Source organism: Nycticebus coucang, chromosome 15 (genome assembly GCF_027406575.1).
Source record: "Nycticebus coucang isolate mNycCou1 chromosome 15, mNycCou1.pri, whole genome shotgun sequence".
NCBI classification, from domain to species: Eukaryota; Metazoa; Chordata; class Mammalia; order Primates; family Lorisidae; genus Nycticebus; species Nycticebus coucang.
This window is the reverse complement of record NC_069794.1, coordinates 95,638,441-95,782,619: the sequence shown is the minus strand read 5'-3', so window position 1 is coordinate 95,782,619 and position 144,179 is coordinate 95,638,441. Positions and strand designations below refer to the sequence as shown.

General features: G+C 42.6%; 2 protein-coding genes and 1 pseudogene across 4 annotated transcripts; 1 reads left to right on the top strand and 2 right to left on the bottom strand.

Annotated features, from left to right (window-relative positions):
- Positions 1 to 12,855: 12,855 nt before the first annotated feature.
- LOC128567126 (uncharacterized) lies at positions 12,856 to 12,967 on the bottom strand (annotated as a pseudogene).
- A 39,492-nt stretch (positions 12,968 to 52,459) lies between these two features.
- LOC128566629 (U4/U6 small nuclear ribonucleoprotein Prp3-like) lies at positions 52,460 to 56,007 on the bottom strand. The gene is given in 2 exon segments (XM_053563540.1): positions 52,460 to 52,982; positions 52,984 to 56,007. Coding segments are annotated over 2 exon segments (2,034 nt in total). The 5' UTR covers positions 54,702 to 56,007; the 3' UTR covers positions 52,460 to 52,666.
- Positions 56,008 to 56,218: 211 nt separating this feature from the next.
- On the top strand, positions 56,219 to 137,036 carry RNASEH2B (ribonuclease H2 subunit B). Of its 3 annotated transcripts, none has more exons than XM_053563715.1 (11): positions 56,219 to 56,677; positions 82,888 to 82,959; positions 84,993 to 85,100; positions 86,580 to 86,656; positions 89,225 to 89,339; positions 97,586 to 97,650; positions 99,314 to 99,419; positions 102,322 to 102,403; positions 103,987 to 104,029; positions 108,697 to 108,777; positions 111,125 to 111,523. In XM_053563715.1, the coding sequence occupies exons 1-11, from the start codon at positions 56,614 to 56,616 to the stop codon at positions 111,239 to 111,241; spliced, it is 930 nt and encodes a 309-aa protein (XP_053419690.1). In that variant the 5' UTR covers positions 56,219 to 56,613; the 3' UTR covers positions 111,242 to 111,523. The 3 variants fall into 3 exon arrangements, with proteins under 3 accessions (XP_053419690.1, XP_053419688.1, XP_053419687.1); XM_053563712.1 differs by lacking the exon at positions 56,219 to 56,677 and adding an exon at positions 56,821 to 57,027; XM_053563713.1 differs by lacking the exons at positions 108,697 to 108,777; positions 111,125 to 111,523 and adding an exon at positions 136,376 to 137,036 and having other exon boundaries at positions 56,352 to 56,677.
- Positions 137,037 to 144,179: the final 7,143 nt, after the last annotated feature.

Genomic DNA, 144,179 nt, shown 5'->3' with positions numbered 1-144,179 from the left:
CGGCAGCTGCTGCAGCTTACTCAGGTAGGTCTCGTTCAATTCTCAGGCGCTGAAGCACCTTAGATGCCAAGTTAATATTAGTAGGAGCAAGCATCTCAGCAGCAGTCTTAGTAAGGGAGCGTCATCAGGCGACCTCTGAGCAAGAAGCAGAGCCAGAGGGGGAGCCCCTCTCCCTGCGCAATCCCTTGGCCACGTAGGCCACAGGTGTGGAGGCTGCTGACCAAGGCTGTACATCGTTTCCTGCTCTCGAGCATCTCACTAACCAGAGCCAATGATGTTCAATCCCTTCCCCAATCCCTTATTGCCAAAGTATTTCTCACAGGTGCCTCCTACAGAAGTTGGAAAGAGGATTAGTGATAAAAATGCCAGAAGGGAGAATTGGGGGAAGTGTTTTAATGATTTTACAAACTGATGCCTTAGTCTTCATGGATGGAAATGGAAAACAGTGTGACACCCTTTATCATGTTCTATGATCACTCTGTAATTTCAAGTTCCCGTAAGTACCCTTTTAAAGTGATAAAAAGAAAAGAAATGCTTGACTTAGGTTGATATACTGAAGTTTAAAAAAAATCTTCCCCACCACTTTCCCTATATTCATCCGCATTCCCTTACTTTCTTTCCTCTAAGAAATTTTCTACTCTCATTCCCCAGTTTCTTTTCTGTCAGGCTTTATGGCTGAGCCGAAGCAGGGGCTGTATTCACCTTTTCATTTATTCCTCTTTGTCCCTTCTATTTTTCCAGAGCTCCTTTTCTTATGGTAATTGTATTGAAAAATGGAATGAGGAGTGAGTTTGGGCCCCAGGTGATTTTTTTGTTTAGCTTTTGCTACAAAATCACTATGGTTATGTCCATGAAGTCAAAATACTGGGTGGCACCCACTGGCTCCACTGGCTCCATATACCGAGTGTGGCAGGTTTAAACCCGGCCCCGGCCAAACTGAACCAAAAATAGCTGGGCGTTGTGGCAGATGCCTGTAGTCCCAGCTACTCAGGAGGCTGAGGCAAGAGAATCACCTAAGCCCAGGAGTTGGAGGTTGCTGTGAGCTGGGATGCCACAGCACTCTACGGAGGGCAATAAAGTAAGACCCTGTCTCTAAAAAAAAAGACTTCATACTGGGAGATTAAATAGAATCCCCACTGTTAAGCCCTGAGTGCAGCAAGGGAGAACTAAACCAGTTTTTTGTTTTGGGTTTTTTTTTTTGCAGTTTTTGGCCAGGGCTGGGTTTGAACCTGCCACCTCCAACATGTGGGGCCAGCGCCCTACTCCTCTGAGCCACAGGCGCTGACCAGAACTAAGCCAGTTTTGAGCACTGGACTAATGTCCTCTATACTGGCTCTCTGCTCTAGGAAAACAAAAGAAGCCAACAGATCTTCTTATTTTATTTGATCATTTTAATCACTTTTGTTTCAGAATATTGAGAATGGTCAGGAGAGTTGAAATAAGGTAAAAAATGTTTTAAAAATAAAGATTGGTGGAACATGATGAAAGTAGTTCACTGTTTTCCTTAGAGAAAAAAATACAAAATATTTTAAAACATGTTTACATAAAAATATGATAGTGCATGTTTTAGCATAAAGGCTCTCTTTTTAAATTTTCATCATCTGTTTCTCAACTGTTTGCTGTTAATTAGCAAGTGGAGTCTTAGAGATGCTGATCTGACTATAAAACACAAACTGTCCATAGATGTACTCAAATTTCAAGCTTTTGTTTAAAAAATCGTATGTACATTTTATTTGGTCTGTACTTTCCACTGGAAAATTGAAACCACATTCAAAAGATCTTTAATGCCTCTGTTCAAATATGTAAGCCTTCTCAAAAACTTAAATCATAGCTATTGATGGATTATTACTAGATAATGGTAGATAATTTGTTGAAGAAGTGTTGAAAAAAATTCTCAACGTTCTACTGATTTTAGCTAAAAACAAAATCTAATACTTTCTACGTGGAATGTTAATTTTAAGGCATAGTTCTATTTCATGGTGGCTTATTTTTTAAAGAATTTTGAGTGACGATTATTCCAATGCCTGGATAAAATATATATATGATATAAATTTTATACGATGGATTAAAAGTCGACTTTGAAATCTCCTGTTCACTTAATACAGTTTATATTATCCTTAAAACTAAAACTTTTTATAGCTCCCATAAATTTCCATGCTAACGTTCTGAATTCTCAAACTTAATGCTCACAGGGAAGCAACGTACCATAGATGCTAATAGATGAGGCTTTCGTGGATGATAAAAACATCTACCTGGAAATACAAGAGAATCAACTGAAAAACAGTAAGAAAAAATGAGCATTTACTTCAGATATATGCAGTCAACATACAAAAATTACTAGTTTTCCTTTATATGTACCATGAAAACCAACTAGAAATGTCAGAGGAAAATGGTTCAATCGACTCACATAATAACTTACAAAAACTTATAAACTTGCAAAATAATTAGAAATAAACTAGCAAGACATTTTCAAGACTTAGGATGAGAAACGATATGTTTAAAAAAAATCACTATATAAGTTATGAAAGAAGACCTAAACATGTGGTGAAAAATATTCCCTCTTTCATTGGACAGTCTGAATATTAGAAAGCTGTCAGTTTTCTCTAAATTTACCTAGAAACTCAATACAATTCCAAACAAAACTCCAATGGGATTTTTATAAAGCTAGACAACTCATTCTCAAGCCCATCAAGAGAGAAAGCATCAAAATAGCTAACAAAACTTTGAGATAAGACCCAGCAGAAGAGACTTCAATATCTCAAAGGGACTACAAACTATAGCAATTATTAAAGTATAGTAATGGTACAAAAATAGACAAGTCAATAGAATATATACACACATATCAGTAGAATCAAAAAATTATATATATACGTAAGAGTTTATTTGTGTCAAATCAAGGAAGAAATAATAAACATTACTGTGACAATTGGCTACCTATTTGGATAAAAATAAAATTAAATCTGTTCTGCACTCCATGTTCATGCATAAATAACAAATGAAGTAAAGAGCTAAGTGTCTAATATCAAAACTATAAAAGTACTAGAAGAAAATACTGTTGGAACCCAAATAGCCAAAGCCATACTCAGCAAAAAGAGTAAAGCTAGAGGTACCACAGTACCTGATTTCCAATTCTACTCTAAAGCTATAGTAACCAAACTGCATGATACTGAGATAAAATCAGACTTGTAGACCAATGGATCAGTCTAAAGAGCCCTGACATAAACTCATCCATTTATGATCAACTCATTTTCAATGATGGTGCCAAGAACATCCACCAGGGAAAGGAAGTTTCTTCAATAAATTGCTCTGAAAAAATTGGATATACATCTTGTCTAAGAATGAAACCAGACCCCTATTTCTCACTATACACAAAAATCAAATCAAAATGGCTAAAAGACTTAAACGTAAGACCTGTAACTATGAAACTACTGGAAGAAAACCTTGGGAAAATGCCTTTGGACAGTGGTCTGAGCAAAGATACCTTAAGTGAGTCCTCAAACGAACAGACAGCCAAAGCAGAAATAGACAAATAGGGTCCCCTCGTGCTAAAAATTCCACAGGGAAAAAAAAAAGTGAACAGACAATGCATGGAATAGGAGAAAATATTTGCAAATGATTAGACTGGCAGGGGATTAATAACCAGAATATACAGGGAACTCAAACAACTCAATAACAAAACAAAAAAAATTAAAAAATGGGCAAAAGATTTGAATTGAATTTATCAAAAGAAGAGATAAAAAAAAAATTTACACATCACCAAGTATATAAAAAAATTCTTAACATCCCTGATCATCAGAGAAATGCAAATCAAAACAACAATTATATAACATCTGGCTGCAGTTAAAATGTCACATAAACGCTATGTCCTCCATGCATGCCGTCAGGAAGCTCCCTGTGTCTGTCTCAGTGGTGGTGATGCAAACTTTAGATCACTCATTAAAATGGTTTCCCCTACATAGGGAGAAATTTTGAGATCCTATAAATAACCGATTTTCCCAATAAACTTTGGTCCAATGGGTCCAAGGACTTTGGATCTCAAATGACTGGAAGACACTACAAGGTAATAGTGTGAGCCCAATATTTTTAAAAATGACACATGTAGGCTAGGTGCAGTGCTCACACTTGTAATCCCAGCACTTTGGGGGGCCCAGGCAGGAGGATCACTTGTGTACAGGAGTTTGAGACCAGCCTTGGCAAGAGCAAGACCCTGTCTCTACAAAACATAAAAAACAGCCAGGCATGGTGTTGGGCACTCCAGCCCCAGGTAGCCCAGCTACTAGGGAGTCTGAGGCAAGAGGATCAGTTGAGCCCAGGGTGAGGCTGCAGTAAGCTATGATGACGCTATTGCACTCCAAACCTGGGCAACAGAGCAAGATCCTGCCTCAAAAATAACCAAAAACAAAAACACAGTTAAGTCCTCCCTCAAAAATAACCAAAAACAAAAACAGTTACGTCTACATCTGAGAGCATCTAAGCCAGTGACTAATAGTGGGCTCTACATCCGTCAGGATTTTATTTTATTTTATTTTTATTAAATGATAGCTGTGTACATTAATGCAATCATGGGGCACAATGTGCTGGTTTTATACACAATTTGAAATATTTTCATCTAACTGGTTAACATAGCCTTCACGGTATTTTCTTAGTTATTGTGTTAAGACCGTCAGACATTTTACAAGAAAGCACATCCTTGAATTTCCTGTGTAATTTTTCAAGATCATTTTTAGAAAACACAAAGTCTGGAGTCAGACAGGCACGGATTCAGCTGCACAACATCTATTCTCTGGTATTCAAGTTCTTTCTCTATAAACTGGGGATAATATTAATATTGTATGAATTAAATAAAAATATATAAAGCACTTAGTGTACAAAACCATCACTGAATTCCTTTTTAAGTTTTTTCTCCTCACAAGTTCCAACTGGACTCTTTATACTGGCTTCTTTTCATCAAATATGCTTGTTATTTTTCCCAGCTTAAAAAATCCATTCTTCCCTCAATCCTGCTTCCTTCCTCCCACTCTCCCCTGAGAATCATTCTTCTGGAAAGACCTGCCTGTTCTCTCCTGTGCACTTCCTCTCGCCCTGCAGCTAAACCCCTACTGCAGCTCAGGTCCAGTCTCCTTGTGAACGCAATGGCCACTGGTCAGTCTCCAGAGCCTCCTCTCGTGGCCTCTGCTTCCTGTGCCTGCTGTTTCTCTCCCAGCTCTCTGGCTGCTCCTTCCTTGGGGGGTGGGGGGTTCTTTTCCTTTTGTCCCCTGAATGTCAGTCTTCTCGACTTCTGGTGTAACATGAAGCACCCTCTCTTTAGAACATTTTCGCAATGTTTTGCAAAAATTGCTATTAAGAACATCATCCACTATACGCCTCAACATCCATTACGTAGAGTTCACCCACTGCTGGTTTCTGTCACCACTCACAATGTTGAAACCTTTGCCTGTGGTGACACCCTGCCCTAAAGTTAGGTCGCCCGTCACACTCCTTCTTTGCTTGAGCCAATGCCTTCTGCTTAAATCAGAGGATTTTCTCATGCTAGGATTTCTACAATAATCATTTTCCCAATCTCTCCATCCCTTTACATTCTTACATTTTTAATATATATTTTCCTTTTTTTAATCTTATTTTAATATCTGTCTGAGTTAAATTTAGGTCTGCAGAGTCTATTATTAGCATCCTTGAAAAACATTTAGGAAGTAGAGGGGGTAAATATGCACCATGTTAAGACTTCAGTGGTGGGGGATTTCCCCTGTACAATAAACACACTTGCAAAGAGGTTTTGATAAATACGCAAAAACCTATTGAAGAGATTTAAAAGATTTTATGTGTAGCATTTCTCTGGTTCCTTATTCTAAAAAACCCACCTATTAAAAAAAGCAATGTTTAGATGACCTTGGAAAGCTAAGAATGAACTGGATATTAGATGATACTTGACTAAGTGTGATAATGATGTTGTGGTTACAGAAGAAAATGTTCCTTGTGTCAGAGGTGCACAGTGAATTCTGTGCGAGTAAAATTACTTGTTACCTGCGATTTGTTTTTGAAATCTTTAGCAGAAAGAGAGAGAGAGAAGTAAAGAAGAGGAAGGAAAAAAAGAGGGAGGAGTAGAAAGAGGAGGAGAGGAAAAAAGGAGAGGAAGAGGGGCGACGATCACATTCCGTGACTCTGCCTTGTCCTGGTGCATTTGAAAATAGGAGAACATTTTCAAATTAAGAATGAAGTGTTAAACTTTAAAACATGGCATTACCACACACACACAAAAAAAATACAAAGTATTTTCTCTAGACTCAATGCTTAAAGTTTATGTTCAAGCTTGGTCCAACTGACAATAAATCTCAGGTTGATTATATGTAGACTCTGGTGTCTGTGCCTTGACTGGGTCCTATTCTCATGAAGGAGCCAAGTGAAAGAGGGACTATTGGAGGTTCGCAATAATCAGAAGCCAGTTCACTCAGTCATGACCGATATGTAGGAAACTGAGAACAGTGCCTGCTAGATAGCAGTTTTTGTAAGTGTCGGCCGTTATTCTGTCTGCTAAAATATCATTGGACCCACCAGTTCTGTTTTCGGTCTGTCATATTTACATTAAATCCAAGATCAGTTCCTCTAGCCCAAATATCTACATATCTGGCTTCTAATGCTCCTCGTATACTATCTCTATAAACATATATTCCCATGAGTGTTATATAAGATGGCGGGGATAGACAAAGTACTTGGTTAATAGGCTGCTATGCTCAGTGCCTGTTCTTTTAGAAGTTAGGCTGTTGACTTTGTGTTTATGTTTCATGCACATCTTTAATTTAATACTATTAAGAAAAAGTAGTTTCTGTATACTAACAATGAACAATCTGAAAAGGAAATTAAGAAAACAATTTTACTTATAATCAAAAAGGAGAACATACTTAGGAATAGTCCCAGACAAAAAGGTAAAAGACTTGTACACTATAAGTTATAAGATATTACTGAAAGAAATAAATAAGGCATAAGTAAATGATATTCCATGTCTGTGAACTTAATGTTGTTAAGATGGCCATATTACTCAAAGTGATTACAGATTTGGTGCAATTTCTATCAAAATACCAATGACATTTTTTGCAGAAATAGAAAAATTAATTCTAAAAATCATAGGAATCTTAAAGGATCATGAACAGTCAGAACAATTTTGAAAAAGAGCAAAGTGAGAGGATTTATACTTCCTGGTTTAAATATATTCCAAAGCTATAGTAATCAAAACAGTCTGGTACTGGCATAAAGGTAGATATATAGACCAATGGAACAGAGAAAAGAATGCAAAAAATAAACCTTCATATATGTGGTCAAATGATCTTGACAAGGGTACCAACACCACTCTATGAAGAAAGGACAATTCTCTTCAACAAATGGTATCAGAAAAATTAAATATCCACATGCAAAAGAAGGAAGTCAGGCCTTTATCTTACACCATACACAAAGGTTAACTTAAAATGGATCAAAGGCCAAAATATAAACCCCCTAGGAGAAAGTACAGGGGAACAATTTCTTAATATTGGTCTTGGTGATGATTTGAATACAACAACAAAACCACAGGCAACAAAAGATAAAATATACAAATGGCAAAATAGCAAACTTAAAAATTCTGTGCATCAAAGGAAGCAATCAATAGGGTGAAAAGGCAACCTTTGCAAAATGTTTGCAAATCATATAGTTATTAAAGAAATAATATACAGAATATACTAAAAAATAAAATCCTACAACTCAACCATGCACATGCCCAAAAATCAAATGAACTAGTTAGAAAGTTGGCCAAAACTTCAGCACTCGCTCTAAAGATGATATAAAAGTGTCAACAAGCATCAGAAAAGATGCTCAATATCGCTGATTAGAAAAATGCAAATCAAGACTACAACGAGCTATCACCTCACACACACATTTGGGTGGTTATTATCAAAAGAATAATAAACAGAAAGTATTAAATGTTAGTGAGGAGTTGGAGAAATTTGAACTCTTGTGCACTTTGATGGGACTGCAAAATGGTGCAGCTGCTGTGGAAGACAACGTGGAAGTTCCTTGAAAAATTAAAAATAGAATTACCACATACAATTCAGCAATCCCGCTTCTGGGAATACATACCAAGGATTAGAAATCAGTATGGTGAAGAGATATTTGCAGACCCATATTCATAACAGCCGGATTCTCTATGGTTGAGAGGTGGAAACAGCACAGTGCACATGGAGGGCTGAATGGATAGACAAAACGTGGTCTGTCCATATAGCAGATGATAATTCAACCCTAAAAAGGAAAGAAATCCTGTTACATACTACAACAGGTATGGACCTTAAGGACATCATGCTAACTTAATAAGCCAGTAACAAAAAGATAAATACTCTGTGAGTCTGCTCACGTGAGGTTTCTAAAGTAGTCCAATTCATAGAGACAGAAAGTAGAGTGGCAGTGACCAGGGGCTGGAGGCAGCGGAGAGGGTGCATTGTTCAACGGGCAAAGAATCTCAGTTTTGCAAGTTGAAAAACTTCTGGAAATCTATTTCCCAACAATGTGAATTACTTAATATCACTGAACTGTACACTTCCAAATGATTAGAATGCTTTGATATAGCAATTGTCTGGTTCCTTTTCTGGATGTATTTATGTTCATTCATTCTTTACAAGGCTTTTGTTTCTAGTCCTTATCTTAAACATGGTTATTATTATTAAATTTTAAGCCTTTTTAATTTTCTGAAGGCAAAAAAATGGAAACCTAATAAACACATGCATACGTAAAAACAAACAAAAAAATGATTAGGATGGTAAATTTTATGTGACATGTTTTTTCACAGTAAAAAAAGAATAAGAAGTAATTTTTTGAATCTAGTTACATATCATGGATGACACTCAAAAGAAGGTAATTTGAATACAAATAAACTTTTTGGGTGTACTAAAAGCTCTGATTGAATAATTAACTTTGACCCAAGGTTCTTTGTGAGAAAGTTTGTAATTGGAATCATTTTGAAGCAGTTGATGACAATTTACAAATATTGTGAGAGTGGCTACTGTGTACTTCAGGGGCCAATGAAAACAATAGCTTCAAGACTGTTTATTTAGGCCCTTGAGCATAGATGGGTGGAGCAAGATGGCGGCGAGTAACAGCTTCCCTACAACGGTGAGTCTGGGGAGATAAGATTCCAGGCATCTCTGGCTGGTGGGATCTGCCTATAATCATCCCTTTGAGGATACAGGGAGTCAGCAAGGGACTTCTGGACCCCAAGAGGAGGACAAAAACCGTAGAAAACTGGCAAGTGGTTGCGTGTGTTAGATTGACCTAATCCCACCGGCAGCCGTAAGTACAAGCAGCAGTGAGACTGGCACAAAAATAGAGACATAGACACTCGGAATTGAATAGAAAACCAGGAAATGAAACTAACATCTTTTAAACACCTAATCTTTGACAAAGCAAACAAGAACATACCTTGGGGGAAAGACTCCCTATTCAATAAATGGTGCTGGGAGAACTGGATATCCACATGTAAAAGACTGAAACTGGACCCACACCTTTCCCCATTCATAAAAATTGATTCAAGATGGATAAAGGACTTAAATTTAAGGCATGAAACAATAAAAATCCTCAAAGAAAGGATAGGAAAAACACCGGAAGATATTGGCCTGGGGAAAGACTTCATGAAGAAGACTGCCATGGCAATTGCAACAACAACAAAAATAAACAAATGGGACTTCATTAAACTGAAAAGCTTCTGTACAGCTAAGGAGACAACAACCAAAGCAAAGACAACCTACACAATGGGAAAGGATATTTGCATATTTTCAATCAAACAAAAGCTTGATAACTAGGATCTATAGAGAACTCAAATTAATCCACATTAAAAAGGCCAACAATCCCATATATCAATGAGCAAGAGACATGAATAGAACTTTCTCTAAAGAAGAAAGACGAATGGGTAACAAACCTATGAAAAAATGTTCATCATCCCTATCTATTAGAGAAATGCAAATCAAAACTACCCTGAGATACCATCTAACCCCAGTGAGAATGGCCCACATCACAAAATCTCAAAACTGCAGATGCTGGCGTGGATGTGGAGAGAAGGGAACATTTCTACACTGCTGGTGGGACTGCAAACTAGTACAACCTTTCTGGAAGGAAGTATGAAGAAACCTCAAAGCACTCAGGCTAGACCTCCCATTTGATCCTGCAATCCCATTACTGGGCATCTACCCAGAAGGAAAAAAATCCTTTTATCCTAAGGACACTTGTACTAGATTGTTTATTGCAGCTCAATTTACAATCGCCAAAATGTGGAAAGAGCCTAAATGCCCACCAACCCAGGAATGGATTAACAAGCTGTGGTATATGTATACCATGGAATACTATTCAGCCATTAAAAAAAATGGAGACTTTACATCCTTCGTATTAACCTGGATGGACGTGGAAGACATTATTCTTAGTAAAGCATCACAAGAATGGAGAAGCATGAATCCTATGTACTCAATTTTGATATGAGGTCAATTAATGACAATTATGGTTATGGGGGGGAAACAGAAAGAGGGAAGGAGGGAGGTGGGTGGGGCCTTGGTGTGTGTCACACTTTATGGGGGCAAGACATGATTGCAAGAGGGACTTTACCTAACAATTGCAATCAGTGTAACCTGGCTTATTGTACCCTCAATGAATCCCCAACAATAAAAAAAAAAAAAAAAAAGAATGGAGAAGCATGAATCCTATGTACTCAATTTTGTTATAAGGACAATTAATGACAATTAAGGTCATGGTGGGGCTGGGGGAAGGGGAGAGAAGAGAGAGAAAGAAGGAGGGAGGTGGGTGGGGCCTTGATGTGTCCCACAACTTTTGGGGGCAAGACACGATTGCAAGAGGGACTTTACCTAACAAATGCAATCAGTGTAACCTGGTTTATTGTACCCTCAATGAATCCCCAACAATAATAAAAATAAATAAATAAATAAATAAAAATTGAAAAAGATATTTCAATTTCTTTAAAAGACATAAAGTTGTTTGGAGCAAAAGTAGCAATGTGTAAATGAGGTAAAACATAAAAATGTCATCTATATGACTCAATGAGCCCAAAGGCTGGAGGAATGACGGCAAGTGGAGACGTACTGTTGTAAGATTCCTATCTTCTCTGTGAAGTAAGTTAGATTAACTCTAAGTAGATAAGACACTGATAGATACAGTAATACATGGAGAAGTAATAAAAATCAAGCAAAGGGTTCTGGCTATAAAGCCAAGAAAAAAATGATGGAATACTCCAAAATATCTAATTTAAAAATAAAAAGAAGGGCAGCGCCTACGGCTCAGTGAGTAGGGGGCCGGCCCCATATACTAAGGGTGGTGGGTTCAAACGCAGCCCCAGCCAAATTGCAATAAATAATAGCCGGGCGTTGTGGCGGGCGCCTGTAGTCCCAGCTACTGGGAGGCTGAGGCAAGAGAATCGCGTAAGCCCAGGAGATGAAGGTCGCTGTGAGCTCTGACAGCACTTTACCAAGGGTGACAAAGTGAGACTCTGTCTCTAAAAACAATAAATAGATAAAAAAGAAGAAATTAGAAATAGGGAAATAAAAGCATAGATGAGACAAAAAACAAACAGCGAAATGGCAGCCCTGACATGACTACCACTGCAGATTCCACGAGTACTTGATGACTAATTATTAGAAGGAATTTCATGTCAATAATTTCAACAATTTTGATAAAAACGACTAAATCTCTTAAAAGATACAAACTGCCAAAGTTCACTGAAGAAGAAATAATCTATTTAGAGAAAATTATTAGAGGAATTGATCTATATCCCTTAGAGAAAATCTATAGTTAATAATTTATCATTTTAACCTGGATGGAGTTGAATTACATTCTTAGTAAAGTATCACAGGAATGGAAAAGCAGGAATCCAATGTACTGAATACAGATCTGAAGCCAGTAGACGACTAATACACACCCACATAAGAGGAAAAACTCCATCAATTCAATTTGGGGGAGTGGAGGGGGGAGAGAGGGTTCATGTGCTCCCACCTAATGGGCACAGTGTAAAGGTCCATGGAACATCTCCTGGATACAGGACACAACTGCTGGAGGGATGCTACCTAACAAGTGCAAATATTAAACCCAGTTGTTTGTACCCTCACATTAACCTGAAATAAAAAAAAATTATAATTATGTATACAGAAGAACCACTGTAAGTTGGTCACCCAAGAGACTTTAACATACTGGTCAACATACAGAGATGGTCAGCATGAGAAACTTTGCCTATGGTACATGTGATCCAATCTATGGAAAAGAGGTCAACTTAAGTAGGTGGTCAATGTGGAGAGGTGGTCAACTATTAAGGCTCTACTCTCTGTATAATATTATTATAATATGATCTACAGTTAGAAACTTTCTTATAAAGAAAATGCCAAGATGAATACACTGGTATATTCTACCAGACAGTTAAAAAAGATATAATAGGGCGGCGCCTGTGGCTCAGTGAGTAGGGCGCCGGCCCCATATGCCGAGGGTGGTGGGTTCAAACCCAGCCCCGGCCAAACTGCAACAACAAAAAAAAATAGCCGGGCGTTGTGGCGGGTGCCTGTAGTCCCAGCTACTCAGGAGGCTGAGGCAAGAGAATCACGTAAGCCCAAGAGCTGGAGGTTGCTGTGAGCCATGTGATGCCACGGCACTCTACTGAGGGCAGTAAAGTGAGACTCTGTAAAAAAAGATATAATACCACTTCCATGAAAATTCCTCCAGAAAATCAAACAGGACAGTACCCTTTCCAATACATTCTGTGAGACAAGCATTATCCAGCTACCAAAACCTGCCAAAGACACTATAAGAAAACTATAAACCCATGTCCGTATAAACATAGGCCCCCAAATTATAATAAAACTTTAGCAAACGGAGGCGGGTGTCAATGCCTGAACCGGATGCCTGTTGTCAGGCCTCTCTGTCATTGTCCAGGAGATTGCTAACCTCCTCTCCGTTCAGACAACCAAGCTTTAGCAAACTGAATCCAACAACTTAGTATAAAAAGTATACACATCATGACCAACCGAGGTTTACTCGGGAATGCAAAGTTAATTTAATATTCAAAAACCATTCGATGAAACATACCATACAGTGTAAAGAAGAAAAACGGTATCATCATATCAACAGATGCAGAAGCAGCATTTGACAAACTTCACCATGTATTTCTGAGAAAATACATGCAGAAAACTAGGAATAGAAAGGAATTCCCTCAGTCTGAAAAAAGCCTGTATAAAAACTGACACCCATGCTGGAGTCAGAGTAAAGATTAAGTGCTTTCCCTTAAGACAGAGGACGACAAGAAAGTCTACTACCGTCATTTCTATTCAGCGTTGTTCTAGGTGCAGATTTTAGCAGTGTGATGCGTCAAGAAAAACAAACTAAAGGCATCAGATTGGAAAGGAAGAAGTAAAACTATCTTATTGTTTCTGCTTTTTTGAAAGAGGATCTCGCTCTGCCACTTAGGCTTGATCATCAACACAGAAAATCCGTGAGAATCTACCAAAAAAAATCACTAGGACTAATAAATAAGTCTAGGATATTTGCAGGATAGAGGTTAATACACAAAGTCAATTGTGTTTCTATATACCAGCAACAAACAGTTAGAAATCCAAATTATAAAACAAGTGTCGTTTATAATATACCAAAAAGTAAGAAATAATTAAGGGTAGATTTGACAAAAGGTGTACAACACCTATACACTAAAAATGGCAAAATATTGCTGAAAGAAAACCAAGACGGCCTAAATACATGGAGAGACAAACTGCGTTCATTGACCAAAGCATCGCATGTTGCTGGGGATGTCGATTTTTTCTAAATGAATATATGAATTCAACACAATCTCATTCTAAATGTTTTTGTATAAATTGACACGTTGATAATAACATTCATGTGGAAATGCAAAGGATCTATACTACCCACAAGTTGTGGTAATCAAGACAGTGTCGGGGGCGGCACCTGTGGCTCAAAGGAATAGGGCCCTGACCCTATATACCGGAGGTGGCGGGTTCAAAGCTGGCCCCCGCCAAAAACTGCAAAAAAAAGAAGAAGAAGAAGAAAAAGACAGTGTCAAGGTAAGCCAGGAAAACACATCAGGGAAGCAGAACAGAGCCCAGAAACAGTCCCACATATACATGGTCACTTGATTTTTGACAAAGTTACTAAATGGGAAAAGAAAATCTTTTCAACAAATGGTGCCGGAGCAATCACAAGAGACTTAGAATGGCAAGAACAATTCTGGAAAAGAAGACTAAAGCTGGGAAACCCGCACTGCACACACTCATGCTGATGATTTTTGACAGCCAATTAAAAGGGGAAAGGAGTCTTTTTAATAACTGGTGCTAGAAACATTTCAGCCCTTTTGCAATCATTCTAGTCAAATATCAGAAATACTGGAAACTCCCTCTTGCAAAAATAATAATAATAAATGGTGCTAAAAGGCTGGGATATCTATATTTAAAAATAAACTTCAACCCTTATATGATTCTGTAGAAAAAAATTAAGTTGAGATGTATTATAGCCTTAAATGTAAACAGTTTATAACATACAGATAGGTAAATTATCTTTAGAGAAAACTCTAAAAACACCATATACACAAACATGTTAATAAATTGGACATTGCCTGGGGGTGGTTCCTGTGGCTCAAGGAGTAGGGCGCTGGCCTCATATACTGGAGGCGGCAGGCTCAAACCTGACCCCGTCCAAAAACTGCAAAAAATGAAAATAAATAAATTGGACATTGCCAAAATTAAATTTTTCTTCCATTTAAGAGCTACTATTTATTTATATTTATTTATTTTATTGAGACAGAGTCTTACTACATGGCACTCCACCGAGGGCCCTCACAGTTCCCAGCAACCTCAAACTCTTGGACTTAAGTGATTCTCTTGCCTCAGCCTCCCAAGCAGCTGGGACTACAGGCGCCCACCACAATGCCCGGCTATTTTTTTATTACAGTTGTTGTTGTTGTTTAGCTGGCCCACGGCTGGGTTCGAACCTGTGAGCCCTGGTGTATGTGGCTGGCACCATAACCACTGTACTATGGATGCTGAGCCAAGAGCTACTATTGAGAAAATGAATAAGCAAGTAACAGACCGGAGAAAATATTCACAGTACATACCTGACTAAAGACATATCTTTTGTAATTTGATATATACAACCTAATAATGTCAAGATTCTGGCTAGCACCTATAATCCTAATGCTCAGAGAGGTCAGGGTGGGAGGATAGCTTGAGTTCAGGAGTTGGAGACCAGCCTGAGCAAGAGTGAGACCCCATCTCTACTAAAAATAGAAAAATTAGCTGTGCTTGCTGGTTCACACCTGTAATCCCAGCTACTTGGGAGGCTGGAGCAGTAGGATCAATTAAGTCCAGAAGTTTGAGGTTGCAGTGAGCTATGGTCACACTACTGCACTCTAGCCTGGGCAACAGTGTAAGACCCTGTCAAAAAAGGGAAAAAAGGGAAGGAAGGAACGGTAAAATTACAATTTTTTTAAAGGAGCAAAAAAAACCTCTGACAGTTCACAAAAGAAGGCATATGAACATCCAACAACTGCAAAAAAAGTAACTGAACTTCTTAGTCATCTGCAAAATGCAAATAAGAACTACAAGGTGATATAATTCCACACCCACTAGAATGATTAAAAAAAGACTGACAGTAACAAAGTAGGGAGAATATGAAGCAGTCAAAACTCTAGATGTTGCTGGTGAGAGTGTGAAAAATGTTGCAAGCAATTTGGAGAAATGTTTGGCAGTTTCTATAAAATTAAACCTACATGTCCCCAGTGACTCAGCAAATACATTTCAAGGGACTTAGCAGGAGAAATGCAAGCACATGTTAACAAAGACTTGCAACAGAATATTCGTAACATTCTTACTCACAAAAGTCCCAAACTGGGAAAACATACATGCCAGGCCCCTGGGGGAGTGGATAAACAAACGGTGATATACTCCCAGAATGAAATACTTCTCAAAACAATGTTTGACTGGCGATAAATGCAAAAATATGTTTGAATCCTACAGTTATTGATCTGATTGCAACAAATGAAACAAAAAAAGATTTGTAGATTTCAAAATTGTGGTTTCTATGACCTTTGTCCTGTTATGCTCACAAATTCGCATATGGTGCATCACATGGCAAAGGGACTTTTCAGGTGTAATTAAGGTCACCTTAACATAGGGATGTTAGTCAGGGTTGTCCTTGTAGACTGGATGAATCACAGGAAACCCTTAAAAGCAGAGGCCTCAGGAAATTGGAGGGATGCAAAGCTTTAGAAGACTGGAGGAGTCTGAGTGGAAGGAATGAGATGATAGGGGAGTCTGCCTACAACCAGAGTTTGGAAGAGCACCTGACCCCAGATAGGAGCCCAGCTCAGTGCCTTGACCCCAGCCTGGAAAGAGGCTGAGCAGAGAATTCAGCCGTGCCCTGCCGGACGTCTGTCTTGCAGAAATGGTAAGATAAGCACTGGCTATTGTTTCAGGCCACTAAGTTGGGGGCAATTGATTCTGTAGAAATAAATGAGTAACACTATAGTTCCATGCATTTGAATTACTAGAACTGACAAAACTCTTATGATGGTAGAAGTCAAGTAGTTGCCTCTTAAAGGATAGAACGAACTAAAAGAAGCACAGGGTGATCTCCGAGGTCACAGAAAGGCTCTGTGTGTTGTTTACACGATGATTAACTGATTATAGAATTGTGAGAACTCACTAAGTGGCATGTCTCCATGAAAGAAACCCCGTCACAGAGGGAGACATCTCTGCATGCCCGCTAGAAGGGCTAAATAGAAAGACTGGCAGGAAGTGGTGGCGTGGATGAGCGTAAGATAGTGCAAACGGTTTGGAAAAATGTTTGGAAATTTCTTACAAAGCTCAATATACGTTCCCCTCATAACTCACCAATTCCACTTCTAGGAATTTATCTAAAGAAAAGTGAAAAGTTAGGTGCACAAAGAGATTTGTACAATAATCTTCACAGCAACCTTGTTCATAATGGCCTCAAAACATAAATAACCTGGTATCTGTCAATAGAAGAAGGGAAAATCAAATTGTAGAAAGTCCACACGACTCATGAAATACAACTCAGAGTGGAAAAAGATACCCTCAAGGCAACAGGGATGAATCTTAAAAATATTATTTTGAGCAAAATAATTGCTGCACAAAGATGCATTAATTTAATTTATATGAAATGAATGAAAGGTAAAAAATTTACTACATGGTAATAGGAATCAAAAAACGATTGCTTCTGGATTTGGGGAGTGTGTAATTAGTTGGAAAGGAGCAAGATGGAACTTTCTGGAGTGATGGGATTATTTTATATTTTGATTCTGGTGGTTAAAAGAAGTTAATTCAGTGGTACTTGTTAAATCATAGAAAGAAAAAAATTATACAGAACCATTGAGGTAGGTATTTATTTGAGGAAATAATTGTCAAAACTCATTAGACTGAATACTGAAGTCCTGTGCATTACAGTGCCCATAAACCATCTCATTAAAAGAAAAAAGGAGCAGCCTGTCTTTGCACTGGCTGTTGAGTGCCCGCCCTGGGCCAACCATTGCTAAGCCCTTAGACTGCAAGACCGTTGAGGTTTGATATTCTCTGCCTTCTTATCTGAACAGCTGTGCGTGAAAACAGTCGTATCCCTTTCCTAATGATGAAAGGTGTCATTTCATACAGGTCCCTGCTACATTGAGAGTGAAAAGCTGTGTGTTATAAACACGCTGTGAACCTGAAATGTTTGCATTTCCACCAGCTGTACAGTGAAACAAACTGTCGCTTATTTTCAGAGGAAATGGAAAACTGTGTGTATAAGGGAAGGTTTTATTTGAAATTCTGAATCCACCCAAACTTTATGGGTCTGAACACTTTGAGTTAAAAGGTGGGGAGATGATGAGACTTGTTTTGCTTTGTCACTTACTTCTCTTCGAGCAGCACTTATTACTCAGGGCTTCTACCCTCCCCAGTATTATCCAAGATTTGTTTTAAATAGAATATTGCAGTGATTCTAAAGATGTGCGAGTTTTACAGAAAGCAAAGAGATTGTTATAAAAACACAAAGCTGGCTAGGCACCTGTGGCTCAAGCGGCTAACGTGCCAGCCCCATACACCTGAGCTGGCAGGTTCGAGTCCAGCCCCAGCCTGCCAAACAACAATGACGGCTGCAACCAAAAAATAGCCGGGCGTTGTGGCGAGCGCCTGTAATCCCAGCTACTGGGGAGGCGGAGACAGGAGAATCCCTTGAGCCTGGGAGTTGGAGGTTGCTGTGAGCTGTGATGCCACAGCACTCTAACCAGGGTGACAGCTTGAGGCTCTGTCTCAAAAAAAAAAAAACATAAAGCTTATTTAAAATTTCATTTTGCCTTTGCAGAGCATTTTGCTTCAAAGCTTACAGCAGTGTATAGTTCACAATGGGAGAAATACAAATGACGAATAAACATATGATGGAAGTAAGCTATTTTATAATAAAAGAAAAGTAAATTAAGAATTAAATACAGTAGATCTTCCATGGCTGACCACCTCCTTAATTTGACCTAATTTTCTTTTTTTTCTTTCTTTTTTTGCAGTTTTTGGCTGGGTCTGGGTTTGAACCCGCAACCTCTGGCATATGGGGCTGGCGCCCTACTCCTTTGAGCCACAGGTGCTTTCACAGACTGGACAGGCACCACATGCACATATCAGTACAGGAGGCCTCGTTCCTCGTGGTGACCCCTTCCATATGTTGGACACTTCGTTACAGTCCCTTGGGTGATCAACATACAGAGATTCTACTGTACTGTTTTTGCCTTTCAAATTGTCAGAGATTTTTAAAAGTGACATCGTCCAGGCTTGGCTGGGGTGTAGCTTAGGTTGGTAGTGGGAACGCAAACTGGCAAGGTTTTGGGAAAGCAGTGCAGCCACACACTTCAGCAGCCTTTAACTGGATTATTTTCAATTTGTATTTTAATTTTTATAAAAAATCTATTAAATGCTTTATAGTACATTGTAAAAATCTGAACTACACACAGTAAAATAGTAAAGTTCTCCATCTGCTTCCTTGTACAGAGGTGACCATCCAAACCATTTTCTTTCTTTTTTTTTAGAGACAGAATCTCACTTTATCGCTCTCAGTAGAGTGCTGTAACATCATAGCTCACAGCAATCTCCAACTCCTGGGCTCAAGCAATTCTCTTGCTTCAGCCTCCCAAGTAGCTGGGACTACAGGCTCCCGCCACAACGCCCAGCTATTTTTTGTTGCAGTTTGGCCAGGGCCGGGTTCAAACCCGCCACCCTCGGTATATGGGACTGGCACCCTACCCATTGAGCCACAGGCGCCGCCCCAAATCATTTTCTATATATTTGCACATGTATAAAGATACAGCTCCATTTTTTTTTAGAAATGACGTCATTAAAGTGTAACCTACATACAGTTATCTACATCTGTTTAATGTGTACCTTGGAGGGAGTTTGACAAATGTACGTCCTCATTAAACCTCCGTAATCCACACAAACATTCTCATCTCCCCCAAAAGTTTATTTATACCCTTCAGAATTCAAACACTATTCAGTATTTTGTTGCTACAAATTATTTTTTTCCTAGGACTTTACCTAAGTGCAATTATATAGTAATTATACAGAATTATACAGCAGTCTTTTGCATAGATTCTTTTAGTTGTCATTATGGTTCCGCGACTCATCCATGTGGATAGATAGCTCCTCCCTTTTAGTTACTGGACAGTATTACTTGTATTGATTTACCACATTCTGTTTATCTATTTGGGTTGTTTCTAGATTTTTACTATTATGAATAAATCTGCTATGGCTGTTTGCATGTAGGTGTTTATGCAGACACAGTTTTCATTTTTCTTGGGTAAACTCCTAGGATTGTATAAAAGTAGGTTCTCCAGAGGAACAGAAGCAATGGGAGATTTATACACACACAGACTGAGCATCCCTAGTCTGAAAACCCAAAATACCTCAACTTCTAAAACATTCAGGGCACTGACTGGACGCTTAAAAGAAATGCTCACTGGGGCAGCATCTGTGGCTCAAAGGGGTAGAGTGCCAGCCCCATATGCCAGAGGTGGCGGGTTCAAACCCAGCCCCTGCCAAACAACTGCAAAAAAAAAAATAATAAATAAATAAAAGAAATGCTCACTGGAACATTTGGATTTCATATTTTTGGTGCAGAGGTGTTCAGCCTGCACGTACACACACACTCTCTCAGTCCTTAACACGGCTGAGTGACGCTTCAAAGCCTCCAAGTTCAGCATCCACACTAGACATGAAGGAGTTTGAATTTTTGCTGATCTTCCCCTTAAGATCCTCCATATTTGTGGTGGAATTCTCATGGTATGTTTATTGAACAAATATTTATTCCATACCCAGTATGCACTAAGGACTGTAGCAAGTCGTGGAAACACAGGATGGGAGTCCACAAGTCTCCCATACAGTCGCCTTACACAGGAAAAATGGAAAATTGCAGCTAAATGGACCTCTACTTACAAAGTATTCATAACAAAAATTTACAAAATTAATTACAAAATTTTGTAATGCATGCTTTGTAAATAGAGGTCCATTTAACCACAACGTAAACCATTTTCCCCCGTGGATAGTGACTTAGGTGGCAACTTTGGAGACATCCTGTGTATTCTAGTGGCCTTCTGGAAAACTGAAGGATCATGATTTAGTGGTGAGTGTTAAAACAATGTGCAAGTTCACCACGATCTAACATGTGAAATAGTCACTTGAGGAGCCAAATTACTAAGGAAAATTTACTTTGTATATCTACGGAAATAATCAATGTTTCTGAGTTCTAGACAGATGTGCAGCCAGCAGGGAGCTGCCCGACCACATCAGTTTCCAGACTTCTTTCAGCAAAACGAGAGATCCAGGTGGAAAACTAGGTGTTCAGGGGCCTCAATGCAGATTCACACGTGTCCTGGGGCCTCACGCTGATGAAATTTCATCTGGGAAAAATGTAACGCATATAATAATGCTCACTTAACAAGCAATCCAGTATAATTTAACAGAAGTTACTAATTTAAGTTCCAGTTAAGAACACCAAAGTGTCTGACAGAAGAAACCAGTGGGTGAAGAGCCAACCGAAGAACAGTGATGTTACAGCATTTTTTTTTTTTTTTTGAGACTGAGCCTCAAGCTGTCACCCTGGGTAGAGTGCCATGGCATCACACCTCACAGCAACCTCAAACTCCTGAGCTCAAGTGATTCTCTTGCCTCCGCCTCCCAAATGGCTGGGACTACAGGCACCCGCCACAATGCCCAGCTATTTTTTGGTTGCAGCCGTCATTGTTGTTTGTCGGGCCCAGGCTGGATTCGAACCGGCCAGCTCAGGTGTATGTGGCTGGCGCCTTAGCGGCTTGAGTCACAGGTGCCGAGCCACAGCACTCTTTTTTTTTTTTTTTTAATTTAACCAACTAAGACTAGGAAAAGAGGAACAAGGGGCCAGGCATGGTGGCTCATGGCTCTAAACCCAGCACTCTGGGACACCAAGGCAGGTAGATCACCTGAGCTCACAGTTTCGAGACCAGCCTCAGCAAGAACAAGACCCCATCTCAGAAAATAGCCAGGTGGTGTGGCAGGCACCTGCAGTCCCAGCTACTGGGGAGGCTGAGGTAAGGGAATTGCTTGAGCCCAGAGTTTGAGGTTGCTGTGAGCTGAGACACCACACTACTCTACCCAAGGGAACAGAGTGAGACTGTCTCAAAAAAAGAAAAAAAAGTGGAACTAACGTATTTCATGGTAGATATAATTTGGATTTCATACTAACAGTTTACTTTTATTTTTTTATTGTTAGGGATTCGTTGAGGGTACAAGATACCAGGTTACACTGATAGTATTTGTTAGATAAAGTCCCTCTTATGATCGTGTCTTGCCCCCCAAAGGTGTGTCACACACTGAGACCCCACCCCACTCCCTCCTTCCCTCTCACTACTCTTCCTTTCCGCAACCCCTTCCCTCCTCTCTCTCTCTGCTCTCCCCTTCCCTCAGCCCCCACCATGTACTAGGTCATTTATTGTCCTCATAGCAAAATTGAGTACATAGGATTCATGCCTCTGTGTTCTTGTGATGTTTTACTAAGAATAATGTGTTCCACTTCCATCCAAATTAAGACAAAGGATGTAAAGTCTCCATATTTTTTAATGGAAATAATATTCCACGGTGTACATATACCACAGCTTGTTAATCCATTCCTGGGTTGGTGGGCATTTAGGCTGTTTCCACATTTTGACAATTGTAAATTGAGCTGTGATAAACAGTCTAGTGCAAGTGTCCTTATGATAAAAGGATTTTTTTCCTTCTGGGTAGATGCCCAGTAATGGGATTGCAGGATCAAATGGGAGGTCTAGCTTGAGTGCTTTGAGGTTTCTCCAAACTTCCTTCCAGAAAGGCTGTACTAGTTTGCAGTCCCACCAGCAGTGTAAAAGTGTTCCCTTCTCTCCACATCCACGCCAGCATCTGCAGTTTTGAGATTTTGTGATGTGGACCATTCTCCCTGGGGTTAGATGGTATCTCGCAGTGGTTTTGATTTGCATTTCTCTATTAATTAGGGATGATGAACATTTTTTCATGTTTGATAGCCATTCATCTGTCTTCTTTGGAGAAGGTTCCATTCATCTCTCTTGCCTAATGATGATATATGGGATTGTTGGCTTTTTTCCTGTGGATTAATTTGAGTTCTCTATAGATCCTAGTTATCAAGCTTTGGTCTGATTCACTGTACCCCTTGATTGCACTAATGTACACAGCCATGACTTAACAATAAAAAGAAGAAGAAGACGAAGAAGATAGCATGATGTAGAGCTGGGTTGAACCCAACACTCCATCACATATTAAGTGATCTTGAGGGCGATGTTGAGCCTCTTCTAGGCTGAAGTACACAGAACTTTAATAAAAAAAAGAAAAATGCAAATATCCTTTCCCATTGTGTAGGTTATCTATTTGCTTTGGTTGTTGTCTCCTGAGCTGTACAGAAGCTTTTCAGTTTTTTAAGTCCCATTTGGGTTTTTTGTTGTTGTTGTTGCAGTTGCCATGGCAGTCTTCTTCATAAAGTCTTTCCCCAGACTGATATCTTCCAGTGTTTTTCCTATACTTTCTTTGAGGATTTTTATTGTTTCGTGCCTTAAATTTAAGTCTTTTATCCATCTTGAATCAATTTTTGTGAATGGAGAAAGGTGTGGGTCCAGTTTCAGTCTTTTACATGTGGATATCCAGTTCTCCCAGCACCATTTATTGAATAGGGAGTCTTTCCCCCAAGGTATGTTTTTGTTGGGTTTATCAAAGATTAGGTGGCTGTATGATGTTAGTTTCATTTTCTGGTTTTCTATTTGATTCCAAGGGTCTATGTCTCCATTTTTGTGCCAGTACCATGCAGTCTTGACCACTATGGCCTTACAGTACAGCCTAAAGTCTGTAGGCTGATGCCCCTGACTTTGTTATTATTACTAAGAACTGCCTTAGCTATATAGGGTTTTTTTTGGTTCCATAAAAAATGAAGAATCATTTTGCCAAGTCTTGAAAGTATGATGTTGGTATTTTAATACGGATGGTATTGAATCATTAGATTGCTTTGGGAAATATAACATTTTAACAATGTTGATTCTTCCCAGCCATGAGCACGGTATGTTCTTCCATTTGTTAATAACCTCTGCTATTTCTCTTCTTAGGGTTTCATGATTTTCTTTATAGAGGTCCTTCACCTCTTGTGTTAGGTATATTCCTAGGTATTGCATTTTCTTTGAAGCTATGGTGAAGGGAGTTGTGTCCTTAATTAGCATCTCATCTTGGCTGTTATTGGTGTATACAAAGGCTACTGACTTGTGGACATTGATTTTATATCCTTACATTACTGTAAGGATACATTACATTACTTTATTTTTTGATGACTTCCAGGAGTCTTGTGGTTGAGTCTTTGGGGTTCTCTAGGTATAAGAACATATTGTCAGTAAAGACGGAGAGTTTGACCCCCTCTGCTCCAATTTGGATTCCCTTTATTTCCTTCTCTTGCCTGATTGTATTGGCTAGAACTTCCAGCACTATGTTAAATAGTAGTGGCGATAGAGGACAACCTTGTCTGGCTCCAGTTCTAAGTGGAAAGCTTTCAGTTTTACTCCATTCAGTGGGTTTCTCATAGATAGCTTTGATCAGTTTAAGAAATGTGCCACCTATGCCTATACTCTTTAGTGTTCTAATTAGAAAAGGATGCTAGTGGGTAGCACCTGTGGCTCAGTGGGTAGGACTCTGGCCCCATATACTGAGGGTGGTGGGTTCAAAGCTGGCCCTGGCCAAATTGCAACCAAAAAACAGCCAAGCGTTGTGGCAGGCACCTGTAATCCCTGCTATTCTGGAGGCTGAGGCAAGAGAACCAACTAAGCCCAGGAGTTGGAGGTTGCTGTGAGCTGTGTAATGCCATGGCACTCTACCGAGGGTGATAAAGTGAGATTCTGTCTCTACAAAAAAAAAAAAAAAAAAAAGAAAGAAAGAAAAAGAAAAAAGGAAAGGATGCTGGAATTCATTGAATGCTTTTTCGGCATCCATTGAGAAGATCATATGGTCTTTGTTTTTGAGTTGGAGGTTGCTGTGAGCTGTGATGTCATAGCACTCTACCAGGGTAACAGCTTGAGGCTCTGTCTCAAAAATAAATAAATTAATTAAATTAAATTATTTTTTTAAGTTAAAATACACACAACATAAAACCTAACCTTTTTTTTTTTTTTTTTTTTTGTGAAGGTTTTGCTCTGTTGCCCAGGCTGGAATACAGTGGCATCCTCACAGCTCAGAGCAACCTCAAACTACTGAGCTCAAGCTGTCCTCCTGCCCCAGCATCCCAGGTAGCTGGAACTACAGGTGCCAACACAGGTGGCTAATTTTTTTTTAGAGACAGAGTCTCACTGTGTGACTCAGACTAATCTCAAACTCCTGGCCTAAGGTGATGCTCAGGCCTCCCAAAGTACTAGGATTATAGGTATGAGTCAACGGCACTTGGCCCACCTTAACTGTTTGTTTGTTTGTTTTATTATTATTGCACCTTAACTGTTTTTAATTACACAGTTTAGAGGCATTAAGTTCTTTCACATTGTTGTGCGACAATCACCACCACCCATTTCCAGAACATTTTTATCTTTTGCAACTGAAACTCTGCACTCATTAAATAACAATTTCCCTCCCCCTCGGCCCCCAGCCCCTGGCAACCACCTTTCTACTTTCTGTGTCCATGAATTTGGCTACTCAAGTTACTTTGCATAATGTTGGCAAAGTTCTTCCCTGTCACAGTATGTGCCATAATTTCTTTTGTAAGGCGGAGTAATATTCCATTGTTGGATACGCCAGTATCTATCATTTATCTGTTGGTGGACACTTGGGTTACTTCCATCTTGAGCTATTAATTGTATTCATTTTCCAAAGCTTAAAGGAACATTTGTAAAAGACTTAACATTATTCCAAACTGAAAATATCTGCAACTTCTTAACAGCACACATTTGCTAATTCTTTAATTAATTAGCATACTGGAAAAAGATAAAAATACCAAAACTGTATATCATATCAATCAGCACAATTTTTTTTCAAAATTCTCTATTCTCTATTTCTTTACCTTCTACTTTTTCTTTAAGTTAATTTCTCCTTCCCCTTTCTTGTCTATCATGATGTTAAGAGATTGGCTGTTAATAAACCTTAAAATGACAATATATATTATAGATATATTATGATTATTGATTTATATTGTCAATGCTTCTTTTCTTTTACTTGAATATTTGCCAAATTTATTACTCATTGTTTCTTGTATACCAATTCTTTCATCTGGTTTCAATTCTCTTCTTCCTTAAGTACGAATATATCCTTCAGTAATTCAGTGAAGTCTAGTTGATTTCTCAGGCTTCAATTTCCTGAAAGTCTATTTCGTCTTAACTCTTTTTTTTTTTTTTAATTAAACCATAGCTGTGTACATTAGTATGATCATCGGGCACCATACACTTGGTTCATAGACCGTTTGACACATTTTCATCACACTGGTTAACATAGCTTTCGTGGCATTTTCTTAGTTATTTTGCTAAGACCTTTACATTCCACATTTACTTAAATGAAAACAGTAATAGCATCACTAGACATAAAGTGAGACTTGAGGACACCAGCGAGGAAGAAGTCTGGAAACCCAACGACATACACAGAGACACTGGGCATGTGATAGCAGCTGCGTTACAGATTAATGGCCTTGGAACATTGCCTACTACAACAGATAAAAGTCTTCAATGTGAAAAAGCAACTTGAGGGAAGTTTGGAAGAAGATAGAGCATAATATCTTCATGACCTTGGAGTATGAAAATGATTAAATAATATTGAAACATACAAACCACAAAAAGGTAATACATTTTGAAATCTCAAAATTAAAATAAATATGTCTGCACAATAAGTAAAATAATTAAGTGAAAAAAACAAGGTACAAACTGGAATACTTGCATAGCGTTCAGCAGATGATCATTAACATAGAAAGAATTCCAACAAAGCAATGCCCAATTTTTAAAAAATGGGCAAAGAATGTGAATAGGCAATTTATAGAAGTGGCTTGAATAACCAAAAACAAGTAAAAAGTGGCTAATCTGTCTCAAACTCCATTGATATGCCACTCATGGCCCTGGCAAAGAACACATTTTAATCTGAGTCCCGAGAATGCTGTCAAGGCTGTAGAAGCTCTTAAAAATCATTGGTCAAAGAGTGAATGAGTGAATTGTAGTCATTTTGGAAAACAATTTAGCACTGCTTAATCAAGTTGATGGCACATCTAACTGCAGCCTAGCCTGTCCTACTTCTAGCTCCTTGGGAATCTCGCCAGGATGTGTGAAACACACACACTCAGGACTTCTTTGTACCATTTCTTTAACTGCATAAAAGAACTAACATCTTAACTCCATGTGTGACTAGATAAAGTGTAGTTTACCATAGAATAGAAGACCATGTATCAGTTAGAATAAGTGTTCTGGATATACACCAGTATGGTTAAACCTTTAGAATATGATCTATATCAAAAGCAAGTTGAAGAAGCCCCTGCTCAGGTTCCCTGGGAAGCAGACGCTCCCAGCATGAGATGCACATGGAGGATTTACTGAGGAGCACCCTCAGGACCACTGCATGTAAGAAGTGAGGGGAGCAAGGCTGGCAGAGGGAGACGTGAACCCCAGTGCAGTTGCCGCAGAGCCTTCACTTAATTCCCTGTGCGGCTCTGAAGCAGGGCTCTCCCTTTAGAATCACCTTGAGATGAGGCAAGAATTCCAGGTCTTTCTACTGGCCCCCTCCTCTAGCCAATAGTCAGCTGATGCTTGCAGGGAGGGGGTAAGACTTTGGGCAAGGCCTTTGGCCAAAGGGAATTCTCAGTGAAGACTTCGACTCTAAGCTACTGTAAGCAAGCACTTCCCACGGGGGGAGCAAGTGCCTTGTTCTGAAGATCTGGTGGTGACACCACAGTGTCTGTCATCACCGAATAATCTGATTAGTGTGTGGTATAACATTTGCATTGTTTATTAACACACAAAACGCTGCACATTGTTTACGTATACACAATACACACGAAAATTACAAGCAAATGTGTAAGAAGGATACACCAATTTCACCAACGTGGGTGCTACTAAGCAGAGAGAGGGAGGTCAGCACAGGGTCTCTGAGGCTGTAGTCATTTCTCTACTACTTACCCTGAGAGAAAGAGGGGAAAGTTAAAACAAACATGGGAAAATGTTAAAATTGGTTCATTATGGTAAGTGAAGATACAGATGTCTGAGTTTTTGTACTTTTCTACATTTGAATATTTCATCATTTAATATTAAAAGAAAATGTTGAAGACTATGTCTCAGGGACATGATTATTTACAACATTCCTTAGGGCCCCAAGAGGTGGTTGGGACACCAGTGACTGGGGTCCTGTGAGGAGGACTGAAGGTCACTAGCTGTAAAATAATTAGATTATTTTAAGTCTGCCTGTGGTTTGAAAGAAGTTCCTCAGTCTTACGAGCGTTTTAAGATAATCAGAAGTTCAGGCTTGGCACCTGTAGCTCAAGTGGCCAAGGCGCCAGCCACATACACCTGAGCTGGCCGGTTCGAATCCAGCCAGGGCCTGCCAAACATCAATGACAACTACAACCAAAAAATAGCAGGCTGTTGTGGCGGGAGCCTGTAGTCCCAGCTACTTGGGAGTCTGAGGCAAGAGAATCGCTTGAGCCCAGGAGTTAGAGGTTGCTGTGAGCTATGATGCCACAGCCTTCTACCCAGGGTGACAGCTTGAGGCTCTATCACACACACACACACAAAAAAGATAATCAGAACTTCTGGTTAAGGACAGCGTTAATTCTGTGTAAAGATGAAATAGTCCTCCAACTGGGGCAGCTCTTCAGTTTTTATTATACAATCAAGTATCAACTTTGCTCTTAGGTATACGTAAGGCATTTATACCATTTTTAATAGGCACTCAGTAAATATTTAATAAATATTTCTTGATCACTTATTATGGACAAGGCACTGTTCTAGACACTGAGGATATGGAAAGAAACAATACAAATAAAAATCTCTACATTTTCCATTAAAAGAATGAAAGGACAAGTCACAGACTGGGAGAAAAACATTTTCAAAACACATCTGATAGAGAATGTATATCAAAAATATACAGAGAACTCTTAAAACACAACATTAAGAAAGCAAACAACCCAACTTAAAAATGGGCAAAATATCTAGAGACTGCACTAAAGAAGATACACATGTGGAAAAAAAAAGAATGTGAAAAAATGTCCCACATAATGTCCTCAGGGAACTGCAAATTAGAATAACGATGAGATATTACTTAGTATCTATTAGAATGGCCAAAATCTATATCACTGACAAGACTGAATGCTGATGAGGGTGTGGAGTAATAGAAACTCTTATTCATTGATGGTAGGGCTACAAAATGGTACAGCCACTTTGGAAAACATTCTGGTAGATTTTTACTAACTGCCAGAAATGTACTAACTAAACTATTTAGTTAGTAATAGTTTCACATATAATGCAATTACACTCCTTGGTGTTTGTGCAAATGCCTTAAAAACATATGTCCACACAAAAGTCTGCACACAAATGTTTATAGCAGCTTTATTCAGCATCTGCCAAGACTTGGAAGCAACCAAGAGGTCCTTCAGAAGGTGAATAGACACCCTGTGGTATGTCCATACAACAGAATATCACATAGCAGTAAAAATAAATGAGCCATAAACCCACAAAAAGATGTGGAAGAACCTTAAACACACGTTGCTAAGTGAAAGAAGCCAGTATGAAAAGGCAACATACTGTGTGATTTCAACAATATGGTATTCTTAAAAAGGCAAAACTATACAGACAGTGAAAAGATCAGTGGTTTCCAGTGGTCCAGGGAAGGGGAGACGGAGGGACGAACAGTCGAAGCACAGGGGATTTTTAGTACAGTGAGACGATTCTTCTTGGTACTGCAATTGAGATGTAAAACATGACGTGTGTTTGTCAAAACCCACAGAACCACACAAAGAGTGGACTTCAGTTAATAATGCACCGATATTGATTCATATTGATCTTGCTAATGCAAGATATTAATAACAGGGGAAGCGTGGGGCATAGGATGAGGTGGGAGACTGGGTATGTGGAAACTGTATGTGGTTTCTATTCAATTTTTCTCTAAACCTAAAACTCCTCTAAAAAATAAAATCTATTTGGATGAGCCGTGCCTGTGGCTCAAAGGAGTAGGGTGTCAGCCCCATATACCGGAGGTGGTGGGTTCAAACCCAGTCCTGGCCGAAAATAAATAAATAAATAAAATCTATTTGGAATGTGTACATCAAACTAGTTACTGTATCATTCAGCTCATTTATTTAATTGATCAGCACATTGTACCCCATAAATACAGTAATGTACACAGTTCTGATCTAATTTTAAAAAATAAATAAAATCTGCTTATTTAAAAAAAGAAAAAGAATCCACATGGAGCTTATGCAATGGTTGGGGGGAAAAAATACATGGAATACTGATATTTTCTGTGGAGAAACAAAGAAAGCAGAGAAGGCTGATGGGGGGGGGAGCTGCCATTTTAATTGAATGACGTGGAAGGTCCATGAGAATGGATGTTTAAGAATCAATAAAAAACTCACCTAACTTCTGCTGGACAGACTCAGCAGACCTCATTTTCAATGAGGCTCAGGAAAACACTAGTAAAAAGGTAGATTAGATGACAGCACCTGAGCCCTGATCAGTGCTAACATCACTAGAAGTGACAGCACCAGACGCATGTCCCTCTGACAGAATGTGGGGCTACCTGGGAAGCTTTGTGCCAAAATAAATAAACCGGAATCTAAGCAAGCCTCACACTCAAGGTGCATGAGAAATTCAGTGCAAAGAGGAACAAGTTATTAGATTAATGAGTTGAATGAGGCTGCATTCAGAAAAATCTATTAATTTTAAGTTATAAGTTCTACAGGGCAAATGAACCAATGTCTTCAACAAGCAAATGGCTAAAAGAGGGGTGAGGGGCACTGTCATAGATAGAAGATGTAAGAGAGCTGTCAGTCAAATGAAGCATGTAGACTTCATTCTGTGATTTCCACAGAACTGTAACATATCTATGTTTGAGAAAATCAGGGACTTTTGAACATAGCCTGGATAATAGGTGAAACCAGGGGCTGTCTGAGAAAATCAGGGACTTTTGAACATTGCCTGTGGCTCAGTCGGTAGGGCACCGGCCCCATATACCGAGGATGGCGGGTTCAAACCCGGCCCCAGCCAAACTGCAACCAAAAAATAGCCAGGCGTTGTGGTGGGCGCCTGTAGTCCCAGCTGCTTGGGAGGCCGAGGCAAGAGAATCGCTTAAGCCCAGGAGTTGGAGGTTGCTGTGAGCTATGTGAGGCCACGGCACTCTACCGAGGGCCATAAAGTGAGACTCTGTCTCTACAAAATAAATAAATAAATAAATAAATAAAACGTAAAAAAAAAAAGAAAGAAAGAAATCATACATTCTCAGTCTTCAGGGATTTTCTGGACACTTTCAAATACACGTACTAGAACTTGGAGCAGCATAATTTAAATAAATTAAGAGCACACCAACCAAACCAACAATAATTGCACCACAACAGGGGAACAGTCTCTCCTGTTCTGCGTGGAAAGCATTGACAGCTGACATGCTACTCAACTGGCTTCCGTAGCAGGGTCACAGTGTTCCATAGTTTGTGCTTAAACAATTTGAGTATGATTGTTTACTGCTGTGACTATGTCCTTTATATTTATGCAACGCCAGTGTGTCCCACTAAACACTTCTGTCTTGCCCTCTGGCTTGACGTAACCCCTTCTCTTTCCTAGTGACTTCTTTCTACATAGTGTCACATGATAAGAGCAGCTCATCCTGAACTAAAAATTCAATGTTGGAGCAAAAATAACCTTCCAACATTGATAAAAACTGGTGGCATCAATGTGCAGTATTAAGAGTCTATTACTTTGATTCGATCCCCCAAAAGCTACATCTCTGTACTAATTATCTCACACATACATTAAGACCTAAAGAAAGTATAAGCTAGTATCGTGCTGTTACATAATTTTTTGATATAAGAAATGGCAGAGTAAAAACCACGTCTTAAATCACCATGGAAGATGTTGTCTACTCAATGACTCCTATAAAATGAAGTATCATAGTATAGTTTACAGTCAAGAAAATGTCTGATTCCTTTCCTTTATAAATGATCATTTTTCTCTGTTACCTTGATTTTCACACACCAGAGCTCAGTTGAAGCCCTCATAATTAATGTATACCCCTTCTGCAGCATCAGATAAATACCCCTCTTCCCACCTGTCCAAGTCCAACCGTGTCATCTTAGCCAGGTGGCCTAACTCTTGCTAGGTGTCTGCCCAACGGCAGAATCCTCGCCCAACATTGTTTCAAATTGGAATCCAGAACTAGGGAAGGATTCATCTTTTTGACCAGTGATGAAGCAGAAAGCCACAACCTCCAACGTGTGGAGGATGGTGCCCCAGATGCAGAGGAGCAGAATCTGAAAGAGCTGCTTTCCAGCAGCCGGTCCCATTTCCCCACTCCAGGAACACTCCTGCCTGCCTGGCACTCAGGGCATGGGACCAGGGAGTGTCCTCCTGGCTTTGTCTGGTGTCTGAGGGGGTCGCTGTCATTTGCTACCTAAAGGACCTGGCCTGTTACAAGTAGTGGTGGTCTCAAATCCTTTGCAGAAGTAGAGGGAGGAGGAATGATGACTTGAAGCCCAAGCCAGGGAAGGCGTGACAGTCACATCTCAGAGACTGCCCGGCGACCTGAGTGGAAGCTGTTTTGTGCTGCGATAGAATATTTGTTTCCTTCTTACCAGGCACTTTTACATGCAGGGCCCCTTTGATCCTTCCCATGACCTTGGAAGGCAGGGAGAACAGAACAGGTTTTTTTTATTATTATTCATATTGGTATTATCAATGTCTTTCTATAAATAAGGAAACATAGAGGCAGGGGAGTCTGGAGCCTGCACAGACTCCTGTAAGCCATGCCCAATGCTCTCAGTCCCACACCACACTGCCTGCCAGCCTGGGTGCCCCACCCAAGGTCTCCCACTGGTCAGTGTGCCCCTACAGTGGCCTCTCAAGCTGCAGGGCCCTCATGGCATAAGCAACGGAAGGACTGCCTCAGCGTCTATACAAAAAACAACAAAGTCTGCTTCTCCCGTAACATCTGTCCTGAAAAAGGTGCGGTATGGTGGGAAAGTCCCTGAACTGGGTATCCACAGAGCTGATTCAGGTTTGGGATATGACACTTAGCTGTGATACTGTGATACTGGGGAGATAGACAGCTTCACATCTCTGGGTCTCTCCAAGTCACCCGGGAACCGATGAGTTTATCCACATAGCCTCAGAAGTTCCTTTTCCCTCTATAAGTCTTGCTTTTTCTAAGAATATGTCATGCCTATTATAACTCTCAAGCCTTCCCTCCATGCTGTGAAACCCTCGGCATCCTCTAGCACATTCCTCTGCCAGTATGCCCTTCTGGAGGGCTTTTCTCTGAGACCCTTCAGTGGAGATCGTGAGTCCCCACTGCACTTGGCTCTCTCTGCTCATTGCTTTGAATCTCTTTCTCCCTTGCTAGACTGTAAACTCTTTAAGCCAGAACACTATTTTATATCCCCGCTCCTCCTCCCACAGTACATATCAAAGAGCTCACAGTAAGTGTTTGGTGAGCAGTTAAATAACCCTGAGCTGGCTGCATCTGCACCCAAGAGCCAATTGTGCACATTACTTTCTAACTTTGGGTTCAGTGATGTCAAGTTGGCAGCTTGAAATTGGCAGTTCTGGGAGTATTTACACCTCAGAAATTGGCAGATGCCACAAATGTTTTTTCCCCTCCTGAGATTCAGCTGTTGACATTTATTTATCAGCACCCCATGAACTAAGGCAGACGTAATGTCAGTCTGCAGTAGAGAAGTGGACATAGCTCTTAAAACAAGGGGCACAGCTGGGAAGGCCCCTGCAGGAGGGTGGATCTGGCTTTATAAAGGGCGCCAACAACCAAATAAGGTCTCCACAATCTAAGTCAATAGGAAAAAATCTGCCAGGTCTTGCTACCTTAATCTCAGTGACCTCACATTTTATAAAGAATATTAAAAAGTAATAGATGTGGAGGTGAGAAAGGTAAGGGCATTTTTATCATTATTGTTGGGGTATAGAAACAAAATCTTGGTTTAAAAATTATTTGTTTGAGGCTTAAATACCAAAGGCGTAATGAAACTTTGAAGTGGTATAATCAGTACTGGGGGACGTGACAGAGGCCTTTGTATGTATGTGTCACTCAGAAGTCATGACACTGAACATTTTCTCAGCAAAAAAAATAACAAAGAGGATGTGGGAGCTGATATAATCTCATGCATGATGTCCATGGCAATGTAAAGAAGCAAGAGATTGTGGTGACCAGCTGGGGTGACCAGAAAGAGAGTGGGTCGGGGTCAATGATCCACAACCTTTGGCATTAGTGTTTTTAAAACATTTCTAATGTCAAATACTCATTACATAAAATTAGAGATCTTTTTTCTAATTTAAGGAATAGGATGAATCTTCAAAATAGTTGCCTCTAATCTCTTAGCATCTTGGCTGCATGCACAGTCCCCACCCCCAGCCACAGAAGAAGCAGGTGGTTCTCCTGGGCGTGTGACATGAAGCTGGGGAGGTGGTGCCCACTGAGTTCCTTGATCTTACCTCTGGGATTAGATCCTTAGCTGAAGCCCATGGGCCACCTACATGCTTTCTGAGAAATTGCTCACTCTCTACAAGAAACAAGAGTAAAGGGGCTCGGCGCCTGTGGCTCAAGTGGCCACATACATCTGAGCCGACAGGTTCGAATCCAGCCTGGGCCTGCCAAACAATGACGGCTGCAACCAAAAAATAGCTGGGCGTTGTGGCGGGCACCTGTAGTCTCAGCTACTTGGGAGGTTGAGACAAGAGAATTGCTTGAGCCCAGGAGTTGGAGATTGCTGTGAGCTATGATGCCACGGCACTCTACCCAGGGTGACAGCTTGAGACTCTGTCTCAAAAAAAAAAAAAGAGTAAAGGAGGGGAAAGGAAACCAAGGCAGGCAGAAGTCAACTGGAAGAGAAAAGCAAGAAGAGAAAAGAGGATGTAGAAGGGCTGAGGTTTGGAACACAGGGCCTGGGAAACTGAAAATGGAAGCAGAATAAAGGAATAAAATGTTTAAAGCGATGAAACAAAGTACTGAGAGAAATAAAATCTGAAATCGGAAAAAAAATATGTGTGATTTATAACAAATAACAAGAGAGTGATTCCAGAGCATCCTGGCCTTGCTCTGATTATATCGAAGAGAGACCTGGTGCCCATGGGGCTCCAGGTGGCCTTGATGTCTGTAAAACAAGGATGGCAGCTGTAAATTCTGAAATGCTGGAAAATAACATAGACGTAGGAGGAATCCAAGAGTGAGTTTGATCTACTATTGGCCAGTAGAGTTAAATGTATTCCCTCCATTAAAGTGCTCTGCACCATCAGCTGGCTTTCAGATTCCATGAGACCGTTAGGGTTCCAGCTCTGCTTGGGATTCTCAGACTTTCTCATGTCGGGACCACAGCCTTACAAGTGTGGTTAGTGTAGAGAAATCAGTGATGTTGAAACTCAGTCATTCGTAGGAAAAATTCCCAAGGGAGCAGTAACATAAAATGATGAAAATGCCAAAAATATGAAAAATAAAGATGATTGTTACAAGACGCAATGGCTCTGAATGTTTGGTTTTATGTGACAGATGTTTTTTAACCAAAGCTCAACCCTGGCACTTTGAGTACACTTCTGATTTTAATTTGTGTGCTATCCCCTTTTCATACTGATGTCTGCTCACAACATCTGTGAAGGCTCTGTAACCGGAATTTGACAGGGGAAAGTGAACAGACTGCTTTTGGAGGCTTTCCATTAGATCCACGTAACAGACTGTTAACAAAAATCTTAAATAGCTATTCTAATCATCAACAGCAATCTTACACAAATTAAATTAGACCCAAAGGGCCCGATTAACTTTAAAATGTCTTACAGGCATGTAACATAAATTTAAGTCTCCTCCTTTGGAATAGAAATAGGGTTGTTCAATCTGAGTCAAAGGCACAGTTTAAAAAAACAACAACAAAAGAAAAAACAGCATGCATGTTAGACCCATAAGGACATGGAGACAAGGTTGCATTTTCTTTTTCAGGAAACCACACTTATGGGCCCAGAAATTCAGTTAAGCCACAGCCAAGCCCCCTGTCCATGTGCAAAGCAGACGCACAGAGAGGCAAGGTCCTCCCAGATGGCACAGTGATCCAGTTAGCTCTGAGAGGTCTCATAGCTAAATAGACACACATATTGACTGTATTCACATTAAAACAATGCCATCCACTGAGGCAAAAGTCGAACTGGAATTTCTGTGTTTGAACTCATGTGTCAAAAAATAGGTTACATTCATGATTTAAAACGTAATTATACTACATATCAAGGGGGAAAAAAATCCTTTAAAATATGTTGCTGTTCTTAGCCAAATCTCTAGAGATCTGTCCAAATATATTTCTTGAATTTTCTCTCACCCTAAATTCCAGCCAGCAGGTTCATCAACTGTCCATTTGCTATAATCTCCAATCCTCACATGTGGTGGACAGATCATCTTAGACAACTCCCTTCCAGCTGCATGGAGCATGTGATTACAGCCCAAATCAATAGCAGCAAATGAAAAACCCAGTTCACACGAAAGAATAGAAGCCATTGGGATTATCAGCCTTCACTTTGGAGGGCATTTAGTTTGAGGAATACACATCCTTTTAACTCTTATAAGACTATAATAGACCCTGTGCTTGTCAACAAACCCAGTGGTCTGGTGCCCACAAGGTAAGTTATTTTTATTAACTAAAAGATCCTCTCTTTGCCCACAAGCCCAAACACTTTTCAAGTCGTGGAAGGTGTTCACTACCCGAAAAATATTCATTAGCACCTTACAGAACCAAAGGCGTTTTCAGAAAACTATCTTTTTTTCATATGTGTCCAAGGAAACTGACTCCATCTGGATCACCCGGGAGAGAACCTGACTGGGTCAAGCTCATGGCAGTACTCCCACGGATATTAGACCAGTGACGGGCACAGTGTCCGAGATGGCACAGGCAGAATGGAAAGACAGATGCACACATGTTGTGAAGTGAGCCAGGAAGCGTGCGTCCTCACTGCTACCAGCAGCCTGATGACTGCACTGGGACCCCAGACTGAGGGGAGACTGGCGTCACTCTGCCTTTGGAGTCTAGTCCTGTAGACACATGCTCTTATTGCTACTCAACTAATTGAGGTGGCTTTACAAATTATTTGTACTCCAAGAATTCAGCTAGCAGTCCACAGGGGCTGAGCCACCAGAAGCTCTAAGTAGTGGACAGCAGACTCCACAACATGCCCTCCCCCAGTTCTGGAGAACTGTGACTGCCCAGTGGTGAGCTTAACTCTCTCAGTGGGTTGCTGTCCCCAGAGAACCCCCCATGGTGCACCCAGACTCTCGTCCTTGCCACCAGGTAGGCCCACCGTGCAGCATCAGGCCAGGCCAGGCCAGGCCAAAGCTAGACCACTGGAACATAAAGAAATGGAGTTTTATATAAAATTTGAGCTGGAATTTTTATTTAGTTTATCCAGCTTGATCCTCCTCTCTTTAGAGGAAACCTAAGGTGGGGAAGTGACCTGGCTGAGGGAGTAGACCAGGGCAACAGACAGGACAGCCCAGGTTTCTGCTCTGGCTTCTGTGCATGGCCCTGAGAGCAGCTCGGACGCCCTTCCCTAATGTCACGTGAGCGTGTAAGCTCTACCTTGGAACGTGAGATAAAACTGTGTTGATTTTGTGCTTACGAAGTCAGCATTTTCTTATATTTGCCACATTAGCTATTGCTGCTGTGTGTGAGCCTTTCTGAGAAACAGCACGTGGTGCTCAGAAGCAATGAAAACCCAAAGAATACCTCAGTGGGAAAGGCTGTGAAGGTCTAAGCCAGGGTTCAGCCTGAGCGGTCTGGTGGAGAATGAGGTTGTCCACATATACTTAGGCTGCTTTCCTCAAGTTGTTCTAAGATAATCAAGTGATCAATTAACTGAAAGATCCCAGCACCTTGATATTAAGAAGCAGCAGGAAAAGCATGCTGACCTGTCATTTCATTTTGAATCTGTACGGACACCCAATCATGAAAGGCACTGCCAAGGGCATTTCTGAAACACGGTTGTCAATAGGCCCCTGACCTGCTCAAGAGCACACACTCGCTTCTTTCCCACCATCCTCACGCCTAGAACCCTCTGTCTAATTTTCAAAGCGTTCCATGACCACACACCACTGTTTATTCAACTATTTCACTCCATCACCTCTTGTGTCCTTTAAAACATCTGCACTACAGCCAGAAGCCTCATATGCTCTGATAGTCATGAGGATTCCTCCCTCAGGCCACATCTGAAATGCCCTCTCCACCTTTCTGTGGCTCTCCAGTTCAGCCTGCCTGCAGTGCAGGCCCAGTGCCTCCAATCCACACAGGCCCGGCCTGGCCTCTGCTGCTGCTCCTAATTTTGAGCAGTGCTACTGCAGACTGTGCTACCAAGTGTTGTGTTATGTTTTTCTAATTATTTCATATGCACAGATCGCTTCAAATTTGATTGTAAACTTTTAAAGAGTAAGCGACGATGTTTTTCTTTCTTATATAGATTCTACAGAGCACCCTGCACAGTGAGGTATTCAGATGTTCCTCTGCAGATACTCCTGATTGACAGATAGAAATAACTGGAGTCTACTGTAGCAGCACCCTTCCCTAACTGGCTCCCCTCCCCAGGTCTGTATCACCTGAGCCTGCTGAGGCACCCCAACTTCTCACAGGAGAACAGCCTGAAAGGCTGAGGACTAGACTTTCTTGTTCTCTCCCAAGGCACTCCTTCTGCCTTGCTGTGCTTTCTGAGTAGCTCAGTTACGACCTTCATACTTGGCTCGGCGCCTGTAGATCAGTGGGTAGGGCACCGGCCACATACAAAGGGGCTGAGGGGTTTGAACCCAGCCCAAGTCTGCTAAACAACAATGACAACTGCAACAAAAAAGGCGGGCATTGTGGCAGTTGCTTGTGGTCCCAGCTACTTGGGAGATTAAGGCAAGAGAATCGCTTAAGCTCAAGAGATGGAGGTTGCTGTGAGCTGTGATGCCACAGCACTCTACAAAGTGAGACTCTGTCTCTAAAAAAAAAAAAGAAGAAGAAGACCTTTATATGTATCTTAACCTTTATTTATTTTTTTAGCTATTCAAAACTTTATTTATAAAAAGCATCTTCACTAGAAATTTAAAAGAAGTCTGAGGAAGCTTCTTGTTCTTCTTTTTCATCCACCCAAAGAGTTTATAAGCCCATACAGCAGTGCAAACTCATTTTAAAAAGAACACCGTTTGGGCAGCACCTGTGGCTCAGTGAGTAAGGTGCCAGCACCATATACTGAGGGTGGCGGGTTCAAACCCAGCCCAGGCCAAACTGCAACAAAAATAGCTGGGGGTTGTGGCAGGTGCCTGTAGTCCCAGCTACTCGGGAGGCTGAGGCAAGAGAATCACCTAAGCCCAGGAACTGTGAGCTGTGACACCACAGGACTCTATTATCAAGGGTGACAAAGTGAGACTCTGTCTCTAAAAAAAATAAATAAATAAAAAGAACACTGTTAAAAAGGCAAAAGATAGAAATTGAACTAATGCCTCTGGATACAGAAACGTAGTGTAGTCCTCACGTAATCAGAGTGCCAAGATGAGGAAGGTTGTTTGAACCACCAGAATGTACAGGTGAGTTCCTGACTTAGACTAAGCTACAAAACGTACGCAGTCCAACAAGGGACAAACGGTTTCCACATGGCGCTTCTCCTGAATCGGGTCCCACATTTTCTTGTTGAGATGATGTTGAGTTTATCCCTTCCACTGGCCCTTGGTGTATTCCCCCAGATGGACCACTATTATTCTCTCCTGGCTTTCTCCTGAAGATGGATAAGTGCACTCTGAGAATAGAGCATGTTACTGAGTGGTTATCAATAGTATGTAAACACAATGGCTTACATATGACTGAACTTTCAATGAAAATGCCCCAAACATGCTCACATTTCCTGAGGCCACAGTCAGTATGAGGATAAAGGAACTCACAAAAATGATCTGCCACTCCGTTGACAGCCAGTTCCTAGATACAGATCGTGAGCGTGGAGTATCAAGCCAGCCAAAGTAGCCATCCATCTTACTCTGACACAGAGCCAAAATTCAGGACAGCACAGACACCTGATTCTGAGCATGAGTGAACCCGAAAAGCCAGAGAAGCCCTCCTGATAGCCAAAGATCTTCATCGCTTCGGATGTGCAAGATATCATAGGAAACAGGAAGTCCTTTGATCAAACTTTAAAAGGACATTGTGACACTGATAATCCCTACTATTTCGATGTAGGATTGGACCCAGGCTGTTTAAGCAAAACTCTTGTTCTCAAAATCCTCGGGCAAGCTTGAGAGTCTTGCAGAGAGACTAAGTTATTCTGATATCTAATCTAAATCTCTGACTGCAGCTCAAGGCTGCTCCCTTTATCACAACCTAAGAGAAAGCAGGGACTAGGGCTTTCTTGGCTAAGAACCTTGTCTACAGCATGTAACTGTTTTGAACAGCAGTATCTACCAGCTTCTCTCCTTTACAAGCTGAGGATAGAGTGTTAGGTTTTAGATCTGGTCTTAGTTTTAGAATAAATGGCCATCTACAGGACCAAAAGAGGCAAGCCTTCTAAACCTTCAAACACATAAAAGTAGAGAGAAATGTTCTCACATTTGCTTTAAGTATTTTATTTAAAATTTAAAAGCTTATGCTGTTCTCCCTTAAGAAGGATTACAGTTATTCAGAAGCTAAGTACATTTCCTTCCTGGCAAGTTTTAAAATTACAAATACATAGCATATACATGTATATGTTATAATGTCCGTATTGATATCATGTATACAATATGCATCGTTTTAAGTGCTCATATGCATTATGTAAATAATAACACAGTAGTAAGTACCAGCCCCATATACCGAGGGTGACGGGTTCAAGCCCGGCCCCGGCCAAACTGCAACCAAAAAATAGCTGGGCATTGTGGCGGGCGCCTGTAGTCCCAGCTACTTGGGAGGCTGAGGCAAGAGAATCGCTTAAGCCCAGGAGTTGCAGGTTGCTGTGAGCTGTGTGAGGCCATGGCACTCTACCGAGGGCCATAAAGTGAGACTCTGTCTCTACAAAAAAAAAAAAAAAGTACCACTCTGAAATTTACTTACGTGTAAGAGTATGTGTATACAATTTCTCTGAGTTGACAGTCATGTGGCATTTAATGACAGGGATACATTCTGAGAAATGCATCATTAGGAGATTTTGTCCCCTGTGAACAAGTGCAGATGGCACAGCCTGCGACACGCCTGGGCTATGTGGTGGGATAGCCTGTTGCTCTGGGGCTGGCACACCTGTGCAGGCAAAAGCAGTGCAGTGGTGAGGATTTACATATCTGACGTATCTAAACGTGGAAAGATATAGTAAAAATACTGCATTATAATCTTACAGGGCCACTATCATATAGGCGGTCCGTTGTTGGCTAAAATGTCATTGTTTGGTGCATGATTGCATTATAAAACTTGAACCCATCCAAATGTAAATCTAAGAACTTTTTGCAGCAGAAAAAAAAGGTATCTAAAATTGTAATCTGGTTGAAAATGAATTGTGAGTTTTGAAAGGAAAATTCAACAGTTAGGAAAAGTACCAGTGCTACATATACACATACCATTATGCTGCTCTCAAGCAACAATGACAACTGCAACAACAACAAAAAAAATAGCCAGGGCTTGTGGTGTGTGCCTGTAGTCCCAGCTACTGGGAGGCTGAGGCAAGAGAATCACTGAAGCCCAAGAGTTGGAGTTTGCTGTGAGCTGTGACACCACAGCATTCTACCGAGGGCAACATAGTGAGACCCTGTCTCAAAAAAAAAAAAAAGAGAAAAGAAAAACGAAAAAAAAAAAAAGCAGCTTTCAGAACATTTTGAGACACAATTCTAAAATTTCCACTGTTTCCTAAAAACAAATATATCTAAAGATTTGTCTGGAAATCAACAACAAAATCTATTAGCAAATTTACTAATTAAGGTCATGTCTATTTATTACAGAAACATTAAAGATTTGTTCATTTGGAGTAATATCTCTTTAGCCAACTTCCATAAATATTGGCTGCCTGTCAAGGATGGTGTACCCAAAGTTCACATGTTTTACATTTCCTAGTGGTGACCCAGCCCACACAATATTTTTATGTAACGGCAGCTGTTGTGAAAGCAGAATGTCTTATATATACATTGGATTTTGATTAACAAGCTAATGGTGGTTCCCTGCTTAAAGTCATTAGCCCTGATGTGGTTTTTAGCTAATGCTGCTCAGAGTTGACAATGATGTGATTATGTTATCCATGTGTTAGGGTGTGGCCAACGTGATCGCATTGCCCAGGGCAAGGCTTTTCAACTGCAAATCATATCTCTTACTAGGTCCTAAATCAATCGAATTAATCTCATTAGTGTTGAATAAAGAAAAGAAACCTACTAGAATTGAACACAATGTGTGTAGGTATTAGTTTGTGAAACCTTTGTTTTAATCACATGTGTGTCTTTGTGTGGCTGCAAAGTCATGCTGCGAATCATATTCCTGACTGTGGATTACAGGGAAAGTACTTTGAGAACACTGGGCTTCTCGTTTTATTTATTTATTTATTTATTTATTTTTTTTGGTAGAGACAGAGTTTCACTTTATTGCCCTCAGGTAGAGTGCCGTGGCGTCACACAGCTCACAGCAACCTCCAACTCCTGGGCTTAGGCGATTCTCCTGCCTCAGCCTCCCGAGTAGCTGGGACTACAGGCGCCCGCCACAACACCCGGCTATTTTTTTGTTGCAGTTTGGCCGGGGTTAGGTTTGAACCTGCCACCCTCGGTATATGGGGCCAGCGCCCTGCTCACTGAGCCACAGGCGCCGCCCCTTCTTGGTTTTTTTTTTGTACCCTTCATTGAGGGTACAATAAGCCAGGTTACGCTGATTACATTTGTTAGGCAAAGTCCCTCTTGCAATCACGTCTTCCCCCAAAAGGTGTGGCACACACCAAGGCCCCACACCACTCCCTCCTTCTCTCTCTCTGCATTTCCTTCCCCCTCCCATGACCTTAATTGTCGTTAATTTACCTCATATGAAAATTGAGTACATAGAATTCATGCTTCTCCATTCTTGGGATGCTTTACTAAGAATAATGTCTTCCACTTCCATACAGGTTAAGACAAAGGATGTAAAGTCTCCATTTTTTTTAATGGCTGAATAGTATTCCATATACCACAGCTTGTTAATCCATTCCTGGGTTGGTGAGCATTTAGGCTGTTTCCACATTTTGGCGATTGTAAATTGACTGCAATAAACAATCTAGTACAAGTGTCCTTATGATAAAAGGATTTTTTTCCTTCTGGATAGATGCCCAGTAATGAGATTGCAGGATCAAATGGGAGGTCTAGCTTGAGTGCTTTGAGGTTTCTCCATACTTCCTTCCAGAAAGGTTGTACTAGTTTGCAGTCCCACCAGCAGTGTAAAAGTGTTCCTTTCTCTCCACATCCACGCCAGCATCTGCAGTTTTGAGATTTTGTGATGTGGGCCATTCTCGCTGGGGTTAGATGGTATCTCGCAGTGGTTTTGATTTGCATTTCTCTTATATATAGAGATGATGAACATTTTTTCATGTTTGTTAGCCATTCGTCTGTCTTCGTTAGAGAAGGTTCTATTCATGTCTCTTGCCCATTGATATAAGGGATTGTTGGCTTTCTTTGTATGGATTAATTTGGGTTCTCTATAGATCCTAGTTATCAAGCTTTTGTCTGATTGAAAATATGCAAATATCCTTTCCCATTGTGTAGGTTGTCTCTTTGCTTTGGTTGTTGTCTACTCAGCTTTAAGAAGCTTTTCAGTTTAATGAAGTCTCATTTGTTTATTTTTGTTGTTGCAATTGCCAGGGCAGTCTTCTTCATGAAGTCTTTTCCCAGGCCAATATCTTTCACTGTTTTTCCTATGCTTTATTGAGGATTTTTATTGTTTCATGCCTTAAATTTAAGTCCTTTATCCATCTTGAATCAATTTTTGTGAGTGGGGAAAGGTGTGGGTCCACTTTCAGTCTTTTACATGTGGATATCCAGTTCTCCCAACACCATTTATTGAATAGGGAGTCTTTCCTCCAAGGTATGTTCTTGTTTGGTTTATCGAAGATTAGGTGGTTGTAAGATGTTAGTTTCATTTCCTGGTTATCTATTCGATTCCAAGTGTCTATGTCTCTATTTTTGTGCGAGTACCATGCTGTCTTGACCACTATGACTTTGTAGTATAGCCTGAAATCTGGTATGGTGATACCACCAGCTTTATTTTTATTACTAAGAACTGCCTTAGCTACATGGGGTTTTTTCTGGTTCTGTACAAAATGCAGAATCATTTTTTCCAAATCTTGAAAGTACGATGTTGGTATTTTATTAGGAACAGCACTGAATAGGTAGATTGCTTTGGGAAGTATAGACATTTTAACAATGTTGATTCTGCCCATCCATGAGCATGGTGTGTTCTTCCATTTGTTAAAATCCTCTGCTATTTCCTTTCTAAGGATTTCATAATTTTCTTTATAGAGGTCCTTCACCTCCTTTGTTAGGTATATTCCTAGGTATTTCATTTTCTTTGAAATTATGGTGAAGGGAGTTGTGTCCTTAATTAGCTTCTCATCTTGACTGTTATTGGCATATACAAAGGCTACTGACTTGTGGACATTGATTTTATATTCTGAAACATTACTGTATTTTTTAATGACTTCCAGGAGTCTTGTGGTTGAGTCCTTGGGATTCTCTAAGTAGAAGATCATGTCATCAGCAAAGAGGGAGAGTTTGACCTCCTCTGCTCCCATTTGGATTCCCTTTATTTCCTTGTCTTGCCTAATTGTATTGGCTAGAACTTCCAGCACTATGTTGAATACTAAAGGTGACAGAGGACAACCTTGTCTGGTTCCAGTTCTAAGAGGAAAAGCTTTCAGTTTTACTCCATTCAGTAAAATATTGGCTGTGGGTTTGTCATAGATAGCTTCAATCAGTTTTAGAAATGTGCCACCTATGCCTATACTCTTCAGTGTTCTAATTAGAAAAGGATGCTGGATTTTATCAAATGCTTTTTCTGCATCTATTGAGAGGATCATATGCTCTTTATTTTTGCCTCTGTTAATATGGTGGATAATGAGTATGGACTTGTGTATGTTAAACCAGCCTTGCATCCCTGTGATGAAACCTACTTGATCATGATGTATGACTTTTTTGATGGTAAACTGTAATCTATTGGCTAGGATTTTGTTGAGAATTTTTGCATCTATATTCATGAGTGAGATTGGTCTGAAATTCTCCTTTTTGGTTGGGTCTTTTCCTGGTTTTGGTATCAGGGTGATGTTTGCTTCATAGAACGTGTTGGGGAAGATTTCTTCTTCCTCAATTTTTTGGAATAATTTCTGCAGTACAGGAATAAGCTCTTCCTTGAAAGTTTGATAGAATTAGGGTGTGAAACCATCTGCACCAGAGCATTTTTTGGTTGGAAGCTTTTTTATTATTTCTTTAATCTCAGTGCTTGAAATTGGTCTGTTCAGGAGCTCTATTTCTTCCTGGCTGAGTCTAGGGAGAGGGTGCGATTCCAAATATTGATCCATTTCCTTCACATTGTCAAATTTCTGGGCATAGAGTTTCTGGTAGTATTCAGAGATGATCTCTTGTATCTCTGTGGGATCAGTTGTTATTTCCCCTTTATCATTTCTGATTGAGGTTACTAGAGATTTTACTTTTCTATTCCTCATTAGTCTGGCCAATGGTTTATCTATTTTATTTATTTTTTCAAAAAACCAACTCCTTGTTTCATTAATTTTCTGAATGATTCTTTTGTTTTCAATTTCATTGATCTCTGATTTGATTTTGGATATTTCTTTTCTTCTACTGAGTTTAGGCTTAGATTGTTCTTCTTTTTCCAATTCCATAAGATGGCTTGTGAGTTTGTTGATGTGCTCTTTCTGTTTTTCAAATGTAGGCATCTAAAGCGATAAATTTTCCTCTCAAAATTGCTTTTGCAGTATCCCACAGGTTTTGGTAGCTTGTGTCTTCATTGTTGTTATGCTCAAGGAAGTTAATAATTTCCTGTTTTATTTCTTCCTGCAGCCATCGGTTATTCAACAGAAGGTTGTTTAATTTCCATGCGTTTGTGTGGGGTCAAACGTTTTTGTTAGAGTTGAGTTCTACCTTTCATGCTTTATGGTCTGAGAAGATATAAGGTAAAATTTCAATCCTTTTTATTCTATTGATATTTGTTTTGTGTCCCAGGATATGATCAATTTTGGAGAATGTTCCACAGGGTGATGAGAAGAATGTGTATTCTTTATCTTTGGAATGGAGTGTTGTATATGCGTCTATCAAGCACAGTTGTTCTAGGGTATCATTTAAATCTTTTATATCCTTGTTTAATTTCTGTTTAGAGGATCTGTCCAGCTCTGTAAGAGGAGTGTTAAAGTCCCCTGTAATTATGGTATTATTGGATATCATATTGCTCAGACTGAGAAAGGTCTATTTCAAGAATCTGGGAGCATTTAAATTGGGTGCATAAATATTTAGAATTGAAACATCTTCTTGTCGTATTTTTCCATTGCCCAATATAAAGTGACCATCTTTGTCTTTTTTGACTTTAGTTGTTTAAACCTACGTGTATCTGAAAATAAGATTGCAACACCTCTTTTCTTCTGCATTCCATTTCCCTGAAAAATTGTCTTCCAACCCTTGACTCGGAGCTTTAATTTGTCTATTGAAGCCAGGTGTGTTTCTTGCAGACAGAAAATGGATGGCTTGTGTTTTTTAATCCAGTCAGCCAACCTATGTCTCTTCAGTGGGGAATTCAAGCCATTAACATTTATTGAGATAATTGATAAGTGTGGTAGTATTCTATTCATCTTATTTTATGAGAGTCCATTGCTTAGTTTTATCTTTTGCATCAGTGTGGAGGTTAGGTTCTGTCCTTTAATTTCTGAGTTCTTACTTTGCTGCTGATCCATTGTGATGGTCAGTGTGTAGAACAGGTTGAAGTATTTCCTGTAGAGCTGATCTTGTTGTGGTGAATTTCCTCAATGTTTGTATATCCATAAATGATTTGATTTGTCTGTCAATTTTAAAGCTTAGCTTAGCAGGGTACAGAATTCTGGGCTGGAAATTGTTCTGTTTAAGTCGATAAAAGGTAGATGACCATTGTCTTCTTGCGTGGTAAGTTTCATTAGAGAAGTCTGCAGTCACTCTGATGGATTTGCCCCTGTAGGTCAACTGGCGCTTACTCCTGGCAGCTTGCAGAATCTTTTCTTTTGTCTTGACTTTGGACAGGTTCATCACAATGTGTCTTGGAGAAGCTCGGTTAGAGTTGAGGTGACCTGGGGTTCTATATCCCTCTAAAGCAGTGTGTCAGAATCTTTGGTGGTATTTGGGAAATTTTCATTTATAATATTCTCTAGTATGGCTTCCATTCCTCTGGGGCATCCTTCTTCCCCTTCTGGGATTCCTATAACTCATATTTTGGAACGCTTCATAAAGTCCCATAATTCTGACAGTGAACATTTTGCTTTCTCTCTCTTCTTTTCTGCCTCTTTTACTATCTGAGTTATCTCAAGAACTTTGTCCTCTACCTCTGAAATTCTTTCTTCTGCATGGTCTAACCTGTTGCTGATACTTTCCATTGCATCTTTAAGTTCCCTAATTGACTGGTTCAGTTCCTTCAGCTCCACTATATCCTTTCTATATTCTTCATATCGTTCATCTCTTATTTGATTCTGTTTTTGGATTTCCTTTTGGTTATTTTCCACTTTATTAGCAGTTTCCTTCATTGTTTCCATCATTTCCTTCATTGTTTTCATCATGTGTATTCTAAATTCCCTTTCTGTCATTCCTAACATTTCTTTATAGGTGGAATCCTCTGCAGTAGCTACCTCATGGTCCCTTGGAGGGGTTGCTCTGGACTGGTTCTTCATGTTGCCTAGAGTTTTCTGCTGATTCTTCCTCATGAGTGATTTCTTTTATCTGTTTCCTTGCTCTAATTTTCCTTTCACTTCCTCTTGCTCTTTAAGTTCCCGTGCCTGTGGACTAAAGTTTCAATGAGTCCTTTTGGTACAGGACCAGAAGGATTAGACGATTTAAGACCAAGAAGGGATAAAAGAAAGAACAAAAAGAAAATAGAGAAAGGAGAGGGGGTGGGTAAAAGGGAATATTGACAAAAATAAGATAGGGACAGAAAGAGGGAGACTGAGCAATATAGGTGTACAGTAGGGTACTTTGACACAACCTTTAAAAAACCCCAACCTCTGGGGCTGCCCCTGAGGGTTAAGGCTGTAAGGTGGCTCAGTCCCCGCCTTTAAGCTGCTCAGTCATTAGGTTACTAGCTCCCGCCTGATCCTTGCTCTGCAACCCTGAGGGCAGAGCTTGCCAGGGCAGTTTTCTCATAATGGCTCCCTGCAGCCCACAGCCAAACACTATTAGCTCTGTCTGGCTCAGTGGCTCAGTCTGGGGCCCTAGACAACACCCAAAATTCTCCACACTCCTGCTCAAGCTCTCCCCAAGGCAGTTCAACAGAGTGACAAGTCCAAAAACACCAAAACAGTTCACAGGTAAGGCCTTTCCAGTTTGCAATCTCACTGCTAATGTACTTACAGCTGCCAGCAGGATTAGACTTATCAAACACACAGGACCACTTGCCAGTTTCCACTGTTTTTGTCCTCCTCTTGGGGTCCAGAAGTCTCTCGCTGACTCCCTGTATCCTCAAAGGGATGATTATAGGTAGATACCACCGGCCAGAGATGCCTGGAGTCTTATCTCCCCAGACTCATGGTGCCCAGATGCCGGGAAGCTGTTACTTGGCTGCCATCTTGCTCTCTATCAACACTGGGCTTCTTTTAGGGTTTTTTTTTTTTGTTTGTTTTGAGACAGAGCCTTAAGCTATCTCCCTGGGTAGAGTACTGTGGCATCACAGGTCACCTCAAATTCCTGGGCTTAAGCGATTCTCTTGCCTCAGCCTCCCAAGTACCTGGGACCATAGGCACCTGCCACAAGGCCTGACTATTTTTTGGTTGCAAAAAATAGTCATTGTTGTTTGGCAGGTCCAGGCTGGATTCAAACCTGCCAGCTCTGGTGTATGTGGCTGGCGCCTTAGCTGCTTGAGCCCAGGTGCCGAGCCTTCTTTCATTTTTTTTAATTGTACCTGAAGTTGTTCTAACTTTTCCTCGTGCCACTTACTTTGTTCTCTTGTAAACATCAGCCTTCTTACTTCTTTTTGGCCGGCCCTTTGGGGGATCTCATAAACCCCCACCAATGGTATGCAAGGAAGGTCCTCACTTCTCCAACCTTACCTCCTACTGCCCTTTCCCTCCTGCTCATCCCACAGCCTCCTTCATGTCCTTGAACATACCTGGTAAACTGCAGCACAGAGCCTTTGCAATGGCTGTTCCCTCTGCCTGGAACATCTGCCCCCTGGGTATTCATAACCCTAACTCCCTTTCTTCCTTCAAGTCTTTGCACAAATGGTACCTTCTTCCCAAGGCCCATCCTAACCACTTTATTTAAAATCACAGCCATCCTACCTGTGAACCCCCTTGTTCTGTTCTATTTCTTTCCTCTGTAGCACTAGGCACCTTCTATCATACTCTCACAGGGGTCCTCAAACTGCGGCCTGTGGGCCGCATGAGGCTGTGTGATTGTATTTGTTCTCGTTTTGTGTTTTTACTTCAAAATAAGATATGTGCAGTGTGCATACAAATTTGCTCATGGTTTTTTTTTTTTAAACTATAGTCCAACCCTCCAATGGTCTGAGGGACAGTGAACTGTCCCCCTGTTTAAAAAGTTTGAGGACCCCTGCTAGGATCTATTATGTGTGTGGCTGGTCTGTCTCCCTCTACTCTATGTAAACTCCAGGAAGGCAGGGATTTCTGTATGTTTTGTTCACTGATACAACTCCAGCAATCAGAACAGTGTCTCATGCAGAATAGGTGTCAATAAATACTGTTGAATAATTCAGATTAACCCAAGTCTTGAGAGAGAGGGGAGAGAGCAAGTGAAAGAGAGAATGAGTGTACACAAGACAGAGAGAGTGACAGAGTCAGAGAGAGAGAGAGACCAAACATAAAATACAAATTTGCAGGAGGTTCATTAGCATTCTTGGGTTATTTCCTGTCTTTCATCAAAAACTGCTCACTCTTCCTTGAAGCAACTATTCTATTTTGCATTTTCTCCTTAGAGAGCCCATGCTCATCTAGCTTCATAAGACATTAGAGCCAGAGCTTCTACTAACTTCAGGAATCCTTCCCAGAGGAATGAATTGGAGGTTTACAAAATGAGCCTCTGATTACAATTTATAGTCTCAATAGAGCTAATCTAGGCAAAATCCTTAAAACACATGCTTCCACTGAACTTATTTATCCAACATGGAAAATGAAATGGTAAAAAGGTCAGAAAATAAATCTTGGGGTTGGTTGGTTTATAATATAAAAGTAAAGAAGAAAAGTGACAGGATCAATGTAATGAAGTATGATTTTTTTTTTCCCTGAAGTCTCCCAGGTTAGCAAATAAACTAAACTGTGGAATTGGCTGTGCTGCTGAGGCAGGAGGATTATGTGCCTGAATTTTTTGTTGCCTAAAAAATTCCAACATACTTAGAAAGACAGGCTGATGCTTGAACATAATACTCCAAAAAATGCAACTTGATCTCGACATTGTTATAGAGTATATATGAAGTAGTTTCTGTTTCTGAAGAGTTAGATTATTATTAAATAGTTTCTGGAAAAAAACGATTGAAAAATCCCTTTTGAGTGGGGCATGGTTACCATAGCAACGTCATTTGTATGTTGGTTTACAGAAGATACATGTGATATTAGAAAGGAAAGGAGATAACTTTAAATAAATTAGCATATAAACAGCAAGCAAGCAAACAGACAACTCGCAAAAGCTGCGCCAGTGGTGTCTAAAGATTTATTATCTTTTTTTTTTTTTTTTTTTTGAGACAGAGCCTCAAGCTGTCATCCTGGGTAGAGTGCCATGGTGTCACAGCTCACAGCAACCTCCAACTCCTGGGCTCAAGTGAGTCTCCTGCCTCCACCTCCCAAGTAGCTGGGACCACATTCACCTACCTATTTTTTGGTTGCAGTAGTCGTTGTTTGGTGGGCCCCAGGCTGGATTTGAACCCGCCAGCTCAGGTGTATGTGGCTGGCGCCTTAGCCACAGGCTCCGAGCCTATTATCATCATTTTTTTTAACAACTTAAGGAGGATTATTCTGAGCTGACTAATGTGTATTTGCAGTCTAGGGGCCGACAAGTCCTTAAGAGGTTTGAGAATCTGAGCTGAAATGGCCAATTGCAGATTGGTTTTGCACATTCGCGGGGACAGGAATTACAGGTAAAATCATAAATCAATACATAGAAGGTACACATTTGGTTGGGCCAGAAAAGGCAGCGCATCTCAAGGCAGGAGCTGGACAGTAACAGCTGAGACCTAGAGATTCTTCAGTCAGCAGCCAGTCCAGGCTCTGTCTGCAGCCCTGGAGTACTGGGAGGGAATGCTAGAACTAAGGAGGTCTTCAATCTGTCATTTGACAAAACGTTGGATATTTTGCATTTAGATATCTCCTTTCAGAAGTAGTATATAGACTTGTATAAAGAATATGATCTCAGCTAAAAAGAATAATAAAAATAAAAATGGATAATTAAGCTCTAGCCATAATTGCCCTGGGATCATTTCTTTCTACTTCACTTTCTAAAATTGTTCAGTTTGTATTTTTAATTTGATAATGAAAATACTATCAACTTCCAGTTTCATTTTACTCTCTGGACTTCCTTCTATGTGCCTGAACAATAACACTCAGATTCTTTTTTGGTAAATCCTGATTACATTTACCCAAGAGGCTTAGGGATAGTTGTACATTTACAGCATCAAAGTAGTTCATGTCTGCAGCTTTCTCCATGTAAGTAAAACATTCTTCAACTGGTAATAAGATATGAACTCATTCTAAGAAACCACCTGAAAAACGGGAACTGTGATTGGTAAATACTGTTTATGGACCACCAAAGATTAACACCTTTTTCTGGTGATGGGAGTTTCAGCAAATGTTTTGCTCAATAGCAAAAATAAATAGTATTGATAATTTAAAGAGAAAGTGTTGCAACTTCTACAGAATAATAGCTAACTTCATGTTGACTTTGGCAATTGTATTGAGCTTGCAAGTGTAACTAACATTCTTGAAAACACAGTCTTCATTAGTTCACTAAGTAGTTCTAATTGTTTGGGAATGTTTTTCAATTAATAAAAGGGATTATTCTATAAAAGTGTGTAATAATATAATTTCTCTATTTTTAGCATAAACATGAAGCACACATTTTGTGTCTTTATCAAAACATCTAGGGAGAGTAAATGAGTCTCCTGTGTTTCTGTTTGTTTGTTTGTAGACAGGGTCTTGCTCTGTTGCCCAGGCGTGAGTGCAGTGGCATGATCAGAGCTCACTACAACCTTAGACACTTGGGCTCAAGTGATCCTCCCATCATATGCAGTGGTCTAAGTAGCACAATGCTTGGCTGCTTGGCTAATAATTTATATATATATCTTAAGTTGGATTCTCGTTATGTTGCCTAAGCTGATCTCATAGTCCTGGGTTCAAACAATCCTCTGTCTTTGACTTTCCAAAGGATTGGGATTATAGGCGTGAGCTACCACACCCACTCTGGTATTTCTTTTTAAGATCACAAGAACTTGTATTTGCATGGAAAAATTCGTTAAAATAGAAAAGAAATGTTAACAATACATGCCCTGAGTAAGCATATTTGGTACCTGGAATGGGAGAGACAAATACTTTTCTTTCTTTCTTCCTTTTTTTTAATAACTCTTTAATCATATGTACGTAAGGGGGATAAAAGGAAACACCAGGGTCACTGGGGAAGGGAGTAGGATATTCTCCCTTTGTCCCAGTGTCTGCTTGGCACAGTGCTGAGATTACACACACAACTGGGGTGGGCTTGGAAGTAGAATAAGGGAGAGGACTAAAGAGACAAACCACAAGGAGGAAGAGGAAGGGGTCGCAGTAGTCTCAGGCAGTGGACTCTGACACAGATTCACTCAGTGCAATGTCCCAGTAGTGTTCAGCCCCATGCTTTTTGAAATGCTCACGAGCCATGTTCTCTGTAGGGCACTGTTTGAACTTGATCTCTCCAAAGCTCCGGTCTTTGGCTGTACCCTCCCAGACCAGTACACATTTGTTGGTTTTCGTCACAGCTTCCTCATCATCATCTCCCTTCGTGTTAGATGTCTGTTCATTCCACTTTATCCGATGCAGCATAAGACGCTTAAATTTCTTCTGGGCTTTGGGGCCCCCTTCCACTACTACCACATTGACATCCTTGTGCCACCACCCCGGCCAGGTACAGTTGTCCAGCATTGGCCTCAATCTTGAACTTCTTGGCTGGGTTGCTCAAATTTTGAACTCTATATACAGATATGTGTACCCCCTGTGAAATGTCTTCTTTAAGCTTTTTAATTTTCTTGACCTTTCTCTGTTCTGCTGTAAGTTTTGGGGCAGCATTGGCCTCTTCGTGTGCTTTCTGTCTTTTTGCCATTTGAGCTTTGACATGGGCTTCTATCTTCATGGGGTCTTGAACAGCTTCTGTGACTAATACTCGCATCAGATTAGAAATTCTCACTTTGGGTTCTGGAGGAGGCATCAGGCCCAGCCTGACTTTCTCTTGTAGTTCTTTCTGTGCTTCTCTCCTTGTCTGCCTCCGAAGTTTCTTCTGTTCCTTTTTGGTAAGATACACCCCCAGAGTAACTGGTGTGTCATTGTCAACTGGAGGATTAAGCTGAGCTGGATGTTCAACAAGATTTGTGATTCCAAAATAATCTTCTCTCTTGGGATTTTCCTCTGTAAGGTCAAAGCCATTGGGGATGATGTAAGAGTCCCACCACTCAACTTCAGGGATATCTCCTTCCTTTAATTCCTTTTTAGGAGCAATGAGGGCAAGCCTAATGGAAGTATGTATGCCTGTTTTTTGAGCTGCCTGTGAGATCTCTGCCTGCAGCTTCTCTAGTTGAGCCTTGGTCCGTAATCGCTGAGCAATTTTCTCAAATGTGCCTTTGTCATGGAATTTAAAAGTTCGTCTCTGGCGTTGGGAAGGGGCAATTGAAACTCAGGGGTCAAAAAACGTATTGGACTCCGTATCTTCTGATGGCGTTTCTTTTAGCTGTTGCTTGAATTGCTCCCTTTTCACAGCATGAATATTAGCCTTAAGAGTAGGCATGCGATGTGTCAGCTCAATCTCCTTCCCTGTTGCATCTACAGTGCGACCCTGTTCATCTAGCATCAGTGGTGTAGGTTTAGTTTGATCTTTTAATTCCACCTTTGGGGGAGCAATGCCCATAGCATGGAGATTAGGCAGGCCCACCATGTTGGTATTGCCAATGAGTCCTGGCTTTAGTGCCAGCTGGGCTTGGATTCCAGCTTGTAGTTCAGCTGCCTTCCTTGCTTTGTCAATGGCATCATTCATCAAAGTGGCAGCCTGGGAAGGCTGAATAGTGTTGCCAATTGGAAGTTGCTCTGGTTGGGAGGAAGGAGTTGTCTTCGGCTGAGGTGTAGGGGGGCTAATGAAGTTCAGTTGTTTTTTTCTCTCCTCAATTTGTCGTGTTGCTGCTTCCATGATCTGTTTGATCTGGAGCTTAGTCGGCATGCCCAGGCTCTCTGATGAAGGACCAGGGATCACCTCTGGTTCCTCTTCCACCTCCTCAAGATGGGGTATTCGTCGCTTCTTTACTCCCAAAGATTCTTTGGAAATCTCAGAGTCACCACCAAACACCTCCTTTAGCTCTCGTTTTTTGCTCCTATCACTGCTAGACTTGGAATGCCTAGAGCTTCGGCCCCTCTCCACAGCCTCAAATAGCTTGTCCACAAATCGGAGAGTAGAATCATCAAGAAAAGGTTTCAGAGGGTCAGCTGCCTTCTTCTTGTCCATGCCCTTCCCCACACAGTTCAGTGCTGCTGTTACCACTATGGGCTCTGAGAAACCCAATACTCTCATCACTGTCTTCTCTATCCATGGTTTCAGCTCATCCAGCTCCCTCTTAGACAGTGCCATTGTTCAGGAGAAGTAAAATAGCTCAAGTGGGATTCAATACTCAGAAACTTCAGCCCCTGAGATGGCTATGTTATGGCTTTTTTTTTGTGGAATGTCTAATGATAGTCGTCTTGAGTTGGAGATTTCCAGTGGACGTCTTGGAGATCCCAAGGCTGCAGCTCTTTGGCTCCTGGCCTGGTTGCCTCTGAATTTGTGCTGGAATACAGTGCCCTTTTATGGTGCCTGAGACACAGTCCCCGCCCATTCACCAGCAAAGGTCCCACCCTAGGACTGTGTCATTCAAACCTAATCGAGCAAACGGAATCACCACCACCCTTCCGTGAATGATGATGTCATTAAAATTTTGTAGTACAAAATTCAAAATACCATGGTAACTCTTTGAATTCAATAAGAAAATCTACTACTATCTGAACAAGATTCTCCAATTCCAGAATTCAACTTGAAAAAGCAAAGTGTGTTAGAGATCAAATACAGAAGCATACTGGTGGAAACCTATTCACATCTCCACTAACATAATCAGTGGTGTTCATACCTCTCATACAGCCATGGACTGCGTCGGGATCTACAGTGGTGTCCATATCCTTTGACTCAGCAGTTCTACTACTCTTGGGGGTCTTTCCTTGACTTGGAAATCCCAAGACTGCAGCTCTTTGGCTCCTGGCCTGGTTGTCTCTAAGACAAATACTTTTCTTTGAAGGACAAGAGAAGTATTTATTTTCTTCTTCGTTTTAAAAAGCATACACCAAGCATGGCTTTTTCAATTAAAATATTTGTTAAAGTTTAAATTCCAAAATTTCATGATCCAAACTTTTTTTTTGGCAGTTTTTGGCTGGGGCTGGGTTTGAACCTGCCAACTCCGGCATATGGGGCTGGGGCCCTACTCCTTTGAGCCACAGGCCCCAACCTGATCCTAACTTTTTAAACATCACTTTCCAAACGTCTTAATTTTGAACTCACTTACAAATAGTTCTCCAAAATAACTATTCGCACTGTGAACCCCACAGAGTGCACACCTCCTTTTGGTGGTGAGCACTAAATCCAACGTGAGGACCGCTGGCAGCCGTTACGACTGACAACATACACAAATTCGGATATTAAATCCAACACAGGTCCAGGCAGCAGCTCACGCCTGTAATCCCAGCACTTAGGAGGCCAAGGTGGGTCGCCTAACGCACAGATTCGAAACCAGCCTGAGTAAGAGCGAGACCCGGTCTCTAAAACTAGCTAGGAGTTGTGGCGGGCGTCTGTAGCCCCAGCTACTCAGGCTGAGACAAGAGAATCGCTTGAGCCCAGAGTCTGAGGTCGCTGTGAGTTGTGACACCACAGCACTCTACTGAGGGTAAAAGTGAGGCTGTCTCAAAGAAAAAAAAAATCCAAAGCCTAAAGCAACTGAGGACCGAAGCGTTCATCAGGTATCGGGCACCACGCCTCAGAGTTACATTAGGGTTCGGCTGTGACTTGATCCAGGAGCGTCCCCAGTCCTCGGGGTGTGGCGGGCATCGTCCGTCCTCCGGACCCGGCCAGCAGCCGTCGCTCGCTTTCCGGCGGGGAACCCCACGGGCCCGCCACCGCCTCGAGGCAGCGCAGCCGGGCGCTGCGACGCTGCGACGCTGCTCCGGGGCCGCAGAGACCCCGCCCCCGCGCGCCACGTCACTCTGCGCCTGCTGCGCGCGTCGAGCGCCGCCACCGCCGGGCCGTGGAGGGAGTGAGGGAGGGCAGCCCTGCCCGGGCGCTGGTCGTGCCCCGCGCTAAATTTAAAAACGTAACATCCGCCCAGGCTGGTCCCGGAAGCGAAAGGAACCCGCCCCGCGGGCCGAGCTGCCGCGCCGCCCGGTCAGGCCCTGCTCCCGCCATTTTCGGCGCGGAGGGGGCTGCGGTGGCGGCGCCGCTTGGGCCCGAGAAGGCGGGCGGCATGGCCGCCGACCTCGACTGCGGGGACGGGGCTCGCGCCCGGCAGCTCGTGGTCCTGCTTCCAGGTAAACACGCCCGCACCCCACCGGCTCCCGGTCCCCTCCCCAGCCAGAGACGGGATTCGCTGGGACGCTGTGCCCCGCGTCGTGGTCAGAGGTCGTGGCCAGCGCAGCTTGCAAACCCGGAAGCGCATAATGGAGCCGGACGTGTTTTCCCCGCCCTGGTCCCCCGTGGGTCGGGTGAGCCGCAGGAAGACAGCCCTGGAGAGCCTCGCGGGCTCGGGGTCTTGTTTGGGGAGTAACTTAGTGTCCCCCATTCGGCGACTTGCTCTGCTTACTGTCCTCTGTTCGGCGACTTGCTGTGCTTCCTCTGGTCTGAGCCTGGGATCCAGTAGGCCCAGAGTGCCTCAGGGAAGGTGCGCTGGCTTCCTAGGGCCCCTGCCTGCGTCGGCCCGGGCTGGCGAGGCAGGACTGGCGGGTAGGCCAGTGGCCATTCAGAGAGTTTAGGTAGAGGGCGGCGCCTATGGCTTAAAGGAGCAGGGCGCCGGCCCCATATACCCGAGATGGCGTGTTTAAACTCGGCCCTAGCCAAAAAAAAAAAAAAAAACCTGCCAAGGAGTTTGGGGAGATTGATAACCGCAGAAGGGAGCCCGCCCTTTCAGCCTCCCTGGGGACATGACTGGCCATCTAGGGCATGTGGGATCTTGGGACAATGGACCACCAGTGCCACACAAGGAGGGACTCACTGAAAGAATAAAAGGAATTGGGCTAGAGCATCGGTTCTCAACCTGTGGGTTGCGGCATTAGGAAGGTTGAGAATCACTGGGCTAGGGAGCGCAAGCCAGAATCGTTAGGCCATTTTATAGATGTTAACATTTGACAGTGCACACTGTAAAGAAGGAAAGTCCCTAGTCACTATTTAATTTTGAGATATAGCTGAGTATTTTTGCGGTAAATATACTGTGCTACTGATAATAGTTTCCCATGAACCTAGATACTTAGGGTGGATGTAAAAAATTGTTTTGTGACAGTCTGTCAAAACTTTTTTTGCCTGTATGTTTAACTCTCCCCTTTAGAAACAGGTAATTCACTGAACTTTTCATAAGTATACACCCCAGTAACCATTCCCCGGGTCAAGTAGCATGTCCTCAGTCACCTTTGTGCTGACTGTCACCAGAGGTTAGCTGTCCTGTTTAGTGAGAGTGTACTATTTTGTGTCTGGCTTGTTTCATTGCATGAGAAATTTATCCCTGACTGTGAGATTCACCCACATTGTGTGTACTAGTGGTGTGTCTTATTGATTGGTTGATTTTTCTGTTATCGTTTCTATTTTACTGTGTGAATATCCATAAGATTTAACTCTTCTACTGTGGATGGACATTTGGATTCCAGTTGGCAAATATTATGAGTTTTACTTACAAGAACAATCTTTTATGAGGCTTTTTGCATATATCCAAGAGTGGAGCTCCTGGTCGTAGGGACTCACTTGTATGTGTAGCTTTAGTAGACACTGCTGAATGGTTTCGCAGAGTAGTTGTATGGCAGGCAGTGCCACATATCCTCCTACAGATGTTTGGATGGTCAAACAGAGCTAATGCAAAATTCAGAGTGTGGGTAGACTCTAGCAAAGGGCTACCTGTGTGCATGCTTTGCTTTTGTTTTGTTTTGTTTTATTTTGAGACAGGAGTCTCAAGCTGTTGCCCTGGGTAGAGTGCCATGGCATCACAGCTCACAGCAGACTCAAACTCTTGGGCTCAAGCGATTCTCTTGCCCCAGCCTCCCAAGTAGCTGGGACTACAGGTGCCTGCCACAGCACCCGACTATTTTTTTTGTTGCAGCTGTCTTTGTTTTAGCTGGCCTGGGCCAGGTTCTAACCTGCCAGTTTGGTGTATGTGGCCAGCGCCCTCCCCACTGAGCTGCAGGCACCACACAATATATGCAGGCTTTTCATTAGAAAAATCTTCCTTCTCACTTTGTCATTTGAATCAATTATATTTTCAGGGTGGGCACTCTAAATCATGCTTTCAGAATCAAGTGCATTATTGTTACTCAAAGATACACAATAGCTGATATAATTTGAGTTTGTCTTGTCCTGTTTAATCAGTATTGGCATCTTCATTTTTAAAGTGTGTTTGTATCCTCATTGGATGAAACACAAAACCTTCAAAGGAGTTTAGTATTGATTTCATACCTGAAAATTGTAGGCTTAATGTATCTACTACTCAGTTGTGAAAAGAAATTTCAGTCCAATTCTTGTTTAACACATTAGCTGAGGCAGAGCAGCTGTTACAGAACGGGCGGCAGCACGTGTGGTCAGATGAATAGGCTCTGTAAGGGTTGCAATCTGAGCGCCCTCCTTTCTGGCTGGTTTTTAGTGCCACCTACAGGCTCTTAGGGTACGCACAGTGTCACAGCTGCTGCAGTCCAGTCTTGGTTTTCAAACCTGAGGGCTTCAGTCACCTGGGGAGCTCGCCAACCAGGTTCTGATTCTAAAGGTCCCAGGCTGGGGTCAAGAATGTGTGTTCTCGTAAGTTCCCAGGTGCTGCTGATGCTGCTGGTCTAGAGACACACCCCACCTCACCCATGAACCACTGCAGTGAGGACCTGCCCTTGAGAACTAGACTGGCCGTCAGCCCCGGGGTTCTGCACTCTGCCTGGGACAGAATTTATAAGGTCAAGGGAGTGCTCATGAGTCAGAGTATGGGGTCATCGTCACGGATGTATTTGTTGGTTTTTCCAGCAGATGGGAAATGAGGCCACCTAGTTGTGCACTCAAGAGTAGGAGAGCCCATGCCCTCGGCTGAGCAAGCACAATAGCACCATATTAAGGGTACAGCAGTGAAGTCCGGCCCTAAATTAATGAAACAAAGATTATCAAACTTTGTAAAAAATATTCGGTGGAGGCAGTTTTTACTTAGTTTTAGAAAACTTGTGGAATATGAAGAAATACTCCCAAACCAAAAAAGGAGCATATTAACCAACAGGCCAACAAAACCTTATTTATTAATAAATAAGAGGAAGGGCTTTATTCACAGACTGGGAGCTTACAGCATAGAATTCCAAATGGCCATGCTCCCGACTGGTTTGGTCTTTCCCTTTTTATCGACAGTCAAAAAGTTCCAACCCACAGGTACCCTTCTCACTGGCCAGTTTGAATCAAGGAGAGATGCTATTCCAGCCCCCACAGGATTACAGGATTTCACAGAAGTAGAAATTTCCAAGTTCCAGGAAGTTAAGTTTACAGATTCCCAAGAGCTGAGTCACCATGGAGAGGACCCTGCAGGTGTATCCTTGGGGTCTCCTTGAGAAGACCTGTTCTCCTGGACCTTACCCTTCTCAGGTATCCTCTCTCATTCCCCCCTTTTGAGACTCCAATATATTTTAATTTGGGGTCCAATATTACCCTGTTTCCTCGAAAATAAGACATCCTCTGAAAACAAGACCTACTTACAGGAAAGATAAGACGTCCCCTGAAAATAAGACCTAGCGCATCTTTGGGAGCACACCTTAAAATAAGACACTGTCTTATTCTTGGGGAAACGGGGTAGCTTGCTTCTGTAAGTGCCTATATTAATCACTTTTCAACGCTTAGATTTTAGGGACTGTGTTTACTTTTCTTGGGTTCTCTACCCAGGCCTTAATAGTACCATGGTGGTGGGTTAATATATATATGAGTTTTTACTCTTCCCTGTGTGACATTCTCCCCTCACCCCCCCTTTTCCCAAAGTCCAAATTAAGACAAGTCCCTCGAGGAATTTCCTCAGGCTTCAGCTGTGCATTGACCAGCCAGCTCCAAGAATGTGGCTGGAGCAGGGCATGTTGATCGTCTGAAAAGTTATCTTTACTGGATGGCGCCTGTGGGTCAGAGGGTAGGGCACTGGCCCCATATACCGAGGGTGGTGGGTTCTAATCCAGCCCTGGCCAAACTACAACAAAAAATAGCCGGGCGTTGTGGCAGGTGCCTGTAGTGCCAGCTTCTCTGGAGGCTGAGGCAAGAGAATTGCCTAAGCCCAGGAGTTGGAGGTTGCTGTGAGCTGTGACGCTATGGCACTCTACTGAGGGCAATAGAGTGAGACTTTGCCTCTAAAAAAAAAAAAAAAAGTTATCTTTACTTTCCAAAGATTCAACCAGCTGTGATGACTCCAGGTGAGGATTCCTTTCACCTTTGCTGCCGTGCATGTGGTCAGAATGATGGTGTAAAGTTCTTTCTACCTTGGTTTCAGGGGGACCAGGTTCTGATTCTGGATCTAGACTTGGTCCCCTTGATCCTTCAGAGAGAAAGGATGTACATAACACGAAAAACTAAACAGAACACAGTTAATTACCCAAGTGGAGATTTTTCCTTGCTACTCTTTCTAGGGTTTTTGTCTATTCAGTCCTTCCCAGTTCTTTTAGGAGTCTCTGCTAAATTGCAGAGGATTGACAGAGGCCTCTTTGAACAATACCAGTGGCAAGGCCCGTATCCAATTAAGCTTTGCTTCCTGGCAGAGTTTACTGATTCCTGTTCATGCACTTTACCGTGTTCAAGCTTTGAAGCCTATAAGTTACATATAGTTTCCAGGTGATACTAAAAGCTATTATTTGCACTATTTCTGTTATGAAGACAAGCTCATTGTCCAGTGTAAACCAGAGTGGCAACCTAAACCTGGGATGATTTCTCTGGGCAACACTTTCACTACTTTAGGAGTTCTTTTTATCCTGATGGGGAAAGGCCAATGGAACTTCAAAGGATTTACCCACGGGATACACGTGAAACAACCTAACCCTGTGATGATATACTTTCTTTTGACATTTAATTCACATTATTTATCGAGTTGCCTACCACAGCACTGTGTTATATCTTGAAGGAAATATTTAAAAGTTCAATTTAGGTCTCTTTGCTTCTGATTTTCATTGTTTGGAGAAACCAAATATCCCAGATAAACAGAGCTGGAACTTAAAGTGGTACTTGTTGCAAATTCAGAACCAGGACTTTGATGTTCATAGGCAAGCAGAGACAGAATTGCTTCTCATTTCAGCAAGGTAAGCATTTCCTTTTGTTTGGGACAGTCTGTTTCTCTAAAACGTCCTGGAAACTACCTGTTTGCTGTGTTAGTTATTATAGGAGGCCATTAACATCTCTACTTTTTGGAAAATGGTAAAAGCTTCCATCCCTTTTCGTTGCCCTAAAAGTAAACGTTCGAGTCGTATTTTTAGTAATTTTCTCTAGTCCAAGTTTTGTGCATTTGTCAATTCTGCTCAGTTGGGAGGGACACAGATGTGCACCGAGTGTGGGATAGAGGACTACGTTTATTGCTGTTGGGGCTGAACCGTTAACAGGGCTCATCTCCAAGGAAATGTTAAAACATTGGGAAGTACCCCGGAGTGACGAAAAAAATCAGAAATCATTTCAGGAACCTTAATAAGAAAGAAAGAAAGAAAGAAAAAGACAAGAAAGCTCATTTAGGTCCACTTAGATTAAAATGTTCCTTAAATACACCCACCCCCCATTAAGAGCAAACTGCACTGCAGATCCCATGTTCAGTTATAGTAAGCTTTATAATAAAATGATTCCCCTTGAGAGTCCAGCCGCTGCAGCCACTCGGAACACTGTGGGGAACGCACAAGGAGGAACAAGGAGGGCAGGGGGTAGGCAAGAGACCTGGGAGCCGGAGCGGACAAGGAGGGCAGTGGGTAGGCAAACGGGCCTGGGAGCCAGAGCGGAGGAAGAGGAGGGCAGGGGGGAGGCAAGAGAGCTGGGAGCCGGAGCGGAGGAAGAGGAGGGCAGCGGGGAGGCAAGAGAGCTGGGAGCCGGAGCGGAGGAAGAGGAGGGCAGCGGGGAGGCAAGAGAGCTGGGAGCCGGAGCAGAGGAAGAGGAGGGCAGGGGGGAGGCAAGAGAGCTGGGAGCTGGAGTGGATGAGGAGGGCAGGGGGGAGGCAAGAGAGCTGGGAGCCGGAGCAGAGGAAGAGGAGGGCAGGGGGGAGGCGAGCGGGCATGGGAACTGGAGTGGAGGAGGAGGGCAGGGGGGAGGCTAGGGGGCCCGGGAGCTGGAGCGGAGGAGGAGGGGGAGGTGAGCAGCCTGGGAGCCTGAGGGGATGAGGAGGAAAGGGAGAGGTGAGGGCCAGGCCAGGAGCCCCAGTGTACCAGGAGGTGGCAGCAGTAGTGGCAGGCTCCACCGAGAAGCTCCTGGAAACTTAGGCACCTGCAGCTGGAGCGATAAGGGGGGTCGCGCCCTGGGCGAGGTTCTCCAGCACCTGGTGCCTGTGCTGCAGTGTCAGCCCTGGCACCGTCCCGCCTGGCGTCTGGTACTGCTGATACAGCATTACTTCTCACGTTCTGAACTGGGAGGTGACTTTGGGCTCATGGTTGATAATAGCATGCCCATTGCTGTTGCAATTTCTTTCTTTTTTTTTCCATTTACAAAAGGTAGGCTATGTTTATTAGAGTCACAAGCACTTGACTGAGTCAGTGTGACTCAAGACCACAAAGAAACCATTTCTCCTTTACTTCATTCTGAGTCCTAGGGAGAGACCCAGACTGGCAGGAGTGCTGCTCGGGGCCCATTCACAGGTTTACAAGTTTCTTACTGAGGGCCATCTGTGACTGTGTGAGATTGGCCACTTAGATCACCATCAGCAGGTCACTGATGTTGCTGTTGAGCACCGTCTGGAAGTCGTCAGGAGCAATTTTGGGTACTTGGTTAACCGGGCTCATCAAGAAGCCACCCACACTGTTGTCAGGGGACACCTTCCCAGGCAGTACATTGTCTGCGTACTATAGTACCGTGCTTGAGGCCTCCTGGACACCAGCTGATGCACCTCCTACTTGCTTCAAGTCACTTGAGAGTCCAGTCACTCCACTGCAGCTAAAACAGGTCCTCATGATCAGGTTGGCTTCAAAGCGTTCAGTGTCAGAGGTGTGGCCATCACTCCCACGGTCCTCCCAGGGACACCCATTAAAGTGCTGACATGGGCTTTGATGCTCACGCACGATCTGGAGACTGTGTCCACAGCGAGGTAAATGGATTCCTCCAGTCGGCGTGTAGGATTCCTCCAGTCGGGGTGAGAGTGTGGCCGGCTGCACAGGCTCCTCCAGGCAGTGGAGCCTCCTGGTCGAGGGGACCTAGAGTAGGAGAGCTCTGCTTTTATACCTGCTCGGCCCCAAGTTGGGCAACGAGTCCTACTTTTTCCTCCCCGTTTCTCCGTCTCTTTTGAAAGTGGAAAATAAAATTAGACAATACTTTTCTTAAACCATTCCCATTTAAGAACAAGCCCTTATGAAAAAAGATAATAAAATTATTCCCCTTTACTTCATTAAAATATGTGTTAAAACACAGGGAAGATTGTTATGTATTGTTTATTTCCTCACAGAAAACTTAAGTAATGACCAGTCACTTGGAGGTAGCAGATGGGTTGGTTTGGGGCAGTGAGAATCCCAAGCCTGCCTACCTTAGACATTTCAAATGAGATAAAAATACAAGGCTTCATGATGACCACAGATAATTACATCAGAACTGTCTCTTCAAATGGGAAGCAAAATAGATGTATAAGGATTGTGTGAATTCACACTTTAGAACTATGTTCTAACTAAAGGATTAAAACAAGAAATGAGATGTAAAAGGAAAAACTAATTTTCTTATTTCATGATGGGGAAAATTTATATTAATGTTGTAGTTTCTGACTATAGTCTCATGGCTTTTTATAAGCTCAAAAAGAATGCTCCTTGTTCAGGGACCGGTGAGGGGAGGGAATAAATTTTAAACCATATGGCAAAGGAAGAATTGCTATAGGCAACCCTTATAAAACAAAACAGAACTCTTTTATCCTTCTTACCTAAGAGTGCACGGTTGATCTCAGGTGAAAAATCTAAGTAGGTTTTTGTTCTTTGTCATAACCATGTGTGTGTGTGTCTAGAAATATACCGGTAGGCTGGCATCTTCCTTACCCTTGGAAGAGCTTATTCAGATGGGAGGAAGCCGCATTCCACTTAGCAAATGATAGAGAACCTGGCTGATTCAAGTGCTGATTACAGACAACCCCTGAATAATTAAGCTCAGCTTTTTGGAAGATGTGTCATTTGCTAAAGCCTCCTGCAGTCAGCAATCTAGGAGTTTTCCAGCATGGAGCCTAACATTTTCCACATAAATCCTCAGTCTAGTTTTCCCTGTAGGAAATGTTTTTTGGTGGGACCCGACTGACCTTTCTCCGAGGGCTGCTGGATCTGCTCTCCTTGCTATCTGAGCGTGTTCTGGAGTGGATGGGCTAAATCACTTGCCAGTTGGTGTAATCAGGCAGTTTCTGGAGGCTGATCTTGTCCTAGTAATTGTCCCAAAAGACCTGGGATGTTTATAAGTAAGAACTCATGACTCCCACGTATTTGTCCTCCAAGGCAGGAAAAAAAATCACAAAAAGAAAGTAAGCAGTATTCATGATTTTTTATTTGAATAGCAGAATGAGGATTGCCTGAGTCTCCCACATCCTCTGAGCCTTAATGATGGTGGTGAAGAACAGACAGCTGGGCCGGTGCTCCCTAAAGCCTTGCCATCACAGCACACCCTGAAAAGCCGGAGTTATGCTGCTTACTGTTCTGTGTCCTTGGGCAAATTGCTTCCTCGGTGTAAAGCCTCCATTCTATCATCTCCATAGTGGGAGAAAGTGCCAGTCCTGTGGGGTTGTTCTCTGGGGTTTGAGTTCCTTGTACACTCTTATAATACTTCAGCCTTTTGGCCCTGGGCCTGGGGCAGAGCAGGTTGTCAAATACAGAGGGTGCCAACGAAATGTATACACATTTTAAGAAAGGAAAAAACTGTATTAAAATTGTAATACTCGTCACTCTCCTGAGGTGCTCAAATGTGACCTGTATTCGTGTATTTATCTTTTGTTATGGGCATACATCGCCTACTGTGTATTTGCTAAAAGGACAAAAGTCTCATGTGCCCTTTCCTCTTACAGTGCCCTGCTTAATCTGTCCTTTCTCCCTTGCTTCCACTTCTGTCCTCAGGCTTCATTCAACTGTGTTTCCCACAGAGTCAAGCCATTTGTCACAGCCCACCTTCTCTGTCTTTGAAGGCTCCATGACTTTGTGTCTTCCTGGAGCCCTGCTGGCAGATTCCTGCTTGTTGTTTACCACAGCTCAGGTGTCACCTCCACCAGGATGCCTTCCCTCAGGCCCTCCCACCTTGGTGCCCAGGTCAGGGTGCCTCTTCATCACAGGTGCTGTCTTCATCATCAGTTCTCTGTGAACATGGGTTGAGCGCTGGTGCCTGCCAGTGGCCAGGGGGAATGGAGGCGTGTCGTAGTGGTTAGCTCCTCCGTGTGGGCACTTCAGCTGCAGAGCACACTCTGGCACAGGGAGGTGCTGCTTTGTGACTTGCTTTTAAGGAGAGTGTGAGGGGTTCAGACCTGCATGTTCTGATGCTTGTTTGGTTATCTGTCCCTGGAGGATAGAGGCTGGAGGCTGGCAGAGGGCTGTGCTGTCAGCACCTCTAGGGCCTGAATCTCAGCAGCGTCTGGTAAGGTTCTCAGCGTCTGGTAAGGCAACATCCACCACCTACCTGTACCTCATCATTTGTATTATTTTCTTATTATTTATTATTATGTTTTTATAATAGTTATATGTCAACCTCATTGTTTTAAACTTTTTTGTTGTCCCTTTTTAACTCTTTATTTACATATTTTTCTCCCAGTGTTTTTTTTTTTATTGTTGGGGATTCCTTGAGGGTACAATAAGCCAGGTTACACTGATTGCAATTGTTAGGTAAAGTCCCTCTTGCAATCATGTCTTGCCCCCAGAAAGTGTGACACACACCAAGGCCCCACCCCCCTCCCTCCGTCCCTCTTTCTGCTTTTCCTCCCCCCCCATAACCTTAATTGTCATTAATTGTTCTCATATCAAAATTGAGTACATAGGATTCATGCTTCTCCATTCTTGTGATGCTTTACTAAGAATGTCTTCCACTTCCATCCAGGTTAATACGAAGGATGTAAAGTCTCCATTTTTTTTAATGTCTGAATAGTATTCCATGGTGTACATATACCACAGCTTGTTAATCCATTCCTGGGTTGGTGGGCATTTAGGCTGTTTCCACATTTTGGCGATTGTAAATTGAGCTGCAATAAACAGTCTAGTACAAGTGTCCTTATGGTAAAAGGATTTTTTTCCTTCTGGGTAGATGCCCAGTAATGGGATTGCAGGATGAAATGGGAGGTCTAGCTTGAGTGCTTTGAGGTTTCTCCATACTTCCTTCCAGAAAGGTTGTACTAGTTTGCAGTCCCACCAGCAGTGTAAAAGTGTTCCCTTCTCTCCACATCTACGCCAGCATCTGCAGTTTTGAGATTTTGTCATGTGGGCCATTCTCACTGGGGTTAGATGATATCTCAGGGGTGTTTTGATTTGCATGTCTCTAATATATAGAGATGAAGAACATTTTTTCATGTGTTTGTTAGCCATTCGTCTGTCATCTTTAGAGAAGGTTCTATTCATGTCTCTTGCCCATTGATATATGGGATTGTTGGCTTTTTTCATGTGGATTAATATGAGTTCTCTATAGATCCTAGTTATCAAGCTTTTGTCTGATTGAAAATATGCAAATATCTGGAAGGAGGGAGGTGGGTGGGGCCTTGGTGTGTATCACACTTTATGGGGGCAAGACATGATTGCAAGAGGGACTTTACCTAACAATTGCAATCAGTGTAACCTGGCTTATTGTACCCTCAATGAATCCCCAACAATAAAAAAAAAAAAAAAAAAGAAAGAAAAAGAATACAAAAAAAAAAAAAAGAAAATATGCAAATATCCTTTCCCATTGTGTAGGTTGTCTCTTTGCTTTGGTTATTGTCTCCTTAGCTGTACAGAAGCTTTTCAGTTTAATGAAGTCCCATTTGTTTATTTTTGTTGTTGTTGCAATTGCCATGACAGTCTTCTTCATGAACTCTTTCCCCAGGCCAATATCTTCCAGTGTTTTTCCTATGCCTTCTTTGAGGATTTTTATTGTTTCATGCCTTAAATTTAAGTCCTTTATCCATTTTGAATCAATTTTTGTGAGTGGGGAAAGGTGTGGGTCCAGTTTCAGTCTTTTACATGTAGACATCCAGTTCTCCCAACACCACTTATTAAATAGGGAGTCTTTCCCCCAAGGTATGTTCTTGTTTGGTTTATCGAAGATTAGGTGGTTGTAAGATGTTAGTTTCATTTCTTGGTTTTCAATTCGATTCCAAGTGGCTATGTCTCTATTTTTGTGCCAGTACCATGCTGTCTTGACCACTATGGCTTTGTAGTACAGACTAAAATCTGGTATGCTGATGCCCCCAGCTTTGTTTTTATTATGAAGAACTGCTTTAGCTTTACGGGGTTTTTTCCGGTTCCATTGAAAACGCAGAATCATTTTCTCCAAATCTTGAAAGTACAATGTTGGTATTTTGATAGGAATGGCATTGAATAGGTAGATTGCTTTGGGAAGTATAGATAATTTTTTTTTTTTTTTTGTAGAGACAGAGTTTCACTTTATTGCCCTTGGTGGAGTGCCGTGGCGTCACACAGCTCACAGCAACCTGCAACTCCTGGGCTTAGGCGATTCTCCTGCCTCAGCCTCCCGAGTAGCTGGGACTACAGGCACCCGCCACAGTGCCCGGCTATTTTTTTGTTGCAGTTTGGCCGGGGCTGGGTTTGAACCCGCCACCCTCGGTATATGGGGCCGGCGCCATGCTCACTGAGCCATAGGCGCCGCCCCGGGAAGAATAGATAATTTTAACAATGTTGATTCTTCCCATCCATGAGCATGGTATGTTCTTCCATTTGTTAATGTCCTCTGCTATTTCCTTTCTGAGGATTTTATAATTTTCTTTATACAGGTCCTTCATCTCCTTCGTTAGGTATATTCCTAGGTACTGCATTTTCTGTGAAACTATGGTGAAGGGAGTTGTGTCCTTAATTAGCTTCTCATCTTGATTGTTATTGGCGTATACAAAGGCTATTGACTTGTGGACATTGATTTTATATCCTGAAACATTACTGTATTTTCTGATGACTTCTAGGAGTTTGTGGTTGAGTCTTTGGGGTTCTCTTAAGTATAAGATCATGTCGTCAGCAAAGAGGGAGAATTTGACCTCCTCTGCTCCCATTTGGATTCCCTTTATTTCCTTGTCTTGCCTAATTGTATTGGCTAGAACTTCCAGCACTATGTTGAATGTAAAGGTGACAGAGGACAACCTTGTCTGGTTCCAGTTCTAAAAGGAAAAGCTTTCAGTTTTACTTCATTCAGTAAAATATTAGCTGTGGGATTGTCATAGATAGCTTCAATCAGTTTTAGAAATGTGCCACCTATGCCTATACTCTTCAGTGTTCTAATTAGAAAAGGATGCTGGATTTTATCAAATGCTTTTTTCTGCATCTATTGAGAGGATCATGTGATCTTTATTTTTGCCTCTGTTAATATGGTGGATAACGTTTATGGACTTGCGTATGTTAAACCAGCCTTGCATCCCTGGGATGAAACCTACTTGATCATGAAGAATGACTTTTTTGATGATAAGCTGTAATCTATTGGCTAGGATTTTGTTGGGAATTTTTGCATCTATATTCATGAGTGAGATTGGTCTGAAATTCTTCTTTTTGGTTGGGTCTTTTCCTGGTTTTGGTATCAGTGTGATATTTGCTTCATAGAATGTGTTGGGAAGGATTCCTTCTTCCTCAATTTTTTGGAATAATTTCTGCAGTACAGGAATAAGCTCTTCCTTAAAGATTTGATAGAATTCTGGTGTGAAGCCATCTGGACCAGGGCATTTTTTGGTTGGAAGATTTTTTATTGTTTCTTTGATCTCAGTGCTTGAAATTGGTCTGTTCAGGAGCTCTATTTCTTCCTGGCTGAGCCTAGGGAGAGGGTGTGATTCCAAATATTGATCCATTTCCTTCACATTGTCAAATTTCTGGGCATAGAGTTTCTGGTAGTATTCAGAGATGATCTCTTATATCTCTGTGGGATCAGTTGTTATTTCCCCTTTATCGTTTCTGATTGAGGTTACTAGAGATTTTACTTTTCTATTCCTCGTTAGTCTGGCCAATGGTTTATCTATTTTATTTATTTTTTCAAAAAACCAACTCCTTGTTTCATTAATTTTCTGAATGATTCTTTTGTTTTCAATTTCATTGATCTCTGATTTGGTTTTGGATATTTCTTTTCTTCTACTGAGTTTATGCTTAGATTGTTCTTCTTTTTCCAATTCCATAAGATCTCTTGTGAGATTGTTGATGCGCTCTCTTTCTGTTTTCGAATGTAGGCATCTAAAGCGATGAATTTCCCTCTCAAAACTGCTTTTGCAGTATCCCACAGGTTTGGTAGCTTGGGTCTTCATTGTTGTTATGCTCAAGGAAACAGAAAATTTTATGGGATAATATTGGGTGAAAAACCAAATAATAGCAGTAGAAACACTAGCAAAAATGAAGTTCTAGTTATTAAAAAAGGCAGCAATGGGAAATTATAATTAAACTAGAAAAATTGAGAAAGAAAAAATGATCTGTATGGAAAAGGTTGAAATTAAAATACAAAACAACATTAAAATAGAGAAAAAAAAACAATAAAACACAACCAAAAACAAAGCAGTATGTATATGTTTTTGAATATTGTCTGGGCAACACGTGGTCTTCTGGGGTATGAGATGTTAATCACAGTTCTGATACGACTGGAGGCTGCTGATTTCTCAAACCCCAGCAGGTAGACACCCTAAATCTCTCTTCAGCCCACTTAAAAGGCACTTTGAGCTTGTAAACTTGCTGAGCAGAAGCTTTCCCAGGAAAGTGCTTGTCGCTGGAATCACTGCTGAAGTGGCTATCCACTTACCCAGTGTGCCAAAACCAGTCTCACTCTGCCCCCGAGGGTTAGGGCTGCAAGGCAGCTCAGACCCCACCCTTAGGCTACTCAGTCGCTGGGTTACCAGCTCCCACCCGGATTCTAGCTCTGTGACCCTGAGGGCAGAGCTTGCTGTGGCAGATCGCTCACAATGGCTCCCTGTGGCCCACAGCCAAACACTGTTAGCTCCATCTGGCTCAGTGGCTCAGACTGGGGCCCTAGACAACGGCCAAAGTTCTCTGCACTCCCGCTCAGGCTCTCCCCAAGGCAGTTCAGCTGAGTGCCAAGTCCAAAGACACCAAAACAGTTCACAGGTAAGGCCTTTCCGGTTTGCAGTCTCGCTGCTACTGAACTTACAGTTGCGGGCGGGTTTAGATGGATTGAACACACGCGACCACTTGCCGGTTTTCCACTGTTTTAGTCCTCCTCTTGGGGTCCAGAAGTCTCTCGCTGACTCTCTGTATCCTACAGGGATGATGATAGGCAGATCCCACCAGCCAGAGATGCCTGGAGTCCTATCTCCCCAGACTCACGGTGCCCAGATGCAAGGAAGCTGTTACTTGGCCGCCATCTTGCTCTCCTCCCCCTGGTTAATCCCTCCCAGTGTTTTTTAAAATAACTTTTTTTTTTTTTTTGGTTAGAGCAGTAGTACTTACCCAGTATACAAATATTAGTAAGGCACAAAAAAAAAAAAAGGACGGTGCCTGTGCCGTCTCCCTGCACTGCTCCTGCTCCCAGAACAGCACGCCTTGCCCTCCAGGCCCCTGGGGTCCCCTTCTCCCTGACCCTGTGCTGCAGTGGAGCCTGCCCTACAGGCAGCAGAGGGGACTGCAGATGATAAGTAAAAATAATAAAATCATTAGTGAGAGCTGGACACTGTCGCTCAGTGGCTAGAGTGTTGGCCTTGTAAACCAGGGATCTTGAGTTCTAGCCTTGCCTGGGCCTGATTAAAAAAAGAATTGTTCCTTGTCCTGCCTGCCCAAAGGAACCATTTTTTAGTCTTTCTAGTCTTCTTGTGTATATTACAAAATAAATTCCAGTGTTCTTAAGTTTTTTCTCACTTTTCCATTTTTGCCTTTATTTCAGCATTTACTTGTACCGCTTGTTTAACACTCGGGGAGGTTGGGGTTACCCACAGATTATATGTAGTGCTCTTTACTTTTCTGCAGAATCTGGGAAAGATGGTTAAATTAACAAAGAGCTGAGGGCTAGGAGTTTTTTCCTCTTAATTTCAATAAAGATAGAAACTTGCAGTGATAATGAACCAGGCTGACAAAGAATTTCCACTTTGAGCACTGAAGAGCTACACCCAGTGTTTTGTTTGTATGATAACACCTACCAAGTACGTGTTGCTTCCTGTGGGAGACAGTCCATATTTGGAATGGGTTATCCTTGAAAATGGATAAAGATTAAACATATAAATAAATGCAAAAGCTGACAATAAATTCCCAGAGCTGAACAGGCATGATGGCCAACCGGGATGTTTTGAAAGCTGTTCACAGCAGGTTGAATGTTTGAGACAGCCCTGGACTGTCATGAACATCCTCTAGTGAGCTTCTATAACCAGGATGCCGATCCAAATGGGCCATGAGTCCATTTTTTTAATGTGGAGGGGTCAGTGCATCTGGGCTGTGTGTCATGAAACCTGACTTAAACTGGAGGAGCCCTTGGCAGCTTAGCAGGAGTGTGAGGACTGGGGTGCTGACCAGGGGCCACGTGTGCCTCTTCTGCTGGAGCCGGCGCAGTGCTGTCGTACCCTGACCAATTTTATGTTGGCTACAAAATATAATATGGTATTATATTAACCAGTATAAATGGCTAATACACATTAGCTACTGTTTTTATTTTCTATTGTGTCACCTCTCCAGGGTTTTCCTGCTTCTCACACGGTTCCTCCTCCATCTCTGTCTTTTGCTGGTCTCTGTGGCCGTGGAACTGACATTTTCACCAGCTGCTTCTCTAGCACGCAGGCCGTCCTTAGTAATGTGCTGTTGATGGGAACAGCCCCCGAAGAATGCAGATTTTGTCTTCTGAGGTCGTGGTGAAAGCCAGTTTTTATTTTTTATTTTTTCCCCAGAGCTTCAAAGGAAAGTTGCACTTTGAGGAACCTGTGACTTGGAAACCGTCCTGCTGTCCTTCTCTCTGGCCTTCTGGGTTTGCTTCCTCAGTCCCTGGAGAAACAGCTGCAAGCAGGGGAATGACCCGGGTCTCTCGGACAGCTCTTTGCTCACACCTTGGGAAGAAAAGGCATATAGTTATTACTGAAATTAGTGTTCCTGGAAGCTGCAATAACTTCAAAGTTATGCTGATTAGTCTTGCCTGTATTGGATTTGTGTCCTAACAAAATGTTTCCAATAACTGGGTGTGGGGGAATGTCCGCAGCTATGTAAAGAATACTAGAATCCCTAATGGGAAGAGCAGTTTTTGTTTCTTGCCATTGGTCTAACTTGACTTTATCTGTTTCTATCACTAATGGTCCACAGCAGATTTCTCTCATCACCCTTATGCATCTTTTTGAGTCCTGCCCTGTCCCTTCCCGTCCTCTCCTTCTGCTCTTTGGCAGTATGGTCTGCGGCGAGGTTGTGCCTGGAGCGGCTGATTAGATGACTCTCCTGGTTCTCGATGAGGAGGACAGGAGGGGAAGGGGACAGATAACTTTGGGAAGCTGGAATCACAGGAGGACAGTCATGTCAAGATAATGATTGAGCCTCCCAACTGCAGTTTCTGTTTTCTAAGTTAAGAATTACCAGCCTTAAGATTAACAGTTTCTTCACAGTGTCTCAGTCTGAGACATTGGCTCTGGGTCCATACTCGCCTGCAGTTAAATCCTGGTTGTACAGTTGACTGATACTGAGACCTTTGGGCAAATTTCCAACCAAAAAAGTGAAAATTAATCTAGTACTTACCTTATGGAAGTGTTAGAGGATTATATTTTGTAGCCAATACAAAGGACGTATACAATGCCTGGTTGATATTAAATGGCTAATACATACTAGCTATTGTTTTTTTATTTTACATTCCTTGGACACTGTTGTCTATGTAGCTAGTACGTTTTTGTTAAAGTTCAAATTTCAGGAAAGTGGCAGTTGGTTTTCTTTTTTTTATTGAAGTATTTAGACCGGGTTGGTAAAGACGTGGAAGAAAGATTTGCTGCCAAAGTTTGTGGTGCCCCGTGTAACATACACAACCTGGCTCTTCTCAGAGAAGGTCTGAGAGGCTGTGGCAGCAGGTGGACCCAGGCAGCTCCGGGAGCAGGGCTGGAACAAGGCTGGTGCCTTCCGAACCCGGAATGGCCTGATCTCTCTGCTTTTCACTTGCTTCTGATTTGTCTGAGTTTTTCTCTTTCAGACAGCATAGTTTATGTTATCTTTTGTATTAGAGAAAAGAATAAAAAAAAGAAAATGAATAGCTACTCTTTTAAAAATGGAGTGTTAACTCATGTTCTCAGCATAGTTTTGAAGGTGTCTCACATGAGTGAATCTTCTAGATAAGTGAAGTTTGATGTCAAGACTTGCTGTTACCATTTCTTATTGAGTTTTTTCTGAAATTAAACAACACATGTATTTAGTAGATCTCATGAGCCAGGAACTCTGCTGGGTACTTTACTATACATTATCTTGGTTTTTACACACAAAATTCATGTTTTTCTGGCTTTTAAAATAAGATATACTGGTTCTAATTTATTCTTTTCTTGGGAGGCTAATTGTTAAGCCTCAAGTAACTCTGTGGTTGGAATTTGTGGTGTTTGTATTTTAACCTTACTATTCCCTAACAGAGTCTGTCCCTAACAGTCTGTCCCTAACAGAGTGCTTATTGCATGTTCTGGGCTTTCATGTGCATTTCATATCAGTCTAACAGAGGACTGAAAAGTAAGTACTATGCTTATTTTATAGATAAAAACAGCTGTGGCACAGAGTGGTTTAGTGTCTGGCCTAGTCTGATGGATGACTTAACAGGAGGAGCTGGGCTTAGAAGAAGAGCGTCTGGCTCCAGGTCAGCTGTGGTTTTAATGCTGACATTGTTGAAAAACAGGCATCAAAATAGGTTTATAGACCACGACCCTCCTCATACTCGCCCTCTATAACTTTTCTGATTTTTTTCCCATACTCTAAAAGCAGGGGGTTTTTTTCCCTAATTTATTTAATCTTCTGCTGCACTAGATGCAGGTAACAGGAAAGTAGAAAGTAAAAAAAAAAAAAAAAAGGGTTAGAGCTTCCAAGCCTGCTGGGTGAGGAGCTAGTCTGTGGAATGACCCCGGAGCCTTCAGTGTATAGTCACAATTAATTTGTGTGCCTAATGCCAGGTGTGAAGAATTTATCGGAGTTTTATAGTAATATGAGGTCTTTTTTTCATACTAAGCTTTCAAAGTTCAGTGAGGGTAAATCCATCCCTCCATAAAAGCCATGAAAATGCTGATAAAGATGGTCAAAATCAATTTTTTTAGAATCTCTGAAATTAACCAAAAACTTCCACTAGTCTGAGGAGTGTTTATTCAAGAAAATCTGCTGAATCTCGTTAAGAATAGCAGGGATTGTAGCCCTGTAACTTGAACTACTTCTATTTCCCTCTCCTTGGCTCTGCAGGAGCCTTGAAAATTGGCCGTGTTGCAAGCATGGCCCTTGTAAAAACCGGCAGCCTTGTGCCATTGTGCAGGATGGGCCTAGCTGGAAGGGCCGCAGAAGTCTCACTGCCCGGCATGGTCTCTGTGCGACCTGTCTCACAACTCCTTGGGAAAGTCTCATTCCTCCAGCTCAGAGCTCAGAGCTTCCTCCGTGGGAAAAGCCCTGTCCCCCAGGTTGTTTGTCAAAAACAATCAGTGACAATTGCAGTTTTTGAGGGGGGCAATACCAGTTGGGCAAATAAAAACCTGCTTAGAAGTTTAAAGGGAAGATAAGGGAAGCAAGGTGTTCACAGGGGCTTTGAAAAGCTCTGACATATTCCTGACATAATACCTAGGGGATTAGAAGGCCACGCGCACATGCGGGCTCCTGCTTGGTCAGGGAAGATCTGAGAGGGCCTCGCTCTCTCACCTCTGAGCAGCAAGGGCCTGGGAAGCAGCAGGTGGGAGCCAGGGCAGGACGAGGGCCTGAGCGCTGAGGGCCCAGCACACAGAGAGCCCTTCAGGCCAGGAGAGTCACTGGTTCAGATCCTCAGCTGGGCTGGCCCAGCAGACACGTCCGGGGCTACACGCTGTAAGGAGTACAGACTTTACGGTCTTAATCCGGGAAGGTCATGAACCATGCAATCACTACGATGACTGAACAAAAACAATGGATCCTGGGAGGGGAAGGAGAGGGGGGTCTGATTTCCTGAATTTCCACACTAATTATTGTATTATCTGAAATGTCCAGTTTGTTGTAAAGTGTGAGACATGTGTTGCCCACAGATAGGAAAGTTTGGCCCGTGCATAATGGGGGAAGGAATCAGTAGACACTGTCCCTGCAAAGATTCCAATCATTATAAATACAGTCAGAGAACTAAAGCATGTTCACAGAATGGAACTATGACGATGAAGTCTCACCACATGGAGAATATCAGTGAAGAGAGAAATTATATAAAGTAGATACATTCTGGAGTGAAAAAGGACAGTAACTGAACTGAAAAGTTCAGTTGGGCTTAATGGCAGATTTGAGCTGGTGGAAGAAAGGATCAGAAAACGTGAAGACGGATCATTTGAGATTATCCAGGCTGAGGGACAGAAAGAAGAGTAAAGAAAACTGAACATGGTTTCAGAGAGCTGTAGGACACCGAGCATTCCATTATAGGCAGAAGGGAGTCCCAGGAAAGAAGAGAAAGGGGGAAATGATGTTTGGAGAATTAATGGCCAAAGACTTCCCAAATTTGATTTAAAAAAAAACATTCATCTACACATTTAATGAGTGCAACAAATTCTCAGCAGGATAGACTTAAGGAGATCCATGCCTGTACACAAGGTAATCAAATTGTCAAAAGACAGAGAGAATCTTGAAAATGACTAAGTAAGTAGAAGGTATTCTCAGTAACATTAACAGCTGACTTCTCATTGGAAGCCCTGGAGGCTGGACGTCAGTGGGATGACACTGAAGGTGCTGAGAACCCTCGACAAAGAATTCTGCATCTGTCAGTATTACTCTTCAAAATGAGGAAGAAGAAGAAAAACTGAGAGGATTCATCATTAGAAGATCTGTCCCACAAAAATCATAAAGGAAAGGGAAAAGCCCTAGATGGTAATGTGAATCCACACGAAGAATAAAAAGCACTGGTGAGGACAAACACACAGAGAGACCCAGAGGCCAGCACAGACCCGTTTCTGTTGGTAGATGTCCTGTTGATAGACAACTGCGTGAAACAGCAATTGCAGAACTGTTAACGGGCTCACTATGTATGCGGATGTGATTTGTGTGGCAATAGCACCAAGGAGGGGAAAGGAAAAGGAATGAATTATAGGAAAGTTCCTAATAGTATTGAAACTTGATGTGAACTACATTATTAATTAATATGCTAATCATAATTCCCAGGAGCAACCACAGAGAAAATAACTCCCCTATATAATAGTAAAAGAAACAAGGAAACAAAAGTTGGCCCTTTTGAAAAGATCAACGGCATTGGCAGATCTTTAGTGAAGCTGACCAAGAAAAAAAAAGAGAGAAGGCTCAAATAACTAAAATCAGGAATGAAAAGATGGGACATCACTGCCGACCTTACAGAAATAACAAAGGATTACAAGGGAATATTATAAAAACTGAGTGCCTAGAAAATAGAGAAATAAAATTGACAAATGTCAAGAAAAATATAAACTGCCAAAAGTGACTCAAGAAGAAATAGTTGGCACAGACCAGTAAAGAGACTAAACTAGTAAATTACAAACTTCTCGTAGAGCAAAGGCCAGGCCCAAGTAGCCTAGTGAATGGTGAATTCTCAACGTTGAGAGAAGTAGCACCAGTCCTGCACAGAGCTTCCAAAAAATGAGGGAACATTTCCCTTCTCATTCTGTGAGCCTGGTATCACCCTGATACCAATATCAGACAAAGACGGGACAAGAAAAGAAAGCTTTAGTCAGTATTCCTTGTGAACACAGGTAGACAAATCCTCAATGGCTAGAAAACCAAGTTCAGGAGGATGCAAAAGAGTCATGTACCGTGACCAGCTGGTCCTTGTCCTAGGAATGCTTGTTGGTTCAGAATACCAAAGTCAGTGTGATATGTGATATTTATAAGACTAAAAGCCCAAATCTACATAAGCCCATCAATAGCTGCAGAAAAAGCATTCGGCAAAATCTGACACCCTTTCATGATAACAACACTCAATAGTTTAGGAATACAGAACTTTCTCAATCTGATAAAGGGCATCTGTGAAAAACCCATAGATAATATCCTGCCAGTATTTCCTATGAAATATTTTTACATAGTAATATAAAAATATTTCTGATAAATTGTGTTAAACAAAATATATTTTATCAAGTTACAACTTGGTAAGGAAAATATGTTAAAAATTATTTTTTACCTGTTTTTAATGTGGTTCCTAGAAAAATTTAAATTACACATGTGGCTCACATTTGTGGAATGCGTTTTATGTCTGTCAGACCACGCCGTTCTGGAGCCAGGGCTCCAGCTTCCTGCACCCTGTGCCCTGCCCTGTAGGGACTGGGTGATTGAGAGGTGAGCATCGGGCATGGGGACTGATGGAGTTGGGTGGAGAAACAGGTGAGCGGAAGTGAGGGGATGCCCCATAAGCCTGGTGCCCAGAACAGTGCCTGAACTGGTGCCATAAAACTGATAGTCTAAAAACGGTTAACAAAAGAGAGTAGGTGTTCATTACTGAATTCGCAGTTATTCAGCAGCTGTTTACGTAGTCTTGCTGTGAGTACATAGGATCTAGCAAATGGGAGGGCAGTTTAGTGAGGACAGTCACGAGGTTAGTATGTAGGATGCTGAGGGGCTGAGTGGACCTCGAGAGTGGTGGTTGCCACTTAACAGTATGAGTTTGTTGCCAGGTTTTTTAGTTGTGCAAGGCAAAATCTTTGCCTGATACATATATTTTTTTAATATTTAGGGGAAATATATTTGAAGCCTGCACTTTATGTAAAATCATCCGATTTTCAGGTATTGACACCTAACTCACGTTTTTTTTAAAACAAGGATATCAAAAAAGACCTTTTTGTGGACCTGGTTGGGCCCAGGAGCCAGCTGAAGATTCAGCTGGTGAAATGAAAGCATAGTTCCCTTGGCTCCTTAGCCATCGATGCAGAGAGCGCCCCAGTGCCGGGCACAGGAAGCCTGGCCAGACCTCCTTGCTGTGTTCTGTCTTCTGTTGTAGGGTTCTGTAGTCCCGTATATTTCTTTTTCCTGACAGTTGTCAAATGTGCAGGCTACATTTGTATGTGTGGTTATTTGACAGAGTGTCTGCCTCTTCCATGGAGCTGTTTTTGCTAGTCAGTAGTTGAAAAATGACTAAGCGAAGTAGGCAGGAGAAATCAACTTTGAAATGCACTCTATAGTAAAAAAAGGCAAAAGATCACAAATACAGTGTCTCTCTTGGAATTCTGTGTTGAAAGATAAACAGACATTTTGGTGTTACCTGTATTTGTATATCTCAATGCACATGCCAGAGAACCCTGGGGTCTGTACAGGTAGCGTAACATGTTATTGTCAGTGTTTATCTGTGGTTGTACTTCCAGAAGTTCTCATAGGTCGACATTTTAGACTACAGCTAATCCTCTGGACTTACTGCTTTTACTTGGGAAAAATAGAAACACTGCTTCCCTTGTGGAGTTATTAGCAATATGGTTTTTTTGGACCTTTGGCATTTAAAATTTTTAATTATTCTAAGCTCTGAAGGAATGGAAAGGCTGCAGGAGAGAACATGTAAGGATCATTAGATCCAAAGTTTCCTATTATAAAAGGAAACAGAAGGTCAACAATAGTTAATTCACCACGTTCAAGTTAAAAACTCTTTAGAAATAACATAAACTCATGTGTCGCTAACATAAAGCAAGGTCCCCTTTTCTGTGCCCTGAGATACAATAAAGATGCTAGAAAAAGTGAGAAACAGCAGGAGGGAAAATCACAACTTGTTTTTTTTTTTTTTAAAGTTTAACAGTGATTATATTTTTACATTTTTATCTGAATATAAGTTGTCAAAAGGAAAGTCTTAGATTCTTACATGGAATCTGTGTGTTTCCATTTATATCACATTCTGAAAATGACAGACTCAACATCACAGAGTGGGGAACAGATGAGCCGTCTCCACTGCCTCAGTTTGAAGCTTTGTGTGTGGTGTGACGTCTGGGATTTTCCTGTCCTCTTTATGAAGTGGCCTTCTTTGTCCCTGGTGACGTTCTGTCTGTCACTTGACAGCCGCCGCTCCCTTGATGAGCCTCAGCGTGATGTGCGCAGCGCAGCTTCCTTCTTGTGCTTTGAGTCTGCTCGGGTCTCCTGTCAGGCCGCGTGTAGTTCGTGCCTGGCTGTTGGATCCGTCTGCATTTTCTGCACCCTGATTACGGCAGGGCTCTGTTGAGTCTCTTAGCTTACTGTTTGTTCTTGGTACCCTATTTCTCTCTTCCTGCCTTCTTTTGGACGATTTTTCCTGATTCTGTTTCTTCTGCTTTGTTGGCTTTTATTATTCACATCATTTTTTACAGTTTTAGTGACTACCTTGGAGTTTATTGTACAAAATATAAGTGTCACATCTGCCTTCAAGTGATATTACACCACTTCACAGTCAGTGCAGGAAATCTGAAGTACTGTACTTACATTTCAGCCTTTGTGCTATTGGTGTCATTCATTTTATTTACACGTGTTATAAACCCCACACTAAATTATTATTTTTATTTAGTTAATGGTTTAGTTAATAAGAAAAGCTGGTATTTATTTACTGCTGCAGTCACCATCCCCTGTCCCTGGCTCCTGTCTGTCCGTGTTTGCATACATCCTCCCACACCGCCTGCCGCAAGGACTTTGGTGTCTCTCTCCAGGGTCTGTGGCTGATTACACTTTCATTTTTCTGTGGGATGTGGCGTTTTGTTTTCTTTCATTGCTTTAAAGATGACTCCTCACTGCCTCTGGGCTGCATTCTTTTCGTAAGAAACTTGCTGTTGCCCTTAACTTTGTTCTTTTGTACATGCTGTGTCTTTTTTTCTGCCCACTTTTAAGAGTTTCTTCTTGGTACTGATTTGAGCTATTCATTATGAGGTACAGTTTAATTCCTGGTTGTTAAGGTGCTTTGGGTTCATTGGGCTGCTTGGATGTGGGGGTTTATAGTTTCCATCAAATTTGAAAACATTTCAAACATTTTTTTTCAAATTTTGTTTTCTCTTCTCCCTTTTGAGAACTCCGATTATATGTACATTAGAATGCTTGAAATTGTCCCATAGTGGACTGATGCTCTTTTTTCTTCCTAAGTTTTCTCCTTCCTCTGTGTTTTCATGTTATGTCTTCAAGTGCGTTAATCTATTCTTTCGCCATTGATTCTGCCCAGTGTGTGTTTCATCCCTGTTAACACCACACTGTGACCAACAGAGCTGACTGGCCGCACTCAGCTCTAGAAATTCAGTTTGGGTCTTTGAAAACAAAATCTGTCTCTATTTAACTTTTTGTCCTTGAGGAATAATATTCCTCTTTCAATGATTGATTTATTCTTTCTCACTATGGGCCATATTTTTCAGCTTCTTTGAAGGCCTAGTAGTATTTGATTAGCTGCCAGACCCTGAATTTACCTTTTCTGGTGATAAATATTTTCATATTCCTGTAAATATTATTGAACTTCATTCTGGTTGAAAGCGGAAATCTCAAAACTAGGGGTAATTTTTCCTTATATATTTAATGTTACTATTAGTTTAAGAAAATAGTTGTATTTTAGCCATTGATGTGTAAACCAATTTCTGAACATGCTTATTGTATTTAAGTTGAAGATCTGAAGTGACGGCATAGAAAATAATAGAGAGGAAATAATACAGAAGAACAAAGGCTTTTTATTTTGTTCTTTTGGTGAATTGTTACCGTGCTCCCTGACTTCACTCCTTTTGGAGAGAGATGTTGTAAAAGAGTTCTATGAATATGCCACTCGAAGCGCATGGAGGTTGTGTCTAGGAGATTAAAACTTAGCGTGGTCAAGCATTGCCGAGCAAACGTAATGAGGAGACTTACCTTACTAGATACTGAACTTAAGTCTATAGTAATTGAAATAGTGAGGTAGTGATGCTAATATAGACAGCTTAGTGGATCAAGGTGGAATGTCCACAAACTCATAAACATGTTTTAACTATTTAGCACAAAGGTGATATTTCAGGGATGAGTTATTTAGGAGGTGATATTGGTACAATTGGCCAAGAAAAAAGATAAAGTTAGACTTCTTGCCTATGTCTTACACCCACTTATATTCCAGACAGGTTAAAGTTATAATTTTAAAGTGGTGGAAAAGAACACAGGCACTTCCCGTGATCTTGAAGAAGGGAAGGCCTTTCTGAGTATGGCACAAAGGGTATAACCACAATGAAAAATAGTGGCAAGATTTCACAAAGATTTATGTGTTTTATTTGGCCAAAACTAATCATTATATACAGTTAAAAACAAAGTTGATATCCCTACTGTATAAACACTCATAAACCAGTTTAGAAAAAGATGAATATCCTAGAAAAATGATCAAAGGATATGATTAAGTAATCACAGTTGGGGTAAAAAATATAAGTATCCAGTAAATATTTATCTTTAAAATGTTCTACGTAAGAGTAGCAGTTAAAAATAATAATACTAGTAATAACAGCTATCATTTATTTTACATTTCTGTTTACCTGATTATGCTAAATGCTTTGAACAGATTAGCTAATTTAATCCTTTGAAAAGCAAGGATACTATTATATAATTTTATAAATGATATTTGAGACAAGAGATTAGGACTTTTGCCCAAAGTGGCAAAGATACCAGTGGTTGAGCCAAGATTTATAACCCAAGTTATCTTGACTCCAGACCCCTGCTTTTCATCTTCTCACAGAAATTAATTAAAACTACCTGAAATTCTGCTGCAACTTACAGAGAGATTGATAGTTTGCTCAAGATCACACAGCTTCTGGTAAACGGAATTAAAAATTTTAGACAAGAGGTCCAGCACTCTGGGAGGCCAAGGTAGGTGGATTGCTTGAGCTCCCACTTCGAGATCAGCCTGAGCAACAGTGAGACCCTGTCTCTGCTAAAAGTAGGAAAACTAGCCAGGCGTTGTGGCGGGCGCCTGTCATCCCAGCTACTCAGGAGGCTGAGTTCAGGAGTTTGAGGTTGCTGTGAGTTGTGATGCCACGGCACTATACCCAGGGCGACAAAGTGGGACTCTGTCTGGAAAAATAAAATTAAAATAAAATAAATAAATTTATTTTTAAAAATTTAGAAAGAGATATCATGTAAGTATAAGAAAGGCAAATAAAGTACATAAAGTAAACAACAAACCGAGTATGTTCTAATTTTACAAATTCACTGTTTGTTTTCAGAATATTTGAAGGATGCTTCAAAGAAGATGAAACATGGGCTTATGTTTGTAAAACTGGTTAACCCATGTTCAGGTAAGTTTTCTCTTCTCTGATTACTTGACTGTTTTTAAAATACTGTGGCCCACATGGCAAGTGTATACACTTCCTTGCCTTTGTATCTTTGTTCTGAAAAGCTCTTAAGGCAGAGAGCATCATTAGGTGACAGAAAGAAGCTGCTGACTTTACTGGTCTTCCCACTTAATTCATTTGACCTAAACTTTTTTATTTCTTCTTATAATTTTAATACACAGAATTGTTAAATCATCAAAACAAAAAAGTAGCATGTTTGAATTCTCTCTGAAAACAGACTAATTTTCTTTTGACTTTATTAAGCCAACTTTTCTTATAGTAATTATCCAGCATTAGCCTCCATTTATATTCATTGTATGTTATAAAGTAAAATAACCAGAAGTTTAAAAAAAAAATAACCAGAATAGAAGGCTTTTACTTGACATGCCAAGATTACGATGAGTTTCATTTTCAGCTGTACTTTCCTTATTTTGTTCTGACAAACAGTGACACATTTTAAAGCGTTGTATAGTGAAGCGATTCGTATTTTATTGGAAAATAATTTTATTTTAACTTTATATTCAGTGCATTTTCGGTTTTATCTTCTAATTTTTTAGGTAAAAATATGCCCTAAATATGTAGTTACATTGATATTTATGTGGTATAGTTTTTCCATTAATTTATGAGGTTTGAGTGGATACAAGAGTTCAGCAAACTGGAGCTTTGTCTTGGTGATAACAGTGACGGGGAGTGGGGGACTGTGGGTGGTGCCCACTGTTGGAGAGACACATGCATCAGAAAAGGAGAGAGGAAGAACATTTCTCTGGGGTTATTGTCATCAAAATGAAATTGAATGTATTTGGAAATCTTACTTATACAGAAGACTAAGTTGAGATGAGAAATATTTCTTCAAGAGAAATTTTAGATAGTGGTAAAGTTTCTAAAGCATTGAACACAAGTATAGGTACAAAAGAATGCCAGACTGCTTTTAAAATTTGTTTTATCTAACTGCCCACAGACTCTGAGGAGCAGCTGTTTCTATTTGCAACATTGGCATTGGAAAAATAAAGGCCGGTGTTTGCCGAGTACTTGCTGTGTGCCAAGTACATTTTTAGGAAATTTACATGTATTCTTTTTTTAATACTTACAAAACCCCTATGAACTAGGCTCATTATCGTCCCCTTTTACAGATATGGAAACAGAGACACACAGAGATTTATGTAGCTTCTCCAAGGATGCGTGCCCAGCATGTGTAGGAATGGATCCAGACTCAGCTTCCTTGATGCCAGAGACTGTGCTGTGCTTAAAGTAAAATGTTTATGAGTTGACAGGATAAAACATGCAGACGTGCCTGGCTTTCACGCTCTCCTGCCCACCTACCCCCATTTTCTTTTAAAGAAAGGGAAACATTCATCCATTCAAGTGGAGTTTTTTGTTTTTTTTTTGGGGGGGGGGGTTGTTTTTGTTCGTTTGTTTGCAGTTTTTGGCTAGGGCTGGGTTTGAACCTGCCACCTCCGGCATATGAGGCCTGTCCTCTACTCCCTTGAGCCACAGGCGCCGCCCAAGTGGAGTTTTATAAACGCCCTGTGGACTGAAGCGTGGCCTGGCCTTTCCCATTAGGGTTGGCCTGTGGGTCCGTGGGTGTGGTACCTGTCTCAGCCCCTGTGTATGGGGAACCACACCTCACTCTGGGCAGAGGACCTGCATGCCAGCTGTGATCGTCTGGCTGGCCTGGTAGGATTTGATGGCTTGGGAATGGGTTCCTCTCCTGATATGATGGGGCCCTCAATGAGAGGCTTTAAGATAGCCATTAAGTAGCCATTAAGATAAACGACTTGCACTTTTTAAATTTGCTGGCCTAAGTTCAGTGAGGAGGATTTTAGAGCTGGAAACAGACATCTGTGCGTGCTAGCTGTCAGCTTTCCTTGGACTCGGCGTGCATGGATATGTGCGTGTCTGTGTGTGCGTTGGGAACGCTCCTCAGCACTACTGACCATCTCCTATTTGTATCTGTGTATATGAAAACTTACAACTAAAACCTGGGTTTGTCTTAACAGGGGAAGGAGCCATTTACTTGTTCGATATGTATCTACAACAGCTGTTTGAAGTAAAAGTTTTCAAGGAAAAACACCATTCTTGGTTTATAAATCAATCAGTTCAATCTGGTAGGTGACTAGTGTCTGTATTTCCAATAGAGTAGAACCTCTGTAAGTTGACCCCCAAGGGACTGAAACAGACCACTCAGCACACGGAGGTGGTCAGCGTAAGGGACTAGCTACCATGTTGCAAGGACATGTGGTGTGTGTCCGGTCTGTGCACATTAGGTCAGCTACCGAGGGGTCGGTGCAGGAGCAGGTCAGCTGGGAGAGCACTGCATATACCCCAGCTTTTCCACCCTTGATGGGCTGTGGGGCTGTCCCTGGTTTGGAGTCTGGTCAGTGGGTTAGCCTTCCTTGGCATCTGAGCAGGTTTAATTCAGGATGAAGGAAAAGTAATTTGAGCACCAACTTCAGGTAGTTCACTGTGTGTCTTCATTGGTAGTGAATTTTAAACTTACACCTCTAATTTGTCTCCTAACACTGACACGTCCTTGGTCAGAAGTTAGATTACTTTGGTGCCATGGAATGCTCATTGTTTTAGCCTGGAAACTCTTTAGAGGATCTTCAAGTTTTTAACATCTTATTTCCTTGAAGCTGGATACTGATATGGCTTCTGAAATAGACTAGAACATAAACAAAGAGTTTGATGAAAAGCTCTGTCACGCGCACACTCCACCACTGCCCGAGTTCTGTATCTTTAGTGTTCTCTTGATTTGGGGGCACTGCTGATGAAGAGGAGAAAACGATCTTCAGAAACCCGTGTTCTGCCTCATGTTCTGGGGCTTTTGGGAGGAGGGGGAAGTCGGTGGATATTTGAAGTGCTCTGTACCCCTCTGCCCATAGGCCACAGAGGGACAGTGTGCAGCTTCCCACGGCTTCACCCTCAGGCACAGGAGTTTACGTTTTCCCTTAGCTTTACAGATAGACTGTCTGGGTTTCCTCATGTTTGATGGATCCCCCATCTGTCTATTCTTCTCCTTGACCCTTACTCTTTTCAGGGGTGGCGAGGCGTTGTTAAAACTTATTTCTATCGAGGAGAGATGGAGAGTTACAGATCAGTGTCGGTGTGTTGGCCGTCTGCCCCACCCAGGAACGGGAAGCCCTGTGGGGTGAAGTCCCCTGGAGCACGTTCTCCCTTTTGAGGGAATCACATAGAAGAGCTTCTGGGTTTGAGATTTCACATATATTTTTCTTTTCTTTTTTCTTTCTTTCTTTTTTTTTGGAAACAGTGAGACAGTCTAACTCTGTTGCCCTGAGTGGAGTGGCCGTGGCATCATAGCTCATAGCAACTTCAAAGTCCTGGGCTCAAGCAAGCCTTTTGCCTCAGCCTCCCAAGTAGCTGGAACTCCAGGCACCTGCCACAATGCCCAGCTAGTTTTTCTATTTTTAGTAGAGATGGGGTCTTGCTCTTGCTCAGGCTGGTCTCAAACTCCCAGGCTCAAGTGATCCACCTGTCTTGGCCTCCCAGAGTGCTAGGATTCTCCAACAAGTGGTTTTCACACTGAGGGTAAGATGAAATATTCAGACCGTGTGTTTGATCTGCAGGAGGTGCTCTGCACTTCACCACCCCCGTGGACCCTCTGTTCCTGCTTCTGCACTATCTCACCAAGGCTGGGAAGGAGGTAAGTGTCCTGAGTGGGGCTTATGCACCGAGGAAGCCCAGCAGCCTTTGCTTCATCTTCTCCCTCTCCTTTTAATGGTCCAAATGTAGATTCAGCACACTGGAGGTTTAATGTGGTGATGGTGAGAGATGTGTGTTGTAACCGCATGTCTGGGTCGCAGCACTGTCCCACGGCCTGCGGGGCAGCACCTCAGCTGTGACCCCGTTTGGCCCCACTTGCCCGTGACCGCCACGTCTGGGTCGCAGCACCGTCACATGGCCAGTGGACCTTCTTAGTGACAAGCTGTGGAATTGATGAACTGGGGGCATCTGGTAGAAGCTTTTTAATGGGAAGGCACCGGTGAGACCTAAGAAGTCCTACCTGTGATACCAGAAAAGATAGCATTTGCCAGTAGTCTGATTTCATCCAAAACTTCTGAAACCTTTTGTTTTTAGGATACTTTTACAATTGTAAGTGTTCCAAAGAACTTGCGTTTCTGGGGATTCTATCAGTATTTCCTGTTAGAAATTAAAACAGAGAAATTTAAAAATAATTATATTTACTAAAGGTTAAAAATAATAAGGCTCTTAGGTGTTAGCATAAATAATACATTTTTAATGAAACAATGTAATGAGGCATACAGCATCCATTTATATTTCTGCAAATCTCCTTAACGTTTGAGTAAAGACGACACAGCTACATTCTCATCTGATTCAGCACTCGGCCTGTTTCCATGTATTGTTTCGGTAGGAGTATATGAAAACCATGTGATGTCATACATGTATGTAGTCAGAGGAATAAGGACAGTGGCAGCTTCATCAGACAGCTGTGGGTGCCCCTCCCTGGTACTACTTCAGAAGCAACAAGGGAAGTTTACCCAAGGTCAGCTGCAGTGTGGCATCTGAAACCTCAGCAGGGCTCTGTTGCACTATAATCCATTGGTCTGTCTTGTACTAAAAATGGATCTGTCTGTCCACATGTGACTTTGTAACAGCTTGCTTTGGTCATTTGGAAAAGTTGGTCCCCTGAGTTGTGCAGATCTTCCAGATGTTGACACATCCCCTTTTATACACATCCCACCACTGATCTCATAAGAAAGCTCTTTAAGTGTTGGGAAGCTGTCATACAATATAAAAAATTGCAAATTTTTTGCAATTCTGAGTTTTGCTTGAAAGCTCCAATTTTATCATTGGCTTCAAATGCTGTCAGTCTTTCCCCGGAAAAGACAAGCTCACTTTATGCACATTCTGCCTGATACCCAAATCTCAATAACCATTATTCCCAGTGGGTTTTTCAGGTAAAAATGATATCCAGAAAAAGTGACTAGTTCTGCTGGCGCCTCAGACCACCAGACCAGGGCTCTTCCCAGACAGCCCAGTGTGTGTCTATCACAGCACGCCAGGCCCATCACGGAGCGTCTGCACAGCTGTGCTCAGGGATCAAGACTGAAGTAAAAGTAATTGCTTTTTTTACTCGTTCAAGATATTCTTGAATGAAACTGGCATTTTTTTTAACTGCAATTGCATGACAATCTCAATATGGCTTGGGAGATCTGTTCCTTATTCTCACTCTTTGAAGGAAAAGAGAACATTTAAACTGAGGCATTTCTCAGGCACTTGTTAACCTAACATACAGAAAGTAAGTATGACAAGCTGTTACACATGCTACCAAGGAACAAGAGGTGCGCACCCCTAAAACCCAAGAAAGGTGCATCTGCAGAAAGAAAACTGGCAGGTGTGGTTTCTGTCTCTTCAGGAGGAGTTTCCCTGGGACGGGAGTAGAGTGAGCTCAAAGTAGGGTATGGGCAAGGCCCTGTCCCCTTACAAAGTCTGGCATTTCACACTGGGGACATGTTGTTATAACTCCCCTCTCCCTGCAGCTAGTAAAGCTGAGAGAAGCACACCATGAAGGGCCGTGCTCTCAGTTCCCACGGTCTGCGCCCTGACCCGCTGGAGCAGGCCTCGTGCGTTCAGCTGGCTGACCCTGACCGGCCTGTCCCCAGCCTTCTGGGACTGCCCTCCAGCTATCTTTTCTTGTATTTCTTGTATTCTGGTCTGAACTGGGAAGCGTAGTCAGGCAGCTCTGACAGGAGTTAGGTTCAGTTTTGGTATTTTTCCTTGAGTGGTGGGTGCTCTGGAGTGGGGGGAGGGGCGGTGTGCAGTGGGTGCTCTGGAGTGGGGGGAGGGGCGGTGTGCGTCTGGCCAGGTCTGCACTGCTTCCCGCGCCCGCTCTGCTGCCCTGGCTGGTTCCTCTGCAGGGTGAACGGGTGGCAGCAGCCACAGACGCTCTCCAGCACCCCAGCCTGCTCTGCGGCGTCCAGTGCTATGCTATCTCTTCACTCCCTGTTTCATCTGACTGCTGGGCTAGATGAGGTGCCGTGGGAACCCAGTGCTCGAGAGAGCTTCCTGGGGGGGGAGCCGAGGGTCAGTCCCAGAGCAGGGGGTCCTCACAGGGAGCAGGCGGCTCCGGGCTAAGTGTAAAGACTTGGCCACAAGGTAATTTATCTTTCCCTCTTCTTTTTCTGGGTGAGTTGGTTGACTGCAATACTTGCCTTCTGAATAACTAAAGTAGTTTTCTTTCTTCCCCCAGGGAAAGTTTCAGCCCCTAGATCAAGTTGTGGTGGATGACGTATTTCCCAATTGCAGCTTATTGCTAAAACTTCCTGAACTTGAAAAATTACTTCGCCACGTGACAGAGGAAAAAGGTATAATCTTCACAGTGAGGCTTTCGGGCTTGCTGGACAGGCAGGGCCTCTGTCTGAGACTGCGGCTGTATAAAGGCCACTGAGTGTCACGCTTACTCTGTGTCCCTGGGAAGCCGGCATTCAGATGCTCTTCTAGTCTTTGGAACCACAACTGGTAAAATCTAGCGCCTGCCTCCGATGGGTCAGGAACCGCAGGGCAGGGCTTTAGTCTCTGCTCCTCTGAACTGGGTCTGTGACTTTAGGCAAGTTACTTGGATGCCTTCAGCCTCAGCTTTCTCATCTGTAAAACTATGTAAAACCTATTCCTTAGTTGATACAAGAAACATTTATTGAACATCTACCAGGAAGCGTGTGTTGCACCTTAGTGCTAAGTCTGAACATTCACAGGTGAGACATTGTCCTTTTCTTCACTTTGCTGAGTCTGAAGAAGGCCTGTGACAACTCAGGCAGTCGGTGACAGTGGGAGTGAACCCTGGGTTTTTTGGCAGGGAGCGTGTAGATAATGAGCATGGTAATGTATTGTTCTCCTGGGGGAAATGACCTCTCTGTGGAGTTCTGAAGGATAAATCAGAGTTTCAAATATATGGAAAAGTTTGTCATAATGTTTAGCAAGTTCCAAAGAGTTCAGTATATAGGATGCTGGGGAGCACTTTAGGTTGGTAAAGAGTCACACGGGAATGTTGGGAGAGGCCCGGATGGCTTGGACTTTATCTAACGGTAGTGGAGTGACTGTGAAGTTGGAAGCGTGGGAGTGTTATAGTGTGGAAAATATATTCAGGAAGTTAAGGCCAGGTTGCCATGACCTAGACAGGAGATCATGGTAGCCTGAGCCCAGGAAATGGAGCCAGAAGGAGGTGGCCGTTCACAGGTAGAAATAAGCACATGTGGTAGTTGGCTGGTGTCAGGGATGGCTTCTGGGTTCTTGCCTGACCCCCAGGATGTGTACTGAAACGAATGCCACCTGACACTCACCTCTTCCCTGCCTGAGCCTGCTGCGCCTGCCCACAGCCTCCTGCTGATCCTGCCTATGCCTCCTGCCCTGGCTTTCCTGCTGTGGGAGCAGCAGGCTTGGACAGTAGAAAGGCGAGTGTTAGGTAGCATGCATTTTCTTTTATTGGAGAGGGAAGTGAGGTGGTATGTGTGAATGTGTTTGACAGGTTTGAAACACTACACAAACTTAGCAGCAGTCAGAAGACCATCCAAGTAGCTTTGGGGTTAAAATGGAAACAAGTGTGGGAACCAGAACAACAGGCTGATAAGCTGTGCCTGTTTGGGGTCATGGATGGTTTGACCAACTACGACAGTTCTTCTGGGACCAAGTGAGTTGTGATTCCAAGAAGCGCGAGCTTCTGGCGGAAAAAAGGGAACCTCGTCTACTGTCTTTCATTTGTGAGGGGTCTGCAGATTTGTACTTGGCCACATGTGGAGCTCCAGTGTGGACCAAAGGTCTACCAGACGCATCCCAGACTGTCTCCCGGACGCTGAGCTGGGCACAGTACCACAGTCCTTTTGTGGGTGATGAATGAAGTAGCCCATAACCATTTCTGAAAACTAAAATAATAAAGAATAATTTGTAAGTTATTGTGATATTGGTCAGTGTGAGTTGAAAATGCACCTCACTGGTCATCCAGAATTCTGCCATTAGCTGTATGAGAATAGTCGCCTTAAAGCAGAGCTAGAAACCAAGACTCAGACAGTGTCAGGCCTCAGCACCTGTCTGCTCATTGTTGGCATCAGAGAGTTAGAACTGCTCCCTCATCCCTTCCTTCCTGCAGACCAATCCCCTTCTGCCCAGTCTCCTTTACATCTCAACGTTGCCTAACTTTTGGAAGTTCTGCACATCCATTTTCAAAGCATCTATGTGATCACCCATTAAATTTGCCAAATGTATAAAACCTTACACCTCAAACTTTTCCTTCTTTAAACAGTTCCACATTACAAGAGGCTTTGGCCCTTGACCCAAAACATAAATATGTGAAACATTGTTCTTAGTATAAGGTTTGTGCAGAGGTCAGCGTACTGTGAGGGACACGTTTCCCATGAAGAGCCACAGGCTAATGTTAAGCATTGGAGATTTACAATTAGCTCTGAGAGGCTGACAAGCAGGACGGGTGCTGGACACGCCCTTCCAAGACAGCAGAACACGCAGGCTTCTCGTTTGATGTCCACAGTTTAATCCTCATAGCAAGCCCCTTTGATTGTGGTTATAACCCACATTTTCACACATGAGGAAAATGAGGCTCAAAGATGTGTGTAAGTAACTTGACTGATATCAGAGAACTCAAAGGACCAGGGCCAAAGCCCCTGTCTGGCTGACGGCTCTTTCTTCTTCTTTCTTCTTAAAGCTGTGTGACACTTCCAGAATACTCAGTTAGGGAGCTTTTAAGTGGCATGTCATGAAAAAGTGGAAACTTGATATGTTTGCTTTTAACCTTATATATCCTCCCTTAAAAATCTGTCTTTCTGTGGCAAAAAGAGAGTGACAGGAAAGGAGAGAGAAAACTTCTGTGTCTTCAGGAACACACCACTCCCCGTGGTGGCTTCCCCGCTCCCAGGCCCTGTGTGACCCTGCGTGTCACCTTTCAGTGATTGTAGTGGGTACTAGCTGCTCATTTGTATTTGGTTTATTTTCCATTTATAAATCAGCGTTTGGCTCCACTCTTTGTAGCTTCTAGATTTTTAAGTAAGGAACAAGGAGGACTACTACAGAGTGGTCATTTAACATCCGTGATGGGAACAAAGGAAGAGCAGAACGTTGGGAACTTTTCAACTTCCACCCTCCACGGGACGGTGTAGATGGGGTGACCCCAGCCAGCTGCTTCGGCACTAAACTCCAGACGTGGTCCTGAACTTCTGTGGTTTAAAGGCCCGGCTTAGCCTGCGAGGTTTGGGAGCGCCCTCCCGTCCTGCCTTCTCCCTGCTGTACAACCCCAACCGTGGCTGTTTGCACCCTGAACGATGATGGCGGCAACCTTAGCCTGCCTGCTTTATTAGCAGAGTAAATAATGTGTCTCTTATTTGCTAGCTCGGGGCCTCGGAGCACACTTCTTGCCAAAGCAGCTCACGTTCAGCAGAGAGACGGCATGGGAAAGGACTAATAAAGAATCACGAGCTCTGTCTCAAACGTAACACTCTGTTTTGTGTTGCAAGCGAAAGCTGCACTGTGCTGTCTGAGATGATTAACAGGAAGAGCCAGGAAATGTACCTGATTGAAATACCCCAAGTACAGTCGCCAAGTTCTTTCCCCAGGAGGCAGCGCAGCAAAGACAGACCATATGAGCTTCGGTCATGGAAAACACCGAGAGCGTAGAGTGCAAATGTGCTCTCGGCAGTTTGTTCAACAATCCATCAGGGAAATTCAAGTTTGTGAACTGATTACCCAGTTGTTGAGCGTGGTATTTTGTTGTTGACTCACTTTTATTCCATCTTATTTTGTAAACCCAGTCTTTCCAGATGTTTGAACCAGTTTTATAGGCACTGGGCACAAGAGGGAAAAAACATTTCCAGCATATGCACACATTCTCTAACACTCGAACGCTCACAGTATTAAAGTCAGGATGGAAATGGACGTGCTATGGTCGTTTTCATAATTGTAGGTAGTCTGTGGCCTCATGGATATTTTAAATTTTTGAGCTCTTTGAAATTTGTAAATTTAAAAATTAAGAAGCCATTTATATACTGGGTCCTTGTATAGAATTCTGGAATATAGTGATCATCTTGTCTAGTGAGTGTTTAATTTATAAATAAATTTATAACTTTAAAACTTTGTAGAAAGAGAATTCCAGGCCCAGCTGGCTCCACTGGTGAATTCTACTACCCTTTAAGAAAGAAATAATACTCAGTGAAATAATACTCAATTCACATTCTTTCAGAAAATGGATGAAGGAGGACTGTTTCCTGACTGGTTTTATGAAATCAGAATTGCCCCAAAACCAAAATAAAAATTATTACTAAAGGAAACTAGGCCAATATTTCTTATATCATAGATTAAAAAATGTTTAACAACATGAGAGAAATGCGAATATATAAAAATCAAATATGTAAAACCCAAGTGGAATTTTTTATAGGAATGCAAAGTTGACTGAGCATTAGAAAATCAATTAGTATAATTTATGGTATTTACACATTACAGAAGGAAAACTGTATGATCACTCACTCGATAGAGAAAAGGCATTTGACAAAATTCAGTCACGTTACAAATTCTTAGCAAATCAGGAACGGAAGAGAACTTCCTCACAGCAGTCATCAACTTTATTGGAAAGACTGAACACTGCTGTTCCCAGGACTGGACCGCAGCAGGAGTGTCTGCTCTCCCCACTTCTGTGCACCGTTGTAGTAGAATTTCTAGCTGGTTTAATCAGGCGAGAACAAGAGATAAAAGGCAGGAAGGTTGGAAAGTTAGTAGTGTAGCTAGCTGTCTTCTTTCATAGACAGTGTTGTCATGCTTATAGAAAATCCAAAGGAATCTATAAAAGAAGTTACTAGAAACTAAGAAGGTTTCAAGATACAAGGTCAGTAAGTTGTGTGTCTGTGTACTGGCAGTGAACAACTGGGTAATGGAATAAAAACATACCATTTATATTGTCATCAGAAACCATGAAGTTCTAGGGATAAATGTGACTTAATATGTCCAAGACCGGTATTCTGAGTGTTTAAAACATTTCTGAGAGAAATCGAAGAAAAATTAAATAGGGAGAAATACGTTCATTGCTGGGAAGATACAATATTATTAAAGTATGCATTCTTCCCCAGATTTTTCTAAATTTGGTATTGGCATAAGGATAAATATGTCAGTAAATGGAATAGAATAAAGAATCCAGACATGGACCCATGTGATCAATTGGTTGTTTTTTTTTTGTTTTTTTGGTTAAGATAACTCAATAGAAAAATGGATAATCTCCACAAATGCTGAAGGAAGAATTTGATATCCATGTGATAATGAACATCATTCCTCACCTCACACTCAGAAAAATTAGCACAAAATGGATCACTAACTTAAATTCAAAAATCAAATCTATTGAACTTCTTTAAGAAAGCACAGGATAAAGTCTCTATTGCCCTTGGGGAACAGGCAGAGATTTCTTAGGACATAAAACCCACTGACCATAAAAAACATTATAAATTACATTTCATCAATTGTCTTCCACTTTTGAAAGACACTATTAAAGAAAAAGGAAAATTTTGTGTGCCTGGCTGGTGGACGCATAAAATGGTATAACCACTTGGCCGATTTTTACGATTCAGGGATTCTCCTATTTATCCAAGACTTAGGGAAACATAGGTCCATGCAAAGACTTGTGCAAAAATGTTCAAATCAACCTTTTTTTCCCTCTTGGCAAGTTTTTCAAAATAGGTGAAAATTGGAAACAACATAAACACCCTTTAGTAGGTGGATCGGTAAAAAAATGTGGTATTTCTATACCTAGGGTGTTACTCCCCAATATGGAAGAAGGTACTACAACAAAATAGAGAGGTCTCACAGAAATTATGCTGAGCAAAGGAAGATGGAAACAAAAAAAGCACATATGATGTCGTTTAATTTCTATGAGTTCTAAAATAAAGCAAGAACTCATTTATAGGGGAGGATCGTGGGTGGCTACCTGAGGTGTGGGTAAGGGTGAGAGAATTAAGGTTCAAGGGCACATAAGGGTTCGAGTGCATTTTAGGGGGTTGTGATTATGTGATTGCATATATTTCTCCAAACTCCTCAAACTATATTAAAATGGGTGTGTTAATTATATGAACATTATACCTAAATAAAGTTGGGGTTTTTTTTTAGAAAAATGAAGTAATTACAGATCTAGCACTGGAAGCCAAGCCTCCTAATTTCTAACACTGTTTTTTTCCATCCCCCTCCCCTGAGATAATGTTGGCTTTTTTCCTCTCCCCTCCCATCTCCCATGGGATTGAGTGATGGAGTGTGGGGGGCGAGCAGGAGTGAGCATTGGGTTCAAGTGAGGTTCCTCCTCGGAAACCAGGAGAATGGTGTGAGAGGAAGATGGCGATTTAGTCTTAGACACACAGAGCCTCAACTCAGGGCGCTGGGCCCCCAGTTGCTTTGTTTGGCCTGGCCAAGCCAAGATGAGGTCAGCCCAGGGGAAAGATGCAGTTGGCCTTGGCATAGGGCAAAGCAGAGCCAGAAAAAGAGTTGGAGGAGTGTCATCAGAGACATAGGAAAACTAAAAGAAAGCAGTTTTATGGATGCCACGAATAAGAGGTTTTTCCCACAAAAAACAGGGTGGTCAGACGTACAGAGGAGGGTGTGGGCCCTATGGGTCTTGGCAAGGTGGACACAGAGCTGCTGCTGTGTCCTCAGTGACTGGGCAGTTAAGGTGGACACGGAGCCGCAGCTGTGGAGTCAACCTGGGCAGGGACCCGGTGCTGCTGCTATGTCCTCAGTGACTCTGGGCAGTTAAGGTGGACACGGAGCCGCAGCTGTGGAGTCAGCCTGGGCAGGGACCCGGCGCTGCTGCTGTGTCCTCAGTGACTCTGGGCAGCTAATTTACTTAATGTCACTCAAACCCGGTGTTTTGAGATGGAGACAAGTAATGATTTTCTCCTGATTCTGAGATTTATTCTGACCGCTCAGTGAGGAAATGTATGTAATGAACTTGTCACAGGCCTGAATAAGCATTAGTTTCTGGTGCTGTTATTAGCAAATCATCATTTTCATCAGGTTTTCTTCATATTAAGTATTTGCTGAGTGGCAAGTGTGGTACTGTGGGATTCCCATGGATCATTTCCGTTCAAGCCAACACAGCCCAGTAAGGAAACCCTCATTTATCCGCAGGGAAGCAGGCTTCCAGAGTGCAGTGGCAGCCGTGGTGACGGGGCACTGGGGCTCAGTGTGTTTCCCACCTCTTCCATGGAGAGAGAGGAGAGGCCTGCCTTGGGGGCTTGGGGAGTGGGAGGCAGGAAGGAGGCCTGGCCGGCTGTAGTCATTGTTTTTTTTACAAAGTATGGAGGTAAAGGCGAGACGGAGATGACAGCAAAGTCTAGGATTTCGTAGTAGAAACTTGAGCCCTGATCCTTTTTTTTGAGATTCTTAAATCTTGGACAATGAGCAGAACTTCTCACAACCATGTCACAGCATACATTTATTGAGTGATCGCTGTGTGCTCTGAAAATCCCCCTGATTTATACATAGGCTGGGACATCATTGCCAAGGAGATTGAGGACATTCTCTTTGCTGTTGTGTGTCCAGGCGGTCACACGACACCTGGGCGTCCTCACAGGCCTGACAGTGCACCAGTGGCTGCTGTCTCCCCTCTGCCACTGCAGGGACACATCACGAGGAGGCGCTGCAGACTCCCTCCGCCCCACCACACATACACACACACACCTTGCCCATGCTACTGACAGCCTTCAGCTAAAGGCTGAGACTCAGAGGAAATGCACAGGAACTAGGGCCAGGGACCTCCCAGGTCCTCTCCTGAACAGTGCATTTAACAGAAAATTACCCCTGAATAAGCAGTTTCTATTCCCCACCATGTTACGGAGGGGAGGAAAAAGCCTCTTCGTATGTGACTGAGTTTACATCTGGCCTAAGCGTTTCCAGTTTGTACTCCTGCGTGGGGTTAGGGGGGCAGTAGGCGTGCTGACCTCCTAACTGTACACAAGGGGAGACCCAGGAGCGCAAGTCTGCACAGAAGTCATGGCTAGATGCCATGGAGTATGGGGAGTGGGGGTTAGGAGGGAAAATGTAGCTTTTAAGGGGAGATTTTTATGCCCATAAAGGGCCAGGTTGAGCCTATCATAAATCTATATTCTGAAAAAGCTATGATTATATTGGTAATACATTAAAAGATAAATGTATCTTCTCTTTTATGTTCCAGTCATCCCACCAGGGCAATACTGGTAGGTGAGATTTTTTTGTTGAGTATCTGTGGTGGACGCCAAAGGCACCTGCCTTTAGTCTTAGTTTTTTTCCTTTGTATTTCCATATTTGCATTAGAGAAGAAGTCTTTCATTCAAACTTGAGTGAGCTTAAAGTTATTTAGAAAATGAAGATTACTTAGCATGCTAGTTTGCTGAATTTAAAACATTTTTCTTTGTACAGAATTCTCATTCATTTAGGTTCACATGACTCCAGGGATTTTCTTAAGTATGCTTTCAGGTTGATGAGTTATACTTTTCAAGAATGTAAACAATTTTGAAGTATTGTTACTTTGCATACGTTAGAATCTTATGAGATTTTTCTTTTTGTTTAATTCATTGTATTGGCTCTTTTTTCTCTTTTAATCCAGAAATAACCAACAAGAAATACTACAAGTATAGCAAAGAGAAGACTTTAAAGTGGCTGGAAAAAAAGGTATAGTGCCTGGTGGCAAAAGAAAAAATTCTTTGCTCCTTTTTAAAAATCTTTAGAGAAAGCAGTAAGTCTGAATCCGACAACCATTCTGAAAAGAGGAACCTCGTGGAGAGCTGTCCAAGTGTGAGGAGGCATCTTTGATTTTGTATCCCCCTAACTAAGAATCTTGACCTAGAATAAGATCTGGGTGATGCTTCTCAAATCAGTTAGGTTGCAACTAGTGTTTTCTCTCGGAATGCAGAGGGATAGGATTAGGGTAGAACGTGTTAACACATAGCCCAGAGTGAGTTCAGGTATTAAGTATGCTCCTCTGAAATGTCTGTCTATATATGATACGTGTTCAAACATTGAGTTTTTGTGTAGTTCTTTTTTTTTTTTTTTTTTTTTTTTTGGCCGGGGCTAGGTTTGAACCTGCCACCTCTGGCATATGGGACCAGTGCCCTACTCCTTGAGCCACAAGCACCACCCTTCTGTGTAGTTCTTAATGTGGGTTGTTCAAACAAAAGAAAATGACCAAAAGCCACGGGTCTAAGGATAACATGTACTTTCACATTGTTTAAAAAATTTCACCAAACAAGTTCTATTAATGACAGAGTTTTTGTAAGGTCACTGGGTAGCATTAATAATAGCACTGTTTGGAAGAGTCTCATCTCTCTTATACATAAAAGCCACATTTGTCATACCACAGTATCAGGCACATTGGCTGCCTGGGACACTAGAAATAAGCCCTGTAAAATGAGTCAGACCCTAATGTGCAAAATAGAGAAAAGACCCACAAGGAGCTGTGTCACTTGTGTTGTAGTAATCTGTGTAGGCACGGGAAGAGTTAGACGCTGAGCAGGATCTTGGGTTTTGTTTTGTTTTGTTTTTTTGGGACAGAGTCTCTCTCTGTTGCCCTGGGTAGAGTGCTGTAGTGTCACAGCTCACAGCAACCTCAAACTCCTTGGTTCAAGTGATCCTCCTGCCTCAGCCTCCCAAGTAGCTAGAACTACAAGTGACCACCACAATACCTGGCTGGTTTTTCTATTTTAAGTAGAGATGGGGTCTTGCTCTTGTTCAGGCTGGTCCACCTGCTTTGGCCTCCCAGAGTGCTGTTGTTACAGGCATGAGCCTCTGCGCCTGGCCTAAAATCTTGATATTTAATTTTTGCTCTTAGCAAATGATGATGACATGAAGTTAAGTGAAGTTTTATTTATCATGTCTTCTAGGAAGTAGGAAATTTTTATTTAGTTTAGAAAATGTCTATGTATAAACTTCATGCTGGCTTCTGTTCTGAGGGCCTCATATATCCATATAAGCTCATTTAGCCCTCACCACAGTCCTATGAGGTGGGTGCTGTTTTTATCTGTTTCACAGAGAGTCCCACAGAGACGTTAAGTCAGCAGCCTGTAGCCCCAGAGTGAGAGCTCTCGGTTGCCACCGCGTGTTGCCCATGGGACTGTGAGGACTCAGAGTCGTGTGTTGGGGTCACCTAGAAATGTGGCCACCCAGCCTCTAGCACACAGGCAGCCACCTCTCCTCTGCTTGTGTCTGGCCAAGATATTTCCGAGTTGTCAAATACTTCTTCCCAGATTTTAAATGGTTCGAAGGCCATCTGGAAAGGCATGGATTTCTAAAGTGAAATTGAAAATGCCCTGCTTTTCCTCTCTTGGTTACTTTATAGGTTAATCAGACTGTGGTTGCACTAAAAACCAATAATGTAAATGTCAGCGCCCGGGTACTGTCGACTGCATTTTTCTCCAGTGATCAAGTTGCCAGTGACAAGGAAGGTAAGTAAATCGTTTCTTCAGAAATGATTTTTGTCTGGAGTCAGTTGCTTATGTGTAAAGACCTATTTTATGAGTTAAAAATCTTAATGTCACAGAAGCCACATATTCTTGCTTGTACCTCAGAGTAGATCTTCTACAAGTCATTGATACTTATTCATTCTGCAAATACATATTTTATACTAATAGTAATAACAGCCCTAACAACCCTGGCTGTCATTTATTGAGGGTGTATTGTTGCAAGGCCCTTTGCTGAGTCGCCAGTTACAAACACGATTTCCTCCCCCGCTCACGGAAAACCTCACAGCTAGAGTCTGGAGACTCTGCCCCGAGTCTCCCAGCTGGTGGGTGGCAGAGCTGAGCTACTGGTGGGCTTGTCTGTCAAGCCCACGCCCTCACTTCTTGATTACACCGTTCCAGGGGTCTGTGTCTTATTCTCAGGAAGCATATTTTCTAATTTAGGGCTCAGTATTTTCATTTCAGATAAAAATTGATTTGGCATTTTTTACATTTTATTCTTTTATAACCTTAAAAGGAGTATATTCATTTTTTCCCAATGTAATGACCTCTTATTTTTATGTATGTAATTGAATTAAAAATGGCTATATAATGCGATTAACCTTCTCAAAAGGTGGGACAGAAATGATTCTGACCTTAAGCTCCAATTCAGTATTCCCTTGTTCTGGTGTACACCTCTTGAACAACTGGCTTAAGCCACTAAACAAATAAAAACTAGGAATAGCCACCTGGTTGTCACTGATGGTAATTCAGGCCATCATTGATTGGCAAAATCTACCTGGCAGCAGCACCTGGCACACAGAGATAGTTGGTTCCTGCCACTCTGGGGGTTGTGGGTGGCACCTTTGCCACCTGAGTTTGCCAAATGTCAGTGTTGTTAATGTAACAGACGGAGAGGAGGCATCCAGTTGGATAGGTGTATATGTGGATGGATAAGGCCATGTGTTTTTTTAAGTAGAAAAAAAAGATGTTAGAGGTTAGATAGATCTTCTCATTTTAAGAATAGGAAACTGATTTCTCATGGACTACTATTCAGCCATAAAAAAGGTGAAGATTTTACATCTTTTATGTTTACCTGGATGGAGTTGAAACACATTCTTCTCAGTACAGTATCTCAAGAATGGAAAATAAAATCCAGTATATTTCAGTACTAATATGAAACCAGTACATAAATAATTACATACCCACATGAAGAAAAACCCCACAAATATAGTCTAGCAAAGAGAGGAGAAAGGAGGAAGCGGGGAGAGGGAGGGCAGGTGGCGGGTCTCCCCTAATGTGCACAGTGTGAGTGCTCAGCACGCCCCCTGTGATGGGCTCAACTACAACTTGAACTTCACCTTGAAAGTGAAAACAATGTAACCTAAAAATTTTTACCTCATATTAATTGGGAATAAAAAAAGAAAAAGAAAACTGTGGTCTTGGAGAGGTAGATGACTTATCCAAGTTTGTGAGGGAGGTCTTCAAGTCCACTGTTCTACCAGTACTCTGCATTAAGGGTTGGGGGCTTCGCGGTATTGCTATTTGGTGTCCCAGCTGTACAGTCAGCTTCATGCACTGCGCACTACGTCCTGTTCAGTTCTTTACCTTGATATGGTACTGTAATAGAAGAAGCAAATAAACTATATGGTGGCTTTCTTAGAATAGCTTTCTTTGTCTAGTCATGACTCATTGGATAATTGCTATCCCAGAACCACAGCACATTTTAAAAAGAGTCAAATGGTAACTTTCAGTTCTGCACTGGCAGTGAAAATCTCTTACTAAAGCCTTTTTGAGATCAGGCGGCCACCGGACAGCAGTCATTTTCTAAGTAATACTGAGGCAAATTGTTACCTTCACTTGAAAGCAGAAGAGAAAGAAAAGAAGTGAGTGAATGTCCCAGGAGCAAGGCTGCGGTCAGCTTTAGGTGGTTTATGCCCCTTGTGGTCATCCCGTCTTACTAAGTTTGATTATCCTGTTATATTCTACATACAATAATGAATTTGGCAACAGAGTTTTAAAAGAGATTTTATTGTCTTATATAACTTTATTTTTAATTGATGCCAGAGCTGCATTTTGTTACTAAGATCATATACTTTAGAATTATTATTATTATTATTTTGGAGACAGAGTCTCACTATGTCGCCCTCCGTAGAGTGCCATGGTGTCACAGCTCATAGCAACCTCACATGCCTGGGCTGAAGCCATTCTCTTGCCTCAGCCTTCCAAATAGCTGGGACTACAGACACCCGCCACAATGCCCAGCTATTTTGTTGTTGTTGCAGTTGTTGTTGGTTAGCTGCCCTAGGGCCGGGTCAAACCCTCCAACTTCATTGCATGTGGCTGGCTCCGGTAACCACTGTGCTACGGGCGCTGAGCCTAGAATTATTGATTATACATTCTACTGAGTTCATTATTTTCTTTTTTTTTAATGCATTTTATTAGCTTGGGAGTAATATTCAGGGTTCTTATCCAGAAAATTCTTAGTAATGGAGACATATCATACAGTATTTTGGTTCTCAATAATTAGATTTATTCTGTATTGAAGCAGGCTTAGAAAAGATTAGCCTTTAAAAAAGACATGAATATTTTATATTGATATAACTTTTTGACTTTGTCAGTATTTCAGTGCTTCGACTAAGAGAGCACCACTGAGTCTTGGGTCTGCATCATCATGTTTCTGCTCCTGTTGTTGACATATCTCAGCCATCGCCTCACCCCATTCGCCTGACACACCACCTTTGTTAACTAATCTGTATCCCCATTTTACAAATGAGGAAACTAAATCTAGACTTAAGTTCCCAAAAGCCAGAGAGAGTCAGAATTTGAACTCAGGTCAATTCAGCTGTAAAACCACCATGATCGTTACTAGTTTTTTTCCTTTTACTTTTCTTTCTAATTCTTTCAGAGGATTATATTCGCTATGCCCATGGTCTGATATCCGAGTACATCCCTAAAGAATTAAGTGATGACTTATCTAAACACCTCCAGTAAGTACTGGTTGTCTTCAGTTGTAATTATGTCCCTGTGTGCTTCTTGGTTTCCCCAGCAACAGGCTTTTCTTCTCTTTTTTTTTTTTTTTTTGAGACAGAGTCTTACTTTGTCACCCTCAGTAGAGTGCTGTGGTATCATAACTCACAGCAACTTCAAACTCTTGGGCTTAGGTGATTCTCTTGCCTCGGCCTCCCAAGTAGCTGGGACTATAGGCACCCACCACAATGCCTGGCTACTTTTTTATTGCATTGTGACTGAGGCTGGGTTCAAACCTGCCACCCTCCGTATATGGGGCCAGCACCCTACTCACTGAGCCGCAGGAGTCACCTGCAATTAGGCTTTTCTTAAGACTTACCCTGTGTTATATCATGTACTCTGTGGTATGGAGGTGATTTTTAATGTATAATTGGAATGAATTGATTTGGTGGATACTAATTACAGGAAGCAGGGAATGTTGTTAGGGTTAGAATTATAGCTCGTTCTGATTTTAGAGGATAAACTATGTTAAAATTTTATCCCTAATTGGACTTAAGCAATCTGTTTCATTGTAATCATTTTAGGAGAAAGAAAGGAGGGTTGGAAAGGGTAGACAGCATGTAGAATATTTTTTAATATAACATTTAAATGTTTTGTACCATTTTCACTGTCATCATTAGATAGTAAAGTATCTTTTTTATGCCCAGTTATTAAAACTCAATGTGAAACACAAACTGTGTCTCCATAATTAACTGTCTTAATTTATGTTCTTTCCTTTAAAGAATCTTATATTAAGATTTTAGCTTTAAAAAAGTGTTTGTTTTCTATATTTTGGAAAAATCATAACTTAATTTTGTTGTTAAGATTTTATGCATGGTGATTTAGTAGCTTTTCTGATCCTTATTCTTTTTATCCTCTGACCCACGAAGATAAAATGACTTTTTAATAAACATAGTTGCTATTTTTTAGCTAATGCCATACGTGAAGTTTAAAACAAAATTTAGTAGAAACTGGTTTCTGCAGTAAAGTGTGTTGAAAGCCTACTTCAAATTGGTACCATATCCTTCTGCTTAATATCCCCCAGGTTTCTCAGCTGCTGGTCTTGTTAGAGACCTTGTGTCTTTGTACTCTTATTTGCTTAGATTCTTTTCTTTCCTCAAAAATGTTTAAGTTTTGGTTAAAGATTTGGGAAGAAAGACATGCCAATTACATTTGTTTTTAATGGGAGAAAAGGCAAAGTTTATATATGACTTTTTCTCAACAGTTAATTTTCACTTATAAATGTATGTTAGCATGATCATTTATGAAGGAAAAAATACTCCAACACAAACTTACGGAGGTTAAGGAAAAGCAACGGTATTTCAACAAATGGGTTCTAATTTATTTTGGAGTACAGACAATGCCAGTACAAATAATGAAGTAGCAAAACACAGCCTCATTAATTTAGAAAACTTTCTTTCTTCAAACTGAGGTGCTTGAACAGCAAGATGTATGGAGACAAAGCTATAAGCCAAAAAGTCGGATTTACTAAATCTTAAATTGGTCGGTCTCTTTGTTTGTCTGTGAACACCATGACCATGGTCCTTACTTTTCACTCCCTTAGGCTTCCAGAGCTTCCAGCTTCATGGCCAAATCCTCCATCAAAGGTAAGAAGCTGTGACTAAGATGTCTTTAGGGAACTTGGAAAAATATTCCACGTCTACCACATGAGTTTAATTCTAGTCTGTTTTAAAGCCACTGAACCAGTGGTTTTCAACCTGTGGGTGGCGATCCCTTTGTAACAATGAAAATACATTCTGTATATCAGATATTTACATTATAATTCATAACAGTAGCAAAATTACAGTTATGAAGTAGCAATGAAAATAATTTCATGGTGGAGGGTCACCACAACATGAGGAACTGTATTAAAGGGTCACGGCATTAGGAAGGTTCAGAAGCACTGCTGACTAAACCCTTTTGCGTGGAATGGTGTGGGTGGAATGAAGGTTGCAGTGGGCTCTATTGTCAGGATTTTTTATTTTTGTAGATTTTACCTGAATGATAAATAAAGTGCTATGAAAACTTAAGAAGAATTGGTGTTAGCAAGATAACCCTGCAAAACTACTATAGATGTATAATTAAAGTTAAATCTTCCTGAGTTATTTAAATCACTTAATTTAATTAACTTTATTAAGAAAAATACTCTCCATCTAACTAAAACTCATTTTGCCCAATTTAATTGTCCTTGTCACAAAGACGCACAGAATATGATTTTTGTAATACAAAGAATCCTTTGAGCAAAGATGACCACATGTTTTCCCCTGGATTTGAAAAGAGCATTGAAATCATGTGTAATCTCTGTCTGTTAATGGAAAACCTTTCTCTCTTGCGGACATTCTCAAACTGCCACCCCCAGCTCCTCTGCAGCTTGTCTTTATCTCCCAGACCAGGAGAACAGAGAAGCCAGTCTCCAAGCACACCTGAGTGTGGGTAGCAGAAAGGCCAGATCTCGGGAGTAAGGCCTGCTTCAGGACAGGGGGGTAAACTCAGGCACCAGCTGTCAGTGAGGCTGCCCTGCAGCCAGCAGGGGGACAGACGCCCAGGAATGTAGGGGGTATGGTAGCAGATGTGAACAGCCTTCCTTTCCCTGCATTTGTTCCTCGGCCTTTGTGGTGGCCAGCATGCTCAGAGGACTCTGTATCTCATCCTGTTCAGAGGGGCCAGTGCCTCCAAAAATACTCATTACTTTGATTTTTGGAAAGGGACTGGAAATCAAAAGGGTGCCAGTGTTTTGGGGGTTCTTCTTCAGCTGGTTGTAAAGGAGGTGCAGCTTTTATTGTCCAGGAGAACGGCACTGGGCGGAGGCAGTTGCTGTAAGGTCTAAAAAAGACCATTCCAGGCCAGCCCCATGCTTCTGTCAAACCACTGTTAAACCTCTGACAGTAGCTCTCGGGGACCCAGAGAGACAGAATTATCTTGCTATAGGTAAGAGGGTAGGTGCTCTGAAAGTGTGTTCCTTATTTCTCTTTCTTCAAAAGTAAGCACATAGCTTTCTCTCCAATGTCTATATTCCATAGTAACTTAGAGATTATTCCCAAGTTTATCTTAACCTTTTCGTAAGGGCGTTTGATACCTTCTGGAATAATGCAGTCATAGGTTCATTGTCCTCTGTTCCTGTTTGGTTTTCTTATTTTAATTTCCAAACTCTAAGTCATTTGTGATTTCATCATTTATGATTTAGATCAGGGGTCAGCAAAACTTTGCTTGTAAGGCCAGATAGTAAATATTTTAGGCTCCGTGAAGCAGATGGTCTCCGTCACAACTACTGAACTCGGCTACTGCAGTGTGAAAACAGCCGTAGACAGTACACACTCGAGTTAGCGTGGCTGTGTTCCAACAGAACTTCATCTGTGAAGCAGACGGCCAACTGGATTTGGCCCCTGGGCCGCTTGCCAAGCCCTGATTTGATCTTGGCGTCTCCTTCCTCCTGAACCTCAGCCTTCTCGCCTGGACTGTCTCAGTTGCTGTCTGAGGCTCTGTCTTCTCCCTGTGTTCCTGGGCGCTGCATGGAGTCCCATCTTGTAAATATACACAGGAGGTGCCCCCTGCTAGCTGTCCTGTCTGTGTCCAGGATTTGATCGATTTTTACAGTTAATACACTTGATTATTTTCAGGAAGTTCTTTCCAGCGTCCATTAGGTTTCTCTGAACCTGGGTTGTAATTGATAGCACGGATCCTGTCGTCTTAATATGTTTTACATTATTTTTCCTTACGACCATATGTCTGCCTTTGTTGAAGCTCAGCTTCCAACCCTTAAGTATTTTGACTTTGTCACTGTCAGCAAGCAGAGCTGAGTGCAACCAGTGGGTTTGGAGATGTTCCCCGGTTCCTTCTTGCGAATCATTTATGAGAACGATCAGGCCAGGCCTAATATTAATCCCTGTGGCACTCTGCTGTTTGTTCTTCTTTTTCCAGAACTATGTCCATTTTTTAGTCGTAACCTCTGTTACTGACTTTTTGAGCCATTTTTCTATTTCTGATGAAACAATCCCATAAACCCATAGTGATTCACTCTTTTAAAATAACAAAAAATGTCCGTAAATGTTACAACCCTGCCTTTTCCAATATGTCCAACAGTGCGCTGACAGTAAACATAAACATCAGTGATGTGCGAAGGCTGCCATAGTTCTTTTTTTTTTTTGTAAGCACTTATAACTGGTGTCTTATTTGATTGTGGTTGCTGTGAGCCGTGTGATGCCACGGCACTCTACCCGAGGGCGGTACAGTGAGACTCTGTCTCTACAAAAAAAAAAAAAAAACACCTAAACAAGTCATTTGTCTATTTAACTTTTTTTTTTAGCTTTTTAAAAATGAGTTTATTCCTGTTATGTCTAAAAAGAATCAACGATGTTACTTGGGTCTCACTGCATGCACATTTTATTTCTTGTCTCAGCCATGAAGTGAGTTTTTTTTTGTTGTTGTTGTTGTTGTTGTTTGTTTGGTTTTTCGCAGTTTTTGGCCGGGGCTGGGCTTGAACCCACCACCTCAAGCATGTGAGGCCGGCACCCTACTCCTTTGAGCCACAGGCACTGCCCATGAAGTGAGTTTTATTTAGAATGCTTAATTTAAATGGGCTTATTTTTTGTCCTTTTTTAAAATTTCAGATTAATGTGAGGGTACAAACGATTAGGTTACAATGTTCGCGTTTGTCAGGAAGAGTCCATGTCATGGGGTGTCCTGCTGGGGTATGCTGTTCATATGGACGACCTTTTGTTGACACTCTTGCCATGAACATTTTTTGTTTGACTTATCAATGAAAAGTGAATTGTGACTGGCGTGGTGGCATGCACCTTTATTCTCAGCTACTGGGGAGGCTAAGGCTGGAGGATCACATGAGCCCAGGAGTTTGAGGCTGCGGTGAACTGTGGTTGTGTCTATGAACAGTTACTGCACTCAGCCTGAGGAACGTAGTGAGACACCATCTTTTAAAAGTGAATAGCGTCCAAGTGTTTGTAATGACATCTATGTGAGGTCACGTTTTGCTACAGAGAAGGAATACATCCTCATAACGTCAAGCTTTTTGTATTTTGAAAATATAGCCTTTAGCATTTAATTAGCTGGGAGTTCTGCTCTCCTGAACCTCACCTAAACACCCTTCGCTGTCTTTAACACGCACTGTGTGTTCCTATGAACGTCGCATGTATGCATTCACTTTGTGTCAGTAAGGGGTCGTCGGTGACAGACCATTCCCCGTGGCTGCTGTGAGGCCTTAAAGAGACTTTGCCACAGTGGGAGGTGTGTTCCCAGGATGCCCCTCTGCTTTTCACGGGCAGTAACTTCAAGACATGTTGTCTCTCCTTTTGGGGTCATGCGGGATGTGGCATCTCTTAGCACCAACTCCGCCCATTCTTGTATTTGGCAAAAGCAAGACAGGAAGAACGAAGCTGGGGCAAGTCTGTGTTCCTCAGGGTGGGTCTGCACTGGGGCTTGTCAGCCTGGTGTCACAAAGAGCTTGAAGATCTGTGAGAAACAGAGCTGTGATGAGCTGTGTTGACAGCAAGACTCACCTGTCCTGCTGCTGTGCCTTCCCCACAAGGAGCGGGGCGTGGTTTCTCCCATGTTGTGATCACTAAGGCCGCCGGCTGGCCCTTGACAGGATGGTTACATTTGCTGGTGCAGAATGAAAGGTGGAAATACTAAGTGAAGGTTTGACTTAGTTGCCTTGGGCCGGACAGAAAGAATACTGTGGTGACTCAGATGCTGGCTCAGGTCCCCTGCCAGGTGGCTGTAAACTGTTCAGTCGGCCTTTCTGTGCTGCCTTGGCTGCTTGCTGTGCAAGGTGGTTTTTGTGGGAATAAAATGAAATAGTTGAATGGAAAGGAGGGAAGGACATAAAGCTATAAAAAGATGGTGGTAATGAAATAATACTGTCCCTTTATTTGTAAGTGGACATTAAACTAGGAAGTGAATGAAAGAGGAGTTCTGGCTGGGCACCTGTCCCTCTCAGAGGGAATTCCCATCTCTGATTTCTGTGCCTCACCTTCTCCTTGTCATCAGCAGTCACCTAGGTCCCCCCTTCCTCCGGGCCTGGCACCAAGTGTGTGCTCGCTATCAAGGATGCACCTGGGGGCTTCGTGGAAGCGGTGGGTGCCTTCATTGCCTACATCCCTGGTAAAGTGTGAAGGCGCTTGTGCAAAGTAAGCCCCATCCTGTGTCTGCGATTCCAGGTGGCCTTCGTGTGGGTCCAAATTACACACATTGGGGTTTTTTAATGGGTTGATGTTCCTGTCAAGGTGACATCTGACACCACTTAACTGCTCTAACATTACAGAAAATAAAGTTATCAGATGAACCTGTAGAAGCCAAAGAAGATTACACTAAGTTTAACAGTAAAGATTTGAAGACCGAGAAGGTATGTGTGTGTGGGTTCGTGGCGTCTTCTTTAACGCACACGCAGGAGGCTGTATCGAGAGCAGTCAGGGGACAGTCGCAGGCTCAACTGTGACTGTCTTTCTGACCAGGAAGAATTATTAACTTACATTTCTGTGACTTAATAGCTCATTCAAACTTGTGTATGACAATGAAAAGGTTGAGCAATTAAGACTTTGCAAATCAAAGAAAAGCAACCTGCTGCTTATCAAGAGTGTGCCTAACCCGTGGGTTCACAGATGGATGGGGCAGGGGGAGGCAGCTGCGAGCTTCACAGGTAATTTCCTCAACCCAGCTGCCCAGAAGCTTCCTAGAAATTTCTGATGATGATAAAATTATGGATAACTTTACCATGCCCCATTCACCTTGGCAGATGTCATCTCTTAGGAGTTGTATCTTGTGCACACATCGTGTCTCATACCAGCTTTCTAATGAGCATTGCCCTGCTTGTGTAGTTTCTTGTTTCCACCTTTCCCTTGAGTATCTTAGTGTGAGAATTTCAAAGTTAATCGTTTCATGATGTTCAATCATGTGTGTTACTTTATTTCATTTTATGGAATACGATTTACTTAATCATTCCCCTGATTTGGAACGTAAAGGTTACTTGTGACTTTTTTCTGTGTTTTTTAATGAAATGATGGACATTCCTCACAGTCCACCTCTGTATCTGACTATTTCATTAGACACAACCTAGAACTAAGAGTAAGACCTTGGACAGCGGGAACCTTCATGATAAAGTATAGGTAGCTAAAATGATTTCCAAAAATGTAGTAGAAATTTGCACTCCCAAACATAATTTCTGATGGGTATTTTTCTTGACTTCTTGTTAGGGGGAAGTATTATTTTTATTCTTGAACTTTTACCTGTCAATCTAGGCTACATTTATTTTTATTTTTTACATTTTTTTTAATCTAAAAAGATTAGTTGTTTTTCTAAATGCTTACTGCTCATTTGTTTTTGTTTTTGATTTTTTTTTTTGGGGGGGGGTGCAAATTGTTGGTTCATATCCCTTGCCTGTTTTTATGTTGAGGTAGTAATATTTTTCAGTTTATTTGTAAGAATTCATTGTAAAAATGTTATTAAGGCTAATAACATTTTTCATGATATAGAAGGTACAAACATTTTTAGCTTTTTCATTTGTTTTTTTAACAGTGTTATTAAATTGTTCTGAGGATAAAGTATAGAAACTGTTTTTCTTTATGATTTTCCCATGGTTTTTATGCTTTAAAAGGCCTTGACCATCACATGTTAATTTCTACCTAGATTTTAACAATGTTTACTCTCCTTAGAGTTTTTAAAATAAATTCTGTTCTTTAGATGCAGTTTATTTGGGCATAAGTGAAGGAATAATCCAATTTAAGATCTGCCTGAATACCTAGCATGCGCTCTGTAAACAGGGGCATTTCTAGTTTCTAGGAGAGAAATCTTTCTGTCCCAGGCTTCTGTGGAAATGCTACTTGGGCGGGCGTAGCACCAGTGAGGGAAGAGGGATGGACCAGGGTGTCTGAAACGCACAGGTTAACTTGCCTGAGAGAGACTGTCGGTGTTCCCCCCCTCCCCCGTCCAGTCGATAACAAGCCCGCTAAATCCTACATGACAGACTGTGAGAAGCAAGACTGCAGGAATCACACACCCCTCCCTGCGAGACACTTTAGCCGTGCCTTTGCCTGAGTTCTGGAGGTGATGATGACCCTTTTCTTTGCTGATGCCCATGTGTGCTTCTGAACATGGTGGAGTGCATCAAAGTAAAATCAGCTGCTGTTTATTTACCTTCTGTTGCTTTTTGTAGGACATTGGGAAAAATTACAGTGACCAGTAAGAGAAATGTGTGGGGCAGAGTTAGTTGAAGTTAGCTTTGGGAAAATATTTCTTTGTTGGAGAAAAATGAGGCAGTTGTCCTGCCGGTCTGGGAGGCTGTGCAGTCCAGGTCACCTTTTGAATATGATAGGGTTGTACTTAATTCCCCACAGAGCTCATGAATAAAATCTGATGGTAAATTGCTGGGAAGTATTCATCATGTGGCAATACAAGGCTGTAATTCCTCCCAGACAACTGCAGCCTGTGTCCACCGCATTGTTTGTGTTACCGCTCTCCATGAGCCCTCCGGAAGTACTCCCCTGAGAGCAGCCTATGGCTGTCACATTCCACCCCTAGAGCATTCTGTCCCCTCGGTCTGAATCTGAATAGAAATCCGGACTCTTCTCACCGTTTAGGAAGCTTGTTACCTCCCTGATGAGCCTCAGAAGGGCAGGCCTATCTGATTTGCCTGTGTGATATTCTAAGTGCCATCTATGCCGGTAACAATTTTTCTCTCTCATTTTCATTAACAGAAAAATAACAAAATGACTGCAGCTCAGAAGGCTTTGGCTAAAGTTGACAAGAGTGGAATGAAAAGTATTGACACCTTTTTTGGTGCAAAAGTTAAAAAAAAAACTGGAAAGATTTGAAAAGTTGAGAATGAAATCTAACAGAAATATTTGCTTTGTCCATGTTTCATTTCTGTCCTCTGATGCCTTTGGGGTGGAGAGAGAAAAGAGGGCAACTTTGAGACTCTCTTGAACATTTCTTTGTGTTTATTTTTTGTGTTTCTGAAGCAAGTATGGGAAAGTAATTTTATAACTTCAGGGCTGTGGCCTTTGGAGTCTCATTTGACTTAATGAAAAGTATTCAAGTGAATAGAATTAACACACAGCACCCTGGTCTCCTCAATAAACCGACTCTGACAATGATGCTGCTGCCTACGCCTGTTACGCGACTTTACAGACAGCAGCTGTAGCAACATGGTTGCCAACAGGGACCTGAAAAACAAAGCTGCCAGGTAAATCATTGGTAAATGGTTTGATTACTGGTGTTTTTATATTTTATGAATCCATGTTCTTTGTCCACAAAACTTGTAATCTCCCATTTCTTCATGACCTGGAAATAATATGGTATATTTTCATAAAATAACATTTTTAAAAGGAATTATAATAGTAATCTTATAACCTTTTTTCGTATACATCATTTTGTGAGAATTTTCTCCAGCTACTATGTATTCTTCACAAATAGGATTTTTAAATTATATTACAGTGTAATTTTCAATTATTTGAATATTTGATTATTTAATAGCCACGACTCCCTTTGGACTCAAAATAGTTTGGACGTTTGTGTAGGAGGTGGGACCTGGTGGCAGGTGACTCGGTCACGGGGCCGCTCCCTCCTGAGTGGTCCAGTGCCCTGCTTGTGGTATGGAGGGAGCTCTCACTGTATCCGTTCATGCAGGAGCCGCTTGCTTACTGGGGACAGTCGCCTTCTCTGCTCTCTTGCTCTCTGTCCCACCATGTGACCTGCCTGCTGCCCCTTCACCTTCCACCGTGATTGGAAATTCCCTGAAGCCCTTGCTAGAAGCAGACGCTGGTCGTACAGTCTGCAGAAACCAGGAGCCAGATGAGCCTCTTTTCTTTATGTATTACCCTCAGGTACTCACAAAGGTGCCTTAAACGCAGGTTAGTAACAGGCGGTCCCCAGGTTAGGAACGAGATAGGTTCTGTAGGTTTACTCTTAAATTGAGTTTGTGTATAAGTTAGACTGGATACATTTACCTATTACCTGTAATAGCCTTTGTTCCTAGGTGTGAATTATATGTAAATCGGAGGTTTGTGACTCAGGGACTGCTCGTAATGCAAAACAGATGAATCTAGGACATTTAAGAACATTTAGATTGTTTACAAAGGTTTCCTGTTTGAAGGATTAAAAGTATTTGTCCACGTCTTTTGTTTCCTTAGAGTGAATTTTTAGGTATAGGGTTACTGGTTCAAAAATAACATTTTCAAATAGATGTTTGTGGAAATACATTTCACAGAAAGGTTGTAGACTCGAGCACACTAACAGGTAGTGGGTGTGAGTTCATATCTTACTCAGGGCCACCTGGTTAGCATCCAATGATATATTTGCAAATAAGCGGGGAAAAGGCATCTTATTGTGGTTTTAATTCACATTTCCCTGATTGGTAATGATGTTGAACATTTTTTCACGTTTACTGATCAATTATCATCTTACAGAGATTTGTCTATTTATATCCTTGATTAAATTATTGAAGTGTCTATATTTTTCTTACTGACTAAAAGTATTCTATAACTTAAGGGCATTAATTTTTGTCCACCATGTTCATTGTACATTTCTTTTCTTGGTTTGTACTTTGCCTTTAATTTTCTTTTGATCTTTTGACACACAGATGTTTTCAGTTTTTTGTAGACATATGCACATAGTTTTCCCTTTACATGGATGTTACACTTAGAACAATGTTTCTCTTTACAGGAAACTTAACTAAGCACTTTTATTTTCTTCTAAACTCTTTAATAGTTAAATTCTTTACTTGTATTTAATTAAACCATCTAGAGAATTTATGTGTAAACATACTGGGAGGTAAGCTATAATTTGATTTTCTTAGCAGTTTGTTCTTCTATCTGTAGAATCGTTTTGTCAGGTTCTAAGAGTAAGTTTCAAAGAGATTTTTATTGAGATTTTTGTCAGACTTGTAAATTAATTTGGGAAAACAAGTATCTTTACAACTACAATGTTTTTCTGTAGGTTCTAGGTCTAGATATGTCTTCACATCCTTCAGTAGATGTAGGAATTTATCTAGTTCTTTTCACTGCTATTAATGAAATTATTTATTTTTCAATTAAGTCTACTAACTGGTCATTTTATAACATTTCACATTTTTATATAATTAATTTTTAAATAGCCAATTTACTAAAACCTTAATCTAAAATTTTTCCATTTTATTTATCTTGGTTTCAATATATAATAAGGTATGGAATTTACTTCTAAAAATTGGGTGCACTTTTAATGGTTATACCTATTCTGTGCCTTTTTTTTTAATTTCTTTTTTGTGACCCAACACCCAGGAAGCCTCTTTTGTATCTCTCATATCATGTACATGGGGCTAGAATATCCAGAACAGTGTTAAAGAGCACTGGTAGTCGTGGTCTAATTCGTAATTTCTATTGATGTGTTTTATTATTGATTCAGATACTAGCTGTTATGAATATGATAAAAAATACACTTTTTTTACATATACATGTGTTTATTAGGTTTCCACTTTTGCCTTCACAGTATTAAAAAGGCTTAAAATTTAATAATAATAACAATGTTTAAGATAAGGACTAGAAACAAAAACCTCGTAAAGAACCAACAACAATAAATACATTCAGAAAAAAAATCAGACAATTGCTGCATAAAATGTTAAGCAATAATAATGCAAAGAAAGTAACATTACATTGTCAGATAAGAGTGTGTCTAATATAGATTGCTTTGACTCTGAGGCTCAGTATGGAGTCATCAGTTAACTACTTCTTATTATTTTTTTTCCAAAGTCTCAAAAAATGGACAACTAGCATTTATAAATAAAAGTAAAAGATAATTTCAAAAAACAGATCATGCCAAATCTTATAGACAATAGAAGAAGAAGAAATACTTCAAAAATCATTCTACTTAATCTGGATGCTCCTGATATTAAAATTCGAGAAAATATATTATTATAAAGGGGAAATTATGAACATATTTCACATATAAATGAGGATGCAATATCCTAAACAACAAGGAATACACATCTTTGATATTCCTTTTATATACTTAGTTTCCCTAACATTTAAATTAATACTTGCTGTTATTCGTTATCAAATATATTTGGGGATAGAGGTGCCTGTAGTATTTTACCACCACAGACCTGTTCTAACTGCCGCAACACGCCCTCCCTGGCGGTAGATGAAGGGTGGACGGCACAGCAGACACACCCCAGCTGGCTCAGGCTCCAGCAATGTAGTTTTCTTTCTCTCTCTTTTTTTTTTATTATTAAATTGTAAACACATAGATCATGTATACATTAATGCATTTATGGGGTACAATGTGCTGATTTCATACAGAATCAGGAACACTTACATCACACTAGTTAATATATATCTCATCTTGTTTACTTAGTTATTGTGTTAAGACATTTATACTCTATACTAATAGATCCGACATGGACCCTTGCAATATGCACCATAGGTGTGACCCCACCATCCACCCTCCCTCAGTCTGACCTCCCTCCTTCATCCTGGACCACAGTTGTGATCTGTACTTCACATGAAAGTGAGAGTGATTGTAAATTGGTTTCATAATAGTCCTGAGTACATTGGATATTTTTTCTTCCATTCTTGAGATACTTTACTGAATAGGATATGTTCCAGCTCCATCCATGTAAACATAAAAGAGGTAAAGTCTCCATCTTTTTTTTAAGGCTGCATAATATTCCATGGTGTACATATACCACAATTTATTGATCCATTCATGGGTCGATGGGCACTTGGGCTGCTTCCATGACTTGGCAATTATGAATTGAGCTGCAATGAACAAACTGGTGCAAATATCTTTGTTATAAAGTAATTTTTGGTCTTTTGGATATACACCTCATAGAGGAATTGCAGGGTCAAACGGCAGGTCTACTTTTAGATCCCTGAGGATTCTCCATACTTCTCTCCAAAAGTAATGAATTAGCTTGTGCGCCAACCATCAGTGCAGAAGTGTTCCCTTTTCTCCACATCCACACCAACACCTGTAGTTTTGGGATTTTGTTATGTGAGCCACTCTTACTGGAGTTAGATGATATCTCAAAGTGGTTTTGATTTGCATTTCCCTGATGATTGAAGATGATGAGCATTTTTTTCATCATCAATGCAGTTTTCACTTAGGCTTCCTAGGCTTATGTTTAGAATTTTTGCTGCCATATTCAAAAGCAATGTTTCTGTTAGGTTTTAGTGTTAAAATTATCCTAGCTTTCCATCTTGATAATGTTCTAGGGAGATTAACATTGCATTAACAATATTCTATTTCTGGAAAATTTTAAAGAATATCGGAGGGGGTGGCGCCTGTGGCTCAAGGAGTAGGGCACCAGTCCCATATGCCAGAGGTGGTGGGTTCAAACCCAGCCCTGGCCAAAAACTGCAATAAAAAAAAAAGAATATCAGAGGTTAAAACTATCTAGCACTGGAGCCTTTTTTTGTTGTAATTTTCTGTAATCTGTTCTTTGTCTTTCTTAACATTTTGAACAGTCTGAGTTTGCTGTTCCATAGAACATTTCTCACTATGGTTTTCTCTAGTGTTTGCTCTTGATTAAATTCAAGCCGTCCCCTTTGGGCACACACAGAAGTGGCGATGTATCTTTCTCAGCACACTGCTTCACGAGTCACAGTTTGTCCCAACGTCAGGGATGTTAACTTTGATCACTTGGTGGTGTCCCAAGTTGATTCCCTGTAAATCATTATTGATTATCTTTCTAATTAATGGGTAATTTGTGGGTAAATACTCTGGGACTTTGTAAGTATCCTATCCCTTCTCAAACGTTTACCTCTTAGGTTTAGGGTCTACTCGTGATTTTTCTAATTCTTATTATTTCTTCTATATTTTTCACTTGTCGTCCTTCTCTAAGGAAGAGTTTCACCTTCTCTACTTGCTTGCTTGTTCATTTATGAATTTATATAAATATGGGATTTATAGGCCTGTGCGGTGGCTCACACCTATAATCCTAGCACTCCAGGAGGCAAATGCAGGTGTTTTGCCAGAGCTCATGAGTTCAAGACCAACCTGAGCCTGAACCAGAGCCAGACCCTGTCTCTAAAAAACTAGCTGGGTACCTGTAGTCCCAGCTGCTTGGGAGGCTGAGGAAAGAGAATCACTTAAGCCCAAGAATTTGAGGTTGCTGTGAGCTGTGATGCTACAGCACACTACAGAGAGCGACAAAATGAGACTGTCTTAAAAAAATGGGATTTGTAGATTTTTATTTTATCTGGGGGGTTATATTATATTTTATTACTATTATTATTAATAATAATAATTTTAATGCTCATGTTGTCCCAGAAGAGCTGGTAGGAGACCTTCAGCCTGACTTCTGTATCTTTTGGGTGTGTTTCCATATTGTTCTACTATGACCTTCCTTCCACAGTAGGGAGTTTCAGGCCCTTCCTGTACTTTCCCTGCCTTTTTTTCCAGGGAGCCCTGGCTCCTTTCAATGGAGAAAGACATGCAGGAACCACAACACTGCAACCTAGTTAGCAGGTGTGTTCATTGTTGTTGATGTGTCTCTGCTTAGTGGCCAAAGCTAGAAACGTGTGTGTGCACAGGAGTGTGTGATCTGTATGTGTGATGGGAAACTATGTGTGTGTCAATATTTGTTTGATTTTTTTCTAGGTTAATTTTATCAGGTTAAGGAAGTTTTCTTTTTTTAATGGTTTACATTTTTTTTATTGTTTGGGGTTCATCGAGGGAACAAAGAACTAGGTACACTGATTGCCTTTGTTAGATGAAATCCCTCTCATACTCGTGTCCTGCCCCCAGGAGCTGTGCCGCCCACCATGACCCCTGACCCCCTTGCCTCCTTTCCTGCTTTCCTCTCCCCACTTGCTCATTCCTCTACTCCCACCTCGTATTAGCTCATCTGCTGCCTTCATATTAGAATTGAGTACATTGGATTTTACTTTTCTATTCTTGTGATTCTTTACTAAGAAGAATGTGTCCCACCTCTATCTAGGTAAATACAAAAGATGTAAAGTCTCCATCTTTTTTGACGGCTGAATAGTATTCCATGGTGTACTATACCCCAGCTTGTTAATCCATTCCTGGCTTGGTGGGCATTTCGGCTGTTTCCACATTTTGAGAATTATAAATTGAGCTGCAATAAACAGTCTGATGCAAATGTCCTCATGATAAAAGGATTTTTTTTTTTCTTCTGGGTAGATGCCAGGATCAAATGGGAGGTCTGATTTGAGTTCTTTGAGGATTCTGCATACTTCCATCCAAAAAGGTTGTATTAGTTTGCAGTCCCACCAACAGGGTAAAAGTGTTCCCTTCTCTCCACATCCACACCAGCATCTGCAGCGTTGAGACTTTGTGATGTGGGCCATTCTCTTTGGGGTAAGGGGATATCTCAGGGTAGTTTTGATTTGCATTTCTCTGATGACTGGGGACGATGAGCGTTTTTTCATATGTTCATTAGCTATTCGTCTGTCTTCTTTAAACAGGGTTCTGTTCTTACCTCTTACCCAGTGATATATATATCACTTGTTGGGTCTTTTTTTGTTGATTAATTTGAGTTCTCTATCAATTTTAGTTATCAAGCTTTTGTCCAATTCATAATATGCAAATACCTTTTCCCATTCAGAAGGTTGTCCATTTGCTTTGGTTGTTCTTTCCTTAGCTGTACAAAAGCTTTTCAGTTTAATTAATACCCATTTGTTTATTTTTTGTTGCTACAGTTACCACAGAAGTCTTCTTCATAAAATCTTTCCTCAGGCTGGTATCTTCAAGTGTTCCTCACACTGTCTTCAAGGATTTTTATTGTTTCATGCCTTAGATTTAAATCTTTTATCCATATTGAATCAATTTTTTATTTTGTTATTTGTTCTCTGTATACCTTTTTCTTATCTATTATTGGTGATTCCTTGAGGGTACAGAGAACCAGGTTACACTGATTGCATGTGTTAGGTAAAGTCCCTCTCATAATTGTCCCTCCTCCAGGAGGTGTGTCGGGTACCGTGTTGGATCCATTTTTGTAAGTGGTGAGCCGTGCATGTCAGTTTCACCTTTTACATGTGGTTATTCAGTTCTCCCAACACCATTTATTGAATGGAGATTCTTTTTCTTCTCCTCAGTGTATGTTCTTGTTTGGTTTGTCGATTTATCAGGTGGCTATAAGGTGATAGTTTCATCTCATGGTTTTCTATTCGGTTCCAAATGTCAGTGTCCCCCTTTTTGTGCCAATACCAGGCTGTTTTGATCACTATGGTCATGTAATATAGCCAAAAGTTTGTTAGGGTGATACCCCCAGCTTTGTTTTTATTACTAAGAATTGCTTTGACTATATGGGGTTTCTTCTGTTTCCATACAAAACCAAGAATTATTTTTTATTTATTTATTTATTTTTTTTTTTTTTTCGTAGAGACAGAGTCTCACTTTATGGCCCTCGGTAGAGTGCCGTGGCCTCACACAGCTCACAGCAACCTCCAACTCCTGGGCTTAAGCGATTCTCTTGCCTCAGCCTCCCGAGTAGCTGGGACTACAGGCGGCCGCCACAACGCCCGGCTATTTTTTGGTTGCAGTTTGGCCGGGGCTGGGTTTGATCCCTCCGCCCTCGGTATATGGGGCCGGCGCCCTACTCACTGAGCCACAGGCGCTGCCCCCCAAGAATTATTTTTTACAAATCCTGAAAGTATGATGGTATTTTAATGGGGATTGCATTGAATCCGTAGATTGCTTTGGGAAGTATAGACATTTGAACAATGTTGATTCTTCCCAGCCATGAGCATGGTATGTTCTTCCATTTGTTAATATCTTCTCCTATTTTTTTTCTCAGTGTTTCATAATTTTCTTTGTAGAGGTTCTTTACTTCTTTTGTTATGTATATTCCTAGGTATTTCATCTTTGTTGAAGCTGCTATGAAGGGAATTGTCTCATTGATTAGCTTCTCATCTTGACTGTTATTGGCATGTACAAAGGCTACTGAGTTGGGGACATTGATTTTATATCCTGAGACATTGCTGTTATTTTTTTGATCACTTCCAGGAGTCTTGTGGTTGAGTCTTTGTATAACATCATGTTGTCAGCAAAGAGGGGGAGTTTGACCTCCTCTGCCTCTCTCAGGATGCCTTTATTTCCTTCTTTTGTCTGATTGTATTGGCTAGAACTTCCAGCACTGTGTTGAATAGTAGTGGCAATAAAGGACACCTTTGTCTGTTTCCAGTTCTAAGTGGAAAAGATTTTAATTTTACTCCATTTAGAGTATAACTTTAGCTGTGGGTTTGTTGTTAAAAGCTTCAATCAGTTTAAGAAATGTGCCACCTATGCCTATATTCTTAAGTGTTCTAATTAGAAAAGGATGCTGGATTTTATTGAATGCTTTTTCTGCATCTATTGAGAGGATCGGATGGTCTTTGTTTTTGCTTCTGTTGCTAATGGTGAATTACATTTTTGGACTTACATATGTTAAGCCAGCCTTACATCGCTGGGATGAAACCTACTTGATCGTGATGAATGATTTTTTTTAATGTATAGCTGTAATCTCTTGGATAGGATTTTATTGAGAATTTTTGCATCTATATTCATTAATAAAATTGGTCTGAAATTCTCCTTTTTACTTGGGTCTTTTCTTGGTTTTGAAGTCAGGGTGATATTTGCTTCATAAAACACATTGTGGAAGATTTCTTCCTTCTCAATTTTTTGGAATAATTTCTGCAGTATGGTATAACCTCTTCTTTGAAGGTTTGATAGAATTCTGGTGTAAAGCCATCTGGACCAGGGCATTTTTTTGTTGGGAATTTTTTACCTCAGTTCTTGATATTGATCTATTCAAGAGATCTATTTCTTCTTGATTAAGTCTGGGGGGAGAGTGTGATTCCAGGTTTTGATCCAAAAATTTCCCCCACATTGTCAAATTTCTGGGCACAGAGTTACTTGTAGTATTCAGAGATGATCTTTTGTATCTCTGTGGCATCTATTGTTATTTCCCCTTTATCATTTCTGATTGAGGTTATTAGAGATTTTACTTTTCTGTTTCTAGTTAATCTGGCCAGAGGTTTATCGATTTTATTTATTTATTCAGAAAACCAACTTTTTGTCTTATTAATTTTCTGAATGATTCTTTTGTTTACAATTTCATTGATCTCTGATTTAATTTTGGTTATTTCTTTTCTTCTGGGTTTGGGAGAAGATTGTTTTTCTTTTTCCAGTTCTATAAGATGGTTCATGAGTTTCTTGATGCACTCTCTTTCTGTTTTTCAAATGTAGGCATCTAATGTGATGAATTTCCTTCTTAAGACTGCTTTTGCAGTATCCCACAGGTTTTCATAGCTTGTGTCTTCAGTGTTGTTATGTTTGAGGAATTTAATGATTTCCTCTTTTATTTCTTCCTAAACTCAACTATCATTCAGCATAAGGTTGTTTAATTTGCACATCTTTGTGTGGGGATCAACTTTGTTGTTGGAGTTCAGTTCCATGTTTATAGCCTTGTGGTCTGAGAAGATACAAGATATTATTTCTGTTCTTTTAATTTTGCTGAGGTTTGATTTGTATCCTAGGATGTGGTCCATTTTGGAGTATGTACCATGGGCTGACGAGAAAAATGTATATTCTTTACCTTTGAGATGGTATATTCTGTATATGTCTGTTAAACCCATTAATTCAAGGGTCACATTTAAGTCCTTTATATCTTTGTTTAGTTTCTGTTTAGAGGATCTGTCCAGTTCTGTCAGAGGGGTATTAAAGTCCCTGACTATTAAGGCATTATGGGCTATCAGATTGCTCAGACCCCTCAAGGTCTGTTTCATAAATCTGGGAGCATTTAAGTTGGATGTATAAATATTTAAAATTGAAATGTGTTCTTATTATATTGTTCCTTTGACCAGTATGAAGTGTCCATTTTTGTCTTTCTTAACTTTAGTTGCTTTAAATCTGCTTGTATCTGCAAATAAGATTGCAACCCCTCCTTTCTTCTGGATTTCTATTTGCTTAACATATAGACCCTAAGTCTTTGTTTGTCCTTCAGGGATAAGTATGGCTCTTAGAGACAGCATATGGATGGCTTATGCTTTTTTTATCCAGTGAGCCAGCCTGTGCCTCTTCAGTGGTGAATTCAGTCCATTGACATTTATTAAAAGAATTGGTAAGTGTGGTGGAGTTCTATTTGTGAAAGTCCATTGTGTAGTTTTATCCTTCACACCACTGTGGAAGCTAAGTTTTGACCTTTAGCTTCTGGGTGTTTACTTTGCTGGTGGTCCATTGTGGTGGTCACTGCTGAGAATAGGTCTAAGTATTTCCTGTAAAGCTGGTCTTGGGGTGAATTTCCTCAGTGCTTGTATAGCCTCAAAAGATTTGATTTCTCAATCAATTTTGAAGCTTAGTTTATCAGGATATAGTATTCTGGGCTGAAAATTGTTTTGTTTAAGAATGTTGAAGGTGGATGACTAGGCTCTTCTGGCTTGGAAGGTATCATATGAAAAGTCTGCTGTCATCCTAATGGCTCTGCCGCATTAGGTCAGTTTTTCTTGATGAAAGAATTTTTTCTTTCATCTTGACTTTGGACAGGTTCATTACAATGTGTCTTTGGGAAGCTCTGTTTGAGTTGAGATGAGCTGGGGTTCGATATCCATCTGAAAGAAGTGTGTCAGGATCTTTAGTAAAACTTGGAAAGTTTTCCTTTATGATAGTCTCCAATAAGGCTTTCATACCTTTAGGACAATCTTCTTCCCCTTCAGGAATCCCTATTATTTGTATGTTTTAACACTTCATGGAGGCTCATGGTTCTCTAAGTGCCTGTTCTGCTTTCTCTCTCTTCTTTTCTGCCTCTTTAGCTACCTGGGTTAACTCAAAGACTTTATCCTCTAGTTCTGAGGTTCTTTCTTCTCCAAGGTCTAATCTATTTTTGATACTTTTCCACTGCATCTTTACATTCCTGATTGTCTCCTTCATTTCCTTAAGCTCCTCCATATCCTTTTTATATTCTACATATCTCTTGGCCAACTTTTGGTTATGTCTTTCCATTTTCTCATCCATTCCTTTTATTGTCTTTATCATCCTTATTTAAATTCCTGTTCTGTCAAGTCCATTAATTCTTTATAGGTGGAGGCTTCTGCAGTAGCTGTCTCATGGTCCTTTTGGGGAATTCCTGTTTTCGCTTTTCATGTTGTCCAGAATTTTCTATTGGTTCCTCCTCATGTGTTCCTTCTTGTTCACCTCCTCGTCCTCCTCCTTCCTTCTCACTGCCTTCTTTGCTTCAAGTTACCTTGTCTCAGAGCTTAGGTCTTGAAGTGGCCTCAGCCTGAGCAAAGCCAAACTCTTCCTCATACCCAAATAAACAGAAGTCCTTGCTCTTGATGACAATATGTTGCAATATGTTATCAGCACACCAAGTGGTGCTGTGGTGTTTTTAGGAGACAGAGTGCACAGTCAGTAATCTCTGTGGTCCTTATTCCAAACTTAGTTGCCTTCAGTGATTGCCTGATTATTTCCTCAGCGTTTAGACCCTAGTAGGTTGGGATCTTAAAGCTCACGAGAATCCTTCAGGGACAGGTCTCACAGTGCCCCCTGACTCCAGTTCCTGTGGGATGCAGGAGTCCCTCAGCTTATCCCAGTAGTGGAGTTCTGGTCTGCCCAAGGATGTTTTCTTATATTTCTAGTTCACTGACAGATTTTATCATAAATAGATATTAAATTTTGTCAAATAATTTGTCCAACTACTAAGATGATCATGAAGTTTTCTTTTAATATTCAAATCATTAACAACTGATTTTTGAATGTCAAACTAACCTTGCATTCTTGAGATATTCCTACTTGGTCACAGTGCATCATTTTTTTCATATACAGGATAAGGTTTTATTTCCTAAAATTTTGTTAAGCATTTTTATATCTGTTCATAAGGGATATTGGTCTGTAATTTTGTTATAATGATTTTGATGTACGAGTAAAACTGCCTCACAAAATGAGTTGTAAAATATTCTTTTATCACCTATTTTCTGAAAGTGTGTGAGACTCACATTATTTTTTTCTTATATGTTGAGCAGAATTCACTAGTGAATCCATTAGGGCCTAGAATTTTCTTTTTTCTTTTTTCTTTTTTAGAGACAGAGCCTCAAGCTATTGCCCTGGGTAGAGTGCTATGGCATCATAGCTCACAGCAACCTCCAACTCCTGGGCTTAAGCAATTCTCTTGCCTTAGCCTCCCGAGTAGCTGGGACTACAGGTGCCCACCACAACACCCCACTTTTTTTGGTTGTAGTTGTCATTTTTTGGCATGCCTGGGCCAGATTCAAACCGCCAGCTCTGATTTATGTGGCTGGAGCCTTAGCTGCTTGAGGTATAGGCACTGAGTCAATACTAATTAAATTTCTATAATAGATAAAGATCTTTTCTAATTTCCTTCTTTTCTTGTGCCAGTTTTGGTAATTATATCTTTCAGAAATGTGGTTATCAAATTTATTGGCATAAGTTGTTCATCTTATTTTTATTATCTTCTTAGTGCCTATGGGTCTGTAGTAATAGTCATCTGTCTTTTTTTGTTTCTTGGTTAGCAGCTAAAAGTTTATTAATTTCTTTGATCTTCTCAAAGAACCATTTTCTTCAGACTTGGCATAATTTGCATAATTTCTGATGAGATGTCTGTGATAATTCTTTTTTTTTTTTAAGAGACAGAGTGTTACCATGTCACCCTCGGTAGAGTGCTGTGGAGTCATAGCTCACAGCAACCTCTAACTCTTGGGCTTAAGTGATTCTCTTGCCTCAGCCTCCCAGGTAGCTGGGACTACAGGTGCCTGCCACAATGCCTGGCCATTTTTTTTCGGTTGTAGTTGTCATTGTTGTTTGGAAGGCCTGGCCTGCATTTGAACCCACCAGCTCTGGTGTATGTGGCTGGCACCCTAGCCACTGAGCTACAGGAGCCGAGCCTATGTTAATTCTTATATTCTACTTTATATAAAATGTCCTTTTCCTCCCTGGCCTCTTTTAAGATTTTTTTCTATATCAGTAGTTTTTAACAGTTTGATTGTTATGTGTTAATTTGGTTTTCTTTTTGTTTGTCTTGTTTGGAAGTGTATTAATCTTCTTGCAACTTTGGATTTACAATTTTCATCAAATTTGGAAATTTCTGGCCAGATTTCTTTAAATACTTTTCTGTTCTTTCTCCCCTTACTCTCTCCCCCTCCTCAGCGTCTGGTGCCCCAGTTACATATGCACTAGACCACTTGGTACTGTCCTCTGGGTCCCCTCGCTGAGTTTCTTTTTCTTTTTTATTTTTTTTTAATGTTTCACTTTTAGACAGTTTCTCATATTTTCAAGTTTACTTTGATTTGTAGTATTCACCTTTTATTAACCTCAGTTACTATTATAGTTTTTAATTCTTAATGTTGCATTTGTTTCTTTCTTACATCTTCCCATTCTTTCTTCATGTTTGTGTTTTCTTTTTGTACTTAATAATAATTAAAGTAGCTGCTTAGATGTTCTTGACACTAGTTCCATCATCTTTGTAATTTGGGGTCTATATCTTTCTCTCTTTTTACTTTTTTATTCTGAAATGACTTTAGGCTTATAGAAAAGTCACTAAAATGGTAAAGAGAGTTTATATACATCTTTCACCCAACTTCCCCCAATATTAACACCTTCCATAACCAGGAAGTTTACAACAACACAGCACTGTTAGCTAATCCACAGCCTTGCTGGAGTTGTGCCTGCATTTCTGCTAATGGCATTCTCTTGTTTCAGAGTCTAGTCCATGGTTCCACGTTTCATTTAGTTGCCATGTCTCTCAGTGTTTCTGAATTTCTAAGAGTCCTTCAGTAATTTTTTGTCTCTCAATGACCTTAACCCTTTAGGAGAATGCTCGTCAGTTATTTTGTAAAATGCCCCTCAATTTTTGAGATACTTTGAAATTATATTAATATACTATTTCCAATGTGATCATTTCTTAATACTACTAACTAATAATACTAATGTTAACACTGTATTACAAGCATTTGTATGCTTGGTACCATCTAAGCACTTCACATATGATAATTTACTTAATCCCTCAATTTACAAACTCTAGTTGTAAAGTGAGGTGCTTCAGGAGCCAGCATAGTGACACCTAACCCTTGGGGCAAACGGTGAGAGGGAAGACTCCTTTAGCACTGGCACTGTCACCCCTCCTGGAGGGCAGCTCCTAAACAGCGGCAACACCGCACTCTTCCTTCCCATTTATGTTTTGCTCAGTGCTGGCATGCCCTGCAGCTGATAGATGTTTACACAATAGCTAGATAAGCCGAATGATCACGTGTCTTCACTAGTTGAGACTTGACTGTTTTTTCCAAGGGACAAAGTCAAGATTTTTATCCACCTTGGTCCTTCAAAGCGTCTAAGCTGTTTTCTGGCCTTCTGGGTTTTGAATGTGCCATCTTGTTCCCACATTTCTACCCCGTTTGTCACTAGATCCTTCCTACACGACTGATTCCATATTGTCAGTATCACTTATCTCAAGAATCACTCTTTCCAGACACCCAATCCCTGACCTTCGGAACCCACACCCAGCCCCTAGGGAGTCCCCATCCATCCTGTCTGCCTGCCTCAACTCTGCAGGGGAGCTTGCCTGACAGGTCACAACTACAGACATTCCCCTCACGAGGACATCGCAGCCAGTGACAGATGCATATGTGATGTGGTCCCCTAAAATTACAGTGGAGCTGAAAACTTCCATGATCCAGTGAGCTGGGACATCATAATGCAGCATGAGCATTTTCCATTCAGATACACGAACACTTACCGGGGGGTCACTCATGCCCTCCCTGTTCAGGACAGTGAAGACGCTGTACAGATTGCAAGCGTAGGAGCCATTGGCAGCGCTGTCTACTCCAGGGTTCAGTGGTCTGACTCATCCAGGCCTTTCTCAGGGGAACTGTACGATGTTCACACAACTACAACATTGCCAAAGGACACATTTCTCATGACAGATTCTATCATTCGCAGCATCTGACTATAGATAGACACACAGCATTCACTTGGGGCAGCATAGAGTAGACCCTCTGTTACAGGAATCCTTTCAGTAGGTCCTTCATCTCAGGGATTTAAAGAATGAACCCACGGACCTCAAATCAGTGGTAAGATAGGATTTTATGAGACAGAAAGGAGCACAGCAGGAGCAGAAAGCACCAGAGCTTCTGGCAAAGGGGAAGACCCAAGTCGGAAGTCTCACACATGAGTCCTTTGTCTTGGGGTTATACATAGTATTAGGTCTTTGCAATTTTTGCCTCAGGGAAGGAATTAGGGTGTTTGCTCCCTACTCAAGGTGAAACCACCCAAAACCTCTCAGGTTGTTAGAGCCCAGACGGTATAGCCTGGAAAGGGCAGCCAGTTTGTGCTTAGAGAACGAGCTTGATTTCTGACCTCACCTGGGCCTAGAGAATAGGGGGGAGGTGGTAGCTCTCCAGCCTGAGTAGGGAACCCTGAATCATTTCCAGAATATTTGTTGAACAAAGAATTAACCAACCAGCCACTCGATCTATATTGGACTCCCTAGACAAGTGTCGTGCACTGCAGAATTAGAATTCCTGACAGCCTTTGGTTAAAGTTTGTATTTCAACATGAATTCTGAAAGTGGGTTTTCTATGATAAACCAGTATTTGAAGTTGAACATATTTGTAAATTAATTCATGTGTGAGAGCTATACTTTCTTCCATCAATTGAATGACCTACACTTGCCACTGTCATTTTCATCTACACATATACAACATTGGAAGCTAGACTCCGTGATTTACCCTTCTGTGGCTGTGCAGCTGGACTCCATGATTTACGCCTGTGTGGCTGTGCAGCTGGACTCCATGATTTACCCTTCTGTGGCTGTGCAGCTAGACTCCATGATTTACACCTGTGTGGCTGTGCAGGTGTACTCCGTGATTTACCCCTGTGTGGCTGTGTAGCTGGACTCCATGATTTACTCCTGTGTGGCTATGCAGGTGGACTCCGTGATTTACCCCGTGTGGCTGTGCAGGTGGACTCCATGATTTACCCCTGTGTGGCTGTGCAGCTGGGCTCCGTGATTTACCCCTGTGTGGCTGTGCAGCTGGACTCCGTGATTTACCCCTGTGTGGCTGTGCAGGTGGACTCCGTGATTTACCCCTGTGTGGCTGTGCAGCTGGACTCCATGATTTACCCCTGTGTGGCTGTGCAGCCGGACTCCGTGATTTACACCTCTGTGGCTGTGCAGCCTGACTCCGTGATTTACTCCTGTGTGGCTGTGCAGCTGGACTCCATGATTTACCCCTGTGTGGCTGTGCAGCTGGACTCTATGATTTACCCCTGTGTGGCTGTGCAGCTGGACTCCATGATTTACTCCTGTGTGGCTGAGCAGGTGGACTCCATGATTTACACCTGTGTGGCTGTGCAGCTGGACTCCATGATTTATACCTGTGTGGCTGTGCAGGTGGACTCCATGATTTACCCCTGTGTGGCTGTGCAGGTGGACTCCATGATTTACCCCTGTGTGGCTGTGCAGGTGGACTCCATGATTTACCCCTGTGTGGCTGTGCAGCTGGACTCTATGATTTACCCCTGTGTGGCTGTGCAGCTGGACTCCATGATTTACTCCTGTGTGGCTGAGCAGGTGGACTCCATGATTTACACCTGTGTGGCTGTGCAGCTGGACTCCATGATTTATACCTGTGTGGCTGTGCAGGTGGACTCCATGATTAACCCCTGTGTGGCTGTGCAGGTGGACTCCATGATTTACCCCAGTGTGGCTGTGCAGGTGGACTCCATGATTTACCCCTGTGTGGCTGTGCAGCTGGACTCCATGATTTACACCTGTGTGGATGTGCAGCCGGACTCCGTGATTTACCCCTGTGTGGCTGTGCAGCTGGACTCTATGATTTACCCCTGTGTGGCTGTGCAGCTGGACTCCATGATTTACTCCTGTGTGGCTGAGCAGGTGGACTCCATGATTTACACCTGTGTGGCTGTGCAGCTGGACTCCATGATTTATACCTGTGTGGCTGTGCAGGTGGACTCCATGATTTACCCCTGTGTGGCTGTGCAGGTGGACTCCATGATTTACCCCTGTGTGGCTGTGCAGGTGGACTCCATGATTTACCCCTGTGTGGCTGTGCAGCTGGACTCCATGATTTACACCTGTGTGGATGTGCAGCCGGACTCCGTGATTTACCCCTGTGTGGCTGTGCAGCTGGACTCCGTGATTTACACCTGTGTGGCTGTGCAGGTGGACTCCATGATTTACCCCTGTGTGGCTGTCCAGCTGGACTCCGTGATTTACTCCTGTGTGGCTGTGCAGGTGGACTCCATGATTTACCCCTGTGTGGCTGTTCAGCTGGACTCCGTGATTTACTCCTGTGTGGCTATGCAGCTGGACTCCGTGATTTACACCTGTGTGGCTGTGCAGCTGGACTCCGTGATTTACCCCTGGGTGGCTGTGCAGCTGGACTCCATGATTTACACCTGTGTGGATGTGCAGCCGGACTCCGTGATTTACCCCTGTGTGGCTGTGCAGCTGGACTCCGTGATTTACACCTGTGTGGCTGTGCAGGTGGACTCCGTGATTTACACCTGTGTGGCTGTGCAGCTGGACTCCATGATTTACCCCTGTGTGGCTGTGCAGCTGGACTCCATGATTTACTCCTTTGTGGCTGAGCAGGTGGACTCCATGATTTACACCTGTGTGGCTGTGCAGCTGGACTCCATATTTATACCTGTGTGGCTGTGCAGGTGGACTCCATGATTTACCCCTGTGTGGCTGTGCAGCTGGACTCCATGATTTATACCTGTGTGGCTGTGCAGGTGGACTCCATGATTTACCCCTGTGTGGCTGTGCAGCTGGACTCCGTGATTTACCCCTGTGTGGCTGTGCAGCTGGACTCCATGATTTACCCCTGTGTGGCTGTGCAGCTGGACTCCGTGATTTACACCTGTGTGGCTGTGCAGGTGGACTCCATGATTTACCCCTGTATGGCTGTTCAGCTGGACTCCGTGATTTACTCCTGTGTGGCTGTGCAGCTGGACTCCATGATTTACACCTGTGTGGCTGTGCAGCTGGACTCCATGATTTACACCTGTGTGGCTGTGCAGCTGGACTCCGTGATTTACACCTGTGTGGGTGTTCAGCTGGACTCCGTGATTTACTCCTGTGTGGCTGTGCAGCTGGACTCCATGATTTATCCCTGTGTGGCTGTGCAGCTGGACTCCATGATTTACTCCTGTGTGGCTGAGCAGGTGGACTCCATGATTTACACCTGTGTGGCTGTGCAGCTGGACTCCATGATTTACACCTGTGTGGCTGTGCAGGTGGACTCCATGATTTACCCCTGTGTGGCTGTGCAGGTGGACTCCATGATTTACCCCTGTGTGGCTGTGCAGGTGGACTCCATGATTTACCCCTGTGTGGCTGTGCAGCTGGACTCTATGATTTACCCCTGTGTGGCTGTGCAGCTGGACTCCATGATTTACTCCTGTGTGGCTGAGCAGGTGGACTCCATGATTTACACCTGTGTGGCTGTGCAGCTGGACTCCATGATTTATACCTGTGTGGCTGTGCAGGTGGACTCCATGATTTACCCCTGTGTGGCTGTGCAGGTGGACTCCATGATTTACCCCTGTGTGGCTGTGCAGGTGGACTCCATGATTTACCCCTGTGTGGCTGTGCAGCTGGACTCCATGATTTACACCTGTGTGGATGTGCAGCCGGACTCCGTGATTTACCCCTGTGTGGCTGTGCAGCTGGACTCCGTGATTTACACCTGTGTGGCTGTGCAGGTGGACTCCATGATTTACCCCTGTGTGGCTGTCCAGCTGGACTCCGTGATTTAATCCTGTGTGGCTGTGCAGGTGGACTCCATGATTTACCCCTGTGTGGCTGTTCAGCTGGACTCCGTGATTTACTCCTGTGTGGCTGTGCAGCTGGACTCCGTGATTTACACCTGTGTGGCTGTGCAGCTGGACTCCGTGATTTACCCCTGTGTGGCTGTGCTGCTGGACTCCATGATTTACACCTGTGTGGCTGTTCAGCTGGACTCCGTGATTTACTCCTGTGTGGCTGTGCAGGTGGACTCCATGATTTACCCCTGTGTGGCTGTTCAGCTGGACTCCGTGATTTACTCCTGTGTGGCTGTGCAGCTGGACTCCGTGATTTACCCCTGTGTGGCTGTGCAGGTGGACTCCGTGATTTACCCCTGTGTGGCTGTGCAGCTGGACTCCGTGATTTACCCCTGTGTGGCTGTGCAGCCGGACTCCGTGATTTACACCTGTGTGGCTGTGCAGCTGGACTCCGTGATTTACTCCTGTGTGGCTGTGCAGCTGGACTCCGTGATTTACCCCTGTGTGGCTGTGCAGCTGGACTCCGTGATTTACTCCTGTGTGGCTGTGCAGGTGGACTCCATGATTTACCCCTGTGTGGCTGTGCAGGTGGACTCCATGATTTACCCCTGTGTGGCTGTGCAGGTGGACTCCATGATTTACCCCTGTGTGGCTGTGCAGCTGGACTCCATGATTTACACCTGTGTGGATGTGCAGCCAGACTCCGTGATTTACCCCTGTGTGGCTGTGCAGCTGGACTCCGTGATTTACACCTGTGTGGCTGTGCAGGTGGACTCCATGATTTACCCCTGTGTGGCTGTCCAGCTGGACTCCGTGATTTACTCCTGTGTGGCTGTGCAGGTGGACTCCATGATTTACCCCTGTGTGGCTGTTCAGCTGGACTCCGTGATTTACTCCTGTGTGGCTGTGCAGCTGGACTCCGTGATTTACACCTGTGTGGCTGTGCAGCTGGACTCCGTGATTTACCCCTGGGTGGCTGTGCAGCTGGACTCCATGATTTACACCTGTGTGGATGTGCAGCCGGACTCCGTGATTTACCCCTGTGTGGCTGTGCAGCTGGACTCCGTGATTTACACCTGTGTGGCTGTGCAGGTGGACTCCGTGATTTACACCTGTGTGGCTGTGCAGCTGGACTCCGTGATTTACCCCTGTGTGGCTGTGCAGCTGGACTCCATGATTTACTCCTGTGTGGCTGAGCAGGTGGACTCCATGATTTACACCTGTGTGGCTGTGCAGCTGGACTCCATATTTATACCTGTGTGGCTGTGCAGGTGGACTCCATGATTTATACCTGTGTGGCTGTGCAGGTGGACTCCATGATTTACCCCTGTGTGGCTGTGCAGCTGGACTCCGTGATTTACCCCTGTGTGGCTGTGCAGCTGGACTCCATGATTTACCCCTGTGTGGCTGTGCAGCTGGACTCCATGATTTACACCTGTGTGGCTGTGCAGGTGGACTCCATGATTTACCCCTGTATGGCTGTTCAGCTGGACTCCGTGATTTACACCTGTGTGGCTGTGCAGCTGGACTCCATGATTTACACCTGTGTGGCTGTGCAGCTGGACTCCGTGATTTACACCTGTGTGGGTGTTCAGCTGGACTCCGTGATTTACTCCTGTGTGGCTGTGCAGCTGGACTCCATGATTTACCCCTGTGTGGCTGTGCAGCTGGACTCCATGATTTACTCCTGTGTGGCTGAGCAGGTGGACTCCATGATTTACACTTGTGTGGCTGTGCAGCTGGACTCCATGATTTATACCTGTGTGGCTGTGCAGGTGGACTCCATGATTTACCCCTGTGTGGCTGTGCAGGTGGACTCCATGATTTACCCCTGTGTGGCTGTGCAGGTGGACTCCATGATTTACCCCTGTGTGGCTGTGCAGCTGGACTCTATGATTTACCCCTGTGTGGCTGTGCAGCTGGACTCCGTGATTTACTCCTGTGTGGCTGTCCAGCTGGACTCCGTGATTTACTCCTGTGTGGCTGTGCAGGTGGACTCCATGATTTACCCCTGTGTGGCTGTTCAGCTGGACTCCGTGATTTACTCCTGTGTGGCTGTGCAGCTGGACTCCGTGATTTACACCTGTGTGGCTGTGCAGCTGGACTCCGTGATTTACCCCTGGGTGGCTGTGCAGCTGGACTCCATGATTTACACCTGTGTGGATGTGCAGCCGGACTCCGTGATTTACCCCTGTGTGGCTGTGCAGCTGGACTCCGTGATTTACACCTGTGTGGCTGTGCAGGTGGACTCCGTGATTTACACCTGTGTGGCTGTGCAGCTGGACTCCGTGATTTACCCCTGTGTGGCTGTGCAGCTGGACTCCATGATTTACTCCTGTGTGGCTGAGCAGGTGGACTCCATGATTTACACCTGTGTGGCTGTGCAGCTGGACTCCATATTTATACCTGTGTGGCTGTGCAGGTGGACTCCATGATTTATACCTGTGTGGCTGTGCAGGTGGACTCCATGATTTACCCCTGTGTGGCTGTGCAGCTGGACTCCGTGATTTACCCCTGTGTGGCTGTGCAGCTGGACTCCATGATTTACCCCTGTGTGGCTGTGCAGCTGGACTCCATGATTTACACCTGTGTGGCTGTGCAGGTGGACTCCATGATTTACCCCTGTATGGCTGTTCAGCTGGACTCCGTGATTTACACCTGTGTGGCTGTGCAGCTGGACTCCATGATTTACACCTGTGTGGCTGTGCAGCTGGACTCCGTGATTTACACCTGTGTGGGTGTTCAGCTGGACTCCGTGATTTACTCCTGTGTGGCTGTGCAGCTGGACTCCATGATTTACCCCTGTGTGGCTGTGCAGCTGGACTCCATGATTTACTCCTGTGTGGCTGAGCAGGTGGACTCCATGATTTACACTTGTGTGGCTGTGCAGCTGGACTCCATGATTTATACCTGTGTGGCTGTGCAGGTGGACTCCATGATTTACCCCTGTGTGGCTGTGCAGGTGGACTCCATGATTTACCCCTGTGTGGCTGTGCAGGTGGACTCCATGATTTACCCCTGTGTGGCTGTGCAGCTGGACTCTATGATTTACCCCTGTGTGGCTGTGCAGCTGGACTCCATGATTTACTCCTGTGTGGCTGAGCAGGTGGACTCCATGATTTACCCCTGTGTGGCTGTGCAGGTGGACTCCATGATTTACCCCTGTGTGGCTGTGCAGGTGGACTCCATGATTTACCCCTGTGTGGCTGTGCAGCTGGACTCCATGATTTACACCTGTGTGGATGTGCAGCCGGACTCCGTGATTTACCCCTGTGTGGCTGTGCAGCTGGACTCTATGATTTACCCCTGTGTGGCTGTGCAGCTGGACTCCATGATTTACTCCTGTGTGGCTGAGCAGGTGGACTCCATGATTTACACCTGTGTGGCTGTGCAGCTGGACTCCATGATTTATACCTGTGTGGCTGTGCAGGTGGACTCCATGATTTACCCCTGTGTGGCTGTGCAGGTGGACTCCATGATTTACCCCTGTGTGGCTGTGCTGGTGGACTCCATGATTTACCCCTGTGTGGCTGTGCAGCTGGACTCCATGATTTACACCTGTGTGGATGTGCAGCCGGACTCCGTGATTTACCCCTGTGTGGCTGTGCAGCTGGACTCCGTGTGTGTGTGTGTGTGTGTGTGTGTGTGTGCACGTGTGCACGCACGCGTGTGTGTGTTCATTTCCCAAAGATTACATCACTTTGCAATGGAAAGAAATTCAAAGAGTGTAATTATTGGAAAGTTAAAAACAAAGACTGGCAGCATGCTTTGCAATCTTTTAAGCACCTTTCACATGAATGTATGTGTTTAATCCTTCTAATGAACCACATGGCATAGGTATTTTTTTCCTGTTTTACAGCTGAGAAAAAGATCAGTTTAATTGCCCAAGGTCAGTCAGGTAATAAAAAACTGAGCCAGAAGTTGGATTCAGGCCCTCTGACTCCCAGACTCTCTATTACACCACCTCGGTTGTTACGTCCTAAAATGTCACCTCCTCACCGTATTGGAAAGACAGCTTCTTGACATAGCTTAGGAATTGACTTTCTCTGTTCTTAAAGCTGACCTAAGATGACGAGCTGCCTTGGATCACCTGTCTCCTCCCTAACATCCGTTTCTCCAGCATGAGTTTGGAGTCTGTGAATCTTGGGTGTTACTGCATCACAAGGTCAGACCAATTCCTGGGAGACTCCCCAGTGTCCCTGGGAGATGTCCACAGACTTTAACTTCATTTGAATAATGGGAAGAAATGATTAGAATTTTATACTCAGGTCTCCTCCTAATGTTTAGCAGTGCCTCACAGTCTACACAGACACTGAGATTTACACACTGCCCAGGGCCCTGGGACTGACTGGTCTCCTCCTCATGTTTAGTAGTGCTTCACAGTTTACACAGCAGCCACTCATTAGCATCCCAATTACCCTTCCCAGCAGCCTCAGAGGTAGCCCAGAGGGGAGGGGCTCCCGGTGGCCTGATGGTGAGTGAGGCTGCACAGACTGGGGGAAAGCCTGGGCGCCCTCCCCACCACCCAGGTCTCTTCCCTTTCTGCTTACCCAAGGTTCTTGTTCACGCCATCATCTGTAGTATGTGGCTGTTTATCTTATGTAATATCTTTTCATTGAAAATTTTATTTTAAGATAGGAAAACCTCCAAGTTGCTGCGCTCCATTCTTGCTTTATTTGTGATGAATTCTGCAGGTTGGTTTGTCCTCAGCCTGGCGAGTCAGAATTTCACTGAAGCTGCTACTTAGCTGCTGGCTTTGGATATCACATCTTCAATTCAGCTGGCAGCCTTGGAGCATCTACTGTGCTTCTGTTAATAAATGTTGTTCTGATTGCGGCAAGAAAACCGACACACAAGACTTCAGGCAACAGCTGATAGAGGAAGCGGCGAGTTTATTCCGGCCGGGGGACTCGGCAGACCAGTGTCTTAAAAACCGAGCCCCCCGACGTAATCTCTTGCCTTTCTTCTGTACATTTTTTAGGGCTAGGGTGCACGTGAGAGTCATAAAGGATGTGAGGGAGGTGACCAACGTGAAAGTCTTGGGACTCAAGGGAAGGTCAGGTTGGCCCACGCCCTTGACACCAGGCTACCTGTTTTCAGAGGCGAGGGAAGGTTAAGGAAGTTAGAAGATTACTATCTAGGCCCAGCGCATACCAAGGGAAGGATATACGGGTAACAGAGACATCTGCTACAGTAGAGGTAGGAGTGTTACAGACTGTTTAGCTAATGCCCATACAGAGTGGCCAGGATAGACCATTAGCTCTGCTTTTATCCTCTTGCCTCATGATGGTCTCACACCAATCAAGCCTATCAGAGCAGAAGCACCAAGTGAGACCTACAGAGGAGTCAGCTTCTTCACAGATGCTGAAAAAATTACCACCTGACACCTGTGTTTTAATCAGAGTGTATATAAAATTAATCATGCTGTTCTTAGAGAAAAAAGCAGCCGGGCAGTAAACGCTCATTCATTCATTCCTTTACGAACAAGTACTGAGTACCCGTCATGTGCTGAAGATGTTCTGGACACTGGAAACGAAGCCGTTAACATGGCAGACAGAAATACCTGCCCTGGAGAAGTTTCATTCTAGGATGAGCAGACAGATGGCGTGTCAGACAGCACCAGGGGCGATGGGGAAGCTGAGGTGGGAGGAGGGCAGAGTTCTGGGAAGGGGGTGGTCAGGAAGGCCCCACCTCCTTCCTTTCCTGTCCACTTTATGGCATAGATAGCTGATGTCCATCTACTTTTTTTTTTTTAACTTTGTACTCAATGAAAAACCAACTTAGAATAATTAAACTTGTTCATTTACGGTCTTCAGAGGGATATTAATTGCGACTACTTCTATCAGTTCATGTTTATCTATTTTTATATACATTGGAGTCTACATGAGGTTTTCAACTTCTTAAAAAGAAGAAAACAAAAGCAGCGTGGTTTAAGAACCTCTCATCTCAAAATCTTATTTTCATGCATTTCTTGTTTACATTTTCTTTCTAAAATGCTGGCGTCTGTTCCATCAGTATGGGCAGCTCTGACTGTATACCGCGTTTCACGCCCTTACAACACTGAAAGAACACTGCTGCTCAGCCGCTCCCCAGGAGTCTCAGGCTGGCCGTGCTGGGACCCTGAGACCCCTGAGACGGGACAGTGCTCTGCTGCCAGCTCTGTCTGCTTTTCTGTCCTAGAAGCTGATGTCCTCACTAGGAAACAACACATGTTTTCCTTTCCTCTCTAGATGGCAGCACCAAGACAGAAAAGGAACAAGTGACGGAGCTCCTCCGAGGCTTGGCTGTGCCTTCAACTTCAGATGCGCCCAAAGGGCTCAGACTTTCCCTTCTGCACTTTCTAGAAAATCACCAAGTGCCAAAGGTTTATTGTAAAGTGCTGACTGTGAATGCTTTGTTCCTCTGAGCAATACCACTAGCCCTTGTGGGCGCAACCTTCCTCCCTGAGTCCTGGGCCAGGTGATTCTGCCGCCTGGGAGTGGGCCAGCACCCCCGAGAGTACATCCACCCAGATTCGGAGGCGCCCGAGCCACCTTACCCTCTGCCCTGGCCCAGTGCCCGTAACAGTGGATGTCTTTCCAACATAGCACTTCAGATTTCCAAATGTGTGGAGGTGAAGGCGCTCGGTGAAATTCGGGTGGTTTAGGAAGCCTGACCATGCCTGTCAGGCAGGTCTGAATGTTGGTGACGTAAGCACTTGAATCCACCCTGAAAACCTTGGAAAACCAAACTTCAACCCTTACTTACCCCAAACCTGACCTTTCTTTACTGTGCCATCAATCAGGAAGCTTCTAATTCATAACAATCCCTAAATGTGCATTTTATGCTTTCCTGGAGTTATAAGCATTGCTTCATTTTAAATAAATTTTCCAAGTATGTCGTAGTTATTACTATTGTTGATTATTTAATAGTGAGGGCTTAGGATATTAAGGAAAGTTGAAGGTAGATGCCAAAAAGTAAGTTAGTGGGGGACTCTAATGCATGGTCAATAGGTTTAGCAGGCACCGAAATTTTGTGTAAATTTTGTGTAAATTTGTCCCAGTGTTTGAGCTGGCTCTTCCACCAGAAGTGCAAAAGGAATGCGGGAGGTGCTTTGTTGGTCTGCATTCAAAGGGGCCCGCAAACCTCTTCTTCATGAAATAATTTTGTTTCCAGATCTCTGACTCCAGGTAAGTAGAGCCTAGTTCTGGGGCATTGTGTATAATTTCACTACGCCTCCCTTCACATGTAGACAGTTTTATTAACCTCAAGTTAATAAAGTTTGTAAGTGAATGAATCTTTCTCTCTAAAAGCCCAGTTCTAGGAAGTCAATCGTGGGCTTCTGATGGTATTATATATAATACCGTCAGAGGAACAAAGCATTCACAGTCAGCACTTTACAATAAACCTTTGGCACTTGGTGATTTTCTAGAAAGCGCAGAAGGGAAAGCCTATTAATATAGTATAGGCTTCCAGTAAGAGGTAAGCTACAGAAATGACCTGTTTGCAGTTCACACCATTGTGGTAAAAACAAGGGCCAGACCCATAGCTCCACGCACAGGTGCAGAGCAAAACCTGGCTTTTCCCATCCTCTCCTTGCACGATACCTCACACCGTCCCTGGAGGTCAGCATGTAGTTTGAGTGTCTAGCACTGGCGTGTTACTGCTGAGAGGTTCTGTGTCCATTAGCAAGTTGTTAGTACACCAGGACCACATCTCAGGACAGGAGTGCCTGCTAGTGTGACGGCTGCCAGGGTGCAGGTAGGTGCACCTCTCTCTCCCTCCTCCAGGGAGGTATCTGTGGGGGCCACCGTGTGCCAGAACTGGGAGGCCCCTGGTTTGTAACAGGCTCATTGGCAAAGTTCTGTTTTTTCTACTCTCCCTCCGTCAGCCGTCCTAGCCCTCTCCTTCCCCTCCCGTGTCTCCCACTCTGCACACACACACACACACACTCTCTCTCTCTCTCTCCCCAAAGCCACTGGATACTGGTGGTGTCCTGGTTGTCACTAGAAGCCCTGCTGTCTTACCTGTGCCCCAAGTTCATATTCTGTTGGCCCCTGGACTTTGAAGAACCACTAATACTTCAAACTCAACACTCCTAAAATTACAAAAATGCATTTGATTTTTTTCTTTACATAAGTAATTTGTGATGCATTCCCATGAAAATACAGTAAGAGCAATGGCCGCCTCTCACACTGGCTCACCCTGGCAGCACCAGCAGGCTCCAGAGACTACACAATCCTTGCCAGGTCCTTTTCTTTTTGGGGGGAGACAGAATCTCAGTCCCCCTGGGGTTGAGTGCCATGGCATCACACCTCACAGCAACCTCAAACTCTTGGGCTCAAGTGATTCTCTTGCCTCAGCCTCCCAAGTAACTGGAACTACAGGCGCCCGCCACAACGCCCGGCTGCTTTTAGAGATGGGGTCTCACTCTTGCTCAGGCTGGTCTGGAACTGAGCTCAAGCAGCCCGCCAGCCTCAGCCTCTCAGAGTGCTGGGATTACAGGCGCGAGCCACGGTGCCTGGTTCCATATCCCTTTTGTATACCCAGTTTCTGGCCTCCAGTTTACTTTTCTCCCAGCCAGCACCCCAGAGTCACTGTTCATGTCATCCACTCCATCATTTTGTGTAAGAATCCAATCCTGTTGAGTCCTCCTTCAGAGATACCTAATGGGAAAATTTAAATGAAAACTACAAACAAACAGAAAGTCCTGGGACTCAAACCCTTTCCTCTCAACACTCACTGCCACCAAGTGTAAGGCTGTTCCCTAACTAGATTGTCAGCCCTCTGGAGGGCAGAGACGCTGAGGCCCACATCTCGAGGAGAGGCAGAGCCACAGTGCTGGGAGTCACCACAGTACCGCTGGGCGTGCTGCCTGCACCCCCCCCGCCGTGTGAGTCGCACAGACCCACAGTGGGGCGGTCGCCAGGGTAGCGCTGGCCGTGCTGCCTGCACCCCGCCCGCGTGTGAGTCGCACAGACCCACAGTGGGGGGGTCGCCAGGGTAGCGCTGGCCATGCTGCCTGCACCCCCCCCCGTGTGAGTCGCACAGACCCACAGTGGGGGGGTCACCAGGGTACCGCTGGGCGTGCTGCCTGCACCCCGCCCGCGTGTGAGTCGCACAGACCCACAGTGGGGGGGTCACCAGGGTACCGCTGGGCGTGCTGCCTGCACCCTGCCCGCGTGTGAGTCGCACAGACCCACAGTGGGGGAGTCGCCAGGGTACCGCTGGGCGTGCTGCCTGCACCCCCCCCACGTGTGAGTCGCACAGACCCACAGTGGGGGGGTCACCAGGGTACCGCTGGGCGTGCTGCCTGCACCCTGCCCGCGTGTGAGTCGCACAGACCCACAGTGGGGGGGTCGCTAGGGTACCGCTGGGCGTGCTGCCTGCACCCCACCCGCGTGTGAGTCGCACAGACCCACAGTGGGGGGGTCGCTAGGGTAGCGCTGGGCGTGCTGCCTGCACCCCACCCGCGTGTGAGTCGCACAGACCCACAGTGGGGGGGTCGCTAGGGTAGCGCTGGGCGTGCTGCCTGCACCCCGCCCGCGTGTGAGTCGCACAGACCCACAGTGGGGGGGTCGCCAGGGTAGCGCTGGCCGTGCTGCCTGCACCCCGCCCGCGTGTGAGTCGCACAGACCCACAGTGGGGGGGTCGCCAGGGTAGCGCTGGCCGTGCTGCCTGCACCCCGCCCGCGTGTGAGTCGCACAGACCCACAGTGAGGGGGTCACCAAGGTACCGCTGGGCGTGCTGCCTGCACCCCGCCCGCGTGTGAGTCGCACAGACCCACAGTGGGGGGGTCGCCAGGGTAGCGCTGGCCGTGCTGCCTGCACCCCGCCCGCATGTGAGTCGCACAGACCCACAGTGGGGGGGTCACCAGGGTACCGCTGGGCGTGCTGCCTGCACCCCACCCGCGTGTGAGTTGCACAGACCCACAGTGGGGGGGTCACCAGGGTACAGACCCACAGTGGGGGGGTCGCCAGGGTAGCGCTGGCCATGCTGCCTGCACCCCACCCGCGTGTGAGTCGCACAGACCCACAGTGGGGGGGTTGCCAGGGTAGCGCTGGCCATGCTGCCTGCACCCCCCCACCCGCGTGTGAGTCGCACAGACCCACAGTGGGGGGGTCACCAGGGTACCGCTGGGCGTGCTGCCTGCACCCCACCCGCGTGTGAGTCGCACAGACCCACAGTGGGGGGGTCGCCAGGGTACCGCTGGGCGTGCTGCCTGCACCCCACCCGCGTGTGAGTCGCACCAGCGAGGGGAGGGCTCTCTCTGTCCAGCTGTGAAGGACTCTCAGACAACAGTCCTGCTCAGAGCAGGAAAGGAGGTGGGAACAGCCCCTGCTTGTAAGAATATAAAGACATAACTTCTAGAGGTGGACTTGGAAGTAAACATCAAAATCCTGAATATGGCTTGGCACCCCTCGCTCAGTGGCTAGGACACCAGCCACATACACCAGGGCTGACAGGTTACAACCCAGCCCAGGCCAGAAAAACCACAATGGCAACTACAACAAAAAAAAATAGCCGGGCGTTGTGGCGGGCGCCTGTAGTCCCAGCTACTTGGGAGGCTGAGGCAAGAGAATCGCTTGAGCCCAAGAGCTGGAGGTTGCTGTGAGCTGTGACAGCACAGCACTCTACTGAGGGCGACGTAGTGAGACTCTGTCTCAAAAAAAAAAAAAGTCCTGAATATGTCGCATTCCATTGCCTCAGTAGGACCCATTGTTGGAGTTTTAAGAAATAATCGTAAGTGTGTGCAAGGGGTTAGCTATAAGAATGTGGATCATGTGAGTGTTTGAATAGTAATTTGAAAAAACCTAAATGGGGGAGCTGAGGGAAATTACTGAAACATTTGATGAGTGCTGTCTTTCTTTCTTTCCTCTCCCTTCCCCTCCTCTCTCTCCCTTTCTTTTTTCTTGTTTGCCTCCCTTTTTAGAAATTTGCTATCATTGTGTATTACTACATAGTATTATTTTAATATAAAACAATAAAATTAAAAATATTCAGTTGGTTATGCCATTAATTCCTCAAAATTATTCTCTCTTAAGATTATAATTTTTTTAAAAACTTAGAGTTTCATTTAATAAGTTCCTTGCAGGAAGCATTGTACCATAATGTCTCACCATTCTCTACTTAATTCAAGTGGATCTTAGTAATCAAATAATTTCTCTTCTGTCTCCAAACCTTATAGGGCTTCAGACCCTGTTATTTGAATCTCTCACTTCCCTGACCCAGGCCAAAATATGATTTGCTTTAAATTGTGTGTTTATGGCATGTACACAGATTCTGAAATTAATGAATTTTGCTTTGAAGATTTCTCAAGGGCCTTAGAAATAGTTGCAAATGCTCTGGGGTATATTGCAGTCAGGACTGAGAATTGCTGTTTTTGTCTACAAAGCTGAAGAGAAAGAGAAAAGTATACAGCTGACCAAGCAAAACACAGAAAATACTGTTTCACATTTGCTGACCTACAGCCTATGCTGGGTTTTTTCCCCAGACCAAGAGTAACCAAACTGCCAACTTCACAGCAAGACTTTTAGAGACTCAATTCCTGAGTGCTAGTAATTGATTTTCCAAAATAACTTGATAGGGATGAGTTAAGAAAGATTGTTCTGGGTGGTGCCTGTGGCTCAGTGAGTAGGGCGCTGGCCCCATATACTGAGGGTGGCAGGTTTGAACCCGGCCCCACCCAAACTGCAACAACAATGAAAAATAGCCTGGTGTTGTGGAGGGCGCCTGTAGTCCCAGCTACTCGGGAGGCTGAGGCAAAAGAATCGCCTAAGCCCAAGAGCTGGAGGTTGCTGTGAGCTGTGATATCACAGCGTTCTACCGAGGGCAATAACGTAAGATTCTGTCTCTTAAAAAAAAGAAAAGAAAGAAAGATTGTTCCTATACTTCTAATCACTTTAAAGTTATTAAGTTCACTTCTCTTAATAGAAATTCATAAAATTGTATTATGAATTTAGTCCTAAATTAATGTTTCATTTCTCCCCTATATTTTACATGATAACTTAATAAAGGGAGTCATACAACTTTGATATTATTAAAGCATTTTGGGGAACCCAAGACACATTTTTGTTTGTATCATTATTGCCAAAAGAGGTTAAATATTGAGAGGTGTTCTGTGTAGGGGATGGGGAAGGGGCCTGTGGCAAAATAAGTGAGTTCAACCAGATTTGACAGATTTCTTTCCTGATGGACTCTGGAGCACAAGTCTTAATGTGCACTGTAAAGCTCTGAGCAACGTATTCAGTTTTCTCTATTCCCAGACATATTAATATGTTACCACCGTAGCCTTTTTTCCCCACGTGACACCTCAGTGAACTGATGTTCCATAAAACTCCTTTGGAACTCTGCCTGCATCTTCCTTAGACACATTATAGCAGGCGTTACATCCAAAACATTTAGTTTAAATAGTCAATAACAGCACAGACTGACAGTCTAAGCAGGGGTCCTCAAACTGCGGCCCGCGGGCCACATGAGGTGATGTGATTGTATTTGTTCCCGTTTTGTTTTTTCACTTCAAAATAAGATATGTGCAGTGTGCTTAGGAATTTGTTCATAGTTTTTTTTTTTTAACTATAGTCCGGCCCTCCAACGGTCTGAGGGACAGCGAACTGGCCCCTGTTTAAAAAGTTTGAGGACGCCTGGTAGTGGAACTGACACCCTCCAGCCGGACGGATCAACCCGGCATTATCCTAAAAGGAAAAAAGGCAGGGATGCTTCCAAGTGAACTCGCTCCAGAACTCTATCCACGTAGGAGCCCTGGATGTTTGTGTGTGGCGTTGTGGATTTTGTTGTGGTTTTACTTTTGCTTGTTCACCATGCCCAGGCTCACAGCATTCAGTCCGTCATTAATCAGCTGTCAAGTACTTGGAAATCACCAGCCTTCGAAAAACCCAGTTGTGGTCTTGGAAACGTTATACATGAAAGTGTTAGCTATTTTTCCTAGGTTAGTCAGGGTGAATACCACCTTTCTGTTGTTGCAGAGTCTCAAGACTCAACTACTCCACAAACTTATAGCTCCACCCAGACTTGTCTGAGCACCACCCCTGAACATCTGGCTGACCTTCACCGTCACCGCTGAGCATCTTCAGGACTGTCCGAGCTGGTGAACTCCCGAGAGCTCATGACTGAAGCAGAAGGGAAGGAGAGAGGGAAAAGAGAAGGAGGTAACTAGGAAAGAAAGAAAGAGGGGGAGGAAGGAAGGAGGGGAGGGGAGGGAGGAAAAAGACAGACAGACAGGAAGTGGAGAAGGGAAGATGGAGGCACCAGAACGGCAGCCGTCAGCTCCCCCTGCCTCACCAGCTCACAGAAGCAGCAGAACTCTGGCGTCCTTGACCCTGTCTCTGTTCCAGCCCTGCCACTCTGCTGCAGTCTTTCCATAAACTTACCCTATAGAAATCTCACAAATATGCGTGCTTTGCTCCAACCTTACTACCATCATGTTAGTCCAAACCACCGTCATTCCCAAGCACAGCTGTGTCCTCCCTGCACGGAGGGCACTCTAGAACTCTCCTGTCCGCTCTTCACATCTTTCAAACACAAAGTTCATTATCTTTCGTCCCCTTCTCTGCCCAGCCCCTTCACTCATGCCTTTCTGGGTGTCGGGCTACTCTTATAGGGAAGCGCCCGGTGCTCAGTGGGACCTGCAGGGCCTCCGGCCAGAGCTCCAGCCCTCCCTCTGTAGCCACACGGCTGTCTCAGACCATCGGCTGCACACTTGCTCCAGCTATGTGGCTGTTAGCTGTGCTGCCTCGTCACCTGGAATGTTCTCCACCCTCTCAGGGAGGCCACCTACGTCCTGATATTCTGTCAGAGCTGGTCTTCCCTGGGCTGCTGCAGGGAGGCCTTGAAGTATCCCCTGACCCATAGGCCAGCCCCCGTCTTCACCACTGCTGTGGAAGACACCCTTGACCTCTCCTTCATGGAGCTATCACAGGAACGTTTAATATTTGTAGGTCTAATAATCAGATTCCTGTTCTCTCTCCTATTATACAAAGCTTCATGGAAACAGAGACCATTTTAACTAACCAGGTGCAAAAAAAGGGTTAACGT

Excerpts from the sequence above, each read along its gene's own strand:
- RNASEH2B (XM_053563715.1), top strand. The coding sequence starts at position 56,614 with ATGGCCGCCGACCTCGACTGCGGGGACGGGGCTCGCGCCCGGCAGCTC. Across the intron at positions 85,101-86,579 it reads AAATCAATCAGTTCAATCTG|GAGGTGCTCTGCACTTCACC; the intron begins GTAGGTGACTAG and ends TTTGATCTGCAG. Across the intron at positions 108,778-111,124 it reads AAGATTTGAAGACCGAGAAG|AAAAATAACAAAATGACTGC; the intron begins GTATGTGTGTGT and ends TTTCATTAACAG.